Source organism: Rattus rattus, chromosome 6, assembly GCF_011064425.1.
Source record: "Rattus rattus isolate New Zealand chromosome 6, Rrattus_CSIRO_v1, whole genome shotgun sequence".
NCBI lineage: Eukaryota > Metazoa > Chordata > Mammalia > Rodentia > Muridae > Rattus > Rattus rattus.
In genome coordinates this window covers 26301688-26445866 of record NC_046159.1, presented here as the reverse complement: position 1 = coordinate 26445866, position 144179 = coordinate 26301688, and the positions used below count along the sequence as shown (strand labels likewise).

Below are 144179 nucleotides of genomic sequence, written 5' to 3'. Positions count from 1 at the left end.
TTTTTTTTGGTGAAAGAATTTTGGAGAATTAAAAAGGAAAAAAAAATGGAGGGGCAACTCAGTAGTAGATCAAATGTTTAGCGTGCAGGAAACCCTGGGTTCCATCCCAGAAGCATAAAAGAAATAAGGAAATGAAAAAGGAGTCTGGTGGAGTTGTAGAGATGGCTCATCTGTTAAGAGTGTATGGTGTGGGTGCTGAGAATTAAACCAGGTCCTCTCCAAAGAGCAGCCCCTACACTGTCTTTGTTTAAAAAGATCGTTTCCAGGGGGCTGGAGAGATGGCTCAGTGGTTAAGCCTCTTCCAGAGGTCCTGAGTTCAATTCCCAGTAACCACATGGTGGCTCACAACCCTCTGTAATGGGATCTGATGCCCTCTTCTGGTGTGTCTGAAGACACCAACAGTGTACTCATAAACAAATCTCAAAGAAAAAGAAAAGAGAAAAAAGTGCATGATGCTCTGTTTACAGAACCTGAGTTGGGTTCCCAAAACCCGTTGACTCCAACATTCTATTCTAGCTTCTGCTACAGCCTCATATGAATACGCCAGAACCAAGAGGCGCACATGTACACATGACAAATAAAATATCTTAAAAAGAAGGAGTACATGAAGAGGACACAGACACCTCTTCCTTAAGTCGCCCGTTTCACAGTTGAATGTACACCTACTCCCTTCTTTGTGCCTTCTTTTCTCTCATGCTCTCATGCTGCAGCTTTATTAAAACATGTTTTAAGAGGGCTGGAGAGACGGCTAAAGCACTAGCTGCTCTTCCAGAAGACAAAGTTTCCTTTCCCAGCATGCACATGGCAGCTCACAGCTCTCCGTAATTCCAACACTAGAGGATCCAAAAGTCCCATACAGACATACATGCAGGCAAAACACCAATGCACTAAAGATAAAATTTTTTAAAAAATACCTTTAAAACGCAGACAGAGAGACAGGAGAGAGGAAGTCGCTCAGGGTTGAAAGGGTCCTCCAGAAACTCCACATTCCAATGCTCTGACTTTAGGCCAAGAAAGCAGTATTATCTGATTTAAATGAGATAGCTAAAAACCCAGAAGGGCAGAGTGAATTGTCAGAGGTCATTCGGCAGGTGGACGTTCAATTTTCCACTCTCAGAACAATGTGGAGAGAGCTGGGCATGGCGACACACACCTATGTGTCCCAGGGGTAAAAACAAGGAGGACCTGAATTTCAGTCAGCTACATAATTGAATTTGAGGCTAGTCTAACCCTTCCTTCCCTCCCACAAAGAGAGAGAGAGAGAGAGAGAGAGAGAGAGAGAGAGAGAGAGAGAGAGAAAAAGAGAGGAAGAAGAGAAAGGAAAGGACCCAGTGTGTTCCAGGACATATTAAAATCAAGTACATGTTATGCAAATGTCGTACGGGGACTAAGTCTATTTTCCTCACTAGTTCTTTAGCTGAAGGTGAATGCAGAGAGTAATTCTCTGACAGAAGTCCCTAGGACGTGTCTGTGCGGTGTTCTAAAGCCACACATATGGAAACTTTGAATAATTTGTTTGTTCTCCAAAAGTCCAAGGCAGGAGAAGGGCAGCGTGTCCAAGTTGGCCTGCGTCTGGAGGGAAGGGGCTGCGGTGGCCATTGAGTCTCTCTTTATCAGTGGCAGCACTGTGGAGTGTGAGGCCGAGTCATTTGTAGCATTTTGTCATGGAAACGGGCGGTAGCCAGTGCTCTACTGTGCTTTTCTCCTGAAAGCAATCGTGTCATTCACCAAATGCTTGAAGAGCCTGTATGTGGGAATGGGAGAATTAGGAAACAGTGAGCAGGTCATCTCATTGAGGAGAAAAGATATTTCATAGAAAAAGAAATCAGACACTTGGACAGTCCAAGCAGTACGTTGCCAAGAAATTCAGAAGAATGAAATCATCTTGCATCTCTCAGCCTTGAGCCCACCTGACTCACCTTTGCCTTGCTTTGCTTCCTTGCTAAGGATTGGGCTCAGGTCTTGTGCTTGCCGAACACAAGCTATACCACTGAGCCACACTCTAACCCGGTATTCCATTCTTATAACTTCTTGCTAAAGATGGAGGTGTAAGTGGAAGAGGCCAGGAACTTCCCATGGTTCTGCCCTCCTGTCTTCTGTCTACTTTCCTCCAGCATATGCCTCCATGATACCCTGCTTGCCCTTTAAAAAAAAAAAAAGGTTTTTTTTGCAGTGTTAGAGATTGAAGCCAAGGCCTTATGCATGCTGGGTAAATGCTCTACCACTAATTTACACCCTAACCCCTACATTCCTTTTTTGGCTTCTGGTGTTATCACAAATCTTGGCACTCAAATTTCTTTCCTGATCAACTGAACTCCAGAGCTAAGCATATGGGTTGAAATATTCATGTTGACCCATCTATTCAAGCTAATATACTGAATATATTGTTTTGTTGTCATTTTTGAGACAGGGTTTCTCTCTGTAGCCCTGACTGTCCTGAAATTCACTCTGTAGACCAGGCTGGCCTTGAACTCATAGAGTTCTTTGCCTCCTGAGTGCTGGGATTAAAGACATGAGCCACCATGGCTTGACTGAATGTATTGTTTATCATGTCTTTCCATTGTGTGTCAACCTGACTGGATACTCACTAATCCTTCTGATGTCTTTGGGTGACATTTACCTTCTGACACTGAGCCTACCATACCAGAGTCACCAGGCAGAGGCTGCACATGAAAGAAACAATAATTTATATCCTATTATCTGTAGGTTTTAGTTTGGCAAGGGTCTTAGCATCAAGGCAAGCCATGTCACATAAAAACTCTTCTTTTCTGATTATAGAAGCTTTGAAAGGGGCTGGAGAGATGGTTCAGTGGTTAAGAGCACTGACTGCTCTTCCAGAGGTCCTAAGTTCAAATCCCAGCAACCACATGGTGGCTCACAACCATCTGTAATGAGATCTGTTGCCCTCTTCTGGTGTGTCTGAAGATAGTTACAGTGTATGTACTTATATATAATAAATAAATCTCTTTAAAAAAAAAAAAAAAGAAGCTTGGAAAGGTCAAAGCAAGCTTTTTAAAGTCAGCCAAAGGGCTGGAGAGATGGCTCAGTGGTTAAGAGCTCTGACTGCTCTTTCAGAGATCCTGAGTTCAAATCCCAGCAACCACATGGTGGCTCACAACCATCTATAATGAGATCTGATGCCCCTGTCTGGTGTATCTGAAGACAGCTTCAGTGCACTTATATATAATAAATAAATAAATCTTAAAGTCAGCCAAAGTCAGCACAGAGACAAAGGGAATCTTGGGTAGGGAATGCAGAACGGAAGAGTGAGCTGGGTTATAACTCAGTGGTAGGGGAATGTTTATCATAGGCAAAGCCTTGGTTTTGATTCCCAATGCAGGTGAGTGCACACATGTGTGTACTCCCTCCCACACACACCCCAAAAATTCCTTAGGAGAAGAGGAAAAGAAAAAAAGAAAGTGATGGAATACATATTACATGGAAACAGAAGGAGACTAAGGGAGGGAGGCAGGCAGTAACAGAGGGGTAAGAAGTGATGGAAAGTCTGTGTGGGAGGGGGCTGAATAAGCACAAACGTAATGGAGTGAGTGAGTGTGTGTGTGTACATGTGTGTGTACATGCATGTGCGCGTAAAGCTACCATAAGAAAATTCATCATTTGGTATACTAAACTAAAAAAAAAAAAAATTCTTTTGTTTTAAAGATCCATTTATTTATTATGTAGACAGCAGTTTGTCTGCATATATGGCTGCAGGCCAGAAGAGGGCACCAGATCTCATTACAGATGTTTCTGAGCTACCCTGTGGTTGCTGGGAATTAAACCCAGGACCTCTGGAAGAACAGCCAGTGCTCCTAACCTCTGAGCCATCTCTCCAGCCCTAAAACATTAATTCTTTTTAAAAGGAAGCAATGCTCTATGCAGAACAAGTCTTTTTAAAATATATATATATCTTTTAGACATATTTTACTTTATGTACATGCAAGTTTTGCTTGCATGTGTGTATGTCAGAGGTCAGAAGAGGGCAACCTGGAATTACAGACGGTCGTTACCCACTATGTAGATGCTGGGTCCCGAGATGAACTGAGGTCCCCTGGAAGAACAACCAGTACTGGTAACCACAGAGCCATTTCTCCAGCCTCTGAAGAACAACTATTATCCTACTGCATAGAGAAACACTAAGCAACAGGCTAGAGCTGGGGCTCATTTGGTAGAATGCTAATCTAGCATTCACAAAGCCCCAGGTTCAGACTCCAGCACCACACAAAACTAATTCCAGCACTCCAAGAGTGGAGGTAGGAGAATCAGAAATTTAAAGTCCAGTGGGTCATGGTGGCACATGCCTCTAATCCCAGCACTCAGGCAGCAGAGACTGGTGGATCTCTGTGAGTTCCAGGCTAGCCTGCTCTGCTGGGTGAGTTCCGAGACAGCCAGCATTACACAGAGAAACCCTGTCTCGAAAAACGAAACGAAGAAAAAAATAAACAAAAACAAATTTAAAGTCATCCTAGGCTACTCAGTGAATCTGAAACCAGCCTGGGCTGTATAAACGAGAGCCTGTCTCGAGCTCCCATCACCCAAAATAAATAAATAAATCAACTAAATAAGTAAATGAGTGACTTTGCTATTCATCTTGGTAAAGCTTTATTTTTTTTCTCTCAGCTCATACAATTCATTTATACAGAAGTAGTAGGTTTCACTGATTCATTTTGCAGATAAAAGAAATGGGCTCGGAGATATTAAATATTAAATGTTGTACAGGCAACCTATGATTCTTAAGATATTTTTTTTTTCGGTACTAGAGATGAGGATCAGACCAGGGCACCGAGCTTCGTCCCCTGCTCCATATGTGTCACACATGAGACTCTAACTCAGGAGGTCTAACTTCAGGTCCTGTGCACATTTCTGTTTTGTAGTTCTGGGGACAGAACCCAGGACCTTACAAATGCTTTACCCCCGAGCCCTGAGGTCCAGTATCTTTTTCCCTCCTCCTTAGCTCATGCTGCTTTCCTGGAGGTTCCCCTGGAGAACCAGATTCACCCTGGAGACTCTGAGCTCTCCTGCAGCACATCTGCAACTCATTCAGACACGTTCCGCTTCTCATCCTTCATCTCCCTAGCCTCATGAGTACCACCTGTCAATTCTTCAGCGAGGACATCTTTATTTCCATTGTGTTTCCCTGAGTCCTTTATCTACAAACAATTCTACAGTTTGCTTCTCGGGAGCCGTTCCCAGGAGCAGGCAGAAACCCTTACTGAACTGACTGATCCTCTTGCTGTTTGCGGCAGGGTCTTACCGTGTCACCCAGACTGGGCTCAGCAATCCATCCTCCTGCCTAGCCTTCCCAGTAGCTGGCCCTATAGGTGCACACCAGGGCACCAGGATGGAACCCTCCTTCTTGGCCACTTCTCTTCCTTTCCAGTATGGTCAGGCTTTTCCATTTGGATGAAGAAGTAAACAGCAGGAGCTCGGCCGAAGCCCTGTGTCTGTGACCTTACACGGTTTGCCGTATTAGGCAGGAAAAGTGATGACTATTTACCATTTCCATGGAAGAGTATGGGCAAGATTAACAGGTCTAACGGTGCTGGCCTGTGATGCCAGATAAGGAGGCTAAAAGAGAAGAATCTATTCAAGGCCTGTCTGGGCTACAGACTGAGTTTAAGGGCAGCCTCAGCAAACTTAGCAATCCCCGAATTCATTCTTTCTTTCTTTCTTTCTGTCTTTCTTTCTTCCTTCCTTTCTTTCTTTCTGTCTTTCTTTCTTCCTTTCTTTCTTTCTGTTTTTTATGAAGAAAAGAACTGAAGATAGATTTGCATAGCATGTATTGGCCACAGGACCCACAATTCAATCCCCAAGGCTAAAAATAAAGGTCAAGATTAAGCCATAGAGAGTAAAAGGATGTTTGGGCGTGATGGCAGTGTAACTTTTAATCCTAGCTCTCTGGAGGCAGAGACCGGCAGATCTCTGTGAGTTCAAAGCCAACCTAGTCTACTTACTGAGTTCCAAGCCAACCAGGACTACATGGTGAGACCCTGTCTCAAGAACAAAGAGCAAACAAACAACAACAAAACAACAAGTACATACTAAAAAATTAAGAACAAAAGAAAGGCAGAAAGGATCATAATGTTATGCTTGGGTCAAATTAAAGTGTATGGGCTGGGGAGACTCCTCAGACATCCACATACTAAGAGATCATGACTTTATCATAACCCCTGCCCCAGTTTTTGACACAGTATTCAGGGAATGGTATGGGGGTCTCCCCAGAGCAGAAGTATGTGCTTTGAAGTTTTCGTTGGGCAACCCATTGCTGGGACATACTTCCCCTTTCAGTTCAAAGACTGTACCTTACACACCCATTACTTTTTAGACGGAATCTCACGTAGCCCGAGCTGCCCCCAAACTCCCTTTCTATACGAGGAGGACCTTGACCATTTAATCCTTCTACCTTCACTGCTCAAGTACTAAGATGACGGGTGTGTGCCACTGTGCCCAGCTTACGCTCTGTGTTTTTTTTGTTTTTTTTTTTTTGTTTTGTTTTGTTTTGTTTTGTTTTTTTTTTTTTTTTTCGGAGCTGGGGACCGAACCCAGAGCCTTGTTAGAAAAAAATAACCCACCTGGTTTCTCTTTAGTTGTTGCTGAAACAAAAGTCAAATGAGCCTCCAGTGGAGCTCTACTTCCTGTTTCTCTGTCATTAAACCCCACCCCCAGGAACTGCAAGTGATGTCCCTGGGCTTCATCCTGGCGTATGTGTGCCTGCTGGCAGGTGGGGGTAGTTCTAAACCCTTCTTGAAAGACACTCTCTTACCTTCCTCCAGAGAGGAGGAATCCATCCTGCATTCTGATTCTAGAGATAATGGTGGGGAATCCTGAAGCTGGAAACTAAGATGTGGCAAGTCCTTACTCTAAGCAGAATCTTGCTGGTTTCCAATTCATGTCTACCAGCTCTGTGGTTCGCCATTTCTCTCCGCTGTCGCCGGCCACCAAGGAGGACTTGGTACTTTCTTCTTGTCTTGCAAGGACATATTTCACAGGTGTGCTTCTTGTAAATCTGCACACACACGTGAGTTTGCACTCCCTCTTAGAGAGCTGCACAGACCAAGGACCCAGAAGCAGCTCTTCTGCACACTTCAGCTCTCTGGCGCCACCTTCTGCATCTCTGAGGACGTTCCCAGCATTTTCAGAATAGGCCGTTGGGCGCTGGGCCTCTGGTGCTCCATGTCCCTGTTCTTTTTGGGTTTTTGCTTCTCTTCTCATCTTTTCTCTTTTCTTTTCTTTCTTCCTTTCTTCCTTCCTTCCTTTCTTTCTCTTTACTTTTTTCCAAGACAGGGTTTCTCTGTGTAGCTTGGGCTGCCCTGGAGCTTGCTCTATAGAGCAGGCTGATCTCACACTCAGAGATCTGGCTGTCTCTGCCTCCCAACTGCTGCTGGGATTACAGACATTTACCACCACTGCCAGCTCCTATTTATTCTTTTATCCTGAAAAAAAAAGACAGCAAAAACAAAAAACAAAAAAACAAAAAACCAAACAAAAAAGAAACTCTTTAAGGGTCCTCACATATACTAGGCAAATATTCTGTCTCTGATCTAAGCTTTTAGACCTGAGCACATCTTTCGTTTATTCTGGTTTTGTTTTGTTTGAGACAAGATCTTTCTCTTAGCCCCAGCTGGCCTGGAATTCACTGTGTAGCTATCTGGAGTTTAATGCCCATCGATCCTCCTGCCTCAACTCTCCAAACGCTGGGGTTATGGGCATGGGCCACCATGCTGGCTTCTGACGTGTTTTCTACTTCTGTGATCTGCATCATTACTCTGCAGCAACCAGCTGAGAAATCAGAGAGTGTGTGTGTGTGTGTGTGTGTTATTTATTTTATTTTAAATTTTCTCTCACTCCGTAGATCAGTCTGGCCTCGAACTCAGAGATCTGCCTGCTTCTGCTGCGATTAAAGACCCGTGCCAACTCCACGTGGCCTCGATAAACACTCTGTAGTGATGGAAACTACACTACACTTAATCTGTATTATATAAGTCCCTGACTCCTCCACAGTCCGCCGTGTAACAATGTTTCCCCCTAGTAAAGCAGAAATGGTCCAGGCTGAAACTGTATTGACAGAGCACTTGCCTAGCTAAGGTTCAAAGCTCTGGAAGGAAACTTTAGAATGGACAAAAAGAAAATGAAGAAGGAAAGGAACACAACCATACCCCATTCTGCTTCTCTTTTACTGACTTGCACAATTGCACCCACTCATCTGCCAGGGTTACTGTAGGCACCTTGAACAAATGGCTCCCTCAAGGCTACATTAACCTACCTTCTGCTTTGCGGGGGAAGAACAATGGTCGTTAAGCCCAGTACATGCGCCGAGGGCCACAAAACAGCACCAGCGCTCAAGCCCTGGACAGGCTTTCTGAAAACCTTCTTTGTCTAGGTCCACTGGTCCAGGCTGTAAACCCAGTAAGAGAGCCCAGTCGTGCCACTCAACACACAATCACTGCGGCATCTCAGCGGCGGGTCTCGATTTCCAGACAGCGATGCTGGGCACTGATGCAAGTTGGAGTTGCTGGTTTAGGGTTTCTCAGCCATGTTATCTAAGGACTGGCTGCTTGGGAGAGAGGCAGATTCCGGCTTCTCCCCCGAACAGACTGCTCTTTGAGCTCTGCCGGCACCAGGACTTGGGATGGAAGAAGAAAAACAAAAATCCCCACTGTATGTGGTTTTCTGGAATTTAGTTTGGCCCTGGAGAAGGAAAATTAGAGGACATTGCTCTCCGACTCCCTGCGCCCTCTGCAGGCAGCGAATCCCATTGAAGTCTTGTCAAGATAGACAAGAAAACAGTGAGACAAAATTTCCCACCCGGTCAACAGAGGCGGAGGCTGCGATTTCATTCCTAGGGAAACAGTAAGATGCCGAGTGAAAAAGTCGGGTTTGACGAGGCTTGTGGTATACAAGGATGGAATTCATGGCCTCTTACTTACCAGGCAAGAGCTCTATCACTGAGCCAACACCCCAGTCCTGGAAGTCCAATGTCAAGTCAGTTTGCAAGCCCCAGTTTAAACCGGACATTGTCATCTCGCTAAGGTCTGAAGAAAGGAGGTGGCTTTTGCTCCCATTTTGGTTCACTCATTTACATGCTGCATACACAGTGCCTGTGCTGGCAGGGCGTGGGGTCGATGGCAGGAGAGCGTGGTCAGGTGTTGAGGATAGGCCGACCTCTGAGAGAAAATGGAGTTCTGACTTCATCCTAACACCTATTACCCCAGAGCAGTGCTTCTCAACCTTCCCAAGTGCTGCGACCCTTTAATAAAGTTCCTCCTGTTGTGGTGACCCCTCCCCCAGCCACAAATTTATTTTTGTTGCTACTTTGTAACTGTCAATTGGCTACTGTTAAGAATCGTAATGATAGAGGTTTGTCAAGATACTGACTACCCCCAGGTTGAGAACCATTCCAGGGCCTAGAGCAGTCAAGACCATTCTATCTGGAGGATTCTGCTATTCCTCCTGGTGTCTTACGCTCAGAGGGCTGTCAGGGCAGAGTAATGAGAGATGTGTATGCTGAGCCCTTGTACTCCATTATCCCGTGTCTTTAAAAAAACGAAACAAGGGCTGGAGAGATGGCTCAGCGGTTAAGAGCACTGACTGCTCTTCCACGAGTCCTGAGTTCAATTCCCAGCAACCACATGGCGGCTCACAACCATCTGTAATGAGATCTGATGCCCACTTCTGGTGTGTCTGAAGACAGCTACAGTGTACTTATATATAATAAATAAATCTTTAGAAAAATAAAAAAATGAAACAAAAGCTTTCTATGTATTCCTAGCACTCAACACTTACTATATAGCCCATACTGGCTTCAAACTTGCAGAAATCCTCCTGCCTCTACCTCCCCGTAACAGGGATTATAGGTATGTGCCTCTGTTTCTGGCTACTCCTTCAGAGGAGATAAAGAGATCTCAGAAATTACAGGTCCGTCCCTGTATTACTTTCCTCACATGGGTTGCCTGCCTGTTTGCGGTGCAGTTTCAGGATATCGCCCCAGATGGTCTCAAACCCACTATGTAACTGAGGCCGGACCCTACCGCCTCTATCTCCCAGCAGGGGTTACAGGTGTGCGCCACCATGCCCAACTGACATGAGACGCCACCATGATGTACCTCGCTGCACAGCCCAGCAGTAAGACCAACGATAGACTGACTCTCCAAAACAGTGGCCCCGAACGAACCTTTTTCTTTATATGTTTTTAATTACTTCAGAAGTTAAATAGTGACAGAAAGACAACTAGCTCATTGTGTGTGGGTGTGGGTGTGTATGGGTGGGATCCAAGGAGCCTGTGTGTGTGTGCACGTGTGTGCATGTGTGCGTATGTGTTGGCTCAATGGTAGAAGCATTTGCCTCTGAAGCCTGATGAGTTGATTTTAATCTGCAGAACCCACATCCTTAGAACTGACCCCTGGAAATTTGTTCTCTGCGTTCACATATGCACCTGTATATCTGTACTCTCTCATACACATATATCATACAGAGAGGGAAGAAGGAGGAAAATATGAATATTTGTTTTTGGGGTTGGGGTTGTTTTAACTCAGTGGTAGAGCGCTTGCCTAGCAAGCGCAAGGCCCTGGGTTCGGTCCCCAGCTCCGAAAAAAAGAAAAAAGAAAAAAAAAAGAAGAATATCTGTTTTTAAGCCAAAGTTCTGATGGCCCAGCAGCATTTGCTGTTCTTACAGAAGACCCAAGCTCAGTTCCCGGCACCCACACGGTGGCTCACAAGCATCCATCCATGATTCCAGCTCCGGCTCTCTTCTGACCTCTGAAGACATGTGGGACCTCTGATACACGTGGGAATAAACACATGTGCAGGCAAACACGTGCACATAAAGAATAATTATTTTTAATGTCCCAGGTAAAAATTCTCAGGAACACCAAAACAAGAAAAGGAGTGAGAAGCAAGGAGTGGGGAGGTATAAGAGGCTCTGAGCTGGGGCCGGGGTCTAGGAGGCAGGCAGAGCCAGAGCCCACATCTATACGTAGACGGCATCAACAGGCTCACGGAGCCAGGGCTTGGGAGGTGAGGACTGGGGCCCAGGTGAGTCAAACCTTCAGTGGAGAACGGCCAGGATGTCTGAGAGACAAGTGGGCAGGCTGCCTTTGGCTGAAACACAGAATTTCACAGATGAGAACAAAATGTGCTTCAGGAAACAAGAAGAGTCAGTCTAGCCCAAGGAGAGTTTCACACGGTTGCTTTTCAAGGGACGGAGTTTATTGCTTTGACATAAACTAAGAAAGAGTCGATGGTCGTTAGCACAGGCAGTGGAGCTCCTTCCCGCAGAAGCTATCAGGAGCCGGGCTGGGAAGAAACACAACAGATGCAGGGCTAGAGGGGCCCACGCTCTAATCTAAGTGAAAGTGCTCCAGACAGATCAGTCTAGACTGATTACGGAGCCTGAAGCCAAATGAAATCTTATAAGAACGCTTATGATCATACAGACTCATTCAGATTCTGGGTCCCACATTTAATATTTAATTGTCTCTCCAAATGTCAAGGCAGGGTTGACAATTAAAAGGCTCCAAGACAATCAGCACAGCCATATTAAAGTTGTAGTGATTTAAGATTCGCATTTCTATTGCTGAATGCTGAGTGATTGGTGGGTGTGACCGTGAGGAGCCCAGAGTGAAAGAGAATATCACGAAGCCAACACCAGACCAACAGACAGCACTGGGACACGACCAGTGCAGCTCACCTTGGCAGAAGGACACACAGACTCACGGATCCTGGGCAAAATGTATACGGGACCACTGTCTTGTTTAATACAACTAAATGTTGATGTAGAATTACCTAGGACATAGAGGCAAATGAGCTGAATTATCAAGCATAATAGAATATATATTTAGCCAAACAAAAATACATACTTAGTTGTCAACACGAAATTCCTGAACCACAGTATCTAGTTTTCATTAGGTCTATTAATATGTGAATAAAATACAACTTGTGTGTGTGAGTGTGTGTGCATGTGTGTGTGTGTGTGTGAGTGTGTGTGAGTGTGTGTGTGTGTGAGTGTGAGTGTGTGAGTGTGAGTGTGTGAGTGTATGTGTGAGTGTGTGTGTGTGTGAGTGTGTGTGTGTGTGTGTGTGTGTGTGTGAGTGTAGAGTGTGTGAGTGTGTGTGTGTGAGTGTGTGTGTGTGTGTGTGAGTGTGTGTGTGTGTGTGAGTGTGTGTGTGTGTGTGTGTGAGTGTGTGTGTGTGTGTGTGTGTGTGTGAGGGTGTGAGTGTGTGTGTGTGGGTGTGTGTGTGTGTGTGTGTGTGTGTGTGTGTGTGTGTGTGTGTGTGTGGGTGTGTGTGTGTGAGTGTGGGGTGTGTGTGTGTGAGTGTGTGTGTGAGTGTGTGTGTGTGTGTGGTGTGCTGTGGTATGTGTGTGTGAGTGTGGTGTGTGTGGTGTGAGTGTGTGTGTGTGTGTGTGTGTGTGTGTGCGAGGTGTGTGTGTGTGGTGTGTGTGGTGTGTGGGGTGTGGGTGTGTGTGAGTGTGGTGTGTGTGGTGTGTGTGTGTGTGTGTGGGTGTGTGTGGTGTGGGTGTGTGTGTGTGGTGGGGGCTGACAGACTGGTTTGTATGTGGTTGGTGTGTGTGGGTGTGTGTGTGTTTGGGTTTGTGTGTGTGTGTGTGTTGGGTGTGTGTGTTGGTGGTGTGTGTGTATGTGTGTGGTGTGTGTATGTGTGTTTGTGTATGTGTGTATATGTGTGTGTATGTGTGGGTGTGTGTGTGTGTGTGTGTGTGTGTGTGTGAGTGTGTGTGTGTATGAAATGTGTGTGTGTGTGTGTATGTGTGAGTATGTGAGTGTGTGTGTGTGTGAGTGTGTGAGTGTATATGTGTGGTGTGTCTGTTTTGCTGGAGATGAGCTCAGAGTCTCTTGGATGCTAAACAAGTGCTATACCCTGAGCTAGACCCCAGCCCCAGAGCCCCAGCAGCACTTTTTTTCAGTGCTGGGGATTGAATTCAGGACCTTAGGCAAAAAAGTGTCAAAAGAGAGAGAGAGAGAGAGAGAGAGAGAGAGAGAGAGAGAGAGAGAGAGAGAGAGAGAGAGAGAGAGAGAGAGAGATCAGAGAGACTATACCAGCCAGATGCAAAGAAGACAAGGTGCCAAGAAAGTCAGCAAGTGGATAGAATTATAGATACCACTGAAAGATCAAGGTCCCCAAAGGCCACTGAGGCAAAGCCTCTGTGTTTCTGAGACCAGTCTTGCTCCATGCACTCTTACGTGTGCTAGTCATCCCAAGGCACAAGTGTACATCTCCAAACCGAGAAACAGAAACAGCCTACTCACAATCACATGGCTATGCTATGGTGTCACTCAGACCTCAGGTGATCAAGTAATGGCTCCTGAAGTCCCGGGTGTACTCACAGTTGCTGTGTATGGGGCTAATTTGAAACTAAGCCACCAATCCAGTCAAGAAGCAGAAATTTTCAGTTTTTGTCTGTAAAACAATGCTTTCATGTGGCGATTTAACACTCTTTTAAAAACCGTTTTCTGGGGCTGGAGAGATGGCTCAGAGGTTAAGAGCACTGACTGCTCTTCTAAAGGTCCTGAGTTCAATTCCCAGCAACCACATGGTTTAAAAAAAAAAAACCAAACCTGTTTTCTTTGCAGGGTCTCCTTTCAAGTGGCAGCCAACTCCTCCCTCTCCCCCATCTATCCTTTCTCCTGGCCCCCACACCTGGCCTCCTCTGGACTCATTCCTTTCTCCTGGCCCCCACACCTGGCCTCCTCTAGACTCATTCCTTTCTCCTGGCCCCCACACCTGGCCTCCTCTGGACTCATTCCTTTCTCCTGGCCCCACACCTGGCCTCCTCTGGACTCATTCCTTTCTCCTGGCCCCACACCTGGCCTCCTCTGGACTCATTCCTTTCTCCTGGCCCCACACCTGGCCTCCTCTGGACTCATTTTGGCTCTGTGCCCTCCCTACTCAGGAAGTCAGTGGGCCAGATAAAGCCAACTTCAAGTTGCTGGGATCACCGACAGACTTGACTGGCTATCAATCCAACTCAGTAAATCCTGTCACTGGTGGGGTGTGGCCCAGTAGAAGAATACTAACTTGCCTAGCACAACTGTTATGCTGGTTCTCCTTTGCAGAACTGAGAGAGAGAGAGAGAGAGAGAGAGAGAGAGAGAGAGAGGAGAGGAGGGAGGAGGAGGGAGGGGAGGGAGGAGGAGGGAGGGAGGGGAGGGAGAGAGAGAGAGAGAGAGAGAGAGAGAGAGAGAACACCAAAGTATCCAATGTTGGGATAATATTGTGCACTATATAGATTGTCTTTGTATTATTCAAATACTGATTTCTGAGGGGGGGGCAGTTGAGTGCAAGTGGACAAACGGACTTTGGTATTGTCATGCATATGGCTGTACTGTATCTTGTAAACACTGTGTCCAGCATCTTCTAATTGGTTTAATAAAGAACTGAATGGCCTATAGCAAAGCAGGAGAGGATAGGTGGGGCATCAGCAAAGATCGGGAATTCTGGGAAAGAATCAAGCACAGGAAGATTCAGTAGCCAGACACAGAGGAAGAAGCAGATGTTACTCAGGAGGTAACAAGCCACATGACAGAATATATATTAGTATAAATGGATTTATTTAAGTTATAAGAGCTAGTTGAGAACAAGCCTGCGCTAAGGCCTAAAGCATTCATATTAATGTGTCGATATTCAGAAGCTGGAGGGCCAAGAAAGTCACATCATAATCCAAACATTAACTCTTCCCAAGCCCTCTGTCCTATCAAAGGCCATGTCCCTTTCAGTAGATAGCCTTGATATATTCCATAGCTATATGGTATTGAGCCCTTTAGATCACAAACTTGTCTGCTCTCGCTGTCTCAGTCAACACTGGATCTTATTTCTCCCAGCATCTTTTTTCCTCCCTTGAAACAGAGTACTCTGTGTATACTTGGCTGTTGTGGAAATCACTCTGACGTCAAGGCCGAAGACAAGACTGACCTCGTAGCTCTTGGTAGTTAATGCTTGCTGTGGGTTAGTGGTGCGGGCGTTGCTAAGTCACTCATGTTCCAGGAAATAGCCCAACCTATGCTCCTACAAACAACCCCAATTAAACTCAGTCAGACACCAAAAGAAGTCATGTGTGGTGGTGCACACCTTTAATACCAGTACTTGGGAGGCAGAGGTAGGCAGTTATCTCTGAGCTTGAGGCCAGCCTAGGTTATGAAATGAAACCTGTCTTGAAAAACAAAGCAAGGGATTGGGGATTTAGCTCAGTGGTGAGCGCTTGCCTAGCAAGCGCAAGGCCCTGGGTTCAGTCCCCAGCTCCGAAAAAAAAAAAAAAAAAAAAAAAAAAAGAAAGAAAGAAAGAAAGAAAAAAGAAAAACAAAGCAAGCAAAAAGCCAGAAAACCAAGCCAAACAAAAAAGTAATCGAAGTAGGATGGAGAATAGTTGGAAAGAAAAAGGGGAGTCCTGGAGAGACGACTTAGTGGTTAAGAGCACTGGCTGTTCTTGCAGAGGCCTTGGGTTTGAGTCCCAGCACCAACAAGGTGGTCCATAGCCATCCCTAACACACAAATGCAGGCAAAAACACTCACACAGGATATAAAATGAATAAATCTAATAATAATAATAATAATTTTAAAAGGCTAGGCAGTGGTGGCATATGCCTTTAATACCAGTACTTGGGAGACAGAGGCAGGTGGAACTCTGTGAGTTCCAGGCCAGCCTGGGCTACACAGAAAACCCTGTCTTGAAAAAAATCATTAAAAAAAAAGGAAGGAAGGAAGGAAGGAAGGAAAGAAGGAAGGAATGAGAGAGAGAGAGAATTCAGCAAGAGAGGGGAATGGCGTGGGTGCATCAATAACTCAAGTACATTATATACGTGTATGAACTGCCAGGCTCTGCCCACAGAACACCCTGCCCCTCCAGATTAGGCAGCCAAGCTCCGTCCTACAGAGTGAAAAGCCAGGACTTGAAATTTCACCAATTCTCACACTGGAAGGCTTCTGTCTTCCTTCCCCAAAGAAACCCTGACTAAACCCTGTCATATGTGTCCTGCTGCTTCTTGCCCACCCCAGTCGAGGCAGCCACGCTCCTGGGTCTATCCCTCTCAATATATTCCTCGTGTGAGTTTTCTTGTGCCCTGTGATTGGTGGGATTCCTTGGCCCCCAATTGCCAGGATACCTTCCCCGTCAGAGCTCTAACACTTGCAGTATGTCACGCAGGGTGAGGCCCATCATACAAGGCTTCAGATCGACCTCGTCAGGGGCTCAGAGGAGGGGTAGCTTTCTGCAGACACACAGCTTTACTCTTGGAGGTTTCCAGTATGATGAGGCAAAGAGTCAAACTTATGTCTTGCTTTGAGCCTTTTTCAGGATGTCTTTGCAAAGCTGAACCTTTTTCTTCATTACCCGTCCTTCATTTAAAAGAAGTTTAATTTATTTTTATTTCATACATATGGATGGATGCCTCATGCCCTTGGAGGACAGAAGAGGGCATCTGATTCCCTGGAACTGGTGTTGCTGGCAGCTGTAGGCTGCCATGTGGGTGCTGGACCAAACTTGGGTCCTCTGGGAGAGCAGCCGGTTCTCCTCACTGTTGAGCCCCCAGCCTCTCAATCCCTCCCTTCTATCTTTTGTCCTTTCTCTTTCATTCATACCCAATCTTCTCTGCCTTTGGAAGGAACCTTGGGTTGCTGGCATTGCTGGACTAGCAACCTTGCAAACCCTTGGTCCATCCCATTCATAGAAAGTGAGGTTACCCCACTAGTAGGCGCCATAACGACATTTCCTGTTAGCGCCAACTTCTGGACACATTATAAAGTCACAAACAACCTGTGACTTTGGGGAATTTTTTTCTCAGGTCGAGAAAAGCAAAGGCAGGACCTCACCACAGGTTAGCCGAATGTTCCACTGCCATGTTAGCGCCCCGTATCACCTTTAGGACTCTCACTAAGGAGTCAAATGCAGAGTTCTGATTTCCGGCTTGGGAACTGCCTGTCTGCATCACCTGCATTTTCATCCCGGTCCAGACATGTGCTGGTTAATTTTATGTCAACTTGACACAGACTAATGTCATCTGAGAGGAGGAAACCCCAACCGAGAAAATGCCTCTGTAAGACTGTGCTGTAGGCAAGCCTGTAGTACGTTTCTTAATTAGTGATTGACAGGGAAGGGTCCAGCCTGTTGTGGGTGGTGCCATCCCTGGGCTGGTGGTCCTAGGTTTCATAAGAAAAACACGGGGAGCAAGCCATGGAGAACAATCAGTAAGTAGCATCCCTCCGCGACCTCAGCTCCTCCCTTTAGGTTCTTGCCCTACTTGAGTGCATCTCCTGACTTCCTTCGCTGACAGAATATGGATGTGAAAGTGTGAGCCCGGGTTGGGGATTTAGCACAGTGGTAGAGCGCTTGCCTAGCAACCGCAAGGCCCTGGGTTTGGTCCCTAGCTCCGAAAAAAAGAACCAAAAAAAGTGTGAGCTAAATAAACCCTTTCTCCCCATCTAGTTTTTGGTCACCGTGTTTCATCACAGCAATAATGACCCTAACTAAGACAAGGGACCACTTTGTGAGGCAGGAAAGAAGAAAGTGGAGGTGCCGTGGGGATTCGTCAAGCCACTCTGTTTATTGGCGAAACTTTCAGGGAGTTTTTTTTTTTTATTATTATTATTTTGGTTGTTAAAGTTTTACTTGTTGGGAGCCAGGCCCTGATAAAAGGACAAAGAGAATGCTAATTTTGTGTCTTTGTCCAGGGGTGGTCTGGGGCTGGAGCCAGGACCTCAAAGGAGTTAAGGTTTAAAGTCCTAGGAACCTGGCTTTCTCCCTTGAAGAGACTGGAATTATCAGGCCCAAGGCTGCTGTATTTCCTCCTGTGCATTCTTGCTCAGATTAGGTTCCTGCTGACGTCTTCCTATTGTATGAAGGCTTTCTGCTGGCTCCGTCCTTCTTTCTCCGCAAGCCATACATAAGATGCTGTGCTTCTTAATAAACTTGCTTGGCCAGCTGGCGAGACCTGGTCCCAAACTTTCCTATCTTCTTTATTTTCTAGTCTCCTGGTCCTTCCCCTCAGGACCCTGTCACTGAAGACAGGCTGGTTCACATTATTTATTTAAAAACAATTTGGTTGGTTTTCCTTTCTTCGTTGTGTGTATTTCCGTGTGTTCACACTCACATGGTGGGGGGTGCTAGAGAAATGACTCAGGTTGGGAGCACATACTCTTCTTGCACGGGGTCCAAATTTGATTCCCAGCGCCCACGTCACGCAGCTGGCAACTGCCTTTAACCCCAGCTCCAGGGGTCCTGACACTCTTCTGATCACACACACACACACACACACACACGCACACACGCACGCACGCACGCACGCACGCACACGCACGCACGCACGCACGCACACACACGCACGCACGCACGCGCACACACACACACACGCACACACACACACGCACACACACACACACACACACACGCACGCACGCACACACACACACACTAAAATGAAAAGATAATGGTTTAGAAGAAAGAAAGTACACACGTGAAAGTCGAAGGATAACCTGCAGGAGTCCGTCCTCTCCTTTATTTACCATGTAGGTCCCAAGATAAACTCAGGCCATCATACTTGGCAGCAGGCACCCAATGCACCATCTCCCTCACCCTATTTATCATTGCTGTGTGAGTATGATGGGGGTGGCACATGCCACAAAACACGGCGGAGTCGGAGAGCAATGCTCAGGCTCTAGAGACTGAACCCGGGTTGTCAGGCTTCCATGAAAAGCACTTGCTACCTGCTGAGCCCTCTTGACACCAGCTTACTCAGTGTCTATTTCTAGCATTAGTGCAGCTTGGATTTTCTTCAGTATTTCTAGCTCTCTATTTAATCGCATTCGCAATCCTACATTGGCTCATTCTGTTGAGGGGGTTTGTATTTTCTTTTTTTTTTTTTTTTTTTAAAGATTTATTCATTTATTATATATAAGTACACTGTAGCTGTCTTCAGATACACCAGAAGAGGGCATCGGGATCTCTTTACAGATGGTTGTGAGCCACCATGTGGTTGCTGGGAATTGAACTCAGGACCTCTGGAAGAGCAGTCGGTGCTCTTAACCGCTGAGCCATCTCCCCAGCCCGGGTTTGCATTTTCTAATGTATTTTGGAATTCATTCGTTTATTTATACTCTCATTTCTTAGAATATATTTGTGTGTGTACATACATACATATCTATATGTCTATAGCTTTACCTATGTACACAAACACACACAGCCTGTGTCTCAGGCTGGCCTTGAACCCATGGGGATCCACCTGCCTCTGTCCCCCAAGTGCTGGGACTAAAGGCGGGTGCTACCCTTGTTCTGTTTCTTTAAATATATTTATAATCATTCTATCATTCTTTTGGTTTCTTTTTCTGGAATTTCCTATCAGTCATTCTCATTGGGGTCCATTACTCTGGGGTTGGTAGATGTCAGGGAGGAAACATCCTGGATTTTCACGTCACTTGTGTTTTTGTGTAAGGCCTTATACATCGAGAGTTAGTTTTCTGGTTGATATTTGAGATTATCTTTCAGTGGTAGTGTTTGTAATGTTCAGGAATGGATGTGTTAAAACAGGGTTGAAGCGCTGTTTTCCCCTGATAGATCGGTTTCAGGACAACAGGCTCTATAGATCCTCCCCCTCCCCACAATAGAATGTTATCACCATCCAGGGTGGAGCCACTGCAGAAATAGAGAAACGGTGTAGCAATAGTCCTTTATGCACTAATCTCACAGGGAGCACAGAGACACCCACAGCACTGAAGACACTAATCAGTTCTCATGGGGATCCTCGTTTCCTTTCTGCTGATGAGATAAAACACTAACGAAAGCAACCTAGCAGGTGAAAGATTTATTTTACCGTATAACTCCAGGCAACAATTCTTCATGGAGGGAAGTCAAGGCAGAAACTTGAAGGCAGGCCTACTTGCTATTCCATATTGCATTCTTTCCAACCAAGGAACTCATTCAACAGTCAAAGAAGTGTGGCCAGAACCATGGAAGAGATTGCTTACAGGCTCATAAGCAGACTAGCTTTTTTATATAGTGCAGGACCAGCTTGGCTAGGGATGGTACCACCCACATTGGGCTGGGCCTGACCACATCAGCTAACAGTCCAGACAACCTCCATCCCCTACCCCATTAGGCATGGCGAAAGGTCAATATGACCTACTCAATTCATCACTTGTAGCTCTCCTCTCAAAGGAATCTAGGCCAGTGGTTCTATTCCTGGGATATCCTGCATATCAGATGTTTACATTACAGTTCATAACAGTAGCAAACCTACAGTTATGAAGTAGCAATGGAATTGTTTTGTGGCTGGGGGTCACCACAACATGAGGAACTTTATTAAAAGGATGCAGCATTGGAAAGGTTGAGAACCACTGCTCTAAGCTGTGACAGGTTAACAACGAAAGCTAACCAAGACAGGGACTGTAGAGATGACTCAGCTCTTAAGAACACTTGCTGCTCAATCAGGAGGACAAGAGTTCAGATCCCAATACCCATGTCACGCAGCTCACAGATGCCTGTAACTCCAGCTCCAAGGGATCTGACATCCTCTTCTGGCCTCTACAGATTAATGCATACACACACACTCACATAACCACAGACACACAATAAATAAAGAAACAGGATCTCACTATGTATCTTTGGCTGGCCTAGAGCTTATGATGTAGACCAGGCTAGCCTGAAACTCAGAGAGCCATCTGTCTTTCTCTGGAGTGTTGAGATTAAAGCTATGCACCAGTACACCAGTCCCTTAAATAATAATAAACAAACAAATCTAACCGTGACAATGGGTATGAATGGAAAGAGAAAATAGAAAAAAACAAAGTAAGACTAGTAGTTAGTATTGGGATCTTAGAAAGTAGACGAGGGAAGTATAAAATAGAAGTGAGGAACTTCGGGGTTGGGGATTTGGCTCAGTGGTAGAGCGCTTGCCTAGGGAAGCGCAAGGTCCTGGGTCTGGTCCCCAGCCGGGGGAGGAGGAACTTCAGTTACACAAAAAAGCTGGGGGAGGGAATTTTGCTTAAAGTAGACTGAAGAGGCAGGTAAAGAGTCTTATCACTTGTGGTCATTCTGTTTCTGCTTCTTGAGCATTGGGATTACCCGTGTGAGCCACCATGCTTTGCTTAGATATACTTTTTTTTTTAATTCTTTTTTTTTCTTCTTTTTTTTCGGAGCTGGGGACCAAACCCAGGGCCTTGCGCTTGCTAGGCAAGTGCTCTACCACTGAGCTAAATCCCCAACCCCTTAAATATACTTTTGAAGGAACGAATGGCATTAAGTTATAGGAATCCAACTGAAACCAAACCACAGATCACAGTCATAGACTAACGGTACCGGAACACTCGCTATACTCCAGGCGGCACACTGTGTATTAAAAACGAGTGATGTAAGCCCACAGCCAAACAGTGCATGGAGCTTAGGGATTCTTACGGAAGAACAGAAGGAAGGACTGTGGGTCCCGAAGGGGACAGAAACGCCACAGGAAGACCAACAGAGTCAACTCGCCTGGACCTTGGGCTCTCAGAGTCTAAACCAACAACTAAGGGACACACAGGGCTGGACCCAGGCCTCCCTGCTCATCTGGAGCAGACGTGCAGCTTGGCCTTCATCTGGGTCCTCAACAATTGGAGCCAGGGCTCTCCCAAAAGCTGCTGCCTGTCTGTGGGATGTGTGCTAGCTGGGCTGTCTTGTCTGGTCTTAGTAGGAGAGGAAGTGCACAGCCTCATGCCAGGGTGGGGGAGGGGAATACCCAGGAGGGCCACGCCCATCCAGAGAAGGGGACAGGGTGACTGGGAGGTGGCAGTGAGCAGGATGTAAAGTGAGTAATTGAAAAAAAATTAAAGTTTAAAAAAATGATCTAAGCGAGTGACCTAGGCTGGTGAGCCAGTCCAGTGAGCAGACACCTGCTGCCAAGCCTGACAGCCCGAGAGACCCCTAGCCCCACAGGAGGAGCCTGGCAGCCCCAAGCCAGCATGGCAGGAGGACTAAGTCCCGAAAGATGTCCTCTAGCTTCCACACGTGCTCCACCCTAGTTTATAAACTCACGTAAGAAACACTTTTCAAAAGGAAAGTAAACCAAGATAAATGTTACTCAAGGTATAAGCAGAGACCTTGTAGGACACTGAGATGTTTTAAACACTACATTTTATTGAAAATATTAATTTGAATAATCTAAAAAATATTGATAAAATGTCAAACTTCTTCACATAAATTACCATATTGGTTTTGCCTACTGTACATAAATAGCACCCTTTTCTTGATGACCAAGTTTACTTAAGAGCAAGGGCTCTGCTGCCCCCTGGTGGTCAGTCACTTGGGACACAGCTAAGTCCGTGAATCTGCCCATGTAATTTGCTGCTTCCTTCCTTCCCTGAGTAGGAATGCACTTTAGTGAATGACTTTGGCCCTCCTGGAAACATGTTCTCCCACTGACACTTAGTTTGTTTTCTTGTTTTTGTTTGTTTCTTGTTTTCATTTTTAGACACGGTCTTATGTAGCCCAGGCTAGTCTGGAACTCACCACACAGCCAAGGGTGAATGTGAACTTCAGATTCTCCTACATACTCCTCTTTCCAGTGGTGACTGCAGGAGCCACCAACCCTGGCTTTAGGTGGTGTTAGCAACAGAACCAGGGCTTTCCGTACGGTGGACAAGCACTTCCCCAGGTAAGTTACATCCCATCAACTGACTTTATAGACAGGAAAGTCCATCCATATACAACAGAAGAGCAGGAAAGTCTCCAAGTAACTCGGCCACAGTTCCTACCCGCAGTGAGGCGAGCAGGGCCAGCGGAGGCGGCGGTCTGCCAGTGCAGCTTTCCCAGGGCCAGATTTGCCACTGTTTTCTGGTTTTCTTCTTTCCTCTCTGGTTTTGATGTTTGATGTTTTTGGAGATGGGGTCTTATTAAGTAGCCTTGGATGGTCTAGAAGTCACTATTGTAGACCAGGCTGGCCATGAATCAGAGAGATCCACCTGGCTCAGTTTCCCAAGTGCCAGGATTGTAGGTGTGAGCTATCATGCCCTTAACACTATCTTCATTAAAATTGATGTCACTACTCTGGACAACTCCATGTCCACTCTCCGGGAACAGGTGACCTTGCCTCAGGTTTCTGGAAACCAACCCTGAAAGGAGACATCAACACAGCCTAAGCTCATTCTCCAGACTGAACATTTTAGACTTGAGGCTCTTCAGCTCTCCTTGTATCTTATGAGCTCTCCTGTTGCTATCACGGACTTCACACAGAATGGCCAGATCCTGATTTCCATGGGTGTTGATGGTTGCCTAGAGGGTTGAGAAAAGAGAGAGAAAGAACTATGGCATTAGCTACGGGAGAGAAACCAAGTCACAAAGAGCAGCCATGCTGGCGGGCTCCTTTTTTACATATGATAAATACAGCACTAAAATTCTTCAGTGACTCATTTTTAAATGAAAACATTTAACCGGCCAAAGCATCTGGGAGAAGAAGGCAAGAAGCTCAAGAGTTCCGGGTTATCCTTGGCTACCTATGCAGACTAAGGCCAGCCTGGCTGACCAGAAACCATCTCAAACAAACGAATATTAAAAATATATATTAAAAATATAAAACAAAAGCAGAAAAGCTTTGGGATACAGATTATCAAGTAGCTAACAATGGGCAAAAAGACCAAGACAGCACTGGTGAGGTCGATCAGCGGTTAGGAAAGGCACTTGCCACCAAGCCTGGGGATCTGAGTTGGGTCCCCAGGAGCCACATGGTGGACCAGTGAACTGAAAGGAGTACACTGACCTCCACACATTCACCGTGTTACACAGGCCTGCACACAGAAATAAATAGGTGTTAACAAAAAGTAAGACCAATAACAGCATTATTGGTAAATTTGCCCATTTTTTCCTGTTTGTTCAGAACATAGCAACTATTTAGGACTTAAGGAGACTGCTAATCTCTAGCAAAGCTCTCAAGGCAAGCTAGATACTAAAAGGTGTCTGGGAAAGGACTTCATTACTCAGTCATTTTCTCACTTTAAAAGTAGACAATTCGGGGTTGGGGATTTAGCTCAGTGGTAGAGCGCTTGCCTAGCAAGTGCAAGGCCCTGGGTTCAGTCCCCAGCTCCAAAAAAATAGACAATTCTTGGGGCTGGAGAGATGGCTCAGTGGTTAAGAACATTGACTGCTCTTCCAGAGGTCCTGAGTTCAATTTCCAGCAACCACATGGTGGCTCACAACCATCTGTAATGCGATCTTATACCCTCTTCTGGTGTCTCTGAAGACAGCGACGGTGTACCTCATATATATGTGTGTGTGTGTGTGTGTGTGTGTGTGTGTGTGGAGAGAGAGAGAGAGAGAGAGAGAAGAACACTGTTTGCTCTTCTAGGGGCCATGGGTTCAGTTTCCAGGCCCCCACATAGCAGCTCACAGTTGCCAGTTCCAGGGGATCTCCCACCCTCACACAGACAGGCATATATGCAAACAAATAAAATAAAAATGAGGGGTTGGGGATTTAGCTCAGTGGTAGAGTGCTTGCCTAGGAAGCGCAAGGCCCTGGGTTCGGTCCCCAGCTCGAAAAAAAAAAAACCAAAAACAAAATAAAAATGAATAAAATCATTACAACACTCTATCACACACACACAGAGGACTCCTTTCTTGAAAAATCTGAGAGAGAGAGAGACCCAAACAATTCTTTTGAGAGTGTGTGTGCACTCAGCCACGCCCACACGACACGAGTGAGGGGCTATACTAGCCAGCAAGCACATTCCTGGGGTCCCCTGTCTTCTTCTCAGCCCTGGGCTGCTGCAGATGGACGTCTGTGCTCAGCGTTCATGTGGGTGCCAGGGACCTGAACTCAGGTCATAACGCTTGCACAACCAGCAATGTTTACTCACTGAGCCCAGCCCCCATTTCCTATACACATCTACTTTTTTAATCTAGTTGAATTGGAAAAGGTGATAATTTGTACGTTTATGTCGGTCTTTGTTTTTCCAATCAAGTGTTCCTATTGAACTAACAGAGAGGACTCAAGGATACTTACCCATCTGTTGTTCAAGTAAGGACAAAGCACAGCCTATTGGTTTTTGTAATGCTGGAGATCCAGCCAGCGTCTTGTTTTTCTTACACATTACACCCACTCTACTGAAATCTACATCACATCCTTGGCCATCCTTCTGAGGAACCACCCTGACCATCTTTTCTACAATCCCACCTCAATTTCCCTTTCCTAACTCAGGAGCAAAGGTACCTTATAGAGCGTTTGCTCCAGGTCTCTCAGCTTCTGTCGGAGAGCCTTAATGTCCGTCTTGAAGCCTTCTACTTCCAGGATTCGTCGATGCTCCAAGGCCTGATAGCGTCTTGTCATTATCTGTAAGCGCTTGCCCATCTTGTTGGAGCGATCCTACAAATGGGTGACGAAGAGTTTATGGAAAGGAGACTCTCCCCCGCAGTCTGCGTGTTCTACTCAGCCCAAGTGTGAAACACCACACACCTTGAAGATCTCTCTCCTCACGCCTTCTTCCTCCCGAATTCGAGCAAGTTCCTCTTCTAGGGAAATGCACTGTTCTTGGTACATGTTGGACAGCTTTTTCTCTTGTGTTAGCTTATCCTTAAGAGACTGTGGGTCAAAGGGATGAAAAGTTTTAATGTTCGGCCCTATAATCAAATTTGTAATTCAAAATAGCACTATGGTAAAGAAGGGAGGAAAAGATTTTCAGAGCAAATCTGTAGAAGCAGACGTGAGGAGCAACCCAGGGTCTTGCTATAGCTAGACTTCCTGTCTATCCTTTCTCCAGTGCACATAAGTAGATGTTCTTTAAGGCAAAGAAACCCAGGTGTCCTGGAGAGGATTGCTGTCACTCTGATGAAATGCCATCACACAGCAGCTTGGGAAGGACAGGGTTGTCTGGCTTACATGTCCACATCCTAGTCTATCAGGGGAGGAAGTCAGAACAGGGCTTACATGTTTTGGCTCTTTAAAAAGAAATATCCACAACATGTATTACAAATGTTCTATAAAAGAACCAGAACAGCAATCCTTCAAACTCTTAAACCAGGAGGGCAGCAAGAGTCGGCACTGAGGCCCTTGCCCCAAAGCCTGGCACCCTGCCCACATGGTGGAAGGGGAGAATCGAGTCCTCTAAGCTCTCTGACTCTACATTTGTGTCACGGTATGTTCACACACTGCTCCCCCTGCCTTGCACCCCCCCCCAATAAATAAATGCAATTTTTTAAATAAAAAGTCTATATACACAGGTGTACCCTGTAATCCAGCTGCTCTGGAGGCAAACACAGGATTCCTGGAGCCCGGGGGTTTAAGCCCTGTCTAGGAAACAATGAACCTCCTGCTTCAAAATAATAAGCCAGTGGCGTGGTGACACACGCCCAGAACACCAGCACTCAGGAGGCAGAGGCTCACAAGAGGATCACAAGTTCAAAGCCATCCTCAGGTACACAGAGAGTTGGAAGCCAGTCTGGGTTACCTGAAACCCAGTCTTAACGTCACATCAGATCATGCTACTTCCTTATACAACCCTTCCAAGACACAATCCTTAGGGCTGTTTATATCCTCACAGGGCCTGCAGGGCCATCTACTGGCCATCTACGGGCCATCTACCCCGGGACCTGCATGTCAGTTCCTCCTTGTTTTCTTCTCTGTGGCACTAAGAATTAAACTTCAGGCCTTGATCAGTTCCTTGATCTCTACCAATGAGCTTCATCGCCAGCTCCCAATTCCTCCTTGTTATTTTACAGCCATGATAGCATCCTTCCTTTCCCTCAAACATGCTCAAGGGACTTCTTTCTCCCTCTGCCAGGAATGCCCTTCCCCTAATCAATATCACAGGCCTCAGCAAAAGCACCAGACTTAAGAAGATGTCCCTAGGTCCCTTTCTGAAGCAGAGTTCCAACAAGTAATACAATCCTTACATAAGTCTCTTACTAACATAAAATTAGATGATTTTCCTTGTTCACTAAAATATAAACACAGTGAAAAACAGACTTGTCTAATTCTACATTGCTAAACCTATAAGTTGAATCAGGAATGGATGAATGAATGAATGAATGAATGACATGTGATATTTTTGTCTTCTTTTTGAGACAATCTTACTCCACAGTCCGGTCTGGAATTCTGTCTGGCTTAGTATTTCAAATTCTCAATCACCATCATGGTCAGTTACTCCTGGTTATGTACTCCATGACATTGCTATCTAGCTTCAGGAACTGAATGAATCTTATATAACAATGTATAGGCTCTTTGAAATTCTCCGAGTCTCTGACAGGCTCCCAAAGTCAACATGCGGCCGGCCCGGGAGGACTTGGAATTTTCCGTCACCTTCTCTAATCTCTCTTTTTTTTTTTTTTCTTTTTTCCGGAGCTGGGGACCGAACCCAGGGCCTTGTGCTTGCTAGGCAAGCGCTCTACCACTGAGCTAAATCCCCAACCCTCTCTAATCTCTCAAATGCTGGGATAACAGGCATTAGCTATCACACCTGGCTTTACACAGCGCCAAGGATCAAGTCCAGGGCCTCAGTATGCTATACAAACATTCTATCAACTGGGCTTCAACTCAGCCCCCTGGAATTCCGAGTTTCTCAACTGTTCCAGGAAGAGAATGGCATTACCTTCACATATTCATTCTGAGCATGGTGATTCTCATGTAAAGTAGGAACGACTTTCCCAAGCTTATCTTCTTTCTTCCTGTACTGCACTCTGTACTGCTTCATCATTGACATCAGGTGGTCTCTTTCAAGCATCCACAACTTCTCTTTATTTTGGTTTTCAAATTTTAGTTGTAGAAAGTCTTTGGTGCTCTGGTAGAGCAGTTCTTGGGTATGATGGAGACTGAAAGAAAGAACAGCTGTGAGCGTGAATATGCTCGCACTGTACAGTGGAATCACAGGCTATTCCAAAAGACGATTCAGGTTCTCTAAAAATTGGACTTTTCTTTTTTTCACTCTGTAGACCAGGCTGAGCTCAAACTCAAAGATCCGCCTACCTCTGCCTCCCCAGTGCTGGGATTATAGGCGTATGCCACCATCACCTGGCTAAGATTTTTGAAAAATGTGTACCTATGTGAATTATCTGCATAATTTAGTTGTTGAACACCTCTGGAGGACAGAGGTGCCAGATCCCCCAGGAACTGGAGTTACAGATGGTGTGAGCCACCTGATGTACATGCTGGGAACTGAACCCAGGTCCTCTGTAATAGTGCTTAGAACAGCTGAGCTATTCAGAAAAACAGGACGCCTATTAGAACAGTATTCTGTGAGTCCTCACCTCTTGGTCAGCTCTTTGATTTTCTCTTGATTTCTCTGGTGCTGAACTTGGATCTCCTCGATTCGGATCCGTCTGTCCTCCATGAGCCCTTCGACTTGTTCTCTAGAAAGCTTTGTCTGCTCTCCCAGCTGGGCCTGAAGTGCTTCCACCTACAGGGCCGAGAGAAGAGGAGTGAGCTATCCACTCCTGCTTCTATGACTTTGTATCTAAGGTGAGCCCTTCCTAGAAACGAAGGAAAACTGAGGCGGGCAGGGGTGGGGGAGTGAGGGTGGGGTGGAGGGGTGGGCAGGGACCAAAATAGATACATCTCAGTTCTGATCTACTTGTGTATGCGTTTTGTATATGCCTGTATTCTGTTCATACCTGTGTGTGCACATGTGAATCAAAGTAAAGTGTCTCCTCCAATCACTCCCCACCTTTTTTTTAAAGATTTATATTTTATATGTGAGTACACTGTAGCTGTCTTCAGACACACCAGAAGGGGGGATCAGATTTCATTACAGATGGTTGTGAGCCACCATGTGGTTGCTGGGAGTATGATAATGGTTTATCATTTTCCTAAATTTCAGAACACATGCACTAAATAAATGAACACAACCCCAATGCTGATTTGTCAAACAGGCAATGTCGCTGTGCCACTCTTTCCATAGTCCTCAGGCCAATCACTAAGTGAACTCTAACCAGGCACAGTGGCCTGGACTCAGGAGGCAGAAGCAGGAGGATCTCTGAGTTTCAGAGCAGCCTGGTCTACATAGCAAGTTACTGACTAGCCAGGGCTACAAGGTGAAACCTTGTTGTAAAACAAATGGGAATTCTCATTTTAGAATTGTTTTGTTAGATAGGATTTAGCATATGAACTAAAATGGTTGCCAGAAGCATTGTAGAATGTTCAAATAGAAAATAATGACTTTAAAGTGTAAGTGCTAAGAGGTTATTCTCTCCTGAGAAACCCACATCTACTCCAGGGCGTGCATTACTGTTCTCCCCTTGCCTCCTTCCAAATATGCAAGCTTATACAATGCATCCAGAAGATCACATGTGTGTGTCGCACAATAACAACAACAGGGGGCTGGAGAGATGGCTCAGCGGTTAAGAGCACCGACTGCTCTTCCAGAGGTCATGAGTTCAATTCCCAGCAACCACGTGGTGGCTCACAACCATCTGTAAAGAGATCCGATGCCCTCTTCTGGTGTGTCTGAAGACAGCTACAGTATACTCATATATAATAAATGAATAAATCTTAAAAACAAACAAACAAACAAACAATAACAACAAAAACCCTGCACTAAACAAAACTTCATTCCCTGTATAGCTCCTGATCTGTACAGTAATGGGCTGCCTGCAGCAGTGCAGAGGGCTACTGAACTATATATAGTTATGTGATCTTGTGAAGATACCCCTAAGAATACTTTCAGTGATAAAACCATCTTGGGAAAACTGGCCCTTGCTCAATCAGATCAACCATAAATTCACCAACATTCCTAGTGTAAACTGTCTCTGGACCAGCCTAAATTCTATACGATGTGTCTATGACCAAAGGTTAGAGAATGGCCTGACAATTAACTGCTCTCTCTCTGCTTCTGTAAATAACTTCACGCTGCAGACGCTCACACTGCCTTGCCGTATACATGCAAAATTGCCTTTAAAAACCTCAACAAGTTGGAGGCCGTGAATAAAGCTTCCATGTGACTCAGGCATCTCGGGGTTCTTTCTCTTCAAGACCCCTCACAGCAGAACCCCTCACTCCATCGCAGATCTCTGAGGAGTGAAGATAAGTAGAGACAGGGTTTTGCTAGGTAGCCGTACTTGGTCTGCTGTCCCTACAGCCCAGCAGGCTTCAGCTTTCTGCCAATCTTCCTCTCAGGCTCCTAAGTGCTGCGATTACAGAAGTGTGCCACTATGTAGGGCTTTCTCTCCTACATCAATGTTCATATTTAAATCTGTATTAAAGCAGGTGTGGTGGCACATGTATTTAATCCCAGAGGCAGGTGGATTTCAGAGTTGGAGGTCAGCCTAGTCTACACAGTGAGCTCCAGGTCACCCAGCCAGGGCTGTGTAGAGAGACCTTGTCTCAAAACAAAGCAAAACTCAAAACAAAAACAACAAAAAACATCTCTAACTTTGCTAGAAAAAAAAGTGCTCAGTACTAAGAATAATCTCAATTTTCTTGGCCCCATAATGCCTGAATGCAATCCTGGTGCAAAGAGATCATTCTCCTATAATAGCAAGGGTACATTATACATTGCTCAGTGTGTGGAGAGAAACCCTTGGTCTGTCAAGACGAATGTATCACCTGCAGGTGTCACCTGCAGGAGGTGTCTGTATGTCCCTCTGGATGAGAGTGTCACCTGCAGGAGGAGTGTCTGTATGTCCCTCTGGTAACGCTCAGAAATGTCTTCCTTGTCCTTTACTCTTATTCGTCTTTTGCTTACTGTAGGATCTAAATAGAAAACAGAAGTTCATCAAAAACTCTGCTCAGCTCTTCTTTCTGTTTCTGCTACTCAGGCACCAGCACTGACTGCAGAGTTTAGTTTCCTTCACCTGCAAGAGAAGAACACACTGGAGACCCACAGCACCCGATTCCCAGGCAGAAGTCTCCTATGGGGACTCTGCAGCACCTCACTTGGGTAATCATATCCATCTTGTGGCAGAATGTTTCTCTTAAGTTGTGAATATTTCCTCAGTAAAAACTCACATTTAAACACTTTGGTTTTTACATACCACATGATTTTCAAAAGGAAAGGTAACAAGCAACAAAAACTAAGTGAGTTCACTAGAGCCTGGGAAGGGTATGGAGGAGCGGTGGGGAAGATGGCTGATGGTGCAGGGCTGCTAGAACAACCTCTAATGGTTTCTAGCACAGTAGCATAAGTATGGCTGACAACAACTGAATATGTGAAAACAGCTAGCAGCAGACAAGGCTACACAGTTGTGGTTTGCCCTGAAGTTATCTGTATTTTGATGCTCCATTGAATTTGTAAAGTACAGGTGAGGGGCAGGTACAGGATAGAAGGAGGACTGTCATTGGAGGAGAAGGAAGGATGGGTAGGAGAGAAGTTTGAAGGAAGAGGAGGAGCCTGAAAAAGAGAAAAGACAGAAGAGAGAGAGGAGAGAAGCCGTGGCAGCCGAGACAAGATGGCAGGTGATGTTAAGATTCTGCTCTGTGGGGGTTGGGGATTTGGCTCAGTGGTAGAGCGCTTGCCTAGGAAGCGCAAGGTCCTGGGTTTGGTCCCCAGCCCCAAAAAAAAAAAAAAAAAAAAAAAAAAAAAAAAAAAAAAAAAAAAAAAGAAAAAAAAAAGATTCTGCTCTGTGTATTTACAAGTTGTTATTAATGTTCTCAAGGGATGGATGGTACCGGCCTTTGTATGTTTAAGTGGGCAATTATATCTTACCAACTGGATCTAAGATTATTGTGTTGTGTGTTCTTTTATGTGAGGATTTGAGTGTAGGAAAGTGTGCGGCTGGGATGAGTTTCCCCCAAGATACCTAGCAGATACCTTGAGCACCAAGGAGCGGACCTAGCGGGATAAAAGACAACCATACTTTTTTATTTTTATATTTTTACAACAACACTACACAGTGCTTATAAAAGGTGATGGCTATCTACTAGTTACCCTGATCACTAATACAATGTCTCAACAAGGTAAAAATACCAGGGCTGGAGAGATGGCTCAGCGGTTAAGAGCACTGACTATTCTTCCAGGGGTCCTGAGTTCAATTCCCAGCAACCACATGGTGGCTCACAACCATCTGTAATGGGATCTGATGCCCTCTTCTGCTGTGTCTGTCAATAGCAATAGTATACTCACATACATTAAAAATAATTAAAAAAAAAAACAAAACAAAACACTCTGGCATTGACACAAATACCTCTGTATACACATGCTTCCATGAACACAACACACACACACACACACACACACACACACACACACACACACACACAAAACAACAAAAACCCCTTGCATTAAACACTAGTTCATTCCTTCCATAGTTGTAGAAGTATACACTAGTAGACTGCCAGAGACATCGTTACTAATGCCGGCCACTCTCTCTGTCTAGTAGGGAAAACTTTCTAACTGATTGCAGTGGGATTTTCAATTCAACATCAGAGAAACTTCTAGTATGGTGGTTACCTGCTTTGGAAGCTGAAGGCTCACACACATCTACAGCCTGGATAGTCTTCTGGAGAATGCTGGCCTAAAGAACAAAAGGTATAAAAGTGGGTTCAAGGGGCTGGAGAGATGGCTGAGTAGCTAAGAGCACTGACTGCTCTTCCAGAGGTCCTGAGTTCCCAGCAACCACATGGCGGCTCACAACCATCTGTAATGACATCTGATGCCCTCTTCTGGTGTGTCTGAAGACAGCTACAGTATACTCATATAAATAAAAATTAATAAAAAAATCTTTAAAAAAAAGTGGATTCAATATGTGTGAAACTGCAGTTTTTAGCCTTAGTTTTACAGATCTAACATTTGAAGTTAAACAGGTCAAAACCCATATATAATCATGTAAACACATTATATGTACATGAGAGGTAGCCTGGGCAAGGTAACATTTTCTCTTTTTCCTTTTTAAAAATTTTTTTTGCTAAAATCCAATGTTAATACAAACTAATTAACAATAAATAAATTCACACTGCAACTTAACAGAATATATTTTTAAAAAGTGCTCTTTGTGAATACCCTTAATGCCAGCATTTGGGAGCAGACACAGGCAAACCTCTAAGAGTCTGAAGACAGCCTGGTTTACATATTAACTTCCAGACAAGCCGAGGGTGCAAAGGGAGTCTTGGTCTCAAAATTTACCTCTTCCTCAAAAAAGTAAGGTGCCCTTGACAAGGACCCTAAGAGAACAGTAAAACTATGCACATTAGGTATATATGATAATGCTACAGAGAAATTATTCTTTACAAAAATGAGAAGCAGCCAAGCAAGGTGGCGTGCCCCTCGGACGACAAGTCTGAGATCAGACCTCATGGCTGACCTGGTTACCTGCTGGTCAGACTTACTGGGGCTACAGATTTACACCTTGGGGTTTTCTTTGTTTGTTTAACACACAAAGTAAAAATCTGACCCAAATCTTTATTTATTCTATGTATGTTTTGCCGTCATACATGTATGTGTACCATGCTCATGCCTGGTGTCCTCAGATCCTCTGGACCTGGAGTTACAGATGATATGAGCCTCCATGTGGGGGCTGGGAATTGAACCCAGGTCCTCTGCAAGGACAAGTGCTTTTAACCACTAGGCCGTCTCTCCAGACCCCAAGGCCCACATCGTTAATCCCAGTACTCAGGATGCTGAGGCAGGTGGATGGATCACTGTGAGTCTGAGGCCAGTCCGGTTTACAAAAAGTTCCAGGACAGCCAGGGATACACAGTGAGACAGTGTCTCAAAAACTAAACCCGCAAAACTTAAAAACAACAATAACACCCCAAAAATTTAAATAGGGGGTTGGAGAGATGCCCCCATGGTTAAAAGCATTGATTGCGGGTTGGGATTTAGCTCAGTGGTAGAGCGCTTGCCTAGCAAGCGCCAAAGGCCCTGGGTTCGGGTCCCCAGCTCCGAAAAAAAAAAAAAAAAAAAAAAAAAAAAGCATTGATTGCTCTTCCAGAGGCCCTGGCTTCAATTCCCAGCACCTACATGGCAGCTCAAAACTGTCTCCAAGATCTGATACTCTCACACAGACTTACATGCAGGCAAACGCCAATGCACATAGAATAAACATAAATTAATTTTAAGAACTGGAATATGCCTAGAGTGCATGCCTTTAATCCCAGCACTCAGGAGGCAAAGGCAGGCAGATTTCTTGAGTTCAAGGTCAGTCTGGTCTACAGAGCAAGTTCAAGGACAACCAGGTCTAAACAGAGAAACCTTGTCTCAAAAAAATGCAAAAAGAAAAGAAAAAAAATTAAAATAGTACATATATGCTCATAAATATTTCTATGATTGGAAAAAACAAATATATATTTACACTGCATATATATGTATATATATATATCCTATATAAATACTCTATTGTTTATGATTATTTATCCTCTCTGGGGATAGATTAATTTTATACGATGGACTTCTGTCTGTGTGGGATTTTGTTGTAGTTTTGGTTCTCCAGATCTCACAGAATGCAGGCTGGCCATGAACTGGATACTCCTGCCTCCACCTCCCAAGTGCTGGGATTATTAAAGTGTGTCTCACCATCTGTGTGTTTATGATAAAGACCATTATTAATTTATCATACGTATAAAAAAGTCAGTACTGAAATATCTTCTTCACAAAGACTAGCCTTGCTTTCCTCTGTAATCTCAGCAAAGACGTCTGCCCTGTCTTAGCTTCAGTTTGCTTTTTGTTCTGTCTGGTATGGCGCTGGGGATGGACAAGAGCCTCACGCTTCTAGGTCAGGGAGCTATGGCTTTAAGTTTCTTTTTTTCCTTACCAACAAAACCAAAGTACACCTATTCACCAACAATGATATAATTTGGAATTAAAACATACAATGAAAACAAATAAACACTTTTCTCAGTGTTTTCAAATTCCTGGCAAGTTACTCTCGAGTGACTCTTGAGGATCAGTGACTAGTCAGTATCTGGAGGGATTCTGAGTTTTCAGAGTTATGACGCCTTAAATGTACTTCTAATAGTCTTTACAGTCTGCATTTTCAATGGCAAAAAATTCTTGTTTAAAGTAGAAAATGTACTAAGTTTAGTAGCGTTTACAAGGAACTACACATAAAAGCATAATTAAAATTAAGGTGACAGCCCCCTCCCTTGCAGAAATGACGTGTAGGACTAACTCTGAAGACTTAATTTGCAGTGAAAATGTGTTATACTTTGAGCGAGCATTCAGAGATTTTTTTTTTTTTAATTTTATGTGTGCGGGTGTTTGCCTGTGTACATGTCCAGGAGTGTATCTGATTCCCTGGAACTGGAGTTACGGATGGTTTGTGAGCTGCCATGTGGGTGCTCAGAATAAAACCCAGCTCCTCTGAAAGAGCAGTCTGTATTCTTAACTGCTAGGCTATCTCTCTGGTCCCTTGCCAGTTTCTTAATATTGAAAAAAAAAATCTTCACAAGGTTTTTGCAGAGAAGAGCTTTAAGCCTCCAGCAGATACTGGCTGGCTCACTGCTCTCCATGAGTCACTGCTGGCAAGTAGAGGGTCTGACTACGGACCCTTACCTGTATCCTGCAAAGGTCACACTCATCAGACCATAGTAGAAATTACTCACCTTGTGGGGAGGCTCCTTAAGAAAATAGGTCACTTCGCCGGTATCTGTTCCCACAAGAGCCAATAGATTCTGAATCTTTTTCTTGTCCTCCAGCTCCCTGCAATTCTCATAAAAAAAAAAAAAATAATCATTACACACTTACTCCATGTAAGCAACCATCTCTATTTAAAAGACTTCCCTTCTGGCCAGTGGTGGTGGAACGCACCTTCAGTGTCAGCACAAAGGCGGCAGAGGCAGAAGACCTCTGGAAATCCAATGCAAGCCTGGTCTATACAGTGAGTTCTAAACCAGCCAGGCCTACACAGTAGTCTAAAACCAAACCAAACCAACAAAACAGAATTCAAAAGATTTCTTGATTTTTATTTTTATTTTTTTTGAGACAGTCTCACATATCCCAGGTCATACTTGGGCTTGTTGTAGGGCCAAGGATAACTCTGATCCTTCGTTCTTCTGTCTGCTTTTAAGAGAACAGGCCCATGTCACCACACCCAGTTTATGTGGTGCTAGAGACAAACCAAGAGCTTTGTGCACTCGATGGAAACATTCTACAACTGAGCTATATCCTCAGCTTCTGATGTTTTAAAATAACTATACCCAAACTGGAGAGATGGCTCAGCGGTTAAGAGCACTGACTGCGGGGTTGGGGATTTAGCTCAGTGGTAGAGCGCTTGCCTAGAAATCGCAAGGCCCTGGGTTCGGTCCCCAGCTCCGAAAAAAAAGAAAAAAAAAAGCACTGACTGCTCTTCCAGAGGTCCTGAGTTCAATTCCCAGCAACTACATGGTGGCTCACAACCATCTGTAATGGGATCTGATGCCCTCTTCTGGTGTGTCTGAAGACAGTGACAGTGTTCTCATATACATAAAATAAATTTTAAAAAATGACTATACCCACAAGTTAAAAATGAACTGTATCTTAGTTCCAGCTATTAGAAGATTAAGTATTTCATTTCAGGAATCCAAAGAGGGGCTGGGGAATAATCTCTTAGCTGTTTCTAGGAGAGTACAGCAGCTGGTCTTCCTCTGCAGCCCTGATAAGGAACACAGCCTGCACATGGCTAACAGTCCATTCTCCCTCAGGAGAAAGGACACTCGCTTCCCTGCTTACGCCTCCCATTCCTCAGGGACAGCCTGCTTTCAGTGCTGTCTCCTTGCCTCACTTCAGATGACTCTGAAAAGCCATTCAGCTTCAGAGCCCCCATGGTATTGACTGGAATCTGCCAAAACTGAATCATAGTCAAAGTTCTCCACTTCCCAGCCAGACTCCCCGTTTCCTCAGGGGCAGTTCTCCTCCTGTTCCTCTCTTGCTAGGGTACTTCCATCATGCATCCCGGAAGAAAATCCCTAGTGCAGTTTGTTTCCCAAGGCACCCAACCTAACACAGCTAAGGTCAGGAACAGTCCAAGGAAGCAAACGCTGAACAGGGATTTTTCAGAGCTGACGACACAGATGATTTATAGAACACTGCTCCTAAGAGCAGGGCAGGGGAGGAATTAATGGGTTTTGGATGAACAATTAGAGTAATCAAAGAGGAAAAGAGGCCACCACCCTCCTCCAAAACAAACAAGCACCATAAAGATAACCCCACAATCTGTGTCCAGCGAGAGGATTCAGTGAATTATTGTGCTCACTGGACAAACTTGGCACTGGTTCATTCCCTGAAACCCATAGTAGAAGAAAACAATTGATTCCTAAAAGTTGTTTTCTGACCTTCACACAAACACCACGGCACACATGTTCCTGCTTGCATGCTCCCGTATTCTTGCCCCCCCCCCATACACACACACACACCCTCTATCCAATTTCCCAGGCGATAAGCCAGAGGAGAACCTTATCTCCCAGGACAAGCCCTTGTTTTCCACAAGTATTTCAAGGCCTGTTGGGAACAGGGCCTCAGGAGAGCTGTTACCTGGTAACCTGAAGCAGCATCATGGCATCAGTCATATGGGGACCATCCTAGTAATCAAATTTTGGCCCAGATCTAGTGAGTCTACTAGGTCTCCAGACTCATTTCCCCAGTTTCCAATGTCTAATTAGGAGGTACACACTTGGTAGTTGGCACAACTTCCAAGTTAGGGAATTGGTGTTTTTGTTTGGTTGGTTTTATCTTTTGTTTTATTTTTCTTCAGAGGTAAGCCAGTGGGAAACGTCTCAAACTAGCCTTCCCTACTTGGTCAAGAAGACACACAGAGGATAAAAGACTCTGGGGGAAGTGCACACAATTTCTTCCCTTCACTCACTACTATGACCTATACAAAGCAGATGGATTGTGGACACCTCCAAAGGAGGTTTCAATGCAGATGAGTCTCTGCTAGAGCACAGTAGTTGGGTCTCAGGTACGTGAACTAATGAGGCAAACGCCTCGGTTCCACGGCCTGAAGAAGAAAGAAGTCCATGTGCACACGAGGTAGACAAGAGCCTGCTTCAAAGGTCCTTCCCTAAGCCGTGGCAGTTCTTTACCTTTGGAGCAGTACATGATAAACATGATTATTTCACATGGACAGGACACAGGGAAGATTTTAGGGCATGCCAGGGCATTCTCTCCAAAGCACAAACAACCAGACATAATGGCACACTTGTAATCCCAGCACTTGGAAACTGAGAAAAGAAGGATAAAGAATTGTAGAGTAGCCTTGCCTAATCCCTGCCTCCAAAAAAAGGCCAGATGATGCCTCACCGGGAAAAGAAAGCGTGACTTTGGTTGGCAGTGCTGAGGAGGCAGGAACAGAAGAGTGCTGGAGAACTGGAGTGCTTCAGGCTCAGCGAGAAACCCAGTCTCGAAAGCAAGAGGGGAGGCTGGAGAGATGGCTCAACGGTTAAGAGCACTGACTGCTCCTGCAGACACCCCAGGTTTGAGGCTCAGCACCCACTCTGCAGCTCACAACCATCTAGATCCAGTGGATCCAATGCCCTCTTCTGACCTCCGCTGGCTCCTGCACACAGGTGGCATACGTGTGTGTGTGCGTGCATGTGTGTGTGTGTGTGTGTATCTATATATACATACATGAAGGCAAGCAGGCAAAACATTCATTCACATAAAATAAATATTTTGTTGGGTGTTGTTTTGTTTTGTTTTGAGACATGGTTTCACTGGGTGGCCCTAGATAGCTCAGAACTCACTTTGTAGTCCAGGCTGGCCTTGACCTACCTTCCGAGAGTTGGGATGAAAGGTGTGTGCCACCATCCCTGGGCTAAATTATTTATTTTGGTTTTATAATAAGTTTATAGCTTTACATTTGATGGAAGAAACATATTTTTACATATGAGGAAGACACCTGATGTCAGCCACTGACATGCACACTCACACATTTACCATACATGTATGTTTGCACACTTACACATACACATACACATGCTGAACACAGTGGAACATGCCTTTAGTCCCATGACTTGGGAGACAGAGGCTGGCAGAACAGCCAGAGGTACATGATTTAAGGGGGAAAAAAATCCTCCTGCATCTGCTTCCTGAGTGCTGGGATTAAAAGTGTGTATGGCCACTGTCCGGCAATAAATAAAAATTTAAAAGCACTTAAAATAAAACTCAAACAACAACAAAAGGGCGGCTCATGGTGGCTCAAGACTATAATCCTAGCATTCAGAAGACTGAGGCATGAGGAGCACAAGTTAGAGGACAGCCTAGGCAACACAGTCATCTCCAAGCTAGCCTGGGTTCTAGAATGAGACCTTGCTTCAACAAGCAAACAAAGTTACCAAACTACAACGGAAGAAAAGAACTAGCAATGACTTGAATTTACATTTTTCCAATGTCACATAAATGGGTAAAAAAATAGATGAAAAGGTGCTCAAGCCAGGTGGGGATGGTGCAGGCCTTTAATGGCAGAGGCAGAGAGGCAGAGGCAGAGAGGAGGCAGAGGCAGGCAGAGGCAGGGGGGCAGAGGAGGCAGGGGGCAGGGGAGGCAGAGGGAGGCAGAGGGCAGGGCAGAGGGGCAGAGAGGAGGCAGAGGGAGGCAGGGGGCAGAGGCAGGGAGGGGAGAGGCAGAGAGGGCAGAGGGAGGCAGAGGCAGGAGGCAGAGGCAGAGGCAGGGGCAGAGAGAGAGGCAGAGGGAGGCAGGAGGCAGAGAGGCAGGGAGGCAGGGGGCAGGAGGCAGGGGCAGAGAGGCAGAGGGCAGAGGGGAGCGGAGGCAGGGAGGCAGAGGGAGGCAGAGGGCAGGAGGGCAGAGAGGGAGGCAGGCAGAGGCAGGGAGGCAGAGGGGCAGAGAGGCAGAGAGGCAGAGGCAGAGAGGCAGAGACAGAGAGACAGAGGCAGAGGCAGAGAGGCAGAGAGAGAGAGGAGAGAGAGAGAGAGGGGAGAGAGAGAGAGACAGAGCGGAGAGAGAGAGAGAGGCAGAGGGAGAGAGGGAGAGGAGGAGGAGCAGAAGCAGAGGCAGAGGGAGAACCGGAGGGAGAGGGAGAAAGGCAGAGAGGCGAAGGAGAGAGGGAGAGAGACAGAGGCAGAGGCAGATGCAGAGGCAGAGGCAGAGTCACAGGCAGAGAGGCACAGATGCAGAGAGGCAGAGAGGCAGCAAGGCAGAGGCAAGAGGCAGAGAGGCAGAGGCAGAGGTAGAAGCAGGTGGGTCTCTGTGAGTTTGAGGTCATCCTGGTCCACAGAGCAAGTTCCAGGATAGCCAAGGCTACATAGTGAAACCTTGTCTTGAAAAACCTAAAAATCAAAAAACCAAACAAACACAAGAAAGACTACTCTAATCCTAGAGCTTGCTGTGCGGCTGGCCTCTAAGCACCCTATCATAATTCTAACATTCTCTGTGGCAATATTTGCCAAAATTATCTGCTCAGAGGTGCTGTGTTGTTCTCTAAGAACTTCCCTAGACTTACCTACAGGTAAATCTCTATCAAAGCTTGTTCCCTGGGACACAACCAAAGAGAATGACTGTAGATACATCTCATCATTGAAGTGTAACCCAGAGTTTTCATTCTAACGTTTCCCTTCTATTCAGTACCCAATTATTTTTTTTAATATTTTTATTAATTCTTTGTATACATGTGACTCTGTGTTCATATTTATAATGGCCTCAGAGGCTAGAACATGACCCTGGATCCCCTGGAACTGGAGTTAAAGGTAGTTATGAGCCGCCCAACACGGTGCTGGGACCTGAACTCAGTTCCTTTCGGGAGAGGCACTCACTCTTAAGCACTGAGCCAGTACCTGATCCTTAGCCGGTCATTCTCTGAGTAGAGTCGTAGGACATGCTCCCTTTCCTGGAAGAGGCAGACCTGCATGTCACTCAGGGCTCTCTGCAGTTCAGCAATCTCTCCCTCTCTCTGCTGCAAGCTCCACTCAAGGTTATGCTGGAAAAAATATAATAGTTGAAAACATATTAGGTTTCAAAGGAAACATCTTAGTAGATATGGAGAATATTTGATCGTACTCTGTTATTTACCGATAAGAACAAAAAAACAAAAACAAACAAAAAACCTACTTCTAGTTATGGCTCAGCCCTTAGCCCATACCTTTAATCCCAAACAATGAAGGTTAAGTCCATTTGTAGAAGTGTTTGAAAGTGATGTCTGATTGAATGGCAGACAATGTGAAAGATAAGAGATGAATCAGGGGCTGGAGAGATGGCTCAGCGGTTTAGAGCACTGACTGCTCTTCCAGAGGTCCTGAGTTCAACTCCCAGCAACCACATGGTGGCTCACATCCATCTGTAATGGGATCTGATGCCCTCTTCTGGTGTGTCTGAAGACAGCGACAGTGTGCTTATATATAATAAATGAATAAATCTTTAAAAAAAAAAAAAAGATGAATCAGAAAAATATGTGACAGAATAAGGTGTGCCCAACTCTCAGGAAGAGAGAGAGGGGAAAGGGAAGCCATTTAAGGGGCAGTGAAGAAAGGAAGAGAAAGCAATTTTACTGGGAGAATTTTACAGAGACAGGTTACAGAGATAACAAACTAGACACGGATGGAGACAGAATGAACCAGAGAATGAGAAGGAACTAGAAGATTAGAACAGATTGCCAGAGTTAGTTTGAGGCCAAGCAGGGCAATTAAGAGACAGAGAGAGAGAGAGAGAGAGAAAACACAGACTGAATCAGTCAGCTTGGAGAAGAGTTGGAGCCAGAACAGCTGAGTTTAACCAGCCAGCCGGAGTTCAGAAGGAACTGAAAAGGGCGAGCTTATTTGGCAGTCAGTCTCAGAGGATGAAAACATTCTAGGCCTAGGTAAGATGGTATGGAGGCTAGAAGCTTCCGGGACTAGGCCTGGGTGAGCAGAAGGAAGCAGTAAGCCTCCAAGACAACGAGTAATACCGGAGAATAAGGTTTGTATAGGAATATACCTAAATGACAGTTTCTCCAATAGAGAATTCAAGTGATGGTATTAAGTTGTGCACAGATTTGAGCCAAAAAGAGAAAGGATGAGATGGGGATGTAGCTCAGTGACAGAGCATCAGGTAAGCAGGCTTCACCCTGGGTTCAGTATCTACTGCTGAAAGAAAGGAAGAAGAAAAGGAAGGAGGGCAAACTGAAAGGCAAGCTACAGGATTAGTGTGGTTGGGAATTTCAGACGTTAATGACTAAGCCCTTAAGTTTCCTTTCATTGCCAACAGCATGGGCATCGGAGAATGCCACACACCTGCCCTGTTCTATTTCTGTGTGTGTGTGTGTGTGTGTGTGTGTGTGTGTGTGTGTGTGTCATCAGCAGTTCATCAAGGCTTGGTCAGTGAGCTCCAGGATCCACAGGAATCCCCCACCCCTCTCACCTGTTCTTCACAAGTTTCTCTGTAGAGCTCTAACTTCTTCAGCACATCTTCATTCTCTGCCTCAAAGTTAGCCATCTTCTTCTGATAATACTCCAGAAGCTCCTGAGAAGGGCGAAGGACAGCCAGACGATCCTCTATTGAAGGCAGGGGAGTTGACTCCACTGAGTCTGCCATTTTCTTCCACCTGTTGGTATCATCAAAGCCAGAGCCAGCACCACGCCTGGAGGCAACTGTTATTCTAGTGAAATTAGACAGCATATATTAAATCTCCTGAACACTTGTGAAACACATTTTTTTAAATAAAAGGGGGTTTATGGGTGTTTTGTTTTGATAGTCTTTCTATGTAGCCCTGGCTATGTAGACCAGGTTGATTTTGAACTCACAAAGATGGACCTGTATCTATGGTCCAAGTGCTGGGATTAAGGCCATCGTTGCCACATCCAGTGGTGTTAAGTGCTCACATGCACCAAAAGTTTGAGTCAAACTGGTTACTGAAAATTCTTATGAGTTGTTTTCTAAGTATCAATGATTTAAAACAATATCTAAAATAAACAACAGAGACTAAAAGGAACATTTAAAAGAACAATATAAATGGATACTACATAATACTGTTGCAGGACCTTGGACGACACTGGGAACTGACACTGCTATTTACTGGAAAAACCTGTTTTTAGTTGTAGTGTGGCTCAGCCTTATATACCTTTAATTCAAGAGCGTTATGCTTAAATATTGTAAACAGGATTAAATAAAGTCAGCCATAGGTTAAGAGGCAGAACACACAGCCAGTAGACAGGAAATGAACATAGGATTATTAAGAAAAATCCAGGGACTAAGAGGGAGTCAGGAAGATGGATAGAGAGACACACAATAAGTAGACGGAAGGGACACGTGGTTTGAAGGAGCTTTTGTGAAATGTAGTGAGAGAAGGAACTGTTTCTGGGATGTCAGTTGGGTGCTTTCTCTGCCTCTCTGAGCAGGCAGTCTGGTTCCCGAGCCTTCATTGGTAAAATCAAATGATCGAGATTTAAAAAAAAAAAAGTATATAATACCCATTAGAAAATCCAATATAAGGTACATAGCAACAGGAACAACATCTTTCCAGAAGCTAGCTAAACTCTAGCTTCTGAAACTGCACTGCAAATATCAGGACAAGATGGCACAAATGGTAAAAGTATCCTGGTGCTCAGGAAGTCAAGGAAGGAGGGCCAGAAATAAAGGCCATCCTTGGCTACACTGAGTTCCAGACCAACCCAAAACGCAAAAGCGAAAAAAAAGAATGACTGGAAAAGAAAGTTCAGTTTCTTTGTTCTTAATAATCAAGAGACTTGGGGGGCTGGAGAGATGGCTCAGTGGTTAAGAGCACTGACTGCTCTTCCAGAGGTCCTGAGTTCCCAGCAACCACAAGGTGGCTCACAGCCATCTGTAATGGGGTTCAATGCCCTCTTCTGGCATGCAGGCATACTGCAATAGCACACCATTAAAATAATAGTAAAATAATAATCAAGAGACTTAAGCTAACACAGTAAGAGCTAGAAATCAAAGAGTGAGGCAGGTATATCTGAGTTCAAGGCTAACCTGGTTTATGTAGTAAGTTCTAGGCAAGCCAGGGTTACACATAATGTGTACCAAGTACTACCACCCTTAAAAAAGAGCCAATCACATAAAAGAATTTTTAAAAAGAAACAGTGCAGAAGTCCTCCTATGAAAACCAATCCAGTTTGGTGGTCTAAAATGTATAATATATGGGGTTAGAGAGATGACTCAGCAGTTAAGAGCACAGGCTGTTCTTCCAGAGGACCCAGGTTTAATTCCCAGCACCCACATGGCAGCTCATGACCATCACCTGTAACTGCAGTTCCAGGGGAGCCAATCAATTGTACGAGAGGTGCACAAACACACATGCAGGCAAAATATCTATGCACATAAACAAATTATACCATAACAAAACAGACATTAGAGTGCAGAAACTGCACAAGATTGCCAGGGTTATAGGTGACGGATGGCACTTCCTCGGTTATTGACAGCTTTTAGGGACTGGACTTGTAACACCACATCCTGAGCACCCTACACAAAAACATGATAGAAATAAAATTCTATTTTCAAAGAGTGAAAAAGAGGCCAATAGATATAAGAGTGACTTGAACTTGAGAGCTGGCTCAGTGGTTGAGAACACTGGCTGCTCTTCCAGAGGACCCAGGCTCTATTCCCAGCACCCACATGGCAGCCTGCAACTGACTGCAACTCCAGTTTCAAAGGATCTGAAACCCTCACACAGACATACATGCAAGCAAAACATCAATGCGCACAGAATAAGAGTGACTCTCACACTCTACAGTAGGGAAGCTGTGCGGGTGAGGGATGAATGCTATGTAGCAAATCCACCTCCTATTGACAGACTGGTTACTCCCTATGACCCAAGAGCTAGCATCCCTGGGACCCCTCCATTCACACTTAGATGAGTTCTAGTACTTCCACAGAGAAAATGACTTGAAAAAACAAAACCAGGGGTTGGGGATTTAGCTCAGTGGTAGAGCGCTTGCCTAGGAAGCGCAAGGCCCTGGGTTCGGTCCCCAGCTCGAAAAAAAAGAACCAAAAAAAAAAAAAAAAAAAAAAACCAACACACACACACACACCCCCACTCCACTAAAAAACTAGACTCTGAATGAGAACAGAGAATTGAGATTTAGAAAGAATGCTGTCCCCTTATCTCCTATACTGACTGGATAAACCTAAAGTGGTATTGATTCATTAATAACTCATAAATAAGCAAATATCTTACTTTCTGCAGATGGGTGTATGTGTCGGAGTAAAGTTCATTCTGTCTTATTCATACCTATCAAATACACAAAATGACGATGAGGGCCAGGAAGTTAAAGTAAATAAATAAATATAGGCTATCCCACACACTTCCCACCTGTTACCACATTTGACTCCTGAAGAGAGTCTACTTAGACCAACGCTGGGCATTTTCTTAACTGCTTATCCAACTTGTAGTAAAGAAAAGAAAACCTTTTAAAGATTTATTTACTTATTATTATATATTATAGGTGTTTTCAGACACACCAGAAGAGGGCATCAGATGTCATTACAGATGGTTGTGAGCCACCAAGTAGTTGCTGGGATTTAAACTCAGGACCTCTGGAAGAACAGTCAGTGATCTTAACCACTGAGCCATCTCTCCAGCCAGAAAAAAAGACTTTTGGGGGAGAATATATCTTATTTTTATGTGTATGAGGCAAACATTTACCACTCAGCTACAGCCCTAAGTATGGTTTTTGGTTTTGTGTTTTTCTGAGACAGGGTTTTTTTGTGCAGCCTTGAGTGTCCTAAAACTAACTGTGTAAACCAGGCTGGCCTGGAACCACCACATCCCAACTGCTTTGTTTGTTTATTTGTTCGTTTGTTTTTGACAAGGTTTCATGTAACTTATGGTCTTAAACTCCCTATGTATCTGAGAATGACTTTGAACCTGTGATCCTTCTGCTTCCAACTCCAGAATGCAGGGGCCACCAAACACAATTTGTGTAGTTCTTCGGATCAACTTCAGTGTTCTGTGTATACTGAGCAAACAACTATGCTATCTCCCCACCCATACCATAACAGGATCTTATGGAGTCCAGGCTGGTTTCAAATTCACATATGTTGCTTAAACTGGCACTGAACTTCTGATCTTCCTCCCTCCAAATTCAAAGTCCCATGAGCAGAGGTCTGTGCTAGCACCATGCCTGGTACACACAAGCTCACTCAAATTGTTTCTGTTTCGGGATCTTGGTATATAGTACAGGCTTGTCTGGAACTGGCAGCCTCACTCAGCCTGCACCTAGACTACAGGCTTCTATCACTGTCCAGCCAGTTTCTAATTAGCAAACAGGGGCTGCAGAGATGGCTTAGAAAGCCTTGTAGCGAGGACAAACACCCAGATATTCCAATACGGTACCTCAATTTTCCAACATGTCCCTACCGTTCCTTAAACCTACAACAGAACTGAGCGGAAGTGATTTTCTGAAGAATACCTTGTCCTTGCTGATATTTCACAGTCTCTACAAGAGCAGCAAGCCGAAGAGAGTGACTACTCCTTCAGCCCTGGCTCCTGGGAGACTGTGCTGGTTATGGAGCTAATCCCTAACAGCGGCGGCTGAGTTCAGCCTCAGAAAATGAATAAATGCTCTTTTGTGGTTTTTCAAAAAAAAAAAAAAAAAAAAAAAAAGCCTTGTAGCCTGAGTATAATCCCTGAACCCACACAAAATTGTCCTCTGACCTCTACATACACACACATGCACATAATAATAAATTAAAAAAGAAAACTTTTTAAAATTAGCAACATAGTCCATGGAAATTACGGTAGACGATTCATGCCAATTTTAGAATGAACAGAGAGCCAAAAATACTTTGACTTGCTTTTTCTACTCTTTTTTTTATCTTTGCCAGTGATCACCCAGGATATGTGAGGATATAATCCTCTACTGCCGGGAAAACAAAACAAAAATTAAAAAAAATATATACTTAAATAGAAAAAGAAAAAAATTCTGTATGATTATAATTTCTATCTCAACTGACATCTAACTGGGGAGGAAAAATCATCTTGGTTTTTTATTAAAAAAAAATATGTGTATGTGTGTGCACGTGAAGACAGGAGGACACCTAAAGAGTCAGGTTTCTATCCCTACTCCCTGGAATCCCTGCTCCCTGGAATCCCTGCTCCCTGGAATCCCTGCTCCCTGGAATCCCTACTCCCTGGAGTCACCAGGGCAGTCAACCTCTCTGGCCTGACGACACCTCCACCTGCTGAGCCAAATTATACTGTTTTTATAATTGGCTCTAATAATTTTTAAAATATTATTTTATGTGTATGGATGTTTTCCCTGCATGTGTGTCTGTGCACTAGATGCATTCCTCTTGTGAGCTGCCATGTGGGTCCTGGGAATCAAACCCACGTCCCTTGGAAGAGCTGCCAGTGTTCTTAAGCACTGAACCATCTCTCCAGCCCCTGTCTAATGATTTTTTTTTTTTTCTTTTCTTTTTTTCGGAGTTGGGGACCGAACCCAGGGCCTTGCGCTTGCTAGGCAAACGCTCTACCACTGACCTAAATCCCCAACCCTTTTTTTTTTTTTTTTTTTTTTTTTTTTTAAGAGAAAGGTTAGGCCACTCCTTTCTTGAGTCTCCTATCCAGTCTGAGTTCCATATAAGCAGAGTTATATGGTGATAGACACCTTGTACCAAAAAACAAATAAAAACAAAACAAATTATAAATGGATCAGTGGCTATTTATATAGACATGAACATTAAATAAAGCCTAGAATTCAGAACTTTCTATTTTAGAGCTTAAGCTCTCTCCCCTGACTTATTTCTCTCTTTCCCCAAACACATCCTATTTCTATAAAATGTACCTTTTTGTTTGTTTTTGAGACAGGATTTCACTATGCAGTTTTGGCTGGCTTGGAACTATATAAACCAGATTGGTCTAGAATTTATAGAAATTGCCTGCCTCTGCCTCTGCCTCTTGAGCACTGGGATTAAAAGCTTAAACATGATGCCAGACCCATGTTTTTAGTTCTATGCCTTTGTTCATGAGCTTCCTGGGAGTTTAATTATGACTCCTTTCATAACTCTAGTAAATTCACTTGATCAAGTCTATTCTGCATGTAAAATTCATCTTAAAAACTATTTTCTTGGGGTTGGGGATTTGGCTCAGTGGTAGAGCGCTTGCCTAGGAAGCGCAAGGTCCTGTCTGGTCCCCAGCCCCGAAAAAAAAAAAAAAAAAAACAAACTATTTTCTTCATCTCTTTCTTTTGAGTTTTTCCATTCAAAACAATCTAGAAAGCCAACTGTGGTGGCTTCTGTCAATAAAAGCTAGCACTGAGAAGATCACCCAAAATTAAGGTCAGCCTAGGGTACAGAGTTAAGTTCTAGGCAAACCTGGAACAGAGTGAGGTCTTACCTCAAATAAACAACAACAAAAACCACAAAATGATTGTGCACTTGTACTCCCAGCACTTGGAAGACTGAGACAGGAGTATACTGCCAAGAGTTCGAGGTCAGTCTGGTACATAGAGTGCAATTGCAAGCCCACCTGGGCTGCAGAGTAAGATTGCCGTCTCAAAAAGCAAAAAGGAATAATTAAAATTAAAAAAAAAATTCACTGGAAAGTGACAGTATTTACAGTTTTACTACGATAACCTATCTTCCAGGCAGACAGAGGCCGTTCTAATAATATCTTTGAAGGCAGGAATGCCTCTTTTTTTTTTTTTCGGAGCTGGGGACCGAACCCAGGGCCCAGGGCCTTGCGCTTGCTAGGCAAGCGCTCTACCACTGAGCTAAATCCCCAACCCCTAGGAATGCCTCTCTTATGAAAGGTATTGGTTTCTGTTTTGTAGCTTTAAGAGCTCGATTTCAAGGCCACGGACATGCTAAGCAAACACTCTACATGTTGACCACAACCCTAAAAAGCTGTATTTATCCGCATAACTACTTTCTGAAATATTTTATTATCCCTTAATTTACAAACGAGTAAACTGAAGCTTAGGCAAGCAGGAAGAAGAGGGAGCCGGTACTCGATCCATCTCCAGGGCGTCTGGATCCTATTCTCTTGCAAGTTCACACATTTTTGACCAGATCTTAGCTCAGTTATTCTTTTTTTTTTTTTTTTTTGGAGCTAGGCAAGCGCCCAACCCCTAGCTCAGTTATTCTTACAGTTCTCCGCGTCCCGGAAAGTTCTCTTTGCAGACCTTTCCTTGACTGGTCCCAAATCTCCTAAGGACCCCAGGTCTAGTCTCCTTTACACAGATTACGAAGGTTTTTATACCACCAGATTTACTTCTCAACCTCTACCCTAAAACCCTTTCACCCTTTTACCCCGAAATCCACACTCACCAAGCACTAACCCCTGGAATCCAACAACGCAACGGAAAAACAACTCAAATCAGCGAGCGTCTACGAAATCCTACCAATCGCTCACGAGCTCAGGCGGCCTTTCAGGTTGCACACCAATAGGACGGTTGTTCATCCAGCAGCTCTTCCCACCTTGCCTTGCGCCTCACCGGCAGAGGTTCCTGGGAAGTGTAGTTTCTCACTGCACGAGGCATTCCGCAAAGACAGAATGGGGCCGGGGTAGGGAGTGGATGGGGACAGGTTAAGTATCCCTTGGTTGTTATTACTCATCCGTTTTGACAACTCAGTCTAAACTTATTTAACTACTTTTCTTTAGTGAAATCGGTTGCATAAATGGCATACATAATCAGGAGCGGATAACAGGAATACCTTAGAGTGCCTTGTCATTTGTTTCAAGTGAGCCTAAGAAAAGTTCCATAAATCCTATGGAGCTGTACAAGCCTGTGATCACAATACTTGGGAAGGGAAGTAAAAAGGATGGGGAGTTTAAGGTACTCCTCGGCCAATTAGCAATTTAGAAGCATGGGTCTCAAAAAGACAAAACAGGAGGAAGGGGGAGAAAGAAACTTCTATGACTTGGCTTAGATGTAGGGTTCAATGTCTCCAGTCAAGGGATTACATATTCAAATGTTATGTCTAGCCAGTTTAAACATTGGGAGGATATATGAAGAGCTGAAAGTGGTAGCTCATGCCTTTAAACCCAACACTAGTCGGGGAACCCTGTCTCAGTAACAAAAGAGGATCTATAAAAGGAAGCTACACAAGAAAGGAATAATTCTGCACTGTGGAGTAGCATTGCCTTAAAATTTGGAAAACTTGGGGTTGGGGATTTAGCTCAGTGGTAGAGCGCTTGCCTAGGAAGCACAAGGCCCTGGGTTCGGGTCCCCAGCCCGGAAAAAAAAAAAAAAAAAAATTGGAAAACTTGAAAAGTGAAGCTTTCACGCCTATGTCAACTCACGATAAGTGTCCACAATTTTTCAGTGTCATATTTATTTCAAATAACATTGCTTTTCCTATTCATGTCATAAGAAAGAATAAGGAGAGAGTTTATAGTTTTCCCTTTGTTATTCTATTTTGATTAGCTCCTGGGAAATTCTTGGCCTCAGGTGTGGGGGTGGGGGAAGTATAGTTCAGTGGTAGAATTCTTGTTTCTGTTAAGAAACCCTGGTTCCTGAAGTCTGAATTCAGCACCAGGTTCTATCAACAAATGAGCAAACAAGAGACAGCCATTAAAATGTGTTTTGGGTCAAGGGTGATGGGATACACTTTTTGCTTTGTTTGTTTTGTTTAAGGGTTTCTCTGTGTAGTCTTGCCCTAGAACTTGCTGTGTAGACCAGGCTGGCCTCACAAATATCTGCCTGCCCCTGCCTCAAATATGCTGGGCTTATGCCCTGAGTCCTAGAATTTGAGTGGCAGATGCAGGAGGATCTCTGTGAGTCCCAAGCTAGCCTGCTCTACATAGCAAGATTCAAGCTAACCTGGATACATAGTGAAACTCTTTCTCAAAGAACCAGAAACAAAACAAATATATATATGGTAGAAAGATGTTTCAAGAGTTAAAAGCATTTGTAGCTCTTGTTGGAGAGTGCCCTGATTTGGTTCCTGGCACCCATATGGTGGCTCACAACCATCCTTAACTCCAGTTCCAGGGAATCCAATGCCTTCTTCTGGCCTTCTTGGGCACTTGCCACACATCTGATTTACATACATACATGGTGACAAAACACTCATAAACATGTCTAAAATTTTAGTATAATGGTATAAATTATAGCATAAATATTTATTTTAAAAGCATGGTTCACTCATTCCTATATATTTCCAATTTTTAAAAAGGAGGAGGGGGGCGGGGGATTTAGCTCAGGGGTAGAGCGCTTGCCTAGGAAGCGCAAGGCCCTGGGTTCGGTCCCCAGCTCCAAAAAAAAAAAAAAAAAAAAAAAAAAGAACTAAAAAGGAGGAGGAACCTCAAACTCATGTATTCCAGGGTGATCTTGAAACCTTGATTGTCATGTCTTAAGTGTTGCTCTGCTGGAATTATGGGATATTCTGCCATGCCAAGTTTGTTAGCTTTAATTGCTACTGAATGGAAAATATAAATATCCATACACGCAATCTATGCAAGTAAAACTTCTTGGCTTTCAATACTTTTAAAATGAATATGTTATTTTGACTTGAGACAAGATCTCATGTAGTCCAAACTGATCTTGAACGTTAGTAAGCAGCAGAGGATTACTCTGAATGCCAGACTGCCAGGTATGGCTATCTTTTTTTTTTTTTTTTTCTATTTTTTTTTTTTCGGAGCTGGGGATTGAACCCAGGGCCTTGCGCTTGCTAGGCAAGCACTCTACCACTGAGCCAAATCCCCAACCCCCCAGGTATGGCTATCTTACAGTGAGACCAGACTGCCAGGTATGGCTATCTTACAGTGAGACCAGACTGCCAGGTATGGCTATCTTACAGTGAGACCAGACTGCCAGGTATGGCTATCTTACAGTGAGACCAGACTGCCAGGTATGGCTATCTTACAGTGAGACCAGACTGCCAGGTATGGCTATCTTACAGTGAGACCAGACTGCCAGGTATGGCTATCTTACAGTGAGACCAGACTGCCAGGTATGGCTATCTTACAGTGAGACCAGACTGCCAGGTATGGCTATCTTACAGTGAGACCAGACTGCCAGGTATGGCTATACTACAGGGAGATCTTTAAAAATGTATATATGTGGGCTGGAGAGATGACTCAGTGGTTAAGAGCACTGAATGCTCTTCCAGGGGTCCTGAATTCAATTCCCAGCAACCACACGGTGGTTCACAACCATCTGTAATGGGACCCGATGCCCTCTTCTGGTGTGTCTGAAGACAGCTACAGTGTACACATATATAATAAATAAATCTTTTAAAAATGTATACTTGTGTGCATTTTCTACATGTGTAGGTGCTCACATAAGTTTAAAGAGAGCATTAGATCTCCTGGAGCTGTGGTTACAGACAGTTGTGTGCCACTCAACGTGGATGAGGTGATCTGAACTCAAATCTTCTGAAAGAGCGGCAACAGCAAGTGCTACTGGCTTGTGAGGGGATAGAGCCATTCCTCTATCCCCGATAGTGGGCTTTTTTTTTTTTTTTTACAGTGTAGTCTAGGCTGTCAATGAACTCAGATATCGTCTGCCTCTGCCTCCTAAGTGCCTCCACCATCCAGCTATAACAGGCTGTCAACAAAGTGTCTGAGGACCAACCAGGTGTAGAAACTAAGGAAGGGGAATTCAGTTCAAAGACAGCACACCAGGCAACTTAGTGAGTGAGACCCTGCATCAACATAAAGTTTAAGACAAAGAATAAGGGGCCGCTGAGGTGGCTTAGCCAATGAAAGCACTTGCTGGCGAGCCTGATGAGCCAACTCCTGGAACCCACATGGTGAAGGTGAGAACTCACTGACTCCAGCAGGTTTTCCTCCGATTTCCACACGTGCTCTGTGCCACTGAGCTACACCTACACGCAACAGTTTTTTAACTGCTTAGTGGCAGAATACTTAAATGTGAGAAGCCCTGGGTTCAATCCCTAGTATCGAAAAAAATCAAGCAACCCCACTCCTGTTGAAATTAAAAGACATTTCTGTAGAAACTCATTATTTTTTAACCCTTTTCACTCAGTGGGATTTGCCCACTCCCGTTACTCTGATGTGAGGCTCTATGATATTAAATTATAAGCTTAGGAGTGGTACATACGTGTAGTTCCAGAGCTGAGACAGGAAGATCATCTGAGTCCAGCACAGTAAGAGTCTGAACGAAACAGGGAGACCCTGGCTCAAAGGTAAAATGAAAGATATCAGAGGCCATCTTTCATAGCCTTGCCAAATAATTACCAGACTTAGGTATTAATTTCATTCTACCCTAACACTGGTAAGTTACAGATAAATATGTCATACTTGGAATGTGTTTATCCTCCATTTACTTGAAATGAATTTATTTTTCCTGTAAAAGTTGCTTCTTTTGCTTTCAACAAAAAAACAAACACAGAAATAACCAAAAAAAGTCTTTTGAATTTTATTATTTTTTTATGTGCATAGTTTGTTTTTTTCAGATTAAGTACTAAACAACCTAAGTCGTCTTATAAATTATTTTAGTAATTGTGTATAATTCATGCCTTCCTGTATCAATTTTTCTTTCTTTTTATATAACTTTTTTTTTTTTTAACGCATGAGACAGAGACGGGAGTTACTGCTCAGGGCACATCATTTGCCTAATATGTTCAAGGACTTGGGTTCAATTTGACTAGCAGAATAGAACCTTTTTTTTTTTTTTTTTTGAGACAGGGTTGTACCACGTAGTTCACCCCCCCCCACTTTTGTTTACTTTTTTCTTTACTTAATGTGTGAATATGTATATTTATGTGTGTGGACCTGTGACAAGGTCTGAGGACCTCTTTCAGGAGTTCTCTCCTTTAACCACGTGGGTTCCAGGAAATCAAACTCAGATTTTCCGGCTTAGTGGCAAGTACCCTTCACAGCTGAGCCATTGTTCTGTCCCTTACCGTGTATTCTTGACTGATCAGGAACTCGGTAATACCAGGTAGGCCTTATGGTGATCTTTCTACATCTCCTTCCCCAGAATCTATAGCATACAGGGAGTTTTCTTATTTTAGACAAGGTCTTCTGTAGCCTAATCAGGTCTCAAATTCATATGCAGCTGGGACTGCCCCTAAACCACGTATCCACATATCACGACTGCAGGCGTCTGGATGTGGAGGGCACAGGATAACTTTTGGAGTCGGTTCTTGCCTTCAAACTTGTAGAGTCAGGCTTAAACGCATAAGGGAATTGTAGGAGCGTACACCAGAAACATCGCTTTTTTTCTTTCCTGTCTAAACATCCCTTGCTGATTGGAACTCTCTGCCTGCGTAACCATGCCCGACCTTACACGTAGCGGTTTCTAACAAGGTGACCGTTTCATAGCAAACTGAAAAAAGGTTAGCAAAGCAGGTGTTTTCAGGTCCTGCTTACTTCTCAAATAAGGTTTCAGGATCGCTACCAACAGCTAGAAGAGCAAGGCCAGGAGCTATATAGTTCCCTGGGTAGTGAGAAAAGCACTTCGCAGCTGGTGTTGGTTAAGGCCGGCCCATACGATGACGGAATTGGACCGAAACCAATTGGTCACGGAGAAGCGAGAGACCCGTATGAAAGCGACCGAGTGAAATTATTCGTACAAGACTAGCATTTGAAAGAAGAAAACAGAGACGGGAGATTCTGCCAAGGGTTAGTTACTTGTCCAAACGTAGACAACTGTGTTAAAACAGGTCTCGGAGAACAAATAAGGTAGAGCAGCCAGAGAGGGGCCCACCTTGTTTTCGTGTCGTCCCCACCCCCACTACACAAAGAGGAACAGGAACCACCTCACCGGAAGCACTACCTCTGCTCTCTGAGGCATTACACATTCCTCCGCGCGCCGGAAGAGCGCGTTCCACCTTGCGGGGTAGCTTCTTCCTCGCCTCTCGAGGAGAGGTCGCGGAGCCATCAGGGGCCACGCACCCAGAGTGGACGGAGAGCGCAGAACCTTGACCGGCAAGCTGAGAAAAAAAGGCACGCCGGCTGTCATGGAAGGGAGGAAGGCGAGAAGACCCGACTAGACGTGGCGGCGGTGGGATTTTGTTTCCTGCGGTGGCGGACTGATTTAGCAGTACGTTAACTTCCGGAAGCGTCCTGTCCCTGAGAGGAAAAGCCCTGAAGGAAACAATAACAAACGACGGGAGGAAGCGCTTCTGGGTCTTCTGTGAGGAATAGTTCTCTCCTAAGAAGATGCGCTGCGGCCCCTGTGAGGAGACGTGAGAGGACTTGGCGGCCGTCACCCAGCCTTTCCCGGCTTGTGCACCTCAGGGCCCCCTGGCTTTTACCATGGCGGGCGTGGGCCCGGGGGGCTACGCGGCGGAGTTCGTGCCGCCGCCGGAGTGCCCGGTCTTTGAGCCCAGTTGGGAGGAGTTCACAGACCCGCTAAGTTTTATCGGTCGCATCCGGCCTCTGGCTGAGAAAACTGGCATCTGCAAAATCCGTCCACCCAAGGTAGCGGAGCCTGAGGGGGTGTGGGGCGGCCGGGAGGGTCGTTAACTCTTGCTGTAGCTCTCCTATTTCGGTTCTTCTGTGCTTTCATGGCGCCCCTCCCTCACCTCCTGATGTCCCGACGCTACTTTTGAGGATGTTTTGCCCTGGGTTCTGAACGCAGTTTCACGTCCACTTTTACCTTTTATTGTGGATGCGTATGCGTTCGCTGAGAGGTCAGAGGACATTTTGTAGGAGTCGATTCTCTTCCTGCGTTGTGGGTCTCAGGAGGGCTCGAACTCAGATTGTCAGGCATCTCACCAGCTCTCAGGTCCGCCCTCAAAAGAAAGAAATAGGAATCTCTGGGACTTTTTCCTTTCAGAATTTATTTGGGCGCAGATATTGTAGTGTGGATTGGAGGTAAGGATAACAAAAGGCTTCAGGCCCTTCCTAGGGAAAGGCGTTTAAAGTGTCTTGTCATTCGCTCATGCACAACCTTTCTGTTTGCGTATTAAAAAAAAAAAAATCCCACTTCTGTCGACTGTTTCTGTGTCCAAGCCTGCTAAAGCTCAGTTTATCAAACCTTTGCAAGCAACTACTCGGGTTTCTTAAAATGTAATCCGAACTCAGGTTGTCTACAGGGTGATGTCACTAGACTAGAACCCCCATGCTAATTATTACTGCAACAGGAAAGGCATCCTCGAGGAAGATAAAGAGCATTATTTATTTGTTTTTTAAAATGTCGATGTTTAGAAAGAATTGGTCAATAAATGGGGATGTAAGAAAACGTTGAAATCTCTAGATGTAAGAAAGCAAGGGATAAAGATTCCTGAGCTGTAATATAAATAATCAAATTTGCGTATAAATTGATTAATTACCTCACTGTACGGTTAGGAACGCAGACGATACCCCGTAATGAGTGGAATTAATCCCCTAGGAGGTTAAGTGATATGCTCAAGGTCAGAAGGGTTTTTTTTTTTAATTCACTAGGTGCCTTTCAAATGATATTGTTAGTGAGGGAGAGTGCTGCAAGGCCCCTGCTTCCATCCTCAGTCACGTGGGAGAAAAACCTTGTTCAAATGTTGCTGAAAACCAGCACCCGGGGATGTTTTTTTAAATGAGATCCCTGTGCCCTGTTAAAGTAGAACCAATTTGTGGCTGCAAACGTTCTACAGTACGGTTTTCTTTCCTAGCAAGTACTCAAATGATTTTCGTCCTTGCTAAGATGGTCAAGCTGTGCAATCTAGGCTGATTTGGAACTCTTAAGCCTCCTGCCTCTACTTCAGAGTACTAGGATTACAGGCATGTGCCATACTCAAGTCAGTTGACTTCTTTTTAAGTTTTACTTGGTAAACTTGTGTGTTTATTGGACACTGTTTTGCATTTGACAAGCTCGCTCATTGTATTCCTGGATAACCTTGGAGAGTATAACTGTATATTTTGAGATGGTAAGATTTGAAAATTGTTTTTCCAAGTAATATTAAAGTATAAACTATAAATACATTGGCTTTTTTTGTCTCTATAATAAAGACTTACATATTCTATGATTTGTGGCAGCTCCATGCTAAATTACCAGAATAATTCTTTCTATTTAGGATTGGCAACCTCCATTTGCCTGTGAAGTAAAAACCTTCCGTTTCACTCCCAGAGTTCAGCGCCTGAATGAACTTGAGGTGAGTATTAGACCAATATTTCTGCTTTCTGGGTTTTTTTCCCCTTCCTTAGTGGTGGTGGTGTTTTAGACTCAGGGCTTCTCACACACTAAGCAAATGCTCTACTATAGTTTTATATAGCTCCAGTTTCCTCATGGCTTACCTTAGGATTTTATTTTTTGCCAAAAATTAATTTGCTTTTCTTTTTTTTTTTTTTTTTATGTCATCTTTCCTTCCTGCTTTCTTTTTTCTTTCTTTTCTTTTTAAGATTTATTTATTATATATAAATACACTGTAGCTGTCTTCAGACACACCAGAAGAGGGCATCAGATCCCATTACAGATGGTTGTGGGCCACCATGTGGTTGCTGGGATTTGAACTCAGGACCTCTGGAAGAGCAGTCAGTGCTCTTAACCTCTGAGCCATCTCTCCAGCCCCTAATTTGCTTTTCTTAATTACCTTAGGATTTTAGATAGAGAACTTTTAAAAGGTTGTACCAGGACCCAGAATTTGTGTTAATTGGGATTTAATGAATAATAGTTGCATGGTATTTGAGGAAAGTGTCTTTTAAGACTGTTTCAAGTAGTTACTACCCCTTTTTTTCTTTGCTTCTTCATTCAATAGGATAGCAGAAAACTATTTTTTTTCTTTCTTTCTTTTTTTTCTTTTTATTGGAGCTGGGGACCGAACCCAGGGCCTTGGGCAAGCGCTCTACCACTGAGCAAAATCCCCAACCCCGAAAACTAATTTTTAACATATTTTAGTGGAGATTCTAGTGCTTACCTTTAGAAAAGTGGAAATCCCTTCCTCCCTCCTTTCCTTTCTTCCTTCTTTTTTTAAAAGCAGATCTCATACGGTCCAAGATGTCAGTTATCTTGATACATAGTCCCTGACTGCCTGGACCTCCTGGCCTTCCTGCTTTCACACCTATGTGTTGGGATCAGAGCTGTGCACACATGCCTGGTTCATAGATGATAGGGATTGAATTTTGTGCTTCAAGACACTAGGCAAGTGCTACCAGTCGAGCTACTTCCCCAGCCCTCTTTTCCACCCTCCTACCTTCTTGAGCCAATCTTCCTTTGTAGCTAATATGTGGTCTGGTCTAGAGTTTACTATGTAGCCCAGGCTAGCTGCGAACTTATGGCAGTCCTCCTGTCTCAGCCTCCTGAGTGTGCTGGAGTTACAAAAGGCTCTTGCTATGATGTCCAGCTCCAATTGGAATTTTCCTCTAACTATATGTATGTTAGATAGCATACAAAATAATGGATTTCGTTATGATATTTTTGTATTGTTAGATTAAAAAAATGGAGTCAGCAGTGGTTGGTTCAGTAAAGAAGCTGACAAATAATTACTCTTTGGAAATGCAGTTTATTAGGAGAAGGACCTATAAACAGTAACTGGGCCTTCCAGTAGGGGAGCATTAGAAAGAAGCAGAATTACATTTAAAATAGCACAACTGTGGCTGGAAAGATGACTCAAAAGTTCTTTCAGAGGCCCTGGGTTGGAATCCCAGCATCCACATGGTGTTTGAGCACCCTCTGAGACTCCAGTTCCAGGGGCTTCAGATGTCATCTTCCAGAATCTGTGTGCATACTATACCCATACAAATTCAAAGCCCAAAACAACCAAGAAGAACATAACAGACCTTAAATGGGAGGAGAAAATTTTCTTTTTCTATCTTTTTTTTTTTTTTTTTTTTTTTTTTTTTTTGGAGACTGGGTTGTGTTCTGTGTAGCCCTGACTATCCTGGAACCTCTAACCAGGTTGGAGATCTGTCTGCCTCTGCCTCCAGAGTTCTGGGATAAAGGTGTGCACCATCACTGCCCAGCTGGGCTTTCCTAACATCCAGCAAAGAACTCTATTAAAAAAAGCTAACTTGAAGTGAGAATGAGAGAGACAACCAACACAGGATGATGGCATGGATACTTTTCTCTGTATTGGAAGCAAAGATAGGAAAATGTTTTCAGGCTTCTGTTGGTTAGTAAAGTGTTGAAGTGTTACAACGTGGTATACTTTACCATTATTCACAGTTATGATTGTGCTTCCGTAGTAGAAACTCCATTTCTTTTGCTGTTTTTTTTTTTTTGCGTCCAAGCCTGCTAAGACTCAGTTTATTAAGTCTTTTCAGACAGCCAAATAACTCAGCCAATGGAGTTCAACACTCAGAGTCATCCATCACCACCCCTGCTTTACCTTCAGCCCTGTGTTTTTGACTTCTGTATTTTAATCATTTTAGGCAATGACTAGAGTAAGATTGGACTTCTTGGATCAACTGGCAAAATTTTGGGAACTTCAAGGATCTACATTGAAGATTCCCGTGGTGGAGAGAAAAATCCTGGATTTGTATGCTTTAAGCAAGGTGAGGCCAATACTTGTCTTAGAAGTTGAGCAGAACGGTTGAGATATAGCTCAGTGGTAGTTAGTAGTGCTTAGTTTGTACCAGGTCCTCATGGGAAATTGTACAGAGGTTCATGATTCATGAAATTAAGAATTTAAAATAATCTTTTCTGTGTAATAGTCCTGACCGTACTGGTGCTTGCTTTGTAGACTAGGCTGTCCCGGAACTCAAAGATCTGCCAGCCTCTGCCTCTCAGTGCTTACATCAGAGGCATGAGCCACCATTGCCCAGCAGGTTTTTCAATATAGTCTAAAAAATATTTTAATTTTTTGCACTGCTAGGTAAGCACTTTGCTATTGAGCCATATCTCTGGTTTATATTTAATTTTTTTGTTTACTTGAGAAAGATTTATCTTTATGTGCATTGGTGTTTTGTGTGCATGTGTGTCTGTATACTCTATTATACTGTCCATGGAAATCAGAAGAAAGTGTCAGATGCTGTACAGTTAGAGATGTAACTAAAGTTACACCATGTGCGTGTTGGGCATTTGAAACTAATAAAACTGAAAATTCAAAAATAATAAAAATGTCTTAACTTAAAAGTCACAGCAGCCACAGATTTTTACTGTGTTAGAAAACATATAGCTCTGGGGTTGGGGATTTAGCTCAGGGGTTGGGGATTTAGCTAAGGGGTAGAGCACTTGCCTAGGAGGCGCAAGGCCCTGGGTTCGGTCCCCAGCTCCGAAAAAAAAAACCAAAAAAAAAAAAAAAAAGAAAAGAAAACATATAGCTCAGTGTGCTGTTCATACTTTTAGTTCCAGCACTTGAGAGGCAGAAGCAGATGCGTCTCTTATTCTCGGACAATCTAGGACTATATTGAGAGACCCTGTCTCAAAACAAACAAACAAATAAAAAAAGTGGGTTCCCTGGAAGAACAACCAGTGCTTTTAACTGCTAAGCCATCTCTCCAGCCTTTTAACTTTTTTTTTTTAAACAATCTTGGTATGTCTATTGATACTTTATTTTTTATATGTGTGTATGGAAGCCAAGGCCTGGGGTTCACTGGTCATCTGTCTCCATGGATCTTCTCTCATCCACCAACCTGGTATTACAAAAACAGGCCACTGCATCTAGCTTTTAAAGTGGGTACTTGGGATTGAACTCAGGTCCTTAGGATTTTTAATAGCCACTTTAACAATGGAATCATCTCCCCAGGTCCCACCATCACCACCATCCCCCTTTTTTGTTTGTTTTTGGGGGGTTTTTTAAAGACAAGATTTTGCTTTATGTCCCTGGATGCCCTGGACCTTGATGTGATCCTCCTGCTTTTGCTTCCTTGGGTGTTTGAATTACAGGTGTGTGCCACCACACTAAATCCATTTATCTATCTATCAATCAACTGTTTATAGATTAATCAACTTTTTAAGGCAGGATCTTGCTTTATGGCTGGCTTCAGGTTCCCCATTTAGATCAAGCTGGCCTGAGACTTTATGTCTGTACACACACGCAGCATGTGTGCATATGGAGGTCAGAGGAGAGCCTTGGGTGTTGGTCTTCATCTTCCACCTTGTTTGAGGTGGGCTTTCCTATTTGATGCTCTTCTATGTATGTTAGGCTGTCTGGTCAAGTCTTTGTCTCCTCACCATACCATAGGAACATTGGAATCACAGACTCAATATCTTGCTCAGTTTTTGCAGTGGGTTCTGAGGATTTGAATTCAGGTTCTTACACTTGCTTCTGTGTTGTCTTAGTGTCTTTTATTTTTACTGGGATTAAATACTTTGGCAAAGCAACGTCAAGAAAAAGGGACTTATTTTAGCCCATAGTTCTAGGTTGGAGTGTTATCATAGTGGGGAATTCACAATTAAGGAACATGAGGGAGGCTTAACCACATTGTATAAACCATTGAAAGCAATGCAGTAAATGCTTGTCCCCAGTTCCCTTCCTGCATTTTATATAGTTCAGGTTCCCTACCCAGGGAATGGCTTTTCCATATCAGTTAATTTTAACCAGATAATCTATCACAGGCACAGCCAGACACCCATCTTCCAGGGGATTCTAGATCTTGTTAACAATGAATACTAATTGTCACATGTGATAAAACTATTTACCCACTCAACTATGTCTTTAGTGGCATCAGACCTACATAGGCATACAAAAGCATGCCTGACCCCTAAAATTTCTAGTGTGTGCATGTGTGTACCTGTGTACATTTGGAATCCTGAGGAGGACATTGAGTGTCCCTATCTATCACTCCCTGCTTTACTCCAGGAGTTCTCAACCTTGTGGGTCTTATCCCCACAGGGTCGCATTTCAGATATCCTACATATCATACTTATACTACAGTTTATATAACAGTATGAAAATTACAGTTATGAAATAACAATGAAATAATCTTATAGTTAGGAGTCACACAACATGAGGAACTGTATTAAAGGGTTTCAATATTAGAAAGTTTGAGAATCACTTCTTTGAGGCAATGTCTTGAAAACTAAGTTCTTGAACTTAGTTTTTTCAACTAGGCTGGAAGCCAGCAAGCCCTAGAAATCCTCCTGTCTCTGCTCTCCACAGCATCAGGATTACAGGTACACATGAGAGCGTGCCTAGCTTGTTATGTGGGTGCTGGTAGCAAACTTATGGTTGCATGGCAACTAATCATAATCACCAAGTTATTCTAGCCTCAAAGGTTCACTTAAGAAGTCTGTTTTGGCTTAGTGGTGGTGATGCTCCCCTTTAATCTCAGCACTTGGGATGCAGAGGCAGATGGGTCTCTGTGATTTTGAGGACAGCCAAGGCTCTACAGAGAAATCCTGTTTCAAAGAAAGAAAAAAAAAGAGGGCTGGAGAGATGGCTCAGCAGTTAAGAGCATTGAATGCTCTTCCAGAGGTCCTGAGTTCAATTCCCAGCAACCACGTGGTGGCTCACAACCATCTGTAATGGGATCTGATGCCCTCTTCTGGTGTGTCTGAAGACAGCGATAGTGTACTCATATATATAAAACAAATATAAAAAAAGAATAAAATAAAAAAAGAATTATTTTTTTGGGTGAACGTGATGGTCCATACCTTTAATCCTGTCTCTTGGGAGGTAGAGGCAGATCTACCTCAGTCTGAGGCTAGCTGCATAGTGAGACTCTGTATGACTGTGAGAAGACCCCTCACACTCACTCACACACGCTTTTAACCAGGTACAGTATCCTACATTTGTAAGCTTAGCACTCAAGAGGCTTAGGTAAGAGTATTGTTACAAATTCAAGGCCAGCCTGAGTTACACTGCGTTCTTTACCAACTTTGGCTATAAAATAGTTGAGCCTGTTTCTGAAACAAACAGCCTGCAGAGATGGCTCAAAGGTTAAGATTGCTTATTAGTCTTGTAGAAGACATGAGTTTGGTTCCCAGCACCTACAATTCTAGCTCTAAGGGATCTGATACCCTCTTCTTGACTCTGTGGGCACCTGCATTTGCATGCATATATCCCCACACAGATAAACATGTACACATGACTAAAAAGCACTACACTAAAGTCTTGTAGGAACAACAACAACCCGAAACTCCCAAACACTATCATTAAAAGTTTAATTTAAACTTCCTGTGATTTTTCTTTTTCCCCAATTAGAAAGTCATTGCTGGTTTTAATTTGAAGTTAGATTGAATTTCGGTTTGGAGGTAACCTGATCAGAGTGCCAGTGTCACATTTGTCATCCATATTGTTTAGCTATATCTTGAGAAATCTAATTCCTTTTGTTGGGAATAGTTTTTGTTTTTTTTAAATATTTGTGCACGGACCTGAGTAATAGGCTTTTACAAAATAAATAAGACTTAAAAATGATTCTCTCTGTCCACATCATTTCCTGTTTCTTATGCTAGTCACTTGGAGTGCTTTTGGCTGTTACTGATTTTTGAACCTTTTTTTTTTTAAGAATTATTTATTTTGTGTATATGAGTACATTCTAGCTGTCTTCAGAGGGCATCAGATCCCATTACAGATGGTTGTGAGCCACCATGTGGTTGCTGGGAATTCAACTCAGGACCTTTGGAAGAGCAGTCAGTGCTCTTAACCACTGAGCCATCTCTCCAGCCCTGAACTTTTATGTCTCTAAACAAAGGGTTTATGGTACTTATCCCTTTTTGGTTTTGTGTATTATATGAGAGTTTTTTATTATGAACTGTAGGTCTAAAAGATCTTATGCCTAATGAAATGGCTTATTGAGTAAAGTATTTGCTGTGCAACTTCATGATCTGACTTTGATCCCTGGAACCCAAGTAAAAGAAGGGAGAAAGAAAGACTAAATTCTACAAAGTTGTCCTCTGACCTTTATGTGAGTGCTGTGGTACACATGCTCCCTCTTAGTATAAACACCCAGTAAATAAAAAGATCTTTTTGTTTGTTTGGTTGGTTTATGGTTTTTCCAGGTAGGATTTTTCTGTGTAGCCCTGGCTATACTGGAACTCCCTCTATAGACCAAGCTGGCCTTAAACTAAGAGATCCATCTGCCTTTTCCTCTGCCTCCTGAGTGCTGCTGGAATTAGCAGCCATGAACAACAAAAAAATTAAATTTAGAACACTTTATGTCCCTTATATTAACTTCTTTTTTCTCTCTTTGAGGGACAGGCTCTCGTGTATCTCCAGCTTGATGAGTAGCCAAGGTTGACCTTGGGATTCTCATCTGGCGGTCTCCACTGATAATAGAGTCATCTTTCCAGCCCTTTACTTTAGGATATTTGTTTGTACATAAATATATTTATACCCCAACCAAATCCAGTGTGACTCAAAGCTACCTATGTGTTCACTACATAGCAGAGGTTGGCCTTGAACTCTGATTCTCTGACCTGAGTGGTGTGATACACATAACTGGTATCCTCAAGGTTTTAGCATACTCTCCTCTGCACCACACTCCCTGTGTGTGTCTGTATATAGATCTACATATGTGCATGTGCGTGTTCTGTGTGTATACATACCATGTGCGCACAGGTGCCTGTGGAGTCCTAAAGAGGAGGGCATTGGATCCCTGAAATACACAGAATTACCAGGTGTTTGTGACTTTGCCAGTATGGGTGTTAGGAACCAAACTCTGGTCCTTTGCTAGGAACGAGCTCTCTTGACCACAGAAATGTGTCCAGCCTTGCAGCTTAATTCAAAATATTTCTTTTGGTTTTGGTTGTAGTTGTGTTTTGTTTTGTTTAATGGTGGTGATGGTTGGTTTTTTTAGTTTAGTGTATATTTTTTCGTACTGCATAATGTGCAAAGTATAAATTTTTATTAAATCCTTTTTTATATCTTGAAAGTGGACCCAGTGAAATTCAATTTTAAGGTTTGATATTTGTAAAAACCATTGTCTCTATTCCTTTGCATGTTAACAGTATCAGTTTAATTAAAGGAGATTTACATTTTAAGTCTAAAATAATGTTTATATTTACAGACAACATACAGAGTTAGGATGCTGGAATTTTACTTACCTGGTGAAATTTTTATTTTAAAACATTAATTTTGTGTGTATGTACATTCACAATCTTGAACATGAAGTGTTTGTGGAGGTCAGAGGACAACTTGTAGGAACTGGTTCTCCTATCATGTTGGTTTTATGGATGGAACTCAGATCATCAGACTTGGGAGCAACAGCCTACCTGAGGAACCGTCTTTCTGGCCTACTGTTTTTATTTTTAAAGTCAGATTTCATATGTCCCAGTCTGGCCTCCAACTTACTATGTAGCAGAAAATAACCTTAAATGTCAAGTCCTCCTGTCTTCACCTTCTGAGAGCTTGAATTACAGGTGTGTGCTTCCATACCTAGATTTTATGGAACTAGGGGTCAAAATCAGTGCTTTTGTGCATACTAGGCAAGCATTCTACCAGCCGCTCTGGGGAAAAGGCTCTTTATTATCTTTTGATAAATAAAGTTAGGATACTTGAAATTAATCTCTTTCCCTAAAGACTTCATACTTTTTTTTTTTCCAGATTGTTGCCAGCAAAGGAGGTTTTGAAATAGTCACCAAAGAGAAGAAATGGTCTAAAGTGGGTAGCCGTTTGGGATATCTGCCAGGAAAAGGAACTGGGTCTCTTTTGAAGTCACACTATGAAAGAATTCTCTACCCATATGAGCTTTTCCAATCTGGTGTCAGCCTTATGGTGAGATGCATCATAGTTCTTAGAGTGGAAAATTTAATTTGTCACGTACAAACTTGAAGTGATATTTGCTGTTTCTAGACACCAAAATTTGAGAAGAAAAAGTGTGTTAAAAATTAGAACTATTTCTAGTGGTTTGCAGGGTAAAGGACAATGCAAATGAAGGGTGTCTTCATATTTAATATAAATCTTCATGATTTCTGGAAAAGAGTTTTGGTTTGGTTTTTGTCTGTTTTGGAACTTTTGATTTTTTTTTTTTTTTTCGGAGCTGGGGACCGAACCCAGGGCCTTGCGCGTGCTAGGCAAGCACTCTACCGCTGAGCTAAATCCCCAACCCTGTTTTGGAACTTTTGAAACAGTGTCTCACTGTAGCCTAGAATTCACTATTAGATTGACCTCCAGCTTATAGATACCAACTTGCTCCTGCCCCCTGAGTGCTGTGACTAAAACTGAGCTGCCACACCCAGCACCAGCCCCACTTCTTAATGTTGGCTAAACCTTAAAGTGGGCATTTCAGAGGTTTCCGATTTGAGTCTGAACCTCTTACTTTCACAGCTTTAATCAGTTAAGTCTTTGTATTAACCACCACACACTGCAAAAAGAAGCTTTCTAATCAAATTGGATGGCAGCACTAATATATGAACATAAATATTTAAGATCCAATTTGACAGGCATAACCTTGACTATGTAGCAAAATAGCAGTAAATTTCTCACTAGGGACTATCACTTTTCCAGCCATAGGCTTTTTGATTATGTATATAGTATCAAAGGTGACTTCCCTTCTGTGAAACAGACCTCAGATCCAAGAAGTGACTGGTTAGGTACCACTATGGCTCTCATGCCACTATTATACTAGTAGGCCCATGTGTCTGGCAAGTTGATAGTTCACCATTCAGGGTTAACTTAAACTTTTTTTGTGAGGAATGTTCAATCTTGAATGTTCTTTTTTCTCACTGGCTGTCTTACTTAGTTTACTGCTTCGAACACACACCACGACTAAGGCAACTCCTATAAGGACAATATTTAATTGGGGCTGGCTTACAAGGTTCAGAGGCTCAGTCCATTATCAACAAGGCAGGGACATGGCAGCATCCAGGCACGATGGAGGAGCTAAGAGTTCTACATCTTCATCTGAAGGTTACTAGCAGAATACTGGCTTGGAGGTTGCTAGGATGAGGGTCTTAAAGCCCCTGCTCACAGTGACACACCTATTCCGACAAGGCCACACCTCCTAATGGTGCCACTCCCTAAGCCAAGCATATACAAACCATCATATTCCACTCTCTGGCCCCCATAGGCTTGTTCAAACACATGATTCTATGGAGGTCCTATCTAGCAATAGGAATAAAAAAGGACATTTAGTCTAATTTCAAAAGTCTCTATAGTCTATAGCAGTCTCAACACTATTAAAAGATCCATCTAATCACCTAACTATAATACCCAAATCAAGACAGGAAACCAGCGGAGCAAACTCCAGACTTTGCGTCAAAGTGGTCTTCAGATCTCCAACTTCCTTTTCATCTTTGTTGACTTCAACAAACTTATTTTCCTGGGCTGGTTCCAGTCCCTGTTAGCAGCATTCCTCAGCAGATATCCTATGACTCTGGCATCTAGAAAATCTTGGAAACAGCTTCTTTGTTCCCTCAGAAAACACTTCCCAGAAGATTTCACCTTAGTGAAGCTGGTCTCTTCTTAATCCCTACTAGTTTCTTAGCTCAGCTAACCAGCATTAGTTGTCCCAGTAGTCCCTTTTATTTTTCACTCTAAAGCCAGATCCACATGGCCAAAGATGCCGAGTTCTACTGTTTACAGGAACTGGAACATGACCTCCTTGTTCTATTATATTATCACTAGCTTTCAGTTTTCGAACTTCTTTACTACCTAAGCTTGATGTCCTAGATCTTGTTCTATAGATTGACCTTGAAATCAGAGATCTGCATGCCTATCTTCTGGGATTAAAGGTGTGTCCCACCTTGCCTGCATCTAAATTTAGCTGGGTAGGAACTTGCCCCAAAGTTTCACTTCTTTAATTTGCTACCTCCCAGAACACAAGATTCAGTTCCATTTCACTTCCTGGTGCCCCTTTAATACTCAAACCATACATTTTATATTTTTCTTTTCTAAGCTTGCTACACTTCTTCAAAATGCTCTTCATGACACTTAACCAGAGAACAGTCTCTGCTGGTCTTTTTGGAGACTTCCTTTGTCAGTGCAATTAATAAAATCTCTTTACCGTAGCCTCATGTAGAGTCTAAAGAGAAGGGCAAAACACAGCCACATTCTTCACCAAAATACCACATACTGAAATTGTTCTCCACTGAAAGCCCTTGGGCCAGTTCTGTACAGTTCACATCACTCTCAGCAACAGGCTTCCATATTCCCACTGTGATAGCCCAGTAAGACCCACTTAAAGCATTCGACTGCTGTCCAAATCCAAACGTCCAAAATCCACATTCTTCCAGACAAAAGCATTGTCAGGCCTATCACAGCAATACCCCAGTCACTGGTACCAACTTCTTTCTTAGGGTTTTACTGCTGTGAACAGACACCATGACTAAGGCAACTCTTATGAGGACACATTTAATTGGGGCTGACTTACGGGTTTAGAGGTTCAGTCTGTTATCAAGGCAGGAACATGGCAGCACCCAGGCAGGAATAGTGCAAGAGGAGCTGAGAGTTTTACATCTTCATCTGAAGGCTGCTAGCAGACTATAGACTTCCAGGCAGCTAGGATAATGGTCTTAAAGCCCACACCCACATTGATACACCTACTCCAACAGGGTCACCTAATAGTGCCACTCCCTGGGCCAAGCATATAAAACCATCACACATATGTTCTGTAACTAGAGCTACAGAGAGTTGTGAGCTGCCATGTAGGTGCTGGGAACTTAGTGCGCCTCTGAAAAGAGTAGCATGTGCTCTCAGCCTCTGAGCCATCTTTAGATTTTCTCCCTTTTTATGATCTCCATACAGTGTCTTCTTATATCTTTTTTTTCATTAAAATTGAGCTCTTTGCTTTATACTTGAAAGGGTTTGGTATTTATTCTGGATATGCCTTTTTTCGAGTTTTTTTTTTTTAAGTTTTTTTTTAATATTTTGTGATAAATGTTGTTTAACATTTTTATAGTGATGTCTGTTTGAAGGTTTACCTTCCCATTGACTTCCTACAAATTGTTTTTGATGTAGCTTTATTTTTTGAGACTATGTCTTTCTCTGGAGCTCAAAGAAATATATAGAGTTATTGTTAAAAAAATATGTATTTATTTTTATTTTTTTTGAGAAACAGGTCTTAACTATTTAGCCCTGGCTGGCTTCTAACCACTAACTCAGATATGTGTGCCTCCCTGTTCTCCCAAATCAGCAGGCCCTTTTTTCTTTCTTTCTCTTTCTTTTTCTTTTTTTCTTTTTCTTTTCACTAAGTTTATTTTCTATTGAGACAGAATGTTGCTATGTAGTTCAGTAGGCCAGGACTCCATATGTAGACCAAGCAGGCCTTGAACACTAGTGATCATATGTGCCATCATATTTGTTTCTAGCCCTTTTTTTTTTAATTAATTTTTTTTATTTACATGAGTACACTGTAGCTGTTTTCCAACACACCAGAAGAGGGCATCAGATGGTTGTAAGCCACCATTTGGTTGCTGGAATTTGAACTCAGGACCTCTGGAAGAGCAGTCAGTGCTCTTAACCGCTGAGCCATCTCTCCAGCCCCCAGTAGTCCCTTCTTTATATGTGGCTTCATACTCTCTCATTTCAGTTTACCTATTACACATTACGTTCATACCACAAGTCCAGATTAAGGCCAGAAATACATAATTTATGTCTCATTTAACATTTCATTTTGGATAGTGTGGTTTAAAGATTTATTTATTATATAAGTACACTGTAGCTGTCTTCAGACAAACCAGAAGAGGACATCAGATCCCATTACAAATGGTTGTGAACCACCATGTGGTTGCTGGGATTTGAACTCAGGACCTCTGGAAGAGCAGCCTGCGCTCTTAACCACTGAGCCATCTCTCTCCAGCCCGTTAGTGTGGTTTAAATCTTGTTCCCTCTTGCCCTGGTAATGGATCATCTATTTATCTCTGCCTTCTAGGTAGTTAGGAGACATTTCATGTATTATATTTTCTGATGTAATTATGGTACTTGTATATAAGCCATTTTTATTTTAGTTGATAATGGCCCAGAAATATGAAGTTGGCAGTTTACACCAATGAAAAACTCCAAATTTACAAATAAATATAGGTAAAAAGACAAACGTGCAGTAAGGAACTTTCAGTGCTAGAGGCCATATTAATATAACTTTATTTTACCATAGTTCTGTTTTGTTTTGTTTTTTTCTACAACCCCAACTGTGAGAAGTAATTTTTTCTAATTTGTAGGAAGTGATGTTTACCTTTAAGGCTAGCTTTTCCTTTTGACTTCTACTTTGGTCTGCAATATACCTGCTATTCTTCAACATTCTCCATGCTGTCCGATCCTTATGAATCACACACTTGCCCTTGATCACAGTCCCATACACCCCAAGGAAAATATTACTATACTGTACTTTAGAGTATTGTTTTCTCTTTTGTGTGTGACAGGGCTTTCTGTAGCCTCTCCACTCCTTTCCTGACAAGTTCTTACTGTGTAGCCCTCATTGGCCTGAAAAATATCTATGTAGACTAGGCTAGCCTCAAACTCACAGAGATCCACCTACTTCTTCCTCACTGGTGTTGGGATTAAAGGTGTATACTATCACACCTATCCGTGAACTTCCTTTTTTTTTATTTTTTATTTTTCCCCCATCTTTATTAAATTGGGTATTTCTTATTTACATTTCAAATGTTATTCCCTTTCCCGGTTTCCAGGCCAACATCCTCCTCACCCTCCCCTTCTATATGGGTGTTCCTTTCCCCATTTTCCCTCATTACCGCCCTCCCCTCAAGAATCGAGTTCACTGGGGGTCCAGCCTTGGCAGGACCAAGGGCTTTCCCTTCCACTGGTGCCCTTACTAGGCTATTCATTGCTAACTATGCAGTTGGAGCCCAGGGTCCATGTATAGTCTTTGGATAGTGGCTTAGTCCCTGGAAGCTCTGGTTGGTCGGCATTGTTGTTCATATGGGGCCTCAAGCCCCTTCAAGCTCTTTCAAATCTTTCTCTGAATCCTTCAACGGGGGTCCTGTTTTCAGTTCAGTGGTTTGCTGCTGGCATGTATTTGCCCAATTCTGGCTGTGTCTCTCAGGAGAGATCTATATCCGGTTCCTGTCAGCCTGCACTTCTTTGCTTCATCCATCTTGTCTAATTGGGTGCCTGTATATGTATGGGCCACATGAGATGTGGGGCAGGCTTTGAATGGGCATTCCTTCAGCCTCTGTTCTAAACTTTGCCTCCCTATTCCCTCCTAAGAGTATTCTTGTCCCCCTTTTAAAGAAGGAGTGAAGCATCGCATTTTGGTCATCCTTCTTGAGTTTCATGTGTTCTGTACATCTAGGGGAATTCGAGCATTTGGGCTAATATCCACTTATCAATGAGTACATACCATGTGTGTTTTTCTGTGATTGGGTTACCTCACTCAGGATGATATTTTCTAGTTCCATCCATTTGCCTATGAATTTCATAAGGTCATTGTTTTTGATAGCTGAGTATTCCATTGTGTAGATATACCACATTTTCTGTATCCATTCCTCTGTTGAAGGGCTTCTGGGTTCTTTCAAGCTTCTGGCAATTATAAATAAGGCTTCTATGAACACAGTGGAGCATGTATCTTTGTTATATGTTGGGGCATCTTTTGGGTATATGCCCAAGAGAGGTATAGCTGGGTCCTCAGGTAGTACAATGTCGAATTTTCTGAGGAACCTCCAGACCGATTTCCAGACTGGTTGTACCAGTCTGCAATCCCACCAAAAATGGAGGAGTGTTCCTCTTTCGCCACTTCTTTAATTTCTTTATCTTCCTTGACCAGATTATCATTGAGTAGAGCATTGTTCAACTTCCATGTATATTTGGGCATTCTTACCTTATTGTTATTGAAGACCAGCTTTAGCCCTTGGTGGTCTGATAGGACGCATGGTATTATTTCTATCTTTCTGTGTCTGTTGAGGCCTATTTCGTGCCCGATTATATGGTTATTTTTGGAGAAAGTACCATGAGGTGGTGAGAAGAAGGTATATCCTTTTGTTTTAGGATAGGGTGTTCTATAAATATCTTTTAAGTCCGTTTGGTTCATAACTTCTGTTAGTCTGTCTGTGTCTCTTTAATTTCTGTTTCCATGATCGACATGTCCATTGATGAGAATGGGCTGTTGAAATCTCCTACTATTGTTGTGTGAGGTGCAATGTGTGCTTTGAGCTTTAGTAAGGTTTCTTTTTATGTATGTAAGCGCCCTTGTATTTAGAGCATATTTAGGATTGAGAGTTCACCTTGGTGGATTTTTCCTTTGATGAATATGAAGTGTCCTTCCTTATCTTTTTTGGTGACTTTTGGTTGAAAATTGATTTTATTCGATATTAGAATGGCTACTCCAGCTTGCTTCTTCAGACCATTTGCTTGGAAATTTGTTTTCCTGCCTTTTAGTCTGAGATAGTGTCTGTCTTTGTCTCTGAGGTGTGTTTCCTGTATGCAGCAAAATGCTGGGTCCTCATTATGTATCCAGTTTGCTAATCTGTGTCTTTTTATTGGGGAATTGAGTCCATTGATGTTGAGAGATATTAAGGAATAGTGATTGTTGCTTCCTGTTATCTTTGTATTTGGAGATGAGTTTATGTTTGTGTGCTTGTCTTTGTTTTGTTGCAAAACGATTAGTTTCTTGCTTTTTCTAGGGTGTAGCTTGCCTCCTTGTGTTGGGCTTTACCGTTTATTATCCTTTGTAAGGTTGGATGTGTAGAAAGATAGTGTGTAATTTGGTTTTGTCATGGAATATCTTGGTTTCTCCATCTATGTTAATTGAGACTTTTGCTGGATACAGTGACCTGGGCTGGCATTTGTGTTCTCTTAGGGTCTGTATGACATCTGTCCAGGATCTTCTGGCTTTCATAGTCTCTGGTGAGAAGTCTGGTGTGATTCTGATAGGTCTGCCTTTAAATGTTACTTGACCTTTTTCCCTTACTGCTTGCTTTTATTATTCTTTCTTTATTTTGTGCATTTGGTGTTTTGACTATTATGTGACGGGAGGTGTTTCTTTTCTGGTCCAATCTATTTGGAGTTCTGTAGGCTTCTTGTATGTTTATGGGCATCTCTTTTTTTAGGTTAGGGAAGTTTTCTTCTATGATTTTGTTGAAGATATTTACTGGTCCTTTGAGCTGGGAGTCTTCACTCTCTTCTATACCTATTATCCTTAGGTTTGATCTTCTCATTGAGTCCTGGATTTCCTGTATGTTTTGGGCCAGTAGCTTTTTCCTTTTTAAATTATCTTTGACAGTTGAGTCAATGATTTCTATGGAATATTCTGCTCCTGAGATTGTCTCTTGTGTCTCTTGTATTCTGTTGGTGATGCTTGTATTTATGGCTCCTTGTCTCTTCCTTTGGTTTTCTATATCCGGGGTTGTCTCCCTTTGTGCTTTCTTTATTGTTTCTATTTCCATTTTCAATTCCTTCACCTGTTTGATTGTGTTTTCCTGTAATTCTTTCAGGGATTTTTGTGTTTTCTCTCTAAGGGCTTCTTCTTGTTTACTTGTGTTTTCCTGCATTTCTCTAAGGGAGTTCTTTATGTCTTTCTTAAAGTCCTTCATCACCATGATCAAATGTGATTTTAAATCTAGATCTTGATTTTCTAGTGTGTTTGGATATCCAGTGTTTGCTTTGGTGGGAGAATTATGTTCCGATGCTGCCATGTAGTCTTGGTTTCTGTTGCTTGGGTTCCTGCGCTTGCCTCTCACCATCAGATTGTCTCTGGTGTTACCTTGTTCTGCTATTTCTGACAGTGGCTTGACCTTCCTATAGGCCTGTGTGTCAGGAGTGCTGTAGACCTGTTTTCCTGTTTTCTTTCAGCCAGTTATGGGAACAGAGTGTTCTGCTTTCAGGTGTGTAGTCGTTCCTGTCCACTGGCTCTCAGCTGTTCTTGTGGGCGTGTGTCCTGAGTCTACCAGGCAGGTCACTTGGAGCAGAAAATTTGGTCTTACCTCTGGTCTCGGGCCTGCAGTCGCTCCTTGGGGCAGAGTTTCAGCTCTCCATGAGGGCAGCAACCAGAAGGGTCTGACCCTACTTCTGGGTCCCTGTGCGTGGGGGCCCTGATGGTGGTAGGTGTCTTCCTGTAGAGTCAGAAATGTGGGCAGAGGGGTTGGGGATTTAGCTCAGTGGTTAGAGCGCTTGCCTAGGAAGCGCAAGGCCCTGGGTTCGATCCCCAGCTCCGGAAAAAAAAAAGAACCCAAAAAAAAAAAAAAAAGAAATGTGGGCAGAGAGTAGTCTGCTCTGGCTTCCCAGTTGTGTCTGCCCCCCTTGAAGGTCTAGCTCTCCCTCCCACAGGATTTGGGTGGAGGGAGCTGTTTGACCGGGTCTGTTCAGATCTGGGCACAGTCTAGACCTTAGGGCTCCTGCAGCTTGAGTGCCCCTATCTTCCTGTTCCCAGAGGCCCTACACAGTTTCCTCTTGGCCCAGGGGTGTGGGCAAAGGTGGGCAGAAGTGGCAGTCTCTTCTGCCCTCAGTCTCAGGATTGCCCACACGTCTGGGAGATGAGCTCTCTCTCCCACTGGGTTTGGGAACAGGGAGCTGTGGGCTAGGATCAGCGAGGTTTGGGCACCAGCTAGTATAGTTCTGTTTTTATAGTCAGTATATTTGTTTGTTTGTTTGGTTTTTCTGAGACAGTGTCTCTGTGTAGTCCTGGCTGTCCTGGAACTTCCTCTGCAAACCAGGCTGGCGTTGAACTCAGAGATATGCCTGCCTCTGCCACCACCCCTATCCAGCTATAGTCAGCATCTTACTGTGCCTAATTTACAAGTTGAAGTTTTGGGGTCACAGAGATGATGGTTTTGCAGCAGAAAGACTTGATATTTTGCAAAGAACTCAGCTTCAGTTCTTAGCTACCTACATGGCAGCTTACAATCATCTTAAATTCCAGTTAATGGGTATCTGATGTCAGTTCTCACCTTCAAGGACACCAGAAACTAATATGTACACAGGCAAAACATTCAACACAGGATTTTTTTAAAAAAATTGTTGCAAGTTGAAGTTTAACTATAAATATACAGAAAAGATAATAGAATTCAGCACTGTGCAGTTTCAGACATCTAATGGGGAGCTTCAAATAAATGCCCCACGGATAGGAGGAACTGCTCTGTCTTTCTACCCTATTACCAGTGTTATGCTGTCTTTGTGTTTTTAAAGGTCTTTTATGTTTATGCATGTCTAGTTTGGGTTGTGTAATGGCCAGGCCATCTCTCCAGTCTCTAGTTTGTGTCTGTCTGTATGTGGGTGTGTGCAAATGAGTGCAGGTACCCACAGCAGTCAGGCATTTTCTCCTCCAGGAGCTAGAGTCATAGGCAGTTCAGAGCTGTCTGATGTGGGTGCTAGGAACCATACTTGGGCCCTCTGTGAGAGCAATGCATAGTCTTTAACTGCTGAGCCATCTTCAACCCCTACTGTACAATCTTCAGTATTGTTTTATAGTACATTTTGAAACCTCATAAGTTCTCTAATTTGGTTTCATTTCAATTTTTAAGACAGTTTGCATTTTCACATAAATTTTAGTGTTTGCTTTCAATTCCCATGAAAGGCAATCCTAGTGGGCATGTTGAAGAATACAAACAAATCCCCTTAAGGGCTTGGTGTGGTGGTGCCTGCCTGTAATTCTAGAGGAGCAGAACTTCCAAATCATTCTCTGTTTTATGGAGAGTTCCAGGCCAGTTCCGATGTCTTACAGAGTGCATAAGATAGTCTGACGGACAAAGCAGAATTTGCTTTGCCAGGGATTGCTTTGAACTTATAGATGAGTGTGAGATCAGGATTACCATCTGGATTCATACGGTGCTAGGGAGTTATCAGGAATTTGCCAATTCTCCCCTCATAGTCAAACTTGTTTTATTAGTTAATTTTCTCTCCTTTTGTGTCCTTCTCTTTTAGGGTGTACAAATGCCTGATTTAGATCTTAAGGAAAAAGTTGAAGCTGAGGTTCTCAGTACTGACATCCAGCCTTCCCCAGAGCGGGGAACAAGAATGAATATTCCACCAAAGAGAACAAGACGAGTTAAATCCCAGGTAACTATCAGTGTCCATGGTCCATTTAAAAATTTAGTGTGCATGTATTTGTGTACACACCATAGTACGCATGTGGAGGTCAGAGGACAATTTTCGGAAGTCAGTTCTCTCCTCCTACCATGGAGTCCCAGGACACACCTTTGGCTATCACGCTTTGTGGGAAGTGCCTTTACTTGGTGAGCCCTGTGGACCTTACCCACTCCCCACCCCCAGTTCCCTAAAATAGGATTTTTCTGACTGTACTGGAACTCATTGTGTAAACCAGGCTGGCCTTTAAGTTAGAAATACACCTGCCGGGACTGGAGAGATGGCGCAGCGGTTAAGGGCACCGACTGCTCTTCCAGAGGTCCTGAGTTCAAGTCCCAGCAACCACATGGTGGCTCACAACCATTTGTAAAGAAATCTGATGCCCTCTTCTGGTTTGTCTGAAGATAGCTACAGTGTACTTATATATAATAACTGAATAAATCTTAAAAAAAGAAAAAAGAAAAAAAAGAAATACACCTGCCTCTGCCTCCTGAGCTGGGACTAAAGACATTTGCCACCACTGCCTAGTTCCCATGGACTGTTTTTAATAGAATTTATCTGGGATTTGGGTTTTTAAGAGACAGGATCTCATGAACTTAATAATTTGGGGAAGTAGTTTATTGTGTTTGTTGTTTTTGTTTGTTTGTTTATATAACCCTGACTGTCTTGGAACTAGCTCTATAGATCAGACTGGCCTCAAACTCAGAGATCAGCCTGCCTCTGCCTCCTAAGTACTGCTATTAAAGGCCCAAGCCACCACTGCCAGTTTTAGCTCTTAAAACTAATTGTGTGATTCGGAGGAACAACACTAATCCTTTTACTTACTTATTTATTTATTTATAGTCAGACTCTGGAGAAGTAAATAGAAATACAGAACTGAAGAAACTTCAGATTTTTGGGGCTGGACCCAAAGTAGTAGGCCTGGCAGTAGGAGCAAAAGATAAAGAAGGTAAAATTTGTTACTAAATGAAGTACAATGATCTGGTTGTTAAAAGGCTCAAGTATATTTGAATTTCACTCTATGCTGGGAATTCTTAACATTTCTAAACTTGCTTGTTTGTAGGCAGACAGCTTTTTTTAATGGTAGAGGTATTAAATGTAATGTGTAAGGAATAAATATTACACTGTATTTTTTTACTTTTAGAAGAATTGTCTGTCCCCCATGTCTAATATACAGCATGAAACTTCATTTAATGTCTAAAGGGTAATTTAGCTTCACTAATAATTAAGTTATTGGTTGCCACATAGCCTTCTTAAAGTTATTCCTTTTACGTTAAAGAGATTCTCAGACTTTTAATAGAGAAATACACTGAGGTTAGAACTTTTGAAATTCTGACCATCATTTTAATTTTTTAAATAATTTGTCCTCTATGTTGTACCATTGAAATAAAGTTTCTTTAAAGTGCCTGGTTTAGCGTCATATTAGAAACTTCTGTGAGTAGAGTTCCTGATGCAAAAATCATGTTGCACTATTTTTATATAGCATGTTAATTTAAAATGTATTTTAACCAAAAGTAAGCTGCATCATTTGAGTGTAATAATTAATGAATTATTTCAAGTCATACAGTGCTCTGCATTTATGAGATGACTAACTAATATAATATGGATTATAGGCTGAATTGTAAGGGGTCAGATAATATTGTTATACTCTTAAGACTTTGAGAATGTCCAGGCCTGGTTATACAGTTTATTATAATTCCAGCTACCCAGTAGGCTGAGACAGAATATAGGTTTGAGACTGGCCTGGACTACACAGTGAGTTTCTGGCCAATCTAGGCAATTAAAGATAGATTAAAGATAAAAGGCAAGAGACGTAGTTTAGTGGTAAAATATTTACCTATATAAACATCAATCTAGAAACACAAAATGAAAAAGAACAGCATACAGTCAGTATAATAATAACCACCCGTACTTCAGATATTTTAAGACCTAATTTTTTGTTTTTTAAAACTTTCCTCTTTTTTGTTTTGTTTTTGTGGGTTTCTTTTATTATTTTTGACAATCCTCTTGTTTAGCCTCACATGCCTAGGATTACAAATGTGAGCTATCATGCCTGGCTCTTTTCTTTTGTTTTTTTTTTGACAGGGTCTTACTGTGTATCTGGGGCTGTCTTAGAACTTGCTATGTAGACAAGTCTGGCCTTAAACTTACATAAATCTCCCTGCCTTTGCCTCCTGAGTACTGGGATTAACTCTGTGCACAGCCATTCCTGACCTTATGCCATTCTTACAATCATTGTGTTGCCTGACAATAATCTTAAAGAAAAAGCTATGACTAAAAGCTACCCCACTCCATAGCATACATGTACATAGTATGTAATAAGTATATCATGCAGACATTCATTGAAGGTATTACCTCTCTAGATTTGTCTAGACTAGAATCCCGAATCTGCAATATACTGTCAATAAGATCTTAAAGAAGTTAATCCAATTTTGCTATACCTTAAGTTCTTTATCTTCAACTGCCACAGTAACTAAGTCTGTCTCAAAGTGTTGTGAGACTTTATCTAATTTAAGTCATTTTAAATAATGTGTGGTCCATAATAAGCACTCAACATCAGTTTACTTTTATTATATAACTTTTTTTTCAAGATGAGGTCACCCGAAGACGAAAAGTTACCAACAGGTCAGATGCATTTAATATGCAGATGAGACAACGGAAAGGAACTCTCTCTGTTAACTTTGTAAGTGCTTTGGGGTTTGTCGGGCTGGAAAGGACTTATTTTTGTCTTACTGTGTGTTGATACATGGTGTTAGTTAGCTTATTTGATTAAGACATTGTAGAAAGTCTCAAGTTGAGCTTTAGCTTATGTGATATTACCTTTGTTTGTCTTATGTACATTCCCCGTGTGCCTGTGGGTAACCAGGTAGAGAAGTGAGTATAAGTCTGTACAGTTAGCCTCTGTGTCTTCAGCTTCTCTCTCCACTGCTTTAAACAAATACAGGTCAAAAACATTAAAAATTGGTTTTGGGGGCTGGAGAGATGGCTCAGCAGTTAAGAGCACCCGACTGCTCTTCCAGAGGTCATGAGTTCAAGTCCCAGCAACCACATGGTGGTTCACAACCATCTGTAAAGAGATCCGATGCCCTCTTCTGGTGTATCTAAAGACAGCTACAGTGTACTTATAGATAATAAATGAATAAATCTTTAAAAGAAAAAATTGGTTTTGGAGCTGGAGAGGTGTTCAGTGTTAAACGCACTGGACACTCTTCTTTCTTGGGTTCCACACCAAGCACACACCTGACAGCTCCTAACTGTCTGTAATTCCAGTTGCAGGGGATCTGATGCCCTGTTCTGGCCTCTGGCTTCTCAGAGCACTATGCATGTGTATGGAAAAAACAAACAAAACCAGCAACAACAACAGAAACATTCATAAATATTTTTAAAATTATAATAATTGCCTTTATACTGAGCAATGCAGAGCTCTTTTCTTTTCTTCTGTCTTTTTTAAAAAACATGAGACAGGGGGTTGGGGATTTAGCTCAGTGGTAGAGTGCTTGCCTAGCAAGCACAAGGCCCTGGGTTCGGTCCCCAGCTCCGAAAAAAAGAAGAAGGAAAAAAAAAACATGAGACAGGTTCTGGCTACATAAGCCACACTGGCCTAGAACTTACAGTGAAGCCTAAGTAGCCTTCGATATGAGATGATTCTGGCTTAACCTCTTGTGCTGGGGTTACAGGTATGCATCAGCAGGCTCACCATAAAATAACCCCTTTTCCTTGGCATTATTTATTAAACAATATAGTGTGGCAGTTTCTAAAGCAGTTATATAATACTATAATAAATAATCTTCAGATGACTTTCTCTAAGGGATGGGTATGCATAGAAGATAGACAATATTAAGCCTTTTTATTTTATATAAGGGATTTAATCACCCGTAGGTTTTGGTATGTACTGGGATGGGTATGCATGGTTGGATCCTGGGCTAAAACTTAGCAAATCCCAAGGATTGAAAATTTAAATGAATTTATTTTTATTTCATGTACATTGATGTTTTGCCTGCATGCATGTCTGTGTGAGGTGTCAAATTCCCTGAAATAGAGACAGTTGTGAGCTGTCACATGAGTGCTGGGAATTGAAACTAGGCCCTTTGGAAGAGAACTAGGCCATCTCTCTAGTCCTCTCCAAGGATTTTTAAAAATCATTGAGGCGGGGTAGTCAATAGCAGTTTTCCAGAATTCATTCTATAGTATAGTATCTGTATGTGGAATGAATGTTATTTTTGAAGTTTAAGTTTACTTTTCCAATTCCCTAGATTATACTGTTTCTTTAGTCTGACACCTTCTTATAGTTTTGTTAATTTGCCTATAGAAGTTCTGGGGAGAATTGTTAGAAATAGATTTCTTTAGCATTAGCTATGTTTAATTTTTAGTGTACATTGTTTTATTTGTTTTATGGAGTAGTTCATGGGAAAAATATAATACTCTATACTATAGAAAAATAATTACTTTTATTATCTTCATAGGTCGATCTCTATGTTTGCATGTTTTGTGGTCGAGGAAACAATGAGGATAAACTGCTTTTGTGTGACGGGTGTGATGACAGCTACCATACATTTTGTCTGCTTCCACCACTTCCGGATGTGCCCAAAGGAGACTGGAGGTGTCCTAAATGTGTTGCTGAGGTACAGACGTCCCCTGATGGATCCATTTAAATAGTGACAGTAGTACATGCATGTAATAGAAACATGTTTCCTAAAACTTGTCACAGTCTCCTGTTTATAGTTGTTGAAAAATCTCCAGGACTTTAAAGAGAACTATTTTGAGTAGATGTGCAACAGCTGTATTTTAGACAGCTTTTCTTAACTTTTTTCCTTCTCTGACTATTGGTTAGATAATTTTATTGTTTAGGTTTATGAGACTTTCAAAATCGTAAATTATTTCATTATATAAATGGCAACAGTTTAAAATAAAATGTGAAGAGAACTAAGCAAGAATATAAAAAACATTTTACCCTAGAGAGATGCTTATCAGTAATTGCTACATTTCTTGAGGACCCAGGTTTGATTTCCAGCACCCACATGGTAGTGCACCACCATCTATAAGTCCTAATTCCAGAAAATCCTACACCCTTTTCTGTCCTGCTTGGGTACTAGACTTACACTTGGTATACAGATGTACATGCAAGCAAAATACTCATGAGTTTATAAGTTTATAATTACAAAGGACCACCAGGAGGTGCTGATGCACACCTTTAATCATAGCACTTGGGAGCAGAGATAGGCAGATCTGAGTTTGAGGCCAGCCTGGTCTACATGGTGAATAACAGGACAGCCAGGGCTACACAGAGAAACTCTGCCTCCCCTCTCGCGCCGTCCCCAATCTACCTTTATTTATTTACTCTCTTTTGGCTCTCTTTTAGTTTAAATCCAGGATGGGTACAGTATCACACGGATTCTGTGTCCAGTGGCCTTTCAAGGAAGTTTGCTTTGGAATTTGGCAAGAACCATACCACTATTTCCATGGGCTGGAGTTACTTTTCCCCAGAACACTCTGGTTTTGTTTGGTTTACCTCTAGGAGTCACCATATTGTTTTTTGCTTTGTAAACATAAGCACATCTCTTGCCTAAGTAGAACTCAAGTTTCATCTCGGGCATAAACGCCTTCACTTTTAAGAAGACCATGAGCTGTCTTTGGTTCTGGAGACCTTACTTGTAGCCTGCAAAAATGGTCTTGCACCACAGCCTTCCAGACCCACTTCCTTTTCTTTTTTTTAGAAGTCCTGTTCCCAGCAGGCCTCCACAGGCACCAAGATGGCCAAGAAACCCTGTCTTCAGGGGAAAAGAATTACCAAATACCAGAGCTCTTGGTTTATTTGAAAGTGTTGATATTTTAGATGGTGGTTATTCCCTAGACTTGAAACAGCATTACATGTAAGTAGTCTCTGACAGACTAACCACTTTCAGAAGACCGCCAATTCTCAAAATTAAGATTTTGCAAATACTTACAAAGTGATTACCAAAATCTTTGTGTATTTGTTAACGAAACCGCAAACCACGGGTATGAAATACAAAATCTCTTGAAATTATACTATTGAACCCCAAATTACTGAAATAAATCTCAGCTTCTGTGACTATATGTATAGGATCTTGTGAACTTTTTATTCACAAAGCTTTGTACATAGATTTTTTTTTTTTTTGGAACATAATTTTGAAAACAAGACTTTTTCATTTTTTCTTTTTTTGACAAGGTCTTATGCCGTATCCCAGTCTGGCCTTGAACTCAATGTAACCCTCAGCTGTCTTATTTATATATTGCTAGAGTAAAAATTAAATAAGTTATAGATTTTATCATGTGTGTGGGAGTTTTGCCTGCATTTATATCTTTGCAACACATGTATGCTTGATGCCTGTGGAGACTAGAAGAGGGCATTACATCCATTATTAGTTACTTTTCTATTGCTGTGATAAAATATTATAACAAAGGGAGTTTGTAGAAGAAAGTTTGCTTAGGCTTACAATTCCTGATAGATAAGAGTTTGTCATGGCAGAAAGATACACAACAAAGCATCAGCAGGCATGACTACAGGAGCAGAAAGCTGAGTATTCACAAATTGAACCATAGTTTCAAGAAAATAGAATGAACTAAACAAAACAAGTGATTAAACTCCCAAAGCCTGCTCCAGTGACACATTCCCTCCAGGAATTCCCACTTCGTAAGCCTCCCCAAATACCAGTCTACCAACGGGGACCAAGCATTCAAATGCCTGTAAGTATGGGGAATGCTTCTCATTCACACCATCCCAGATCCCCTAGAACTGGAGTTATAAGTGATTGTGAGCCACCATGTGGGTTTTAGGGAATAAACTCAGGTCTTCTCAAAGAACAGCTAGTGCCCTTAACTGCTGAGCCATCTCTCCAGCCCGTGGATGATTGTTAAGGTGAGGATTAGACATGAAGCTCTGAAATGTGAGAGGCACTCACCTATTATAAATAGGTGCTGTTCGTTAGCTTGTGCAGATGTGACTCGCTTATACTTTCATTTTTAATCTTTCTTTTTCCTTCTTTATTCTGTCTCCTCTTTTTGCTTTTTCCTTGGTAAGATCTTCTAGGTAGCTGTGGCTGACAAGGAACTTAGATCCTTTTGCTCCTCGTACCTGAGTGCTGCAATTATAGATATGTCTGCCTTACTGAAAGATAATACTGTTAGCAAATGCCTTATCTTTTTATTTATTTTAACAAAATGTCATGATAGATCTCTGAAGAAAAGGAATGTTTGGGATGTCCAGGTGCAATCAGAGGATTTTATGCCCTTTTAATTACTACTTGTTAAAAGACTTAGAGATATTTGAGTTTCTGGTGACTGGTAGTGTGAAGAAACCATTCTCCTAGCCTAACAGTTCAGTGGATGTCCTATAACACAAACCTTTCTTTCCTCTGTGAATATTTATTTATTTACTTGATGAATGCTAAGAATGTTAACATCCTTGTGTTTGCTTCCTAGTTAGTCTTCCTTTGCAGGCTTGTTTTGGTAGCAGAACATTACCCCAGAAGAGTGAACATTCAGTTGAGATTCTAGTTTGAAGTATCTAATCTCTTGCAAATAACTAGTACTTGTTTTGCTGTGTAAGAGTGATTAGATTTGTTTCAGCTAAAGGAATGATCAAGAAAAGCTATATTTGACATTTATTTGCTGTATGTCTGGATATCAACCTTAGGGTCTGAGAGCTTATTCCACTGTTACCATCCATATCTCTTGTTATTTTGCCAGATTTGATGCTTGCGTTTTCAATTTCAGTGAGGTTACCTCAGGCATCTTTTCCCCCCACAGGAATGTAACAAACCTCGAGAAGCCTTTGGATTTGAGCAAGCTATAAGAGAATATACACTTCAAAGCTTCGGAGAGATGGCAGATAATTTTAAGTCTGATTATTTCAATATGCCAGTGCATGTGAGTAGCTATCATTTAGGTTGGCTTAGAGAGAAGCAAAGAATGTTTCCTGTCAAGTTTTGTAGAAATCTGAAACAATATGAAAAAGGTTAGAGACTACCAAATTTTAACATTAGGGACCAATAATCTGTTTTGTTAATTTCATTTTTATTTTGTTTTGTTTGGTTTTTTTGTTGTTGTTTATGAAATGTAGTCTCGCTGTGTCGCATTGGCTGGCCTGGAACTTAAATCTATAGACCAGGCTAGCCTGGAACTCAGAGATCCTCTGCCTCCTGGTACTGGGATCAAAGGTATGCACCACTACAGCTCATATGAAAAGCATTTTAATATTTAAATTTTAGTTATCTTTAGCTTTTCCCTGTTCTCAGTGGAGAGATAATACGAGTGAATTCTGCTCTGGGAAATGGGGTGATTTTTTTTGTTTTTATCATGTTTTTGTTCACATGGTCTGTATATTATGTTTTAGAGGATTATAGTTACAATGAGTTAATATCATCTTTGGTTTTATTATAGATGGTTCCTACAGAGCTAGTAGAAAAGGAGTTCTGGCGGCTAGTAAGTAGTATTGAAGAAGACGTCATTGTAGAGTATGGAGCTGATATCTCTTCAAAAGATTTTGGAAGTGGATTTCCTATAAAGGATGGTCAGAGAAAGATGTTACCAGAAGAGGAGGTGTGGATACTGTTATGTAAACTTGTTACTCTGAAGCTGATGTTGCATTTTCATAGAAAACTTTCTTTTCTCTATTCCTAAGGGACCTTGCCAGTGTCAAATAGGAAATACATAGAATTTAGACAATATAAGTAAACGTTAATTTTATAAACCGTGATTTTTGAACTGACCATGAGTGTACATGAGTATAATCCCAGTGCTTTGGAAACTAAGGTATAAGATTTATGAGTAGTTCAGCTTGAGCTGCATACCGAGACTGTCATAAACAAAGCATATTCAGAATAGCTTTACGAATTACTTTATCTCTAAATTTTAAAGTTAGTTTAGTTAAAAATCCTGTTTGAACGTTGTTTTTTAAAAATTTATTATAATTGGGAGCCAGAGTCAGGCAGATCTTCCTGAGGTCAGCCTGATATACACATTAAGTTCCAGGAACAACAACCCTAATTTTGTTTTGTCTCTGTGTGTCACATGCTATAGGATTGTTTGGGGTAGTCAAAGGACAATTTATGAGAGTCAGTTCTCTCGTTCTGTAGAGTTTCTCAAGGCTCTGACTGAAGTCAGGTTTAGCAGCAGGTACCTTTACTCACCCACCCATCTCACTGGCCCTAGTTTAGAGTTTTTGCCTATCTCTTTCTGTTCCACAATCTAAAAATGGGCTGGAGAGATGGCTCAGTGCTTAAGAATACTTGTTCCAAAGATCCAACATGTTCTCTGACCTCTGAAGGGGTGTGTGTGTGTACCTAAGTACCTGAAATAAAGAGAAATGTCAGTAGAACCTAGAAAAGTTTAGATATTTAGATACCAAATATTTATTTAGATTAGTTGTAGGGATGTAGATTAGCTGTGGGTTATAAAACTCTTTTAAGATTTTTGTTTAGGATCTGGAGGGATGGCTCAGTGGTTAAGAGCACTGACTGCTCTTCCAGAGGTCCTGAGTTCAATTCCTAGCAACTACATGGTGGCTCCCAACCATCTGTAGTGAGATCTGCTGCCCTCTTCTGGTGTGTCTGAGGAAAACGACAGTGTACTCATATAAATAAAATAAATCTTTTTTAAAAAAGACTTTTCGTTTAGTACTTGTAAACTCTGATTTCTTTTTGTTTGTTTAACTTTTTTTTTTTCTTTTCTAGGAGTATGCACTTTCTGGTTGGAATTTGAATAACATGCCTGTTCTGGAGCAGTCTGTTCTTGCACATATTAATGTGGACATTTCTGGTATGAAGGTGCCGTGGCTCTATGTGGGGATGTGCTTTTCTTCTTTTTGCTGGCATATTGAAGATCACTGGAGTTATTCAATTAACTACTTGCATTGGTATGTCCAATCTTGTTACAGCACATATACTTAGTGACTTTGGCCTTTTTTGTCGGGGTTTGAGGGGCAGGGAGTGGTATTAGGAATTAAATCCAGGGACTCATGTTGAAATTAGGCCTGGTTCTATCTCCCAGTCCTGTGCTCACAGAAATAAGACTCAGACTCAAAACACATTTATTATAAATACCTTAGTCATATACCTAGGCTCTTCTCTGACTAGAATATAACTTAAATAACTCGACCATTTTAACCCACATTCTGCCATATCTGGTTACCTGTGTGTATGTCTTCCCATATTTGCTGGGTAGATCTTCCTGCATCTGGCTCTATCCCAGAATTCTTTCTTCTGGATGTCCCACCTTCCATTTCCTGCCTAAGCCATAAGCCATAGGCTTTTTTTTTTTTTTTTTTTTAAGATTTATTTATTTATTTTATGTATGTGTGTACACTGTCGTTCTCCTCAGACACACCAGAAGAGGGCATCAGATCTCATTACAGATGGTTGTGAGTCACCATGTGGTTTCTGGGAATTGAACTCAGGACCTTGGGAAGAACAGTCAGTGCTCTTAATCACTAAGCCATCTCTCCAGTCCCACCATAGGCTTTTTAATTGACAAAATATTCTCTCTACACTCATATATGCCAAGTACTTGAACTACCAATGAGTTATACCCTCAGCTCTGATTTTTTTTCTTTTTGGCCATTGTTTAATTTTTATTTTATTTTGAGACTGTCTAGCCTCAAACTTGTGTGTAGCTCACCTTGAGCTGCTGGATCTTCTGACTCTACTACTTCCAGAGTGCTAGGATTGTAGGCATGTATCCCCACATTAGGCCTGGTCTCTATTTTTAAGATATAATAATAATAACTGATGTTTAGGGAGAACTGACTTCAAAAGTATTTTTTACATAAAAACAAAATAGTATCTGAGCAGGGAGGGGACTTGTCTCAGACTACCTACTCTACCAGACCCTAGAGGAGATTATTTTGGTTTGTGATATTTTTTATTTTATGTGTGTGGCTGTTCTGCCTACATGTATGTATATGGACCACGTGTGTGATGTGCTACAAGGGCCAGAAGAGAGTTCCAGATCTTCTGGAACTAGAGTTACAGACAGTTTTGAGGTGCCACATAAGTTCAGGGAATGAATACAAATACTTTGAAAGAGCAGCAGCCAGTTTTCTTTTTTTTTCTTTTTTCGGAGCTGGGGACCGAACCCAGGGCCTTGCGCTCGCTAGGCAAGCGCTCTACCACTGAGCTAAATCCCCAACCCCAGCAGCCAGTTTTCTTAACCACTGAATTATCTTTCCAGCTCCCAGGTTTTAAATTAATAATGTTTCTTGTGTAGTATATGAGAAAATAAATAATGATGACTTACAATATCTTAGGGATTAAAAGACCTTGTTCCTCTCTTCAGTGTTAGCACTGAAGTTCTGAGCTCTATACCTAGCTCAATTTTGAAACATATCTTTAAATTATTTATATTTTATTTTACGTGTATACATGTGTGTGTGTGTCTGAGTGTATGTGTGTGTATGAGCCTTTGGAGGTCAAGAGAGGGCATCAGACCATCCGGAACTGGAATTTGGGTGTTTGTGAGCAGTCATGGGATGCTAGAAACTACACTTGGGTCCTCTGAAAGAGGAGCAGGTGCTCATAGCCACCAAGCCCTCTCCCACTGTTGAAATATCTCGACAGGTAAAATGGGATATTTATGCTTCATAGCTGAACGATTTGATTTGGTATTTGAAACTTAAAACAGTTTTTCATTTCTGTAACATTTCCTCTAAAATGCCTAGGGTATATATGCAATAAATTCAATAAATTGATTTACTGATTTTTTTTATTTTTTTATTTTTTGTCTCTCACTTAAAAGATTTCATTCACTTAGTCAGTTCCTTACCTTATATTAATACCTGGCTGCCTTTTTTCTTACTTTTTTTTTTTTATTTATATCTTTTTTTTTTTTTTGTATTTTATTTAGAGCTGTATACGGAACCCAGGTCTTTGTGCTTTCTAGGCAAGTGCTCTACCACTGAGCTAAATCCCCAACCCCTGGCTGCCTTTTTTTAATCTGTATTTTAAATAATAATTAAGAGTAAGTAGTAAGATTGAAAATTTACTACCTCAGAGTAACCAAATTTCAAGTGCTTTATGATTGTATATGATTAGGAGCTATTTGATTTATCAGCATACACAAAACAATAGTTTTTAAAATATTACTTTTTATTCAATTTTATGTGTATATATGTGAATGTGTGTGTGTGTTTGTGTGTGTGTGCATGTGCACGTACACACCCCATGAATACAGGTGCCTCTAAAGACCAGAAAATGGCATTAGATTCCCTGAAACTGGAGTTATAGGCGGTTGTAAGATGCCTTATATAGGCGATGGGAACTGAACCTGAGTATTCTTGCAGGAGCAGTAGATTCTCTTAACTGTTGAGCCATCTATCTAGCCCCAAATATTACTATAGTCAATCCTATAGGGGATGGAATAGCTCTCATCTGTAGTCTTCTGAATTATGAGAATTAGAAAATGCAATTACTTTTTAAATAGCTTAATTAATTAAATTCATTTCTGTCTCAGGGGTTTTATTACTGTGATAAAGCAAAACCCGCTTGGGGAGGAAAGGATTTATTTCATCTTGCAGCTCATAGTCAGTCATCCAGGGAGTCAGGGCAGGAGTCTAGAGGTAGGAGCTGACTCAGGTCAGAGGAGAACCACTCACTGGATTACTCCTCATGGCTTGTTCAGCCTGCTTTCTTAGAGCACTTAGACTTCCAACCTAGGGTTAGTACCATCCATGCACCACAAGCTTGTCCACTGATCACTCTGGTGGGAGCATTTTCCCAGTTTCCCTCTTCAAAAATGACTCTAGCTTATGTCACATTTACATAAAACTAGCCAGCACTGTTTCCTAAGTATTCTAAATGAACTCTAATCCATACTATAATAGAATAATGATGCCTAATTCTTGGTCCTTTTTGTAGACAACAATATTTATAAATTTTGCATAGTTTGTAGTATTGGTTATTTCCATGGAGAGGACAATTGATCTGAATGAAGTTGGTTATATGTACTCTGGAGATCATTGACTCTTTGCATTAACCATTTGGTTGTAATAGGAAAGACTCCTCCTCTGAGAGTCAAGAGAGATGTATCCATATCCTTTTGAACAGTGATTTCCATGTAATCTATTTTCTGTTCAAAAGGTCCCTTTACTAATCCCCTATTTATGTACTTTGGGTTATTTTCTCAGTGACAAGAAGTGTGTATCTTACCTGTCCATATATCCTTGCCTTATTTACCGTATTAGTAGTAGCATTGATTGATGGGATGGTTGCCAGGTTTCTGGGCATATAACCTATGGCCAGGAGTATGGCATGGTTAATTATAATTTAGTAGATTTCATTTGGTACCATGTTCTATCTAGCTAAACAGTTATTTCTTTTGTTAGGGGCGAGCCAAAGACATGGTATGGTGTACCATCTCATGCTGCAGAACAACTGGAGGAGGTGATGAGGGAGCTGGCCCCTGAGTTATTTGAATCACAGCCTGATCTCCTACATCAGTTAGTAACCATCATGAACCCAAATGTGCTCATGGAGCATGGTGTGCCTGTGAGTCTTCTGTGTCTTCCTTCAACATTTTTAAAGATTTTTACCTTTTAATTAGGGTTCTTTTCATGTTTTGGGGAGAATTGTAACTATATATGAAAGGCCCTGTAGTATAGTCAAATTAAAATTTATACTTTGAATAGAAATTTAATATGATTAAGAAGGGATGCTTAAAGTATTAGCCATATTTTATGTCTCACAGCTACTTATTTGAATGGCCGTCTATTTTTCAATAAAAGCTGTTAATTTTATTTTCTTTCTAATCTTTTGGGTTTTGTTTGCTTGCTTTTTTTTGTTTTGTTTTGTTTTAGGTAGAGTATTACTTGGTAACTCTTCTGTAGACCATACACCAAGTGTGGACCAAGCTGGACTGGATTCAAATACATAGAGATCTATTTCCTGCCTCCCAAGTGCCGGCACTAAAATGTATACCACCATGCCCAACTCTTTTTGACTTTAAGAATATTTTTTCAAAATATCTTATGTGGTCATTTTCACAATTTAAAATACACTATTTTAATATGTACTCTGATTTTATTAAGACATTTAATTTCATCAGGCAGTGGTGGCACAAGCCCTTAATCTCAGCACTTGAAAAGCTGAGGCAGGTGGATCTCTGCCCTCAAACTCTTGTCTCAAAAAACCAAGAATATTTGACTTCACACACTACTTAAATGTGTGAAGTATGTTTTCTAAATGTTTGGGGTTTTAAATTTTTTTTTAAGATTTATTTAATATATATGAATGCTTTGCTTGCAAGTATGTTTGTGCACCATGTTCACGCCTGGGACCTGAGGAAATCAGAAGAGGGTTTTTGATTCCTTGGAACTAGAGATTAGGATGGTTGTGAACCACCATATGGGTATTGGGACAACCTGGGTCCTGTGTAGGCAGTAAGTGCTCTTAATGGATGAACCATTTCTCCAGTTTATTTTATGTGCATGAGTGTTTTGCTTGCATGTATGTGTATGTGTGCTATATGCATTCCTGATGCCTTCAGAGGGGAAAAGGAGACGACTTTTTATTAGCTGCCATATAAGTGATGGAAACTGAGCTAGGTTCTCTACAAGAGCAATAAGTGCTCTTAATGGCTAAGCCATTTCTCTAGCCCCTTTTTAAAAACTTTTTGTAATTGCATTTTCTTATTTTGTGTTTTTTGTGGTGAGCCCAACCTTTGCCCTGTTGTGCCAGGGTGCATGTGTTGTAGTTTGGAGAATAACTTGTAGGATTCAGCTCTCTGATTATACCATGTAGATCCTGGAGATTGAATTTGGGTCATCAGGCATGGTAGTATTATGGTCTGACTCCCCCCAGAATAGTGGTAACCATTTGTTTCATGCTTGCCAGCTATTTTATATTGTTGCTGTAACATACCTACCTGCCAGTCACTGACTCAGACAAGTGACTTGACTGAAGGACATGCTGATCACTTGTCCTATTTTGTTCTGTATTTTCTGTATGAGGTTTGCTAATCTTAAGAAATTCTACCAAGTTTTATGTAGGACCCATCAAATCAAAGGTCAATATGAACTGTTATGTCTAAAATGGCATGAGTCAGAGCTGATTACCAGGCAGCCCTTCCTATACCTACATATGAGCTCACCCTGTTTTTTGTGACTGACACTGAAGAGTAAGTGAAAAGGTTACGATTACAATACTCATGCTCTGTTATCTCAATGTTCTGAAATTTCTCTGTTTACCACCCATCCACCCCACTCCCCATACCTTACTCAGGACCAGTCAGCTTAAAGGCTAGCTGATACTACTGTGCCTAGTAAGCCAATGACTCCCCTCCTTGCCCTTTAAACTTCTGAATCTCTTTTACTATAAAAAGCGTACACTGAGGGCAGACTAATACTGCCATTAGATTTCCCAGTCCTTTTTGAAGTCCTAGACGTTCAGTTAAAGTGTGCATTCAATAAACTATTCTTGCTTAGCTGACATCAGTGTTAATGCGGTTTGAGTGGTGATTCCTGAACTCGAGCAGTATCCAGAGCCTGTACCAACTGAACTATCTTAGTGGTTCCCAGATCTAATGTTCTGTATTTTTCCTACTCAACTAGAATAATCAAGTTCTTAAAATGATAACTGTTCTAGTTTCATTCTTTTGCTATAATAAAATAACTTAAGGAATGTTTATTTTAGCTTAAAATTCCAGATTATGCATAGTCCATCATTGAGGAAAATCAAGGCAGGAAGTTGAAGAGAGGCCCACATAACTGTTTCAAGCACAGCCATTACCTCTGGCCAAAGAACTCAAAGCTAAAAGATTCTGCAGAAACCATGAAAGATGACTGTTGCTGGCTAAGACAGGCTAATAGTTAGCTATCTTTTTAATGTAGTGCAGGACCATTTTCCCAGGGAATAGTACCACCACGTGGTAGAGCTGGGGGTTGTACACTGGTCAGCTTAAATTAATCAGGTTCGATCCCAGCTCCAAAAAAAAAAAAAAAAAAAAAAAAGACAGTCCTCTTTCACAGGGTAGTCTAATCTAGGAACGTTTTTAATTGATGCACTCCTCTCAGGTGAGTTTAGACTGTGCCAAGTTAACAGTTAAAGCTAATGAAAATAGGTGTTTTTTTCTCATAATTTAAGACACTTTTACGCCGAGTGTGGTTGTGCCTGCCTGTCAGAGAGTTCATTTCCAGGACATTTCACTTTTTTTGTTTTTTTAATCTTTTGTATTTATTTTTATTGGAGATAGGGTCTTAATTATGTGGCTCTGGCTGATCTGGAACTCACTATAATGGCAAAAGGAGCTCAAACTCACAAATACCTTCCTGTTCTTCCTTCTTCCTGAGTGCTGGAATCAAAAACATATCCCACCATATTTCCATTTTTAATATAGATAATGGCATAAAAATGTACTATGAAATCACCTCTCACCTCAGATAATGGTGGGTTATTTTTCTTTTGAGTGACTTTTTTTCTTTGTATCAGGTAGCAGCTGGCCTTGAACTTATTGTATAAGTTTGCTAATTACAATTTGGCATTCATTAAAACTTTTTTTTTTTTTTTGAGCTGCTGAGGCTGGAACTCAAGGCCTTGTACACTTTATACAGTTATTTTACCACTAAGCTGCTTCCCTCAGGGCTTACTTGTTTTGTTCGGGTTTGGCACTGAATTTGTGATGCTCCTGTTTCTGCCTCCATGTTCTGAGTTTATAAGTATGTGCTACTACATTCCCTTCATAGAATGGTAACACAAAGGTAGATAAAATAATTTGTTACGTATGTCTTCGAATGTTGGATTTATGCTAGAACCCAGAGGATTAAGGTTAAACCTACTTGAAACAGTTGTTGCTACTGTCCTGAAATATATTTCATGTTTATCTGCTAATTCTGTTTGAATTAAAACTGATATGTATCAAGATACACTTTCAGAATTTATTTATTTATTTATTTATTTATTTATTTATTTATTTATTTATGTGAGTACACATAAATAAATAAATAGCTGTCTTCAGACACACCAGAAGGCATCAGATCCCATTAGAGATGGTTGTGAGCCACCTTGTGGTTGCTGGGAATTGAACTCAGAACCTCTGGAAGAGCAGTCAGTGCTCTTAACCACTGAGCCATCTCTCCAGCCCCAGAATGTATTTTTGAAGGTTGTAATTAAAACACCTAAGGCATGATGGTGCAAACCTTTAATCCTAGCATTCAGGAGGCAGAGGCAGGTGGATCTCTGAATTTGAGGCCAGCCTGGTCTACAGATCAAGTTCCAGGACAGCTGGACTCTTACATACACAGAGAAACTGTCTTGAAAAGCTGAAATAATAGAATAAAAAAAAATAAACTGGTTTTAAAATTAATTTAATATTACAAAACAAAGTTTACATTTGGGAAAATGGATTGAGTGATATCTCATGACATTAATTTATCAATTTCTAAATATTATCCAATGATTGTAGGAAATTTAATCTTTCATTTTTATTTACAACACAGGAACAAAACTCAATTTTCTTAGTTTTTTTTTGGAGCTGGGGACCGAACCCAGGGCCTTGCGCTTCCTAGGCAAGCGCTCTACCACTGAGCTAAATCCCCAACCCCAATTTTCTTAGTTTTTAAAGAAAATTAAAAAAAAAAAAAAAGCCAGAGTTCTCCTTAGCTCAAGCTTGCAGCAGTGAATGCCGTTGAGTTCCTGACCTTCTGCTTTACTTCCCAAGTGCTAGAGTTACACACATTCATCATTACTTGTAATACTTTTAACTTAGGAAGTGAGTACCGTTTTCTGTTTGAAAGTTTCTTTTGGCTACTAATTCTTGTCACATATTACAACATTTAAGAAAGCAGAGTTTGCCAGGCAGTGATGGCAGAAACTTTTTGGTTCTTTTTTTCGGAGCTGGGGATCGAACCCAGAGCCTTGCGCTTCCTTGCGCTCTACCACTGAGCTAAATCCCCAACCCCGATGGCAGAAACTTTTAATCCCAGTCATTTGAGACCAACCTGGTCTACACAGACTTGAAGGACAGCCAGGGATAACAAAGAGAAACCCTGTCTTGGGGGTCGGGTGGGGGGGCTGGGTAGGGGGGAGTTGTAGCTGTTTCTTAAATCCCAATATTCTGATATTTATAAGGTAATACTGTTAATTTCAATTTTAGAAAATATTTTTGAAATGATCTGAGTTGGCCTGTCTCCCCCCCGCCCCCCCGCCCCCATTTTAATCCATGTTTCTGATTTGCATTTAGGTGTACAGGACTAATCAGTGTGCTGGAGAGTTTGTGGTGACGTTTCCTCGTGCCTATCACTCTGGATTTAACCAGGGATACAACTTTGCCGAAGCCGTGAACTTCTGTACTGCTGACTGGGTCTGTTCTATAGCACGTGGCTGTTGTACGTCTACTAACACCCCTTTAAAATACAGTATTTTACTTAGCTGGGTTTCGGGTAGAGCCCATGAATATTTTAGGGTATATTAGAGTAGCCATTGTAATTTGGAATTTTTATTGGATTCCTTATTTATTATTTTTCCTGGTAAGTTTGCAATTAAATGGGCAGTTACTTATTTGTCTTTCCTGAGGGAATAGATGTGTTTCTTCTGGTCTTCATTTTCTCTGAGCTCTTTTAGATCTTAAAATGTATAAATGATGGGACTAGAGAGATTGCTTAGTGGTTGAGAGCAGTGGCTCCTCTTCCAGAGAACCCAGGTTCAATTCCTCGAACCCACATGGCAGCTCACAACTCCATTTCCAGGGCATGTCACCCTCACATAGACATATATGCAGGCAAGACACCCAATGGACATAAAATAAAAATAAATCTTTTTAAAACATATATAAATGAAACACAACAATTGCTATATCAGAAAACAATTAGTTGTGGCTACATCATGTTGATTGAGAAACTACTGGCAAAGACTGAATGAATACTTAATACATGCTGACTTAATTTTCCACCCCCAGTAATTCTGGGTTCTTTGGTCTTTTAACACTTTCAGTGTGGGAAAACTCTAGTAAAATACTGATCTTATGTTTTCTGTGGATAATTTAATTTGTTACATTTCATGACTAGTCAGTCATACAAAGAATATACGAGAATAAAATGGATCGTATTTTCATTTGGCATGGAACCTTGCTGTGTTTCCTAGCCTGCCCTTGAACTAAGCTTATAACACTGGGCATGGACTATGAGCTGTCTTGTTTTGGTCCAGTATTTTAAAACTTCTTCCATATTTGTCTGTGGAAACACATAATACAATGTAATTAAAACTCAGTTAAGTCTGCTTTGGGCCTGAGCTCTTTGGAAAAATAACTAACATTAATTAGGATTTACACTATACTGGATGGATACAGGGCAGGATACAGGATGATTCAGGTAAGACTTGGAGATGATTTTTAATGTCTTTCACATGATCACTAATATGGATTTTCATTCATCCATCTATCTATATATCTGAGGCAGGGTCTTACTGTGTAGCCCTAACTGGCCTGGAACTCATTATGTAGACTAGGCTAACCTCAAACTCACAAAGATCCACCTGCCTTTGTCTCCTGGATGCTGATTACCATACCCAGCTAATACTGAATTTGATCTCAAGAATTTCAATTTTAGTGGTCCTAAGATTTTTGCATTTTGTTGTTTTTTGTTCTACATTTATTTAGTATGCGTGGTGCAGCATGCATGTGGAAGTCAGGAGACATCTGGTAGGAGCTGGTTCTTCGTCTACCACAGGGTTCCAGGAGTTCAATTCAGATTATCAAACTCGGCAGCAAAGTGCCTTTACCTCTTGAACCATCTCATCAGCCTAAAGGCTTGAGGCTTTTTCACCTTGTGTATCAAAGCTAATTAATAGCTTGACTTACCCAACCTTGAAGGACTTAAATATTATGTTGGTTCTTTTGAGGTTGAAGGTTGTGATATGAATGAAAACTTAACAGCTTTTATAAGTTGCAGTGGCTATCAGTTCTGACTTCCTCACTTGTTATAATAATTAAGAACTGAAAAAAAAACCCCAAAAGACCAGTTTGGTTGTTCTACTTTTTATTGTAGCTATGTAAGTGCTTAAAGAAGTAATGTTTAAGAATAAAATGTGAGTGAGGCCTGGTGGCTCATCCTAGCACTTGAGGCAGAAGTATTGTCATGAGTTTAAGGTCAGGCTGGACTGCAGTGTAAGACCCTGTGTCAGAAACCCTGAAGGGGTGGGGTGTAGGGTAAGATACGGAGCAGTTGTATGCCATTAGTGGACAATTACAGCCACAAGTTCAATATGTTTTCTTGGATTCATTTAATGAATACAACAATACTGCTTGGTTTAGATAACTTTCACACACTCTGTGACTCTGATCCCTCTCTGATTCCTCTTAAAACCTTTGTGTTACAGGTTTTAAGTTTAAATATGAGCTCTAACCATCATAATTTTTCTGCTGAGTGTAGGAATGATGAAATAAGAGTGTGTAGTTTCTGTCATAATTTGGTTTACAAACTGGCTATGGAAATTTTCAGACTCTGTCTTAAGGAGACTTTGTATTTGGGCTTTGTATTTTTTGGTGACGTGGTTCTAACCCAGGGCCTTGTGCTGCCTGAGGCGTACTGTACCAGTGGAGTACATCTCCAACCACAGAATATATCTATTGATTTTTGAAAAGTGATCATTTATATCTGTATAGACTTTACTGTTAGAGAAAACAAAGTGTATTACCTAGTGATTTCAGGGTTTTGAAATCTTTCTGCAAGGCTGGTTGTTACTAAAAGAATTTCTAGAGGCTAGAATCTAAACCATCCATTGCTTTGGTTCTTATTTTAAAAAACAATGACAGGGCTGGAGAGATGGCTCAGAGGTTAAGAGCACTGACTGCTCTTCCAGAGGTCATGAGTTCAAATCCCAGCAACCACATGGTGGCTCACAACCATCTGTAACAAGATCTGATGCACTCTTATGGTGTGTCTGAAGACAGTGACAGTGTACTCATCATATATAAAATGAATAAATAAAAAAAAATCTTTAAAAAAATCTTTAAAAAACAGTGACAAATCAGATTATGTAAATTGCTTAAATAATAGTCCTTTTTTTTTTTTTTCATTTTAATACTTCAGCCTGAACTTTAAAATTTATTGCAATACTTTTTCTTTGTAATTTAGGGTATCCCTGTGTTATTCTGGTTTCAGAGTTATATGGAGATAACTTCAAGACACACTTCCCCTTTTTTTCATTCATTCATTCATTCATTTATTTATTTAGCGGAGTCTTCTGTACCCCTACCTGGGCTCAAATGAGCAAAGGATGGCCTTGAATTTCTGATACTCCCACTTCCCAGATGATGGAATTATAACTTCGTGCCATCCTGTTCTACCCTTCAGTTTCTTTTTGGTTTAGTGCCCCACCCATCCACCTCCAAAACAGGAAGATCTCTCTGTGTAGAAGAGACTGGCATCAAGCTTAGAGATCTTTCTGCCTCTACCTCCTGAGTGCTGGGACTAAAGACCTGCATTACTAGGCTTAAGTCCCTTTAGATTCTTCCTGTGCACAGTGAGTTAAAAATTGGTAGCTTAGGGCAGAAACTTAGCGCGTCAGTTTATGGACATTATCTGGGGACAAACCTATGGAATTTTGGCTGGCTTACAAAGAATTAAAATTAATGTTAGATCTTTTGTTCAGATGCGATTTATTTTAGCTTCTTTAGAATAAAAATGAGTACCTGAAAGTAAATTAAGGTCTGTGTTAGGACATATCAAAAATAATTTAATTTTGAAATCTGTTGTTTTCAGTTGCCCATTGGACGTCAGTGTGTAAATCACTATCGACGGCTGAGGCGCCATTGTGTCTTTTCACATGAGGAACTCATTTTCAAGATGGCAGCAGATCCAGAATGCTTAGATGTGGGGTTGGCTGCCATGGTATGCAAAGAGTTGACTCTCATGACTGAAGAAGAAACACGATTGAGGGAATCGGTTGTTCAAATGGTGAGTGTGCTGAGTTAATTTCTTTCCTGCCGCCTTTCCTCTGTATTTTGTTTTTCCTTAGGAATTTTATATATAAGAAGTGTATTTCCTTTATTACCTGTTTCTCCTCTCAACTCCCATATCCCCACAACCACCCGCCTCAAATTCATTGCCTCTTTTTCTTTAATTATTATTATACATGTATAACTGCAACCTGCTGAGTTCATTTGGAGTTGCTTGTATTTATGTTTTGGTGTCTGACTACTTAGTGTTAGATAACCAATTAGAGGACTCATTGCTAGGAAGACCTGCTCTCTCCCTCTCCAAACAGTCATTAGGAATCACCTAGGAGTAGAGCTTATTGAGATTACCCCTTCCATGTTGGCATGTCATCTGGTGATGTCATTGTTCAGGTCTTGTTTAGGTGATCATGAGTGTGGCTTTACTGTCATATTTAGAAGGCACAGAAGACATTCTGAACATCTACCTTTCCTTGCCCCTCTTCCCTGTTGTTTTCTGACCCCTTAGGTATAGGGTTTATGTTGTAGATGTGTCAGCTCTAGTCTCCATTGTGTCTAATTAATGGGTTTTTATAATGGTCTCTGCCAAAAAGAAGCTTCTTTGATGAGGAATAGAAGCGAGATTTAATGTGTGCATATAAAGCTAAATATTTAGAATGCAGCTAGAAATCCTGGCGTAGCAAAGTAGTAGATTCTTTTCTAGGCAGTTGGCAAGGTTTACAAGGCTTGAATTCCCTCCAATTGAGCAGGCCTTAAATTCAATTAGGCAACTGTTGGTTACTGCCAAGATATAAGTGCCATTATTTAACCTCTGGTGATACCTGCTATGTTGGTCATTGTGCTTTGTAAGTGCCCCAGCTGGGTAGGCCTATTGATTGCTTTTCTCCTTTGGCAGCCTGTATAAATCCTTCTGGTACCATGAAAGTTAGGCCTCAGTGGGGAAGGCGTCTGAGATAAATCACACTTGATTCCTCTTAGTCCTGTTTCCAAAGTGTATGGTATCTTCAGTAATACGGACTTACATTCAACCTCTGGGAGGCAAGCAGGGACAACATTAGCCTATTTTCTTTTGAGAGTCACCTAGACTCACTTGACCAGAAACTCAAAGAGGAGTTCCTTTCTCATGTCAAATACTGGATTTCTTATTAGATATGATGTGGCACTTAGGGGGGGAACACTATCACCCCAAGTGTCATGTAACTTACTTTAAACTGAGTGTGTGGGGTGGGGTGTGTGTGTGTTTGTGTTTGTGTGTGTGTGTGTGTGTGTGTTTGTGTGTGGGTATTAAACAGTTTGATTCTTTTTTGCTTCTTAAAATATCCTTGTTGTTAGTTATTCCTCTTTCTTCCTTCTGCCCCAGGTTTTTTTTTTTTTTTCCATCTTTATTAACTTGGGTATTTCTTACTTACATTTCGAATGTTATTCCCCTTCCCGGTTTCCAGGCCAACATCCCCTAACCCTTTCCTCTCCCCTTCTATATGGGTATTCCCCTCCCTATCCTTTCCCCATTAATGACCTCCCCCGCAACAATCACAGTGGGGGGTTCAGTGGGGGTTCAGTCTGGCAGGAACAAGGGCTTCTTCCCCTTCCACTGGTGCTCTTACTAGGCTATTCATTGCTACCTATGTAGTTGGAGCCCAGGGTCAGTTCATGTATAGCCTTTGGGTAGTGGCTTAGTCCCTGGAAGCTCTGGTTGGTTGGCATTGTTGTTCATATGGGGTCTCAAGCCCCCTCAAGCTCTTTCAGTCCTTTCTCTGATTCCCTCAACGGGGATCCCGTTCTCAGCTCAGCGGTTTGCTGCTGGCATTCGCCTATGCATTTGCTGTATTCTCTGCCCCAGTTTTTATTGTCTCTGTTTTCCCCCCATGTTTCCCGTTTTGCCCTTCATGGCACCGGTGTACTGCTATTCTCCTCTAGAGTTGTTCCCACACTGTACCACCCTCTGTGATCCACTTGTATTTCCCTGGTTTCTGTAGTTACTTCAGGTTATATACTTATATTTGAAGATTCAGAGAGAGGGACCACAAGTAAGAGGATCTTACAATGTTTGTCTTTCTGGGTCTGGGTTACCTTACTCAGTGTAATGTTTCTAGTTCTTTTCATTTAGCTGCAAATTTTATGATTCCATTTTTTTTTACAACTGAATAGCATTCCATTGTGTATATGAACATTTTCATTATCCATTTATCAGTTGAAGGATATTTAGGTTGTTGCTATTTCCTAGGTATTGTGAATAGAGCAGCAGTGAACATGGCTGAGCAAATTATTGCAGAAAGAATGTTAAGTCCTTTAGCCATAGGCCAAATAATGGTGCACCTAGGTCATAAGGAAGAATTATTTTCAGCTTTTTAAGAATTCTCAAACTGATTTCCAGAATGTCTGGACTGTGCAGTCCCACCAGCTGTGAATTGAGGGTTCTCCTTTTCCCATATCCTTGTCAGTGTTTGTGGTCAGTTGTTTTTTGTTTCTAATATGATGAGTGTTTGCCTGCATGTGTGTATATGCACCACATCCATGCAGTACTGATGGAGGACAAAAGTCTTTTGATTCCTTGTAACCAGAGATACAAATAGTTGTGAGCAATGTGGGTGCTGGAAACTGAATCTGGGTCCTCTGGAAGAATAGTCAGTGCTCTTAACCACTGGGCCATCTCTCCGGCCTCAGTTGTTTTTGTTGTTGTTGTTTGTTTGTTTATTTTTGTTTTTGGTTGTTTTTTTTTTTTTTTTAATCTTAGCCATTCTGACTAGGGTAAGATTTGATTTAATTTGGGGTGTGGGGGTGCATCTCCTATGTGTGCATATGTGTTTTTGCTTGTGTGCCACGTGCTTGCCTGATACCCACAGAGGCCAAAGATAAACTTGTGAGCCACCATGTGGATGATAGGAACTGAACTCTTTGAGAGCAGTAAGTGCTTTTGATCACTGGGCTGTTTCCAGCCCCCATTATTATTTTCTTCTTCTTCCTCCTCCTCCTCTTCTTCCTCCTCTTCCTCTTCCTCCTCCTCCTCTTCTTCCTCTTCCTCCTCTTCTTCCTCCTCCTCCTCCTCCTCCTCCTCCTCTTCTTCTTCTTCTTCATTTCTTACATTTGAGTATATTGTCACTGTCTTCAGACACACCAGAAGAGGGCATCAGATCTCATTACAGATGGCTGTGAGCCACCATGTGGTTACTGGGAATTGAACTCAGGACCTCTAGAAGAGCAGTCGGTGTTCTTAACTGCTGAGCCTTTTCTCCAGCCCTCTTTTTTTTGTTAAAGACAGATTCTTACTCTGTAGCACAACCCTGGCAATCCTCTTGCCTTGGCCTTTCAAGTTCTCAGATTACAGATGTAAGTCACCTAGCTGTAGTATTAATGAATTTTTACTTAATTTTTTACACGTATATGTGTGTGAATGTAATCATCTATTTCCATGATGCATGTTGAAGTCAGAGTACTCTCAGAAGTTGGTCCTCTCTTGCTACCTTATGGAATGTGGACATTGAATTCAATGAGTCACGGCTTCATGCAAGCAATTCTGCCTACTGAGCCATCTAGCTGGCCCTCTGATATTAATTATTTTAAATAAGAAAATAAAACCCACTGTTTTGTTTTGTTTTTCATCCAAGTTGTGTGATTCTAGACTCTCAGATTGGATTGCTGTGTCTTCTCTCTTATTTTTTGAAATGTTGTTTTTAGGGTTTAACTTTTGACCTTTCTTAATCTTTTGAGTAGTTTCCATTGATAGGATTATATATCTTGGTTTTTTTTTTTTTCTTTTTTTTTTTTTTTTTTTTTTTTTAAAAGACACAGTCTCACCATGGAGTCCTGGGTGTCCTGAAGTTCAGAGAGCGCCATCAGCTTCTCTCTTCTGAGTGCTGAGATTAAAAGAGTGCCACTGTGCCTAATTTTTAATTTTTTTAAGCCTCTTTTATTTTGAGGTAAGACCTGACCTGATAATATAAATTATATTCTAGGGTGTCGTGATGTCAGAAGAAGAAGTCTTCGAACTTGTTCCTGATGATGAGCGGCAGTGTTCAGCATGCAGAACCACATGTTTTCTCTCAGCTCTCACATGCTCCTGTAATCCAGAGCGACTTGTATGTTTGTATCATCCAACTGATTTGTGCTCCTGCCCCATGCAGAACAAATGTCTTAGGTATTTAAAAGTCACTGTACTTTTTTTTTTTTTTTTTTTTTTTTTTTTTTTTTTTTTTTTTTTTTTTTTTGGTGGGGTCTTTCTGTAATCCTGGCTTGCCTAGAGCTCACTATGTAGATTAGGCTGGCCTTGAACTCAGAGATCCTCCTGCCTTTGCCTCCTGAGTGTTGTTCTAAGAGCAGTCTTGTATTATTTGTTAAGAAAACCACCTTAATGTTGTTCTTTGCTTTCTTTCCTGTTTCTAAACAAATAACTTTTCATTGACTATTTAGTTTTCAAATTAGGGATCCATTCTTAAAAATAACACTAACCAGCCTAACTATAATTAGTTTCATGGAGAATTAATGTCATGAGTTTCCCCCCCCCTCTCTGTCTCTCTGCCTTCACATCGTGAGTTTCTTTGATTCCCCCCCCCCCTATTTTCAGGTTGTTCTATTTTTTTTTTTTTTTTTTTTTTTTTTTTTTTTTTTTTCGAGCTGGGACTGAACCCAGGGCCTCGCACTTGCACTGAGCTAAATCCCCAACCCCAGGTTGTTCTATTTTGAAGCTTTTATTTCTGCTTTTTTTTTTTTACTTTTTTTTTATTTTGTAGGTACCGATACCCACTTGAAGACCTCCCATCTCTGCTTTATGGTGTCAAAGTGAGAGCACAGTCCTATGACACTTGGGTCAATCGTGTCACAGAAGCATTATCAGCTAGCTTCAACCATAAGAAAGGTTAAGTTTCCTTCTTTATTATGAAAACCTGTCACTGTAAAAAACACTTTTTAATTGTGTGTTTTGTTCTCCATTAACAAATGGAAGGGCTAGCTCATAATGACAGAGTTGAATATACACTTAGTTTTTTCTTATCCATGTTCTTAGCAGACCTGATATAACTTAGCTTCTGAGATCAGATAGCAGGTATGGTTCTTTACAATGGCTGTAGGCTATGCCTAGTTTTAAGATTATCTTCTGTGACCAGAATGTGCTTTGTTTCTCTGACAGGCCTCAGTCTCATGACCTTTCTTGCTTTGGTGTCAGTGCTAAGATTATACAACAGTACCACCACAGCTAGTTTGAATCCATTTTAAATGAAAAGTCTGGCTTAAAGTGGAACAGATAGGGCTGGAGAGGTGGCTCAGAGGTTAAAAGCACTATCTATTCCTCCAGAGGTCCTGAGTTCAATTCCCAGTAATCATATGGTGACTCACAACCATCTGTAATGAGATCTGGTGCCCCCTTCTGGCGTGCAGGCATACATGCAGGCAGAAGGCTGTATAATGTATACATAATAAATAAATAAATAATTTAAAAAAATGGAACAGATAAGTTGTAGTAGGCATGTATGTTCCAGAGCCAAATTTAGTTTAATGACACTGAAAGACTTTCGTTTGTTTTCAAGAGAGACAAATTGGGAGAAGGGAAAGGGATGGGAGAACTAGGGATAAAGGAGACAGATCAAAATACCTTGTTTGAATAAAGTCATCCATTAGGAATAAACATCTAATCAGAAGGTTTTGCACTGGGGACTTCAAAGCTCCATTGTTTCCACTAGTATGTTAGTGAATCTCTTGAGAGAACTTTATGACCATTGTAGAGTGGCTTTTTTGTGTCTATTATATTTATCTTTACAGATTTGATTGAATTGAGAGTAATGCTGGAAGATGCTGAAGATAGGAAATACCCAGAGAATGATCTCTTTCGAAAGCTCAGGGATGCGGTAAAAGAAGCTGAGACCTGTGGTTCTGTGGCTCAGCTGCTTCTGAGCAAAAAGCAAAAACACAGGTAAACCAAGAAGAGTGAAATTCTCCTCTGGATTCCTATTCTTTCCATTTTAATTGGCCTATGAGGCCCTTTGGATTTTTTTGCTCCGGTGGCCATGTTTCTTCCATCTCTAGTAACTTCCATTCTTCCTTTCCACTCCCTCCCTTTCTCTGTGTTCATAAATTGTCAGAAGTTCTTTAAATTTAAGCTAGTTGGAAACTACACTAAGAAAACAGCAAAAGACCTGCTGGTTTCAATGCTGGAAATAATATTGAGGTTCATGTAGTATCTTTGGGTCAAAGACCTAGCTGTATATTCAACTTTATCTGAAGTAACCAAAAATGTAGACACATGGGTTCAAATTCACAGGGATCTACCTGCCTTTGACTTCCCATAGTGAGATTTAAGGCATGCACCACAAGAGCTAGAAAATAAAGGTCTCTTAACAACTTGGGTCAAGATACTTAATAACAAAAGCTTTGAGGGGGCTGGAGAGATGGCACAATGGGTAAGAGTACTGACTGCTTTGCCATAGGTCCTGAGTTCTGTTCCCAGCAACCACATGGTGGCTCACAACCATGTGTAATAGGGATCTGATGCCCTCTTCTGATGTGTCTGAAGAGAGCGACAGTATACTCAGATACATAAAATAAATAAATTTTGGGGAAAAAAGATTTGAATATGAATATTTTGAATTCAGGTTATTAGCTTTGTTTTCTATCTTTTGTTAGAACTGATTTACTTTTTTTTTTTTTATACACATTTCTTTTTTTTTTTTTTTTTTCCTTTTCTTTTTTAGGAGCTGGGGACCGAACCCAGGGCCCGCGCTTGCTAGGCAAGCGCTCTACCACTGAGCTAAATCCCCAACCCCTGATTTACTTTTTAAGGAGAAGTTATATTTCTAATTTCACATTTTTCTTTTCTTCAATAAACTCGTGCTCCATTCTGCAGCACTCTTTGACTTGCTATTATTCATACATACCTATACTTGTTTAGGGTTCCCGTTTCCTTTTCATTCAGCTTGGAGTTTTATTCACACCACATCTTAGGTGGCTTGTTCACTTCTTTCTCTTTCTGTCCTTCCTTCCTATTTTATAAACGTTTTCTGTGGTATTATTTTATAGTTATTCAATACATTTCTTCTATCTGTGTGGCTTTTTCTGTAGTACTTCACAATGGATTTTAAATTTTTATATTTTAAATCTAATTAGAGACCCTTTGCTAGAAACATTTTCCAGCGGATATTAACTTACTTTTAGGACACTGACTCTTTGGAGAGTCTGGTAAAAGCTTGACCATATTTTTCTATGTGTCAATATTATTTCATATCAGGCAGAGCTCAGACCTGTTTCAAAATAAGTGTATATGTAAAAGATTTTGGTGGACTGAAGAGATGGCTCTGTAGTTAAGAACACTGACTATTCTTCCAGAGGACCCAGGTTCAGTCCCAAGAGATCTGATGCCCTCTGTCCTCCCTGAACACTGTACTCATGTAATACACAGAGATACATGCAAGCAACCATCCATACACAGAAAATAAAAGTAGCTATAGTAAAACAAAACGGAATTTGGGATGTACTTAGGGGGTTAATTAGTCTAAAGCAGCTTAAAACCCAGTGTTCCCACCATGAGCCTCTTAAGACATAGGATTTCATTTCCTCAGTGAGCTTCATGTGCTTCCATGGGAATGTACTGAATGTTTCAAATGTGTAGTAGTTACAGATTAGAAGACTGCTACTTTCTTGATAATTATCTGCGGGAGGGCTATTATTTAACACTAGAATTCTAGGATTACTAAGGGTTTAATTCATAGGAACATAGGAGCCCCATTTGATATCAGATTGACTGTATTTTTCTATGTCTCAATATTATTTCATATCAGGCAGAGCTCAGATAGTGGGAAGACTCGGACCAAACTGACAGTAGAAGAATTGAAGGCCTTTGTCCAACAACTTGTTAGTCTTCCGTGTGTCATCAGCCAAACTCGACAAGTAAAGGTGAAACATTTCTTTTTTGTTTTGTTTATGAACTTCTGTTCCAAATTAGAATTGTATGTCTAGACTAGTGGTAGGTTCTATGTTTCCTTCATATATATGCTACCTGAGGAACCATAAGTACCTAAGGTTCCTCAGATAGCATATATACTCGATACAAGGTTAGAGATGTAAGATTTGGGATTTAGATAGACTACCTTTAGAAAGACAAGGCAGTCGCTTGATTTTTTTTTTTTAAAGTTGTTTTGCCTGCATGTATGCCTATGTACCATGTGTGTGCGGTACTCATGGAGGCCAGGAGAGAGCATCAGATATCCTGGAACTGCAGTTAAAGGACATTTTATCTACCGCGTACATGCTAGGAATCACACTTGGGTCCTCTGGAAGGGCAGCCAGTGCTAATGCTTAACCACTGAACAACATTTCTCCAACCCCTTGGCCTTTATTCCATTTAAAAATCCTGAACTATGAGTACTGTAGAATTATTCTTCTCTGCTAATTTTGAGTCAAAGTTCTATGTAACACAAGTGTATTTTAAGTGCAGTGTACATGAAAGAACCAAAAGTATAATGGTAAGTTAATAACAATGCATGAGATTTTAAAATCAGGGCTCTGACATTCCTAGGACTATTATTATTTTATGATCATATAAACCAGACAGTGGTTGCACATGCCTTTAAAGCAAAACAAAACAGAAAACTGGCAAAGGTGTATGTCAAGTAGTTACTTTGCATAGTTAGTAATTTTGGTAGGCTTTCTTTATTAAGTCATCAGTTTGTAATAAACAGGTTTTTTTTATAAGACTACTTATGACACAATTCGTGTCTCTTTTCTGCTTTTTCTCCCTTTTTAAAACAAGTTTATTTATGTATTATTGTTCTTAGCTTGACTAATAAGTGTTGGAATATATCAGCAAACATACCCCTTTCTTTAGGTGTACCTTCTCCTTATAACTTCTTATTTGTCTGGTTTCAGTAAGTATCACCTATATCATGTTGATTTTCAGATGTCTAGCTCTGAAAATTTTCCTTTCCATTTTTCTTTCCTACCGACCCTATGTTCTGATGCATACTCTTTATTTCTGTAGGCAGACTAAAAAGCATCATAAAAGCCTTCTGATGAATCAAAATACTTGTTCCCTTTGTTTCCGGTGTAACTTACATTATTAGCTTCAAACTATATCCCACAGTAAACCTCTTATTTCTCTTACTTAAAGTTTGTTCTGTGCCACATCTTCGTGTGTGGTGGAGAGGAGGGGAGGTATTTTATTTATGTGTGTGGTGTTTTGTCTGTATATATGTCTGTAGACCACTTGCATGCGTACTGCCCAAGGAGTCTAAAAGAGGACATCTGATTCCCTGAAACTGGAGTTAGAAATGATTGTAAATTTCCCTGTGTATGTTGGAATCCAAACCTGAGTCCTCTGGAAGAACAGCCAGTAGTCAGTACCTCTACAATACCTCTCACTTACATGCCTTTCTCTCTTCCTCTTTGGTGTTAATGGCCATCTTAAATATAATTCAAATTAGACTCCTTTTCTATGATTAAAATTCTCTTGTGGGTCTTCAGAATTGCCAAATGAAATCATTTTTGTTTCGTTTTATTTTCAAGACAGGGTTTTTCTGTATAGTCCTAGGTGTTCTGGAACTTGCTCTGTAGATCAGGCTGGCCTCTGCCTCCTGAGTGCTGGGTTTAAAGGCATGTGCCATTACTGCCTGGCTTAAAATGAAATTTTAACTTGCTATAGTCTGTAAGACATTATCTCACCCATCTTCTGCTTATTTAGGTTTGTTACTTGTACTTTACTCACTTGTAGCAATATATTGAGCTCAACATCTCTAGAGTCATGTGTTTAGTGGCTCTGGGGGGCTGTAGTTCAGTTAGAATGCATTAATATAACATGCCAGAAGCCCTGATGTCCAATATCAGATTAATAAAAAACAAAAACATGGCAATAAACATCTATAACCCATTGCTCAGTAGATAAAGATAGGAGGATCAGAAAAGTTCAGAGTCCTATTTACCTACACAGTGAGCTTGAGATCAGCCTAGAACACATGGAAACCTGCCTGCCTCAACACAAGGAGTAGGGCGCTGGTTAGTGTTTGCCAGGCTTGGACAATTCCACCACATTCCCATCCCACTGTTGTTTCATTTAATCTTTACTTTCCCTTTCCCTCTCTCCCTCCCTCCCTCCCTCTCCCTCTTCCATCCTTCCTCCCTCCCTTCTTTCCCTCCTCCTGAATGTATGATATGCCCACACTTACACATGTATATATATATGCGAACACATTGGTACAGGTGCATGCATATGTGAAGGCCAGTGGTGTCTTTTTCAACCGTTCTCTATTTAATGAGGTGGGGTCTCTCCCAGCTTTACTGACTGAGGCAGGGTTTATTGCTGAACCTGGAGCTCACCTATTCAGCTAGTCCAGCTTGCCCTAGAGCTTCTCTTTCTGTGGCTCCAAGTCCTGGAATCACAAGCAGGCCACCGTTCCTGCCCCATCTTGTGTAAATCCTCACATTTATACAGCAAGCGTCTTATCTACGGAGCCATTGTCTTCCTAATCCTTTGTTTTAGTTTTGGTTCACTCTCATCTATGGTTACTGCTGCTAACTAATATGCCTTTTTTCACCTTTGGTCATTCTCTGTTAGGTTGTCCTGTTTTACATTTAGGATATGGAACACTAATTGAAACAGTTTTATTTAGATACTTACTATCTACTCGTATTAGAATATATGGGGGTCTATCAAGGTGGCTCAGTGGGTAGAGGGGGCTCACCACCAGGCCAAATGAGTCCTTTCCTGATAACCTGCATAATCTGTGGTGAGAACCACCCACAATTTGTCTTCTGACTTTGGCACAGTCCCCTCCTCCCATCTCCAAGAAAGAAAGAATAAAGGACATAAGCTGGTTCTTTGACTGCAAAAGACTTTAAGGAAACCATCTTGCTCTATACTTTATGCTATAGAAATGACTGTGTCTAAGTTTAGTCAGCATTTAATATTTATTGAATGAGTCAATTGTACTTTCCTTGCCATAAGAAGACATGTTTTATTGATTTAGCCATAATTTTTAATTGAAGAGATGGAGGCTGGAGTGGTGGCTTAACAGTAAAGAGTTCTGCTCGCTCTTCTTGAGGACCCAGATGTGGGCCCAGCACTCACATGGCTGCTTATGACCATTCTTTTTTTTTTTCTTTCTTTTTTTTAAAAGATTTATTTATTATATATGAGTACACTGTTGCTGTCTTCAGACACACCAGAAGAGGGCATTAGATCCACCATGTGGTTGCTGGGATTTGAACTCAGGACCTCTGGAAGAGCAGTCAATGCTCTTAACCACTGAGCCATCTCTCCAGTCTACTTATGACCATTCTTAACTCCATTTCCAGGAATCTGAAACCTTCTTCTCCCCTCTCAGGGCATCAGGCACTCACACATATATGTGATACATAAACACACATATAGGTAGAACACTCATATACATAAATAATAAATCCTTTTAAAGGGGAGTGTAGAAAGAAATTAATTATGGGGTAACATACTAAGATTTTCAGATGTCTGAATATCTTTTGCTATTCTGGTAAGACTGTAGGAGGGCCTAGAATTGACACTGCCTGAACTAGTTCTAGTACTTGTTCTTTTATTTTTTTAGTAGTAATGTTGAGGATTGGGGATCAAACTCCAGGCCTTGTACATATTAGGCAAATACTCTATAACTAGCTGTATTGTCAAACAAAATCTGTTGTTTATTTTTGTTTTGTTTTATTTTTTTACCTTCTCAGAATCTGCTAGATGACGTAGAAGAATTTCATGAACGTGCTCAGGAGGCCATGATGGATGAAACTCCAGATTCTTCCAAACTCCAAATGTTAATAGACATGGGCTCTAGTCTCTATGTGGAACTACCTGAATTGCCCCGACTAAAGCAAGAGCTACAGCAGGCTCGGTGGCTGGATGAAGTAAGACTGACTCTGTCAGACCCACAACAAGTCACTTTGGATGTCATGAAGAAATTGATTGACTCTGGGGTAGGCTTGGCACCTCACCATGCTGTGGAAAAGGCAATGGCTGAACTACAGGAACTTCTTACAGTCTCTGAACGATGGGAAGAGAAGGCGAAGGTCTGCCTGCAGGCAAGGTGAACACATTTTGGTGACAGTTGTCTCTTTAATAACTTAGGTCAAGGGGTAGAGAGATGGCTCAGTGCTGAGAGCACTGCTTACTCTTCCAGGAGACTTGGGGTCAAGTATCAGCACAAGATAGCACACCTATTTGTAACTTCAGTCCTAGAGGATCTGATACTCTCTTGGCCTCCATCACTCCAGGCACACACGCATGGACATATATGCAAGAGAGAATGCCAATACTAAGTAAGAGAACAGAGTGAGATGGAGCAGCATAAAGCCTGTTTCTTTTACATTATTTGTCTTGTGCCTTTTGACACAAGTTATGCTTACTCACACTCCATCTGTTCCCTGCATCTGCCATACTGTCTCCAATCCCAAGCTGAAACTGCCAACTTAAAAACAAATTTTCTCCATACTTTTTTCATTTTCATTAGATAATGTACTTGTTTAGAGCCTTGGTTAAAGCACTTTCAAGTCTCTAGGCAGAATTATTTACTCTTGCCTGTGGCTATGAGCCTGAAATGATTTGTTGCTAGTTCTCAGTACCAGTGGAATTCTTAGGTTTGGTGAGTGAGAGTAAGGGCTTTGCTTTGTTCATCAGGGGATGAATAGATGTTAATGAGTGTAGTTGAAGAAAAGTATGTGGTCAGCATGAATGGGCTCCTGTTCTCTTGCTCCCTGTGTTGCTAACCATGCCCATCTCTGATCGTTGGATGTGTTTTAGAGAGGTAGAGTGGAAGCAGTCTAGGACTAAGTAGTAAAAGAGCCTGACGCCAAGACTCATTCTGAATCTACCCCAGGCGTGTCATGTACTGTAATCGGTTATTTTATGAGAAATATAATAGGGATTTTTGTCTGTAAAATAGAAATAAAGATGGCAGCTGCTTTGTTTGCCTTGTAGGGTTGTGATAAAAATTAAATGAATTTGGGGTTGGGGATTTAGCTCAGTGGTAGAGCGCTTGCCTAGGAAGCGCAAGGCCCTGGGTTCGATCCCCAGCTCCGAAAAAAAAACAAAAAAAAAAAAATTAAATGAGTTCATGAATATGAGTTTCTTATACATTGGAAAATGCTATTTTAATTCTTTTAGTAATTGTACTTTTATTTAGTATCTTACTGTTTTATTGTTCATTTAGACCACGGCACAGTATGGCAAATTTAGAAAATATTGTAAATGAAGCCAAGAACATTCCAGCCTTTCTACCCAATGTGTTGTCCTTAAAAGAAGCCTTACAAAAGGCTCGTGAATGGACAGCTAAAGTGGAAGCTATTCAGGTAAAGAAACGTTCAGATTAGCCTACCTATCAGGTAATACCTTCTCATAAACCTTATTACTTCATTAGAATATGAATAATAAAGTAATAGTACCGCTATTCTTTCCTCTGATTTTAAAATTCAGAATAAATACTAAATATTTAAAGGTTACTAGCTTTGATTAAGAAAGTTGATAGAGTTAGATAATCAAGTTTTCAGAGAAAGGGGCAGTTATATTTTATAATTATTTCAGTTTTTACTCTTTTTGTGGAGGGCTGTTGTTTTTTGACACAGTCTCACTGTGTAGCTCTGCTTGGTCTGAAACTCATAACAGAGTTGAACTACATTCAGTTTTTTTTATAAGAAATAGTTTTCTTGTCTGTAAAATAGAAATAAAAATGGCAGCTTCTTTGCCTTGTGGGAGTGTGATAAGAATTAAATGAGTTCATGAATATGAGTTTCTTACACACTGGAAACTGGTCTGAAATTACTGCATAGTCCAGCCTAGCTTCCAGTTCACAGAAATCTAACTGCCTCTGCTACCTTAGTACTGGGGTTAAAGTCACGTACCACCACTTCTGAATTAACGTCCTTGATGATTTTTAAGGACTGTCTGTCAGTCCTTCCTTTGGTAGAATACTAACTTGGAGGCTCTGAGTGAGTAGGTTCTTTTTCTAGGACAACTAACTCTTCAGGTTACATGACTTCTAGATTTACCCAGAAGATATTCTGTAGTTAAGGGATCATAATTGGGCACCAGAAGAAGTAAGAACAAATATATTATTTGTTGACCCTTTTGATATCTGAGCATTTTTACCTGTATGTTTAAGCTAACTCTTCGTATCCTGCTACCATAGTGATTTTTGCCATTAGTGTTTCATAATAGCACAATATATTATTATTTAAAATCATTGTTTATTTATATGTAGTTGTGCCAGAATGTATGTTTGTGTACCACATGCATGCACAAGCCCAGAAAAACTAGAGGAGGGTTTTGGATTTCCTGGAACTGGAATTATATATTGTAAGATGTCATGTGGGTGTTGTGAACTGATCCTGGGTCTTATGCATGAACAAAAAGTTCTTAACTCTCCAATATCTATTCTCTATATTAATTGTAAAGAACTGACAGAATTATTTGGGCATTTTTTGAAACACTGTTTCATATAGCCCAAGCTGGCGTCAAGCTGTAGCTAAAGCAGGCCTTGCACTCTGAATTGACCTCCTGTCTTCTGAGTGCTTGGATCATACCCACACACCAGCAAAACCTCATAGATTTCTTGTCTTTATTTTCCCAGATGTGTCAGTGTATCTTTCTGAATAAAATTTCAAGCAACCATATCAGTTACTACATGAGAAAAAACCTTTTCCTAGAATGTAGTATAATGGTTCTAAAAACTGAAGTGATTGCATAACATGAAAATACTGAAATGCCTTGCTTTTAGGAGGAAAGTCATCACTCCTAGGTTTCATTGTATAGCATAGCAGGAATGGCTATCCAGTCTAATGGCTTTTAATCTTATGTCCATAGAAATTAAACTTAGGTCATAATGGTAAAATAGATTCTACACTGCAAAAAAAGATGTTCTCTCATTCTCCGTGATATTCTTTATAGGGCCTGAAGCAATGGCTCAGAAGATAAGGGGCTTACTGCTTTTGTAGAGGACCTGGGTTCAGTTCCCAGCACTCATGTGGGAACTCACAACATCTGTAACTCCAGTTACAGGGGCTCCAACACCTTTGGCCTCTGTAGGCACCACACATACTACACACTCATATTGGCAAGACAGTTTCATGAAATCTTTAAAAAGTATTTACTTGCTTCTAGTAGCAAATTCATTCTTTATTTCTAATTTCATTTATATATTTCCAATCTTCGGCTTGTTGTTTGAAGTATTTTTTTTTATCTTACTGGTTCCCTTATTAATTTATGAACATTTTGGTAATTTTTTCATTAAAAAATGAATTTCTTGCTAGGTGGTACTAGCATACATCTTATCCCAGAACTTAGGAGACAGAAGCAAGTGGATCTCTGTGAGTTCAAGGCAGCATGGTCTACAGTTAACAGTTAATTCCAGGACGTCAAGGCTATGCAGAGAAAGGGGGGGGGGGGCTTGTGGCACACGACAGGGCAGTGAAGATGGTTCAGTGATTAAGCCCTGACTGCTCTTCCAGGGGTCCTAAGTTCAATTCCCCAGCAACCACATGGTCGCTCACACCATCTGTAGTGGGATTCAATGCCTCTTCTGGTATGTCTGAGGACAGAGACAGTGTACTTACACATATAAAATAAATAAATCTTTAAAAAACAAACACAAAACCCCCAAAAAAGTGAATTCCTTGGGAAGCAGGTACAAGTGGATCTCTTGAGTATGAGGCTAGCCTGGCCTACATAGCCATTTCCAGTTCATCTAGGACTAGATAATTGAGACACTGTCTCAAAAATAAATAAACTATATTAAATTAATTTTAACTTAAAACTTTTAATAAATTTTAACTTTTTAAAACTTATTCTGTAGAAAATTTGAAGTGTAAATTCATTAAAGAGACCCAATTAGTTTATTTAAAACAGAAATTAACAGGAATACTTACGTTCCTTAGTAGGACTACTGTCTGCCTAGTCTAAAAGGATAGGATCCATTCCCTGTTTTGAATTTAAAAAAAAGTTGGCATTAACTATTTTCCTCCAAATATTTTGTCAGACTCCATGGAAGAATTAAAGTTGCATGGATCTCCTTTTTCTTTTTCCAGAGCGGCAGCAACTATGCTTACTTGGAACAGCTTGAGAGCTTGTCTGCTAGAGGACGCCCTATCCCTGTGCGCCTCGATGCCTTGCCTCAAGTGGAGTCACAAGTAGCAGCAGCGCGAGCCTGGAGGGAGCGGACGGGGCGCACCTTCCTTAAGAAGAATTCCAGCCATACATTGTTACAGGTGAAGAGTAATTCATGTGTGTGCTTTAACATTCTCACAGCAACTGACAAACCACTCCATTCAGAGGTGTTGCTGAAAGGTCCTTTTCGGTTAATTTAGTCTTCATTATAATTAATTTCTATAAGCTAGTATCAGATGTGGAATTGAAACTTGGAGTCTTAGGCAAACTCTTTTTTTCATTAATCTATTCTGTATCCAGAAAAAGCAACCAGTATATCTCTAAACCTCTGTAAGTAGACTCTGCTGAAGAATATTATCCCTCAGAGACAAATTTTTTTTTTTTTTTTTGGTTCTTTTTTTCGGAGCTGGGGACCGAACCCAGGGCCTTGCGCTTGCTAGGCAAGCGCTCTACCACTGAGCTAAATCCCCAACGCCAAGGGGTTTAATTTTTAAACTAGAGTTCATTTTTAAGTATTTTTAAAATCTTGCAGGTGCTAAGTCCACGAACAGACATTGGTGTATATGGCAGTGGCAAAAACAGAAGGAAAAAAGTAAAAGAAATAATAGAAAAAGAAAAGGAGAAGGACCTAGACCTTGAACCTTTGAGTGACTTAGAAGAAGGACTGGAGGAGACGAGGGACGCAGCCATGGTGGTAAGGATCCGAGGGACAGACCTTGAATTTGCTCTCTGAATTCGAAATTTTATGAAGATGTTAGCAAGTTCTTAACTGTTTTACCTATCTTTTTGTGTGTGTGTGTGTGTGTGTGTGTGTGTGTGTGTGTGTGTGTGTGTGTGTGTGTGTGTGTGTGCGGCATATGTATGTCATAGTGTAAAAAGTTCACTGTTTTCCTGAGAGGTTTTTTTCCCCTCTTTTTCCTTTTTTTTTTCCCCTTGGCTGCTAGGAAATTAAAACCTTATGTATGGTGGTATTTTGCTTGTTTCTAAGCCTTTTTTTGTTACAGGATAAAAAGTGAATTTCTTTGTTTTTAGATCTCAAATATTTATCATTTTTTTGTGGTAAGAATATTCAAAGTCATTTTTTGGTGATCTTGAAATAATATCTTACACTGTTACTACATGGATAAAAGCTCTTAAGTGTACTTTTTAAAAAGATTTGTTAATTTTATGTATATGAGTACACAGCTGCCTTAAGCCACACCAGAAGAGGGCTTTGCATTCCATTACAAATTATTGTGACCCACCATATGGTTCCTGGGAATTGAACTCAGGACCTCTGGGAAAAACAGACAGTGCTTTTAACCACTGAGCCATCTCTCCAGCCCCTTAAATGAACTTCAAAATTAGACACCCACCCCACCCCACCCCCGCATACACACACACTTTTTTTCCCCTAAAGAACAGCTTCAATTTCTAGGAAAACTGAATGAAAGACACAGGTATTTTCCATGACTTCTTCACCTATTTCTTTTTTTTTTTCTTTCTTTTTTTTTTTTTTTTGGAGCTGGGGACCGAACCCAGGGCCTTGGGCTTGCTAGGCAAGCGCTCTATCACTGAGCTAAATCCCCAACCCCCGTATTTCTTTTTCTTATTGAACCATTTTTCTAGTCTTGACTTGGAACAGAATTGCTGAGTGAGAATTCATAGCATTTTATGGTTCTTAATACAGTATCATGGTCTCCAAAGAAGCCATCAGCTTATTGCTAACAGTTACTTTAAAAAACTGTCACGAGGTGGTGGTAGCACACGCCTTTAATCCCTGCACTGGGAGGTGGAGGCAAGTGAGTCTCTGAATTTAAGGCTAGCCTGGTCTACAGAGTGAGTTCCAAGATAACCAGAACTACATGGAAAAACCCTGTCGCAAAATTAAAAACAACAACAAAAACAAAACAGAAAATCCCTTCTAGTATCCAGCAGTGGTGTGTGCTCAGTAAAGCACTGGCAGTGACAAGAATTGTGCTTCTTGGGGTTGGGGATTTAGCTCAGTGGTAGAGCGCTTGCCTAGGAAGCGCAAGGCCCTGGGTTCAGTCCCCAGCTCCGGGGGGGGGAAAAAAAAAAAAGAATTGTGCTTCTTCAGGACTTACAGATTAAGAAGAATGGAATTATTAGGGGCCTGAGAAGGAGAGAGAAAATAAAGATTAGTTTACAAAACACATAAATGAAGGGGTTTGCATACACTAAATAACTTGATAAGATTCTTTCTGTTTATAAATAATCCAAATTTGAGGCCAAAGAAAGTGATCTTCCATTAGAGAGAGCCTGCCTAGTAAGTCAGTCTTGTCAGCAAATAGAACTGGAAATTATTTTAAAATTGTTTCCGGGGTTGGGGATTTAGCTCAGTGGTAGAGCGCTTGCCTAGCGAGCGCAAGGCCCTGGGTTCGGTCCCCAGCTCCGAAAAAAAAAAAGAAAAAAAAATTGTTTCCAAACTTCCAGGTATTTAAAAAGAAAATATGCTGGTTACTAATCTTTAAATTCTAGTTGTTCTTATTTACTGGGTTAAAATGAGTTTTACAAGATAATACTTGATCATCAGGCTGTCTTCTGCTCTGAATGAAATGGAGAGGTCTTCCACAGGAAAATAAGAATGTTTATCTGAACACAACGTGCCCTTGAGGAACGGGAAGCCATTAGTTATTGTTTATGTTGTGCTAGGTATTAGATTAGGCACTTTGGTGAATAATTGTATTTAATCCTTAAAATTGTAAAATGTGGTTGGTGGCATGCCTGCAGTTTTCAGAAATCTGATATCTGGAAAATTTGTGCCACAGTTCAATTGTCTGTAAGTCCAACAGCCAGGCTTGGTACCAGGCTTGACTTCAATAAATATCCTCTTTGTACTGCACCCTACATAAAGTACTAAGATGTAATGTCCACTTCACAGGTAAGAATGTTTGTATGCTAACCCACATTCTAGGAAGTTGCCGCTGTACTTTAAAGTATGGGCTGTACTTTGTTACCATGATACTGGAACTTGAAGTAACATCCCGCAGCTTGAGCATTTGCTGTTTTGTGGGTATTTTAGAATGATTTCTGTTAAATGTTTGTTGTGTACAGGTGGCAGTTTTCAAAGAACGAGAACAAAAGGAGATTGAAGCCATGCATTCCCTCAGAGCAGCCAACCTGGCCAAGATGACCATTGTGGACCGCATAGAAGAAGTAAAGTTTTGTATTTGCCGCAAGACAGCGAGTGGGTTTATGCTACAGTGTGAGCTCTGCAAAGACTGGTTCCATAACGGCTGTGTTCCCCTTCCTAAGTCAGGTTCCCAGAAAAAGGGATCCAGCTGGCAAGCCAAAGACGTAAAATTCCTTTGCCCTCTCTGCATGAGATCCCGGAGGCCGAGGCTAGAGACTATTCTGTCACTCCTGGTATCCCTTCAGAAGTTGCCTGTACGATTGCCTGAAGGAGAAGCACTGCAGTGCTTGACAGAGCGTGCTATGAGTTGGCAAGATAGAGCACGACAAGCTTTAGCCACAGATGAACTGTCTTCTGCCCTGGCCAAACTCTCTGTGTTAAGCCAGCGTATGGTAGAACAAGCAGCCCGAGAAAAAACTGAAAAGATTATCAGTGCAGAACTCCAGAAAGCAGCCGCCAATCCAGACTTACAGGTCAATTCCTACTTACCTTCTTCTGTCTCAGTGTGTGACTGTGAGTTAAATGTATTTAGCCTGGTGACTCGGGAAAGCAATTATAACTGCAGCAGTTATGATCCATAGCATCTTCTTCCTTCTGCCTGCACAGCTTTGCTGTTTTTCCTCAGTAAAAATTCAAGTCATAAAAAAAAAAAAAAAAAAATTCAAGTCATTTTAGTGAAATACCATCTGAAAGTATTCACCTAAGTGAAGTCTAAACTGTAGCATATTTATTTTCTGCTAACTGTTAAAGAAGTATGTTAGCTGCTTTTTAAATCAAATAGTTACATTTTGTTGTTATTAAGCATACATTAGTTACTTGTAGTTGTTTAGTCTGTGTTTATCTTTGTTGTTTAGGGACACTTACCTAGTTTCCAGCAGTCTGCTTTTAACCGGGTGGTGAGCAGTGTATCCTCTTCCCCCCACCAAACGATGGACTATGATGATGAAGAAACAGACTCTGATGAAGATATTCGAGAGACATATGGCTATGACATGAAGGTAATTACAGGGACAGGCTAAGGACACCTATCTGATAAGTTCTGTTTTTAGAACTGCTGCCATTGGTATGTAAGGTGGAAGAGAAACCTGGTCATGTATTTTTGAGTATGTTGTAATGGCAGTTTGTCAAAACTTAAAGAAAAAAACAAAAGTGAAACTTTAAAAAATATCTTACATTTGTGGTGAGATGCCCCTGCAATGGTGATTATTATTTAATATTATAATTAATTTTAATGTCATGTTTTTAGTGTTTTATGTCAGAAGTTTTTAACCTTAAAGCTTTCATTTATAGCTTTTTTAAAGTTAGGTAATTATAATTGTGATAACTTCTCTTTGTTCTTTAGGATACAGCCAGTGTAAAGTCCTCTAGCAGTCTGGAACCCAATCTCTTTTGCGATGAAGAGATTCCTATCAAATCTGAGGAAGTGGTGACCCACATGTGGACGGCACCTTCATTCTGTGCAGAGCATGCATATTCTTCTGCTTCTAAGAGTTGTTCTCAAGGTATTAGTTACCCTTGGAAAAGGTACAATCTGGGCAAGGTGGTACATGCTTGTCATCCAAGCACTTGGAGGTATAGGCAGGGGAGCCCCAGGAGTTCAAGTTCATTGCTGACTATCGGATAGCAAGTTTGAGGCCAGCCTAGGCTACCTGAGACTCTGTCTTCATAAAAACAGAAGTGGGCCTGAGAGATTGTTCAATACCAACCATATAAGTCTTAACAACCTAAGTTTGATTTTCAGAACCCTCATAAAGATGTTAGATGCAGTGACATGTGTATGTAGTCCTGGTGCTGGTGCAAGAGGTAGGGAGTGGAGACAGATTTGGCTGGGAATTCTCAGCCAGTTAGTCTGTGGTAGGTAGCACAACAGGAGAAACAACAGGTCCCTCAACAAAGACTCAAAACATTGTCTGATCTCTACATGCTGTGACATACATGTACCTGGACTCACATGCACATAACATACACACAAAATAAATAAAAAGCAAACAAAACAGAAAGCATAAGGGTGGGAGATTGGGTTGGGTGGTAGCGTTTGCCTAGTAAGTGAAAGGCCTAGGTTTGGTCCTAAACCCTGAGAAAAACAAAATAATTAATAGTTAGAAAGTAAGTTGAAACAGAAAAAGACATCATATTAATCCAGATTATGAATCCCTCTTGAATACAAACCTGGTTGTCACCTTGTGAGAGAGCTTAAAAACATTATTGTGGGGGGTTGGGAATTTAGCTCAGTGGTAGAGCGCAAGGCCCTGGGTTCGGTCCCCAGCTCCAGGAAAAAAAAAAATTATTGTAGTTAGGAAAAGCCAAAACTTATTTTCTATCATTTTTGATGTTCTGAAAAGATAATAGAATATAGAGTCCCAAGAAGGAATGTTTTCTAAGGTCACATGATTAAGTGTCATATTTGTATGAAATCTCTGTCAGACCTTGATTTACCCTCTACTTGATCAGTACCAGCTGTCAAGGAACTCACTGATATCCATACTGGACTTGGGTATTCTTTTATCTTGTGGTGTTTATTGGTTTGTTGGGATTTTTCTTTTGCATGCTCACGTGTGTGGTGTGTGTGTGTAGAGACAGTGTCTCATTTTAGCTTTAGCAGGCCTAATTCTCTTTGTGTAGCCTCTCTTGGCTTCAAACTTACAGTAATCCTCTTGCATCAGCTTCCTCAGTGCTAGGATTTCAAGTGTGTGCCACTGTACCTGGTTAGACTTCAGTATTGGGTTTTTGTTGTTGTTTTTGTCTTATGATTTTGTTTGGTATTCTTAATTGTTAGGAACTTAATTCTTTTGGTGAATTCTTTCTCGCTGATGTTCACTTTTCTTCTACCCAGAGAAAATAAATAAAACTTGATTTCACTACTCTGGAAAATGAAGATTATTTTTTCTACGATAAACTTTTAGAAATGTTATGGATCATTATATTATTCATTAGTAACAATTTAAAAAAACCTTATTTTGTATTAAAATAATGTATCCAGTTATCTAACTTTACTATAGAGAGGAGAGGCAATTTTTTTTCTAAACATTTAACTTTCATAATATGTGTATACCATTTTCATTTCTTTGCTTTGCTTCTTGATGTCTTGGGGAAAAGGTTCTAGCACTCCAAGAAAGCAGCCTCGGAAGAGCCCTTTGGTTCCCAGAAGTTTGGAGCCTCCAGTATTAGAATTGTCTCCTGGAGCAAAAGCCCAGTTGGAAGAACTCATGATGGTTGGAGACCTCCTAGAAGTGTCTCTGGATGAGACACAACACATATGGCGGATTTTGCAGGCCACACATCCACCCTCAGAGGACAGATTCTTACATATCATGGAGGTACGGGATGGCTAAGTGGGTAGTAGTTTGGCAGTCATGTTCTCTCATTTAAGTAAAAATACTTGTTTTTTTGTTTTCTTCACTGAAATTTTATGTAATAATTCTTTTATTTCTGCTAAAGAGAAGGAAAGATTCAAAAACAGTTTAGCCAAGTATCATGGTGCAGGCTTATAATCCTAAAACAAGGGAAGTAGAGGTAAGAAGATCAGGCATTCAAAACCATCCTTGGCTGTTTGAGACTAGCCTCCACCACACAAGCTCTTTTCTCAAAAACACATAAACAAAAACAATAAAGCAGTTTAGGGGCTGGAGAGATGTTAAGATTACTCACATGCTCCTGGTCTGGGTCAGTTACCAGCATCCACAAAGGGTGGCTCACATCCACCCATAACTTAGCTCAAGGGGATCTGAAACCCTCCTCTACTTCAAAAGCCCCTCCACTCACATGCATGTATACCCTACACAGAAACACACATGTACACTCATAATTTAAAAAATCAGTTTTATAACAGTTGCCTTAGATAACTGGATAAATGTTGAAATTTTTAAAAGGTTGGGCTGGAGAATTTGCCTGCTGTGCAAATATGAGGACCAGAGTTTGGCACGAATATTAAAAAAGGGGGGGGTAGATTCTCTTGGTGGTCTGCCTGTAACCCTGGTGGGTGGAAGACAGAGGCCAGAATCTCTGGAGCAAACTGGCTAGCTATACTAGCCAAAGTCGTGAGCTCCATGTTCAACAAGAGACTGTACCTCAGTTTATAAAGTGGAGAGTTACTGAGGAAGACACCGTACATTAACATTGGCCTCTACACACACTGGAACTTATACATACATGTGTACATACAACACATGCACTTCCAAACATGCTTGCAGGAAAAAAAAGGCAAGGAGGTGGTTGAGTAGAACTGGATGAGTTGGAAGACTCTACTGTCCTATACTACATGTGCATTAATGGCAAACATTTCATATTAGTGTTTTTACATCCATGATCCCCCTTTGATCATGCTAGGATTATAAGCATGAGCAATCCATTTCTGAATTTAGGGTTGTTATTATTTTCTACTCTTAGTCACCTGCACCTGCTTCCAGAGTCTTGGAGTCTTGGAGCTTAACCAGTTTCTTATTTATTTTTTTTGAGACAGGGACTTTGGAAGCCAAGTTTAGCCTCAAACTTTCTGAGTAACAAAGGATGAACTTAACCTTGTGATTTTCCTGTGTCTACCTCCCAAGTGCTGGGATTACACGAAAGCACCCCCAGCATATGGTTTTGTGTGTGCTAGGGATCAAACTCAGGGTGATCTGAGTACTCTGCCATCTGAGCTACATCCTCAGCAAGTCTGTCAGAGTTACATGTTGTCATGTAAAGAGTGTTGGGGCTGGAGAGACAGCTCACCAGTTAAGAGCTGCCTGCTCTTCCAGAGGACCCGAATTCGATTCCCAGCACCCACATGACAGCTTACAACTGTCTGTAACTCCATTTCCAGGATATTAGACAGTCTCACACAGGCAAACATGCAGGCAAAACACTAATACACATAAAATAAAAATACATAAAAAATAAATAAAATCTCAGAAAAATTTAAAATGTTGGTACAGTAGCTACAGCACAAGAGCTATCATACCTTTGTTGAGTAAACAGTTGTTGAGTTCTGTTGTGTACATTCACACTGTATGCAAATACCACAGTACATTCCTAGAACTCACTCACTCTCATTATATGGACCACTGCCCTTGAGCTTGAAGCCACCCCATTGCAGCTGCTTCCCAAGTGCTGGGATTACAGATGTGTACCACCAGTGCCTGTTACACAACTCCAATCATCCCAAACAGGAAATCTGAACCATTAAAAAATAATTGTTTGCCCTCCCTCACCTCCTATTCTGCTTTTCGTGTCTGCTAATTTTCATGTTCTAAGTACCTCACATAAGAGAATAACACTTTTTTAAAGTTTTGCATTAAAATTTGATTAATTTCATATTTTGAAGGATGATAGCATAGAAGAGAAACCATTAAAAATGAAAGGAAAGGATTCTTCAGAGAAGAAACGGAAGCGGAAACTAGAAAAGGTAGAACAGTTTTTTGGAGAAGGAAAACAGAAGACCAAGGAGCTAAAGAAAATAGATAAACCTAAAAAGAAGAAATTAAAATTAAATGTGGACAAATCAAAAGAGCTGAATAAATTGGCTAAGAAGTTAGCAAAAGAAGAAGAGCGAAAGAAAAAGAAAGAAAAGGCTGCTGCAGCCAAAGTGGAGCTTGCGAAAGAGAGCACCGAGAAGAAAAGAGAGAGAAAGGTGCTGGATATCCCCTCAAAGTATGACTGGTCGGGCGCAGAGGAGTCTGATGATGAGAATGCTGTGTGTGCAGCACAGAACTGCCAAAGGCCGTGTAAGGACAAGGTGAGGTGCAGGGGTTCGTTGACTGCTGTGAAGGGCCAGAGCTAGTGGTCATGGAGATGTGTTTATAATAGTATAGTAGTGATTCCAGAATTTGGACTTCAAACATATAGTTTTTTCTACAGTTTTTATAAACCATTGAAATTTAGTTCCTTAAGTATGCGTTAATGGAAGAAATGCAGTTTTTAGGTCATTACTAGAAATATACAGAAGCATAGAAAACTTACTTGACACCCTGGCAAGCACTGTACTTCTCATATGCAGTGTGCAGGTCAATCTTCAAAATACTCTTCTGACCTGAAAAGTCCATCCTTATCTTATCCATACTCTAAATGAAAGATTCTTAACATATACTTAATAAGATATTCTCTTAAATAGAAAATGATTTTTTAAGCAAATAATTCAGACTCAAGTTATTATTAAAATTTTTCAGCCTAGTCTAGTAGGTGGCTCGATTGTTAAAGGTACTTGTCACCAAGTTTGACAACCTGAGTCCAGTCCCAGAGCCACATGATGTAAGTAGAGAGCTAGCTTCCTCAAGTTGTCCTCTGACCCTACACATGGACACTTACGTGTATGCAGATCTGTGTAGTAACTTGTTTATTTGTTCATTTGTTGGTTAGTTAGTTAGTTGGGCTTTTTTGGTTTGTTTTCTAGTTTTTTAAGATAGGGTTTCTCTGTGTAGCCCTAGCTGTCCTAGAACTCACTCTGTAGACCAGGCTGGCCTCAAACTGAGAACTCTGCCTGCCTCTGCCTCCTCAGTGTTGGGATTAAAGGTGAGCACCACCACCTGACTCATGCAGTAACTTTGTAACCCTACATTTTAAGTACAGTAATTCAGTGTTGGATGTTTTATAGGTGATGCTTTCAATAGTGTCTGGGAGAAATGAACAGACTTTATTGAAGAAAAAAAATTCTTTAAGTGATTGAAAACATCTTTTATTCTTCCTGTCAAGAATTCTAGAAAGGAGCCATCGTGGTGATACAAAACAATTCAGAACCTGGGAGGCAGAGAAAAAGGATTTCAAGTTAGAGAACATCTTGAGCTACATACGGAAATCTTAAAACCCATATGGATAAAGGGCTAGGGACAGAGCTCAATTGTTGAAGCTTGGATGTCAGGTTGATTAGTAGGACCTATGTACAGCTAGACATAACAGCATGTCTCTGTTACAGTAGCATTGAGGTGAAGAAGGGGAGGGCAGATGTGGAGACTAGAGCAGCCCCCAAACCCGCTGGCCACAGTCCAGCCACTTGCTGAGCTCCAGGTTCATTAAGAGATCCTGTCTCAAAAACTGCTGTGTAGAGCCCCAGAGGAAGACACCTGGTGTCAGTTGACTTCCTACTGCTACACACAATTTGTAATTTTAAATGTATTCTCACACCATTTGATACTTAGAATCTTTCTAGCTCCTCAGTTTGAAAATAAAGGATAAGTAGAACTGCACCTCCATTCCTTGAAAGTTGTGGCCCACCTACTTTCTCAATTATAAACTTAATACATTTTTATAGCCTGAAGGTGGACCAAGAAGCTCTTGTTCCAGCTTCTCACGTTTACAGATGATGATGTGAACAAAATTACTTAGCTAACTAATATAGGCAGAGCCAGCAAGGCCAGCCCTGTTCTTCCGACTGTTCCAGATTCTCTACTAAGTCCCTGACTCATGGGTCATTCTTCATTGATTCACTAAGCAGGCAGATGGGAAGTTAGCTTTTCCTCTTTGGCTGTGAAAACAGCAGCTCAGTGCTCTTTGATTCTTCTGTCTTCTTTCCTCTTTAGCTGATTTTCAGTGATATCAATACTAGCTAAGCCCCCCTCCTCTTCCGTCAGCATGTAAACACTGCAGGCACCACCACCCCACTTACTCTGCGATTAAATATAAATTAACTCATGAAAAAAGAGAAGACACAGTCTGTGAAACCTCTCAGTGACATAAAAAGTATAAACAGGTGAGATTTGTTCCTACTGTAATTGATATTCGTGTGGGAACATTTTGGTAGAACATAGATTTAGCTACATATTTAGGAAAAATGTTTAAAGCTGAACATTGTTTTCCCTGTCATTAACTTACATGAAATAAAATTAATATTATATTTCTCTTTAATTCCATGCAGATTATTTCAGATTATAAATATTTCACCTCCATTGCTATTTTGCAGATTTTTTTCTGGCACTAGTTTATTAAATTAAAATTTTTCATTGGCCTGTGGTGGCGCACACCTTTCCAGCATTCGTGAAGCAGAGGCAGGTGAATCTCTATGAGTCAGGGCTACACAGAGAAACTGTCATTTTGTTTTTTTAACTTTCTTAATTTATAGTTAAGTATGTAACAAATGTCTGATACACAACTTCAGAATTAGAAAATATTTTTTCAGGAAAATATGTTCTTTAAAAATCATGCTGAATGGCCCTTCTCATTTCTCCTATCAATAATGGATATTATTTTCTCTAAAAATAGATTGAGAAAACAATTTTTAAGATTGTTTACTTGAATGTACCTAACTTTACTTTCAAAGTTACACAGATTAAAGAAAGATAACATCAAAGTATGGTGAAGGTTTCTGAAAGTCTGTTTCTCCCATCAGTTATGAAATTTGAGCTGAAATTAAATTTTAAAACAAGATAGACATGCGTTTGGAAATATTTTAATCTGGAAGCGTTTCCCCCCTGAGGTCTGCTCCTGAATCCTAGTTTGCTCCTAGACAGTCTGGAATGGTTAGTCACAATGCTTAGAGTACCTAGATTGATTAAAACTAGTAAGCTAAGACTATCGCTAAATATTAGTTTTCTTTCCTTTCTTCAACAGTGTTATACTGTAAGGTATACAACAAAATACAAATGGCCAGAACTTAAGTCTGAGTATGAAATGATACAACAAAAGAAGACCAAGCTGTCCTCTGTTTCCTCCCATTCCCATTGAGTTTCTTCTCTATCTTGATTGATCCTTAAAGGTGCTAGGCAAGCATTCTTAGCACTGAGGTTATAGACATGCAACCTCAGTATATTAATGTGTGTGTTTGTGGAGGAGGGTGTTCATGTGCTAGTCAGAGGACAATAGTTCTCTCCTCCTACTGTGTGGAGTCTATGCAAGGAGTCAACTCAAGTTGTCAGGCTTGGCAGGAGTGCTCTTCCTACAAAATATCTCTCTGGACCTATTTCTCTTTTGAACATACATTTCTCTTACACCAGAACACAGTAACCTATTTGTTCTCTTTTAGTAGTTTTTTACAAGTTAATCTGTCACCTTATAGTTGTTGAGACACCTGCCCTCATGCTTGCATTTTGTGAAATTTTATTATTTTTGTAATTACCTAAGCAAAGGGATTGGAGGCATGCAAGGAGGGAGGTGATTATTAGAGTGTAGTATTCAGTTAGCAGATTCCATGCTTTTGAACTCCCAGGTTACCATATAGATCATTGCCTCTCAGAATTGTCTGTGGATTCAGTGGACATTCAAACTTTAATTTGATTTGTGCTCCTTGGGGCTTTTCATACAGAAGTAGAATTCAGGTTACTAATTTGGTGAGTGAAGGCTACCATTTCCTTGCTTGGATTATCTGGGTAGGTAAGTCGTTATATAAGCAGAGGCTAAAGCACAGTCTGTGCACAAGTGAATCCCCAACTCAAGAAGAATCTTATTTATTTTTAGGTAATAGATACCTCTGAATTGGTAATTTTTTAACTGTGGACTAACATATATGAAGACTTATTAGCTTAATAGGGTTAGAGGTAGGAGTGAAGGAATGGACTAGGGTGTCATTGTAAAACAGCATAGGATCTCAAATCCCATGAACTGCTGGTCATTTTTCTAATTCCCTTACAAGTTCCAAATACCCAAAACACTGATCTTCAGTTCACTTGAGGTCGTACTTTATACATTTTTACTTCCCTATGGCTCCTTTATGTTTACTTTATTCTGCAGCCTGTTACATCCTAGTTTTTCTCTGGTTACATCGGGATCTTTTCTTTATTTGTTTTGGGGGAGGGGGGATGTTCTGTTTAGTTTTGTTTGAAACAGGGTTTCTCTGTATATCCCTGGCTGTCCTGGAACCCACTCTGTAGACCAGGCTGGCCTCAAATTTAGAGAGCTCACTGTCTTTGCCTCCTGAGTGCTGGGATAAAGGGTGAGCACCGCCACTGCATGGCTGTTATCAGTTTCATAACTATACTTTAAATGCTTTCTTCTGAGGCAAAACATCCAGTTAAAACCAAATAGAATTTAGTTTAGGTAGGAATAGTTAAGTTGCTCTGAATTTACAGGAAGCAATAGCATAGACAGCAGTAGTCTGAAATATGTAGAAATTATCTAGAATGTCTTACAGTCCACACTTAGTTCTTGGAGTATGTACACTCCTTTGCTTAATAAACTTACAGCTTTGCCACAGTGATCCCAACACTCTGGAGGCTGAGACAGGAGGATCTCAAGTCTGAGCCTGGCAGAGTACTAGATGGAAGATGAAGTTGAGGCTAGCCTAGGCTACACAGTAAGACTATATGCTTGGGGGGAGGGGGGACACACCTAAAGAATTTAATCACGGGGTAGAGGGGAAAGACAGATATTTAAGAACAATACAGATATTAAGAATGCTTAGAAGTGATAAAATATAATAAAAGCCAAATAGCAGGGTTTTTTAATACTTTTTCCATTCTCTATAAGCCCAAAACTTACTGACGTGACTGTTGTTTTACAAGCTATGAAAGCATTTTAAAACCACTCACTTTCCCCAAATAAAACATATTTACCTAGCCAAGGCTTCCTTTGTCCTTCTGGCTGTGTTAAGGGACTTTGATCCCTTCATAATTCTTTGCTCCACGGTCTGATAAAGCTTATGATTTTAAATGGCTTCCTGTATTACCACCACAGTAACCAGCCTTTGTATTGTGAAGGGGGATGCCCGTATCTCTTGTTATCTTCATGATAGTTCTTGTCTAATATGACATTAAGTATAAGATCATCTTCCAAACAGAAAAGCCTGAAGCTGCACTTTTCTACTTTACTATAGCGCCAAGGTTTTAAATCACCAAACTAAAGCCCTTTTGTGCCTCCTCTAGTTACTGTAGGGTCTGAAGGATCAGTGTTTGCCTGGCATCTGCCGCTGACACGTGTCACTTTCTCAGACTAATTTTAAACCCCAGAGTTAATCTATTGACCTGTGTCTTTGACTGTTGTAATTGGTTAACTTGTAAGATTTGACCTCTGATATTTGCTAACTTTTTATAGGGAGTTGTATTTGTAACGGAAGAAGAGAAGAATAAAAAATAGTAGTTTTAAAAGTGGCCTATGTGACTGCTTTTCTAAAAAGGTATTTAATGCTCTTAGTACTTTGGCTTATCTCTTTGAAATAAAGCTAATCCACAGGATTGCCTCACATTGTTGTCCTCTTCCTTTCTTGATTGTTAATTGCATTATTTTAGAGCCTAGAAATTGTTAATATTAGCTAAAACTACTTGGCTGCTCTATTAGAAGTTTCTTTTTTGTTAAGTATTCCCCAATCATGTTTCTGCCTCACAAGGAACCCCAGGTATTCATGAGGTAATGGAGTACCTAAGAGGCCTAATTTTGTGGACACACTATGGTAAAATATAATTTGGGGGTATTAACTTCTCAGCTTCTTTCTTTGAAAAATAACCCCATAAGAAGTCATATCTATCTCTGGATATTCCAGTTGTTTGCTCTTCTTAATTCCAAGAAAGTTCTCTGGTTTGCTCTTAGTCTGGCCTTACTGTTGTAATACTAAACATTTCCCAATCTTTATCTCCTACAGGTAGACTGGGTACAATGTGATGGTGGCTGTGATGAGTGGTTTCATCAAGTTTGTGTTGGTGTATCCCCAGAAATGGCTGAAAATGAAGATTACATCTGTATAAACTGTGCAAAGAAGCAGGGGCCAGATAGCCCAGGCCACGCACCACCTCCTCCCTTCATAATGAGCTACAAACTACCAATGGAGGATCTTAAAGAGACCAGTTAGCAGATGTTTGGTTAGCTTGCAACATGGGGGGAAGTGGACCACACTGAGACCTTACTCATCAAGCAGAGTGGTTCTGACCACTCAGAATGTTGTTTCCAAAGATGAATGGACTTCAGAAAAAGTCCTCTTAGTGCTGGCTTCCTGTCTGCATGGATTGTGTGGGCTCCATTCCCTTATCTGTGCAGAGGATGTCTTCTTAGGTGCAGCAGCCAAGTATTTCAACTCTTGACTCCTTTGAGTATGGTTTGCTGAGTTAAGGTCAGGTTCTAATGGAGCTCTCAGGAGGCTGTTGGGCACTAACACATTGATGTACTTAGTGGGGCATATGAGAAGTGGCTTTCAACCAGCTGGTGTTAGCTGTAGAAGGTTACAACTTACGGTGGTGCCATCGGAAGGCCTGATTATTTGAATCTCCTTAGGGTAATTGGATAGGAGTCAGAGTACAACTCTGTCCGTAATTACTGACACACATGCCCTGCTGATCCAGTTAGGAGAAGCAGGCCAGAGTTATCCCTTCTAGAAGTCTTGGGGTGGCAGTGCAGTCTACGGACCTCAGCTGCTTGTGCTTATTTACCAATAAGAAAATCCTCCAAAAGAGCCCCTCACTTTCCTCAGGAAGGTTCAAAATCTGACTAGACTGGATTCTGGAAGGAAGGGAGGGGTTTTTTTGTTTTGTTTTATTTTGTTTGTTTTTTTCTTACTTCAAGGCAAGTAGCCCATTGGTTTGAGAAGTCCGTCTGGGTCTGTGTTTTAGCGAAGAAAGGTAGGTGCACGGATCCAGGTTTCTGGAGGGAGTAGGGATGACAAGTGAGAACATTCTACTGAGCCTCAGTGATGCATGCTTATCTGGGAAACCCTCATTCACAAGTATTCCAGACTCCACCATGCTTCACGCATGGCCATGAGCAAGACTGGCAAATAACAGCTTTTGCCTTGCAGCCCTAACCCCAGTGCTTGTAGTTTCCAACATGGTCCCAGCAGATGTTGATGAATAACACCATGGCTTCATCAGAGGATGTGGGGCTGTAGGTCCTCTGGGTGTGAAGCTGTTCTAGTAAATCCGTTTTTAAAAAGAAAGACTTGTTTTTACTTTTTTCTAAATGTCTCTGACTACTGACTGTTCTATAGATTATTTTTCCTTTTTTGATATACATATATAAATATAGATATATATATATATTTACTGTTACCAGCAGCGTATGATAGAGTTTGAGCATCAAAAATCCATTTGGGAACTTGCATTTTCTTTCGCTTTTTGATAAAGAAATCCCATTCCTTCCTTGTAGTACAAGGAGCTAGCACTTCGTTCTTCATTCTCGCCTAAGCATATCCTCCATTTTTCTTCTATTCTATTCAAGAAGATAATATATTTCTTCCATTTTGGGACTTGGTCCCTGTCTGTTGGGCAGCTTGGTCTTATTCTAGTCAGTGCTGAATGTTTTGTATGTTTGAAACTATGGTGCTGTGCCCCCCTCCCAGCCCACCCCCATTGGGTTCTGTGTTCTTATGAAGGTCTTAGTTGTAGTCTATAAACTCCACTACAAGGGGACTAATATATTTTAAAGGACAAAAAGGTTTTCTAAAAATAGTGTTTATCTTCACTATCCTTTGTTCTTTATTTTGGTTTAAGAATCTGCAGTTTGACTTAAACTCATCATTTGTCCTATTAAAGGGGACATTGAGCAAACCTAGAAAGTTTGTAGCCTCTGTTCCCCTTTGCCCCAGTCTCTTAAAGAAATGTCTTCTAGTAACTAGAAGTGAGATGTACTGTCCAGTTACAGACTGTGTGGGTATGAGGGTTACCTCAAAAGGCATCTTAGGAAAAGAAAAAGGTTTCTTACAAAACCCCTATCCCAAGTGCTAACCAGGCTTGACCCTGCTTAGCTTCCAAGGTCAGATGAGACACATGCAGGTGGTACGGCTGTAGGTACAACATCCAGTTTCTGAAAAATGCTTTCTCTGGTTTATACTACCTACTTTTTGGTCTCTTTACTTAATGTTAAGTAATATAGCTTGACCAGTTACGTTGTTTGAATGTGTTGCTATGCTTGTGTCTTGAATTTCCATCTCAATGTGAGTATGAGTTAAGATTTCAGTAGTGTTTACAAGGTTAATTAAGTAAACAGTTAACTTCACACATTTTCATTTTGCCAAACATGAAGATTATCACTTTAGAATTTTATTTGGTTATTGTTATAATGAAAAAAGCACAATGTAAGAAATATTTTTAGTCTTTGTAAAAGACTTACTCTTAGTAAGAAACCTTTTGGTCTTTGTAAAAGACTTGAAATACCTATGGTTTAAAAATTGAGTGTACACCAACCCTTCAGAAATTTACAGTGTAAGTGATAGAATCCCAGAATACATTTTACACTTTTGATTTTCCTTCCAATTAACTACTTTCCATTAACTGTGTTATCAATAGTAAAGTTGGGGATACTGAAAGGTGACTGTTTGAGTAATAATCTGTGTTCTTTGTACAGTGTTTGTCTGTTGGAGACCTCAGAGATAGGCAGTCTGTACCTGTGAATAGCTGCCTGTCATCTTCTGATGTTTTGAAACTTTTAAATATATAATTTAATTGATTCATTTGACTCTTCTGTACTTATTTGAAGAATTTGATTTGTTGTAAGCATAGATTTAGACAAAAACTCAAAAGACCATAAGAGAGAGGCTGGTTAAGAATACTGGCTGCTCTTCTAGAGGTCCCAGGTTCAGTTCTCAACACTACATGGTGACTCACAGCCATCTGTGTCGTCCTCTTCTGGATTCCAAGAGCTCTGTACACATGTGGTGCACAGATACATTCTAGAAATACTCACAAATACAAGTAATGAAAATCTTGTTAAAAATTTTCTTTTAAGGATATAAGAGAAGCTAGCACTCTACCCACAAATTGAAAACCCTATAGTTTGTGAGTTAATGAAATAAGAGTCATCTATTTAAGGAGAAGTAGATGTTCTAATGTAAAACTTTGTTTCACAAGAATTACAAGTAACTCCATCTTCTGTATCGTTTGTTTACATTTTGTATTAAAACTTGATTTATGTTTCTCTTTCTGCCTCCTCAAAGTTGCAGTTCTTCATTATTAGCATTTTAACTTAAGCATTTAATATTTTTTAAACTATTTCTCATTGCCTTCATTACAAATATTTTGACAAAGGTAACATGGAATGAAAAAAAGTTGAAGTATGCCTGCTGTTTTGGCACACTCAGTAAACTAAATCCTAGCACTTGGAAGTCAGAAGCAAGAGTTTTAAGACCAGGGGTTGGGGATTTAGCTCAATGGTAGAGTCTACATAGTGAGTTCTACACTAGCCAGGGCTACATAATGAGACCCTGTCTCAAAAAAAAAAAAAAAAGTAGGAGTTAAGTCTTTGATAATTGTTCACAGGGAAGGCCAATTAGAACTGTGCAGTCCCCACGTTCAGAAGTACAAGGGAGCAGTAGTTTCTGGTCCTTAGTTGGAGGAGAAGAGGCGGCATCATCATCCTCTCACAGACGTTTGTTTCACCTCCTGGCGTTCCTGCAAAAGCCATGAGCAGTGGCTGTTATGAGCCAACTCTGCCCGTCTGACTCTGACTTGAGCCGCAGTGAGAGGATGAATTACTGTGTCATACTTGGAAGAGCTGAAAGGCAGACAGACATTCAGTCTGTGATGGCCCATGACCTGACAGGAACATGGCAGACACTGCCAGGTCCTGGAGGTCAGCATGATTTCACAAGTGCTTCCCTTCCCTTCCAGCTCGGCTTTGTGTCCTCAACTGGGCCTGAGAAATGTCCATTTGTTCTTCTTAGTTTGTTGGACACAGTTCACTGCACGTAAAGAAACTGCTTGTCAGCTGGGCATGGTGGTATACACTTTTAATCCTGACACTTGGGAGACAGGCAGACTGGTTTATACAGTGTGTTCCACAACAGCCAGAGCTGCATAATAATAGAACTTGTCACCAAAAAAAAAAAAGAAAGAAAAGAAAAGAAACTGCTTGTCAGTGTGTTAAGTGTGTCAGCCAGTAAAGTAGGAATGATGGAAAAATAAAGCCTGCCTTTGCCAAGCAGTTTAGGTGCACGCTTTTATTTCCAGCACTCAGGAGGCAGCAGCAGGAAGATCTCTTTGAGTTTGAGGCCAGCCTGGTCTACAGAACAAGTTCAAGGACAGCCAAGGCTACAGAGACCCTGCCTCAAAAACACAAAGCCTTCCTTTCAAAAGGTTAAAACTGTCTGCCTTTGGGATAAAACAGCAATTTGGAGTGGATGTTGGAAACTGCAAAGTGTAAGCTGTTAACGTCCCAAATAACCCAGAACCCAAGTCCCACGAAGTTTCACATGTGAATTAGCTTTATGTGTGCAGAGTGTTGCTTTCATGGTGGGTCCTTAAGCACACTATCTTTCAGATTGCTGTCCCTTTAAATCAAACCACACCATTACTTTGAGTATGACTTTGCCACGTGGTATTTTCAACACACGGGGAAAGAGTGGACATTGATGTCTCTGAGATTGGAGTATTCCCTTGGCCTGGATCCACTCACCACTGTACAACATAGGATATACACTGGGAAAGGATAGCGTTGCTCTCCTACAGTAATGTGTCTGTCTAAACAGTGTATTTTAAGAACCTCAGCCTCCCCCAGTTGATGGTCCCTTTACATTAAGTTTTGCCAGGGTTGTTGATTGTGTAGAAGAGTGATGTGACTTATTTGCCTGAGTAAATTGTTCTCAGACTTACAGCCTTCCTTTGCCAGCCCAGGCCTACAATGTTTTCAGCCTCTGAGACTTAAACTGCTGAATAGCTCACCCCTTCTAGCTCTTTGTGAGCTCTGGCTTTTCTGTCTGCTCTGCTTGAATTGCTCTGATTAGCCTCAAACTAACTCTAGCAATCTGTTCCAATCTTCTGGCTCCTTCTCATTCTCTGGCTCAGTCTGTCTTTACCAGTATCCTTGTGTCTAGCTTGTTCTCTCTTCAACCTGTCACTGTAAAACTCTCCTAGTACAACTGTCTCTGAATTCCACAAACTCCGCCTGCCTTTGAACTGATTGATAACCGAACTGAACAGAACTGACTAGCACTCGATCTGCATGCCTCTTTCTCCTGAGAGCTGGCGTTAAAGGTGTGTACCCCCACATCTGGACTTAAGCTTCTTGTTACCTGAAATTTGCTTTATACAGGCTGGCCTTGAATTCAGAGATCTTACCTAGGTCTCCTGGGATCTGTATTCCAGGCAGATCCCACAAACCTAGGTTTTGGAAGGTGATCTCTTACCAGAACAGCCATGTTCTGAATTAAGGAATATTCCTTATGGAAATTATAACTTGATTTCATGACGTTTAAACATGTTTTTTGTTTGTTCTTTGTTTTTGTCTGAACTGTGGTTAATTTTATTACGTCATTTGTTTCCTATGATGTTTGTGCTCAAAATTCCCCATCCCAACTCTCAGTCAGTTTCATCATTTCTATTGGTGGTGATCTCAAATGGTTATGTAAATGTAAATCCTGAGAATAAGTACTGAAAATCCTGAGGGAATTAGCCAATAAACAGGAGCCGTTTTTAACCTGGACCAAAGCTGTTTTTTTACTTGCTGTCTATAAAATAACTAAGCTGAAAGAATGATTTGATAGGTGGTGTGGTTAGCCTGTTATCACTGCTGAGAAAAGGTGTGTGTGTGTGTGTGTGTGTGTGTGTGTGTGTGTGTGTGTGTTTTTGGAGAGAAGTAACTCTTTAGAACTTCACATGTCCATGTTTTTGGTTTTTTTTTTAATTATTTATGTGATGTATGTGAGCTGTCTTCGGACACACTAGGAGAGGGCATTGGATCCCATTACAGATGGTTGCGAGCCACCATGTGGTTGCTGGGAATTGAACTTAGGACCTCTGGAAGAGCAGTCAGGGCTCTTAACCACTGAGTCATCTCTCCAGCCAGCCGCTCCCCCCCCCCCATTTTTCTTTTTAAGATGGCCTGTTTAGTATGCCTGTTCTCTTAGCTTATGGTCCTCCTGCCTGATTTACAGTCATGTACCACCCATGTCTGTCCTGTTTTCATAAAATATATATATCCAAAAGACATCGATCCTAGCCCCTTCCCAACTAGTGGAGATTATACATCTGCCACTGAGCTGTATTCTCAACCACTCTTCTACATTTTACGATCAAGTTGTTCAAGCTAGCCTTCAACTTCTTCTGTCGCCAAGTGGGCCTTGTGTTTACATTGTACCTGCTCCTGGTTGATACAGGACTACGCCACTTTGGTTCTTAGGATACACTCCTTTTGCTGAGAACCAACAATGGAGAAAGCAAATACTTCCTTTTTTCCTTTGGCCTTCAAATACACGTAATTGAAACCCACGTTACTTTAGACAAGTAATTGAAGTTTTTCCTGTTACTAAGTCTACCAGATTATGCAAGTATGATTGACAGGTCACTGTTGAAAATACTAATGCCTGCAGAAGTATCTCTGTTAGCTTCAAGGAGTGTATGGTCCCATGTATGTGTCTGGAGGGCTGGTGAGAAGGGAGTGCAGAAAAGTCTGACTCATAACTTGCAAAATGATTTTGATGGGTATTTGAAGTTTCTTAAGATAACAAGTCTTTTTGTAATACTCATGGGATTTTTTTGGTTTAGATCAAGTATATCTTGAGGCTTTCACTCTGTAGTTACAGAAAAAAAAGGAATATCCAGATTTTCATTTTCACTAAATAGAAGGTCACATGATAGAAGTAGAGAATGCAGGAGAACATAAGCAAGTATTATGAGAAAAACTGAGTGACTGGGACTATTGTTAATTCTCATCTATTTGCTCCGTAAGGCGTTTTTCTGCTGTTGGTAGGAAGGAAATATTTTAAAACTCTATATAGTAAAGTTCGATGTGAGATTTGGGGCTGGACTGTGTGTTATCTCAGTGAGCAAAGGGACACTGAGATGCGTTAGAAATGCTGTGGTAAACTTTAGGAACCCTTTTGAGTTGCCAAGGACTTACAGATGAAGAATTTAAAAAGGACTTAGAAGTGAGGTGATGTGGACTTGAGCTGTATGTGTGACCATGTGCTAGACACATAAACACGATCTCCTACCATTTGTAGGTTGAAGAATCCAAAGGAATTCCAAGTTACAGCCTTTTATATAGACAACTTTTAAGAATATGACTCCCTTAAAAGATTAAAGGGTATAAAGAAAATACTAGAGCTTTAGTAGTACAAATCCCTACTTAATGATACAAAACTTATTTGTAACCTTTAGGAGGAAAGTTGTTTGTAAATGATGTCAGAAAGAAGTGTGGAAAGATGGGGTACTCCTTCATCCCATGTTGACTGTCTCCATTTTACTTTCAGAAAGACGTGTAACTGTTGGTCAAAGGCACCCTTCTTAGAGCTTGCCTCTGCTTGGCTCCGGATTTTGCAGAAGTACTTTTGGGGGATATAGAAGCTTTCAGGGTGTACAGCATTGGCTGGGGCCAGGGTGCTGGAGATGCCTCATCTGCCTAAGGAGGATTCCAGGTGCTCCTGGACTTGACCTTATAAGGGGAAAGGAAGTTTAACTTAGCTGTCGGGCTGCATGACCACCCCCGGTGGACAAAGGTGGGGTTGGGTGACTAAGGTCACAGGGCTATGTGCACAGGCCTGGGACAGGGGGAAGTGATCTTGCTTCTGCCCATCTCAGGATGAGATTTTCCAGGTTTGGACGTGCCTTCACCCCCATTCTTGCTCCAGGCCTGCTACCCCTGGTCCCACTGCTCCCAAGCCCCACACTCTGCCACCTCTATTTTAACAAGACCCGCAGGTGGTGCTAATGCCCAGTGAATTTTACTGTAGCCATTGCATCTATAGTTCCAACTACTTAACACAGTGTCTAGAACAGGATTACTGTAGAAGTCTTACGAAGCCCTGGTAGTCGTCTTCCTGTAGCCTCATCCATTTAGATTCTCTGTTTCCTTCCCTCGCACAAGATAAGTGAAGAAGCTAATTTTCCTGCAACATGGTTTAGCTGAACTTCACAGTGATCTTTTTCTCTCTCTTTTTTCCCCCCCCACTTTTATTTTTTGAAACAGGGTCTTGCTATCTCTCTAGCCCGTGCTCTTGCCATTCTTAAAGTTATTTGGGGGTGGTTATGATGGCACAGCAGGTAAAGGCATCCCCCTAAGCTTGTTGCCCTGAGTTTGATTCCCAGAACCATGTGGTGGAAGGAGAGCACTGACGCCTACAAGTTGTCCTCTGACCTCCTGCATACACAACGAGTAACATAAATGGAAGAATTAAAATGGCTTTTCTTTCACATGGGTGCCCCTTTACAAGGCATTTTGCTTTATAGATGGCACCAATGTTTCCCAAATGTTCTTTTAAAGGACATTGTTTCAGTTTGATGCCTGGACAACTGCTTTCAGGCTTATATGGCTAAGGATGCCATTTAATTCCTTGTGGGTCTTTTATTTTTGAGCTACAATAATTAAAATAATTTTCCACTTCCACCACTTGCAAGATTTAATGTTTTTGTTGTGGTTGTCTCGCTGTTGTTGGTTTTGGCTGGTTGATGGGTTGTTGTTGGTTGGTTTTGGTTTCTCAAGACAGGGTTTCTCAGGGTAGCCCTGGCTGTCCTGGAACTTGCGCTGTAGACCAGGCTGGCCTTAAACTCCTGAGTGCTGGTATTAAAAGCTTGTGCCACCACTGCGTGGCTTAACTATTTATTTTGAGCCAACTCTCTTCATACTTATCTAAAAATATGTACATCTTTGCATAAAGGATCTCACACTCCATGTGCTGGTTATAACTTGCCTTTTAGTTTGTTGAGAACAAAATACTGATTTTATCATTTTTCAAAGGTACATCAGTTGCATTATGTGAATTCTTGATTTTAAGAACTACGTATCTTGTAAGCATTCTTTATTTTGTATTGCAATTTTTGAGCATGTTAATAGTCTTTCAACCTTATTTATAATGTTTTCTTTAACTTTTATGATAATCACCTTTTTAAATGTTATGATTCCTGAGTTTTTGTTTGTTTGTTGACAACTTTACCAGAACATGTTATAAAAGGACCCCCCCCATGGCTTAATATGCTGATAGTTTTATTCTTTATATTATACCTTGGTTCTGTCTTGAGTTAGCCAGTTATTCCCCCTCGACTATATTTCTTAAGGAATTACGGCATGTTGTTCACTCTTCTGACTATTGACCTGTGCTTGTGTCTCCCTGCATCTCTACATACAGTCGTTTCAAAACTTGTAGTGTGAACACAGCCTCTTGTGTGTGTAGGTTCAGTATGCTTGCCGTATTGGCTGTCAGTTATGTGTAACAGTATCACCATAGACGTGTATATTATGTTATACCTGCACCTCTGAGGCCAGCACTCAGGAGGGGATGGCAAGAAGAACAAGCATTTAAGAAACCCCCTCAGCTGCATATTTAAGGTGAGACCCTGATGGATGAGTCCTTATTCCAAGAAAACACAGCAATGGACCCAAATGAGAGGGACCAGTGGATAAAAGGCTGCAAAAGTCTGGAGAGTTTAGTTTGAGCCCTAGAACTTACAGAGTAAAGGAAAGAACCAATTCTAGAGAATTGACCTCTGACCTCCCTCTGTACATTCTCTCGTTCCCTCTCCACCTCCTTCTCTCTCCCTATCTCTCTCTCTCTTCCTACTCTTTACACCAGGCTCTTCCCTAAACTTATTTTAAACATTTACTTATTTTATGTATATATATGATGTCTTCAGACACACCAGAGGAGGGCATCAGGTCCCATTACAGATGGTTGTGATCCACCATGTGGTTGCTGGGAATTTGAACTCAGGACCTCTGGAAGAGCAGTCGGTGCTCTTAACCACTGAGCCATCTGTCTCTTCTCTACTCTTCTCACCACCCTCCCTTTTCTATCCCCCCCTTCTTTCTTCCTCTCTGTCTCCTGTCACACATACACAATAAGATCTAGACATTTTAAAAATAAAATATAACTTTTATTTCCAAGACAATAATAAAACCATCTTAAATACATAAGGGCTAGATAGATGGCTCAAAGATTCAGACAGAGACCTTTAATCCCATCACTCAGGAGGCAGAGGGATGGGGATCTCTGTGTTTGAAACCAGCCTGGTTTATAGAGGGTTGCAGCCACTTGTGGAAGAGGCCACAAACATAAAAATGGACTATGGAGGCTAGAGAGGTGGCTTAATAGTTGAGAGCACTGGCTACTCTTCAGAGGATCCAGGTTAATTCCCAGGACCCACATGGCAGCTCACAACTGTCTGTAACTCCATTTCCAGGGGATCCAACACCTCACATAAACATTCATTCAGGGAAAATGCCAATGCACATACAACAAAAGTGAATGATTAAAAAGAAGATGATAGGCTGGAGAGATGGCTCAGCGGCTAAGAGCACTGATTGCTCTTCCAGAGGTCCTGAGTTCAATTCCCAGTAACTACATGGTGGCTCACAACCATCTGTAATGGGATCCAATGTCCTCTTCTGGTGTGTCTGAAGACAGCTGCAGTGTACTCATATAAATAAAAATAAATAAATCTATTTAAAAAAAAAAGATGATCAAAAAAATAAAAAAGATGATCACATTTAAAGACTTGTATTAGCGTCTCAACAAAGTAAATGCTGTGCTCCCTAGGTTACTTAATGAAATTCATGCAATGCCCCCACATTTTTATGTTCTTTTATTTTTTAAAAGAAAAACCCTACTCTGAAATAATCAGATACATAAGAAGTTCTAAAAATAGTGTAGAGAGGGCTGGAGAGATGGCTCAGTGGTTAAGCACTGAGTGCTCTTCCAGAGGTCCTGAGTTCAATTCCGAGCAACCACATGATGACTCACAACCATCTGTAATGGGATTCAATGCCTTCTTCTGGTGCATCTCAAGACAGCAACAGTGTGCTCATACACAAAATAAATAAATCTTTAAAAAAAAAAAAAACCAGTGTAGAGAAAAGCCACAAGCTGGCTTGGTGGATAGAGGCTCTTGCCACCGAGCCAGGCAATGTGAGTTTGTGACCCAGACCCCACAGGATGAGAGAGGGAACCACTCCCACAGCTGTCCTCAGACTTCCACATGTGTGCTGGAAGCACATGCACACACACAACACAATTTAAAAAGTAACTAAAACCCAGCACAGATCAGGGCTGGAGAAACAGATCAACGGCCAAGAGCACTCGCTGGTCTTCCAGAAGACCCAAGTCAGTTCCCAGCACCCAGGGTGCCACAACTGCCTGAAACTCCAGTTCTAAGAGATTTGTCCCTTACCTTTGGCCTCTGTGGGCACCTGCACGTCTACACAGATAGCATACATATACAATGCACATGAACAAAAATAAATCGGACACAAAGGCGCAGAGAGTTAAGAAGTATAGACCCAATTCCTCCAGTTATTACATATGACATAATATAAAAACCAAGAAAGCGGTGCAGATATGTGTGTGGGCCTGTGACACACGCCATCGCACATGTGTCTCTGTGTGACCACTGCACCAATCAAGACAAGAAATTCCATTACCACAAAGATCTCTCTTCTTTCATAAATAGTCACACCAGCCCCCATGGATAACTAGAAGTACTGGCTGGTTTTGTGTGTCAACTTGGCATGAGTAAGAGTCATCAGACAGGAAGGAGACTTAGTTGAGAAAAATATCTCTATGAAATCCAGCTATAACACATTTTCTCAATTAGCGATCAATGGGGGAAGACTAGCCCACTATGGGTGGTGCACACCCTTAGAAAAATGGTCCAGGGTTCTATAAGAAAGCAGGCTGAGCAAGCCATGTAGAAGAACAAGCCAGTAAGCAGCATCCCTCCATGGCCCCTGCGTCAGCTCCTCACTCCAATTCTTGCCTGTTTGGGTTTCTGTCCTGACTTCCTTTGATGAAGAACAGCAGTATGGAAGCATAAACAGAATAAACCTTCCCCACATCAACTTGCTTTTGTCATGGTGTTTCATCAGAGACACCAAATAGTAACCCAAACTAAGACAGGCCATGAACATGGCAGGGTCGCCCCTCCCTGCATGGAAAACCTAGAAAGGCCATTGTGTGAAGCCGTGAAAGAGAATCTTGAATTGTGTTGGAGATTCCAAGATGTTAGTCTAGCACCATGGGAGACCTGGCAAGGAGAGCTGCTTGTAGGGAATGGAAGTAGTCCAAAAAGGAGAAGTATGTTACAAGAAGCCCTTCGACTTCAGACAGGGAGCTATAGGATTGGGAGTTTGCCCTGCTTGTGGTTTGGTCTTTCTTTGGTCCGATATTTCTGCACTGTGTATCCTTTCAGTTGGAATAATAAATATTGTATACCATTATTAGTTGGAAGTATGTAATTTGCATTTCAACTTTACAAGAGGTCACAATTAGGAGATTGCTTTGAGTCTTAGAAGAGATTTTGAACTTTGAGGGTCTTTCGTTTGTTTTTCTTTTTTGTTTGTTTTTTAAAAGATTTATTTATTCTATATAAGTATACTGTAGCTGTCTTCAGACACACCAGAAAAGGGCATCAGATCCCATTACAGGTGGTTGTGAGCCACCATGTGACTGGTGGGAATTGAACTCAGGACCAGTCAGTCCTGAGAGCAGTCAGTGCTCTTAGCTCTCCAGCCTTGTTTGTTTGTTTTTGAGACAGGATTTTTCTGTGTAGCCCTGGCTGTCCTGAAACTCACTCTGTAGATCAGGCTAGCCTCAAGCTCAGAGATCCTCTTGCCTCTGCCTCCTGAGTGCTGGGATAAACCATACATTATTAAACCTAAGTAAAGGACCCCAGATAGCAAAGCTAAACACTTTTTAGAATTCGTTTTTGTCCTTTAACTATCCCTCTTTTGGCCTCCATGGGCACCAGGTCTGCATGTGGTGCACAGATATACATGTGGGCAAAATGCCCATACATATAAACTGAAGTATTTTAGTTAGAGCCTTTCCAGTTAGAGTTTCCATACAACTCACCTAATGTTAAGTAGCTAAATAGAAATTGGAGGCCACTAATGGGCATCTGGGAGCTCAGCCTTCCAAGCAAAGCATTAGAGTTGCTCCCTTAAGGTTTAAATTACCATATAAAAGGTGGGAAATTCAAGGATTTGTTGAGGCACATTGAGTGAAAGCTTCCTTCTAATTAAAATAATGAATTCTGGGTTCTACCCCTGACCCTGGATAGAGACATGCCATTCTGATATGCCCAAACTTTATATACTATTGTCTCTTCCCTTAAGAGTTCATCCAGCTAGGCCTTTCTGAAAAGCTGATTTACTGAAGCCATGCTGAGGAGATGGGAGGAGTAATTCTTCCCTTCGTGAGATAATGGATTTATCTTCCCCAGAGCCCTTCCTTATGCATCAGCTTACAGATTTCCTTCCATGCCCCACTGCTAAGCTTGCTTACCTTTCTGAGTGTTTCTGGCTCGATACGATACTCGTCAGTAAATATATGTGCTGGGTTGGTGAGATAGCTCAGCCATTAAGAACACTGGCTGTGGGGTTGGGGATTTAGCCCAGTGGTAGAGCGCTTGCCTAGGAAGCACAAGGCCCTGGGTTCGATCCCCAGCTCCGAAAAAAAAGAACCAAAAAAAAAAAAAAAAAGAACACTGGCTGTTCTTCCAGAAGAACCAGGCTTAATTCCCACTATCCAGACGGTGGTTCACAGTTGTACCTCTAGTTCTGAGAGATGTGACACCCTCTTCTGACCTCTATAGGCACCACGCACACACACACACACACACACACACACACACACACACACACATTTTAATATATTAATTTAAAATTTTAAAAAGATTATATATCCAGTCATGCAATGACAGATAACTATGAAGATGTAGAGAACTTTATGCCATGAACTTTGTGTTATCCTGTATCAGCAATAAAGTTAGGTGTGCACTTCAATGATCTGTTATCAAGTGGAGAGGTTATTTACATTCTGAGCTCATAAAAACACAGTGCGAGAAAGTTAGGAGCCAGCCTCCCTTGACACTGAGACTTTCCATATTAACTCCTTCATCTAGGTCTCATCATGAGTTACATCAGCTCAGTAGCCTGAAGGAGAGAGTACTAGAGACTGATTTATAGAGGGTTCTTCGTGACACGCAGACCACACAGAGGTAGAGACCTGCAGCATAAGGGCTCAGTAAGTGTGTGCACAGAAATGAGGGCTTCACTTCAGATAATCCATGTAAAGCCTGGGCATCGTGTCATGAATCCAGTACCAGGGCCATGAAGTTTGCTGAAGGCCACTGGCCAGCCAGACAAATGGATGAGCTCAGGCTCAGTGGAAGATTCTATCTGGAGCCATCTGCCGAGATGGATGGCTCAGTAGTTGAGTGCTTTCTCTGCGATTTGAGGACCAGCATTTGGATCCCAGAACTTACAAAATAAGCCTTGTGTCCCCCAAAACCCTGTAATTCAGCTCTGGGTGATCCAACACCGTCTTCTGGTCTCTGATCTGTGCACAGTCACAGGTGTGCACACCTGCACATATGTGCTCATACCGTCACACAGATGCTGTATCTTTATTTATTTTCTATCACTGTAACAAACACCAGGACCAAAACCAGCTTAGGGAAGAAAAGGTTCCTTTGGTTTCTGCTTCAGTCCATCATCAAGTAAGGCAAGCAGGAATGTGGAGGCAGGAACTAAAGCAGAGACCAAGGAGGAATTCAGCTTACTGGCTTGCTCAGACTGCTTTCTTATATAATCCATGTCCACCTGTCCAGCAGTGGCACCTCTCACAATAGGCTGGTTTCTTTAAAACTCCACTTATGTTATATAAACATGTTTTTATTTTAATCCAAGGTGTAGGATATGGGGCTGCTTCAGATCGTCCACAGTAGCAAACTAATCACCTCATGTGTGCTCTGGCAGAGGCATGGTTCTGCCAGATATGGATAGTTCAGTTCTGAGGAGTCTGGAGAGGGTAAAAAGGCCGGAACCCCAAAAGGGGTACACTGGGAGGATGTCTTCAGAAAACAGAAGAGGAGGAAGAAGGAGGAGAAGGAGAAAGAAAGAGGAGAAGAAGAGGAAGAGGAAGAAAGAAGATGAAGAGGAAAAGGAAGAGGAGGAGGAAGAGGAGGAGGAGGAGGAAGAAGAGGAGGAGGAAGAGGAGGAGGAGGAGGAGGAGGAGGAGGAGGAGGAATGTGGTAGTGTAGCTATTCCTCCTGCTGGTCCCTGCTGCTTCTGCTTTCTGCTTTCTGCTTTTTCTAGAGAAAAGAGACTAGGAGAGTTGGAGATATCTTGACTATGATTATTGGACTTGCCCCAAGGAACTCAAGGCCCCTATTCATCAGCAGGAAGTAGTTTAAAGAGATCTACACCCCTTTCCTCCTCTAATCTTCGTTCTCTCCTACCCGGTGATGGGAAGTTGTAAGGAATGACGACAAAGTCAGGAATGACTCGGGGGTCAAGAGGGGAATAGAAAATCCAAGTGCCCTGTGACAGCTGGATGTCCACTTCACTAGACTGACAGATGCCGAAAGATAGCCACATCCCCTGAGTGGTTAACAATCTGACAGTGTGGCAGAGACCTAAAAGGAACAGAAAAGTGGAAGCACCTCCCGGAACTGCCACCCCCTCGCCCCACATGCTTGAAAATAAAGTGGACAAAATAGTACACTCTGCCAGCCAGGCATGGCGGCTCACCTTCAATCCCAACACCCGGCAGCAGGCGGGCAGATTCTCAGTTCAAGTCCAGCCTGGTCTACAAAGTGAGTTCCAGGATAACCAGGGCTACACAGAGGAAGCTCTGTCTTGAAAAACCAAACAAACAAACACTCTGTCAGGTTCTTTCCCCAGCTGCCACATTGATTTCTCAGTGGATTCGTGAGCAAAGTGGCCTTGGTGGCAGAGATGGAAGGTACTCAAGAACAGATCAAGATCTCCCCACTGAAGGGGGAGCTGCTCCAGAGGACTCTTCTCTCACAGCTTATGCCAACAGTGAGGTCCGTGTGGAATTGTTTCCCTAGGGCACCAGCCAGACATTAATGGCAAGTTGATGACCTTTGACCTCCCCCACTGTAAGAGAGGTGTCCTCCCTGGAGTAGACATATTTCTCTGA

At 41.5% G+C, this 144179-nt stretch overlaps 2 protein-coding genes across 2 annotated transcripts; one reads left to right on the top strand and one right to left on the bottom strand.

The window, feature by feature from the left end:
• Positions 1 to 22919: 22919 nt before the first annotated feature.
• On the bottom strand, positions 22920 to 45104 carry Ccdc77 (coiled-coil domain containing 77). Its single transcript, XM_032905778.1, has 11 exons — positions 44923 to 45104; positions 42144 to 42381; positions 40586 to 40728; positions 35425 to 35521; positions 32336 to 32399; positions 30548 to 30639; positions 28200 to 28348; positions 27545 to 27764; positions 25414 to 25539; positions 25171 to 25323; positions 22920 to 23240 (listed from the first exon to the last, which is right to left on the bottom strand). Exons 1-11 carry the CDS (start codon positions 44958 to 44960, stop codon positions 23094 to 23096), a joined length of 1467 nt encoding a protein of 488 aa, XP_032761669.1. The 5' UTR covers positions 44961 to 45104; the 3' UTR covers positions 22920 to 23093.
• Positions 45105 to 54459: 9355 nt separating this feature from the next.
• Positions 54460 to 131229, top strand: Kdm5a (lysine demethylase 5A). Its single transcript, XM_032905777.1, has 28 exons — positions 54460 to 55080; positions 56652 to 56729; positions 58945 to 59067; positions 65001 to 65171; positions 75207 to 75341; positions 76212 to 76317; positions 77960 to 78051; positions 79832 to 79990; positions 83136 to 83255; positions 83769 to 83927; positions 85061 to 85242; positions 88705 to 88867; positions 93555 to 93674; positions 97072 to 97266; positions 101219 to 101400; positions 101993 to 102117; positions 103017 to 103167; positions 105029 to 105143; positions 108930 to 109285; positions 110408 to 110546; positions 113277 to 113456; positions 113888 to 114049; positions 116410 to 116961; positions 117343 to 117486; positions 117831 to 117990; positions 119585 to 119805; positions 121791 to 122201; positions 127965 to 131229. Exons 1-28 carry the CDS (start codon positions 54916 to 54918, stop codon positions 128169 to 128171), a joined length of 5073 nt encoding a protein of 1690 aa, XP_032761668.1. The 5' UTR covers positions 54460 to 54915; the 3' UTR covers positions 128172 to 131229.
• The last annotated feature ends 12950 nt before the right edge of the window (positions 131230 to 144179 follow it).

What these genes read in the sequence shown, in the direction of transcription:
- Kdm5a (XM_032905777.1), top strand. Translation starts at nt 54,916, where the DNA reads ATGGCGGGCGTGGGCCCGGGGGGCTACGCGGCGGAGTTCGTGCCGCCG. An exon ending in CCAGCCATACATTGTTACAG is followed by an intron (nt 113,457 to 113,887) that starts GTGAAGAGTAAT and finishes AAAATCTTGCAG; the next exon opens with GTGCTAAGTCCACGAACAGA. An exon ending in CCGCCAATCCAGACTTACAG is followed by an intron (nt 116,962 to 117,342) that starts GTCAATTCCTAC and finishes TTTGTTGTTTAG; the next exon opens with GGACACTTACCTAGTTTCCA.
- Ccdc77 (XM_032905778.1), bottom strand. Translation starts at nt 44,960, where the DNA reads ATGAACTTTACTCCGACACATACACCCATCTGCAGAAA. An exon ending in AATGACCGGCTAAGGATCAG is followed by an intron (nt 35,522 to 40,585) that starts GTACTGGCTCAG and finishes TGAGAATTGCAG; the next exon opens with GGAGCTGGAGGACAAGAAAA. An exon ending in ATCAAAGAGCTGACCAAGAG is followed by an intron (nt 27,765 to 28,199) that starts GTGAGGACTCAC and finishes TCTTTCTTTCAG; the next exon opens with TCTCCATCATACCCAAGAAC.